Source organism: Mesoplodon densirostris, chromosome 12 (assembly GCF_025265405.1).
Source record: "Mesoplodon densirostris isolate mMesDen1 chromosome 12, mMesDen1 primary haplotype, whole genome shotgun sequence".
NCBI lineage: Eukaryota > Metazoa > Chordata > Mammalia > Artiodactyla > Ziphiidae > Mesoplodon > Mesoplodon densirostris.
The window spans coordinates 31,071,633-31,187,550 of record NC_082672.1 but is presented as its reverse complement, the minus strand read 5'-3'; the positions used below and the strand labels follow the sequence as shown (position 1 = coordinate 31,187,550).

Genomic DNA, 115,918 nt, shown 5'->3' with positions numbered 1-115,918 from the left:
GTCTTAAGTATGTCATAAAAACATTGCAGCTTCCATCTTAGCTTCTCTCATGGATTGCTTGCTCTAGGGGAAACCGGCATCATATTGCAGGTACATTCAAGCACACTGTAGAGAGGGCCCCATGGGGATGAACTGAGGCTTCCCACCAACAATAAGCATCCACTTTCCAACTATGTGAGGTAGCCATCTTGGAAGCAGATCCCAGCTAGACTGCTCCCGAATTCTTGATCTAAAAAAAACTGTGAGAGATAATGAATGTTTACTGTTGTGTTAAGCCCGTAAGTAATTTGTTGTACAACTATAGAAATCTAATATTATACCATATCCAGCATTTAAAGATGCTTTCTAAAGGGAGTGTTCACATTTTTTAGGCCATCATAGTCCCAGAAACAGAGTATTGGCCATGAAATAAACCCAAAGATACACTCTTGTCTCAAGGTTTCTTCACTTGCTCATTCCTTCCCTGGTCATCTGATCTAAAATTTCACCCCTGCATACTCTCTATGCTTTTTCCCCCCTCTCCTTAGCACTTATCACTATTGAACATACTACTAACTTTATTTATTTTTTAAAAATTATCGCAGTGGTTGAGAGTCCGCCTGCCGATGCAGGGGATACGGGTTCGTGCCCCAGTCTGGGAGGATCCCATATGCCGCGGAGCGGCTGGGCCCGTGAGCCATGGCCGCTGAGCCTGCGCATCCGGAGCCTGCGCGTCCGGAGCCTGTGCTCCGCGACGGGGGAGGCCACAACAGTGAGAGGCCCGCATACCGCAAAAAAAAAAAAAAAAAAAAAAAAAAATTATCTATATTCCAAGTAGCCAAAATGATGGAGATTACTGTGAACAATTATATGCCAATAAAATGGAAAACCTAGATGAAATGGATAAATTCCAAGAAACATACAATTTCCTGAGACTAAATCATAAAGTAATAGAAAATATGAACAAACTGATTACCAGTAATGAAATTTAATCAGTAATAAAAAAAACTCCCCCAAAACAAAAGTCCAGGACCAGACAGCTTCACAGGTGAATTATACCAAACATTTTTAAAAGAGTTAACATCTCTTCTCAAACTATTCCAAATACTTGAAGAGGAAGGAATGCTTTTGAACTCATTCTATAAGGCCAGCATCACCCTGATACCAAAACCAGAAAGACACCACAGAAAAATAAAATTACAGGCTAATATCACTGATGAACATAGACACAAAAATCCTCAACAAAAAATTAGCAAGCCAAATTCAACAATACATTAAAAGGATCATACACCATAATTAAGTGGGATTTATCCCATGGATGCAGGGGTGGTTCAATATCTACAATTCAATTAATGTGATATACCACATTAACAAATTGAAGAATAAAAAATCATACGATCATCTCAATAAATGCAGAAAAGGCTTTTGGCAAAATTCAACATCCTTTTAAAACTAGCTACAAAGTGGGTATAGAGGGAACTTACCTCAACATAATAAAGGTGGTATATGACAAGCCCACAGCTAACATCATACTCAACAGTGAAAAGTTAAAAGTATTTTTTTTAATATCAGGAACAAGACAAGGATACCCAAGAACAAGGATGCCCACTCTTGCCACTTTTGTTCTACATAGTACTGGAAATTCTACCCACATCCATCAGACAAGAAAATTAAATAAGTCCAGGTTGGAAAGGATGAAGTACAACTGTCACCGTTGGTAGATGACAAGGTACTATATATAGAATATACTAAAGACAACACCAAAATACTATTAGAACTCATCAATGAATTCAGTAAAGTGACAGGACAAAATTAATATACAGAAATCTTTTGCTTTCTATATTCTAACAATGGACTATCAGAAAGGGAAATTAAGAAAACAATCCCATTTACAACTATATCAAAAAGAATTAAAAGTCTAAGAATAAACTTAACCAAGGAGATAAGACTTGTAAAACGATATGACATTGTTGAAAGAAACTGAAGATGACACAGACAAATGGAAAGACATGCTGTGTCATGGATAGGAAGAATTAATATTGTTAAAATGACCATACTACCCAAGGAAATCTATAGATTCAATGTAATTTCTATCAAAATACCAATGGCACTTTTCACGGAATTACAACAAATAATTCTAAAATTTGTATGGAAACACAAAAGATCTCAAAGAGCTAAAACCATTTTGAGAAAGAAGAATAAAGCTGCAGGTTTTATACTCACTGATTTCAAACTATACTACAAAGCTACCATAATTAAAACAGCATGATACTGGCACAAAAATAGACACATAGATCAGAATAGAGTCCAGAAATAAATCCATGCTTATATGATCCATTAATCTATGACAAAGGAGGCAAGAATATACAATGGGGGAAAAGACAGCCTCTTCAATAAATGGTGTTGGGAAAACTGAGTAGCTACGTACAAAAGAATCAACCTGGACTACTTTTTCACGCCATACACAAAAATAAACTAAAAATGGATTAAAGACTTAAATGTAAGACCTGAAATCATAAACCTCCTAGAAAAAAACATGGGCAATATGCTTTTTACATTGGTCTTAGCAGTATTTTTTTGGATATGTCTCCTCAGGCAAAGGAAACAAAATAAAAAATAAAAAATAAAATGGGACTACATCAAAATAAAAAGATTTTGCACAGTGAAGAAAACTATCAACAGAACAAAAAGGCCACCTACTGAATGGGAGAAGATATGTGCAAATGATATATCCAATAAGTTAATATCCAAAATATACAAAAAACGTATACAACTCAATATCCAAAAACCAAACAGCCCGATTACAAAATGGGCAGAGAATTTGAACAAACGTTTTTCCAAAGAAGACATATAGATGTCCAACAGACACATGAAAAGATGCTTAATATCACTAATCATCAGCAAAATGCAAATCAAAACCACAATGAGATATCATCTCACACTTGTCAGAATGGCTATTACCAAAAGAACAAAAAATAACATGTTGGCAAGGATGTGGAGAAAAGGGAATCTTCGTGCACTTTTGGCAGGAATGTAATTTGATATAGCCACTATGGAAAACAATATGGAGCTTCCTCAAAAAAATTAAAAATAGAACTACCATACAATCCAGCAATTTCACTCCTGGATATTTTTCCAAGGAAAACAAAAACACTAATTCAAAAAGAAGTATGCTCCTCTATGTTCATTGCATCATTGTTTAGAATAGCCAAGATATGGAAGCAACGTAACTGCCTATTGATAGATGAATGGATAAAGAAGAAATAGTATATATATACAGTGGAATATTACTTGGCCATAAAAAAGAATGGAAACTTGCCATTCACAACAACATGGATGGACATAGAGGGTATAATGCTAAGTAAAATAAGTCAGACATAGTGTATAATTTCACTTATATATGGAATCTAAAAAGTAAAACAAGTGAACAAACATAACAAAATAGAAACAGACTCATAGATACAGAGAACAAACAGGTGGTTGCCAGAGATGAGGTGGTTGGGGGAAATGAGTGAAATAGGTGAGAGAGATTAAGAGGTACAAACTTCCAGTTACAAAATAAATGAATCACGGGGATGAAATGTACAACATGGGGAATATAGTCAATAATATTGTAGTAAATTTGTATGGTGACAGTAACTAGACCTATTGGGGTGATAATTTTCTAATGTATATAAACATTGAATCACTATGTCGTACACCTTGAACTAACATAGTGTTGTAGGTCAATTATACTTCAGTTTAAAAAACTGTCTATATAGACAGTAGAACATATATTCTACTAAGAGCTAGGATTTTGTTCTGACTAGCTCACTGCTGTGACCCAAGGACAGCAGGTCATGTCCTGGCAAACACTTAATGTCCAAGAAATATTTGTAGAATTCATAACGGAGTAGATGAAATTTTAACCTGAGTTTCAGTCACATTATCTTGATAAGATCTTCCTCTATTATACTCTATCTCCCCAAAGCTTTTGTAATTCCCAGTAGTACGAAGCCTCAGTTCTCCGTATTTGGAGGTGAAGTGTGCCATGCTCTCCCTCCAGTTCATTTCTATTCCTCCTAACGTCTATAGCACTATTCTAGCTCTTTACCATTAAAATTTTTGGCTAGTGAAATTCCATGAGTTTCCCATTTTTCTAGAAATAGTTTGTTTTGGCCCAAGTTTGATCTCTTGTTTATTTCTTAAATCTTATTTTGATAGAAAAAATCCTCCATATTGGAACTAACACTTTTCAGGTCTCTGAAACCAGAAAAGGGGTATAAATTTCACAACTTCACCCATTTATTTGGGCTCAGCATTTCCTCCATCACCTCACCTAATTTTTAAACTTAGGCATTGTAAACCCTGTACCTTATAAAGTTAAATTTGAAAATACAGACTCCTACACCTAGTAACATTAGAAAACTCCAAAAAGAAAACTAAATACAAGGCTTTAAAATTTTTTATTCCTCCTTGTATATTTAGCCAAAATGGTCTTTTAATGTTAAAGTTCCACAAAAAGATTATGTTTATTTGGTTATTCTTCATTTAAAAGAGTTATGATTTTTATTATAAGTATTAAAGTGGAGAAGAATGCTCATTTCCAAAAAGCAAGAATGTGACCTAATTAGACTTATTCCTTGCTTTCGTCTTACAGATTTTTGTTGTGCCAGAGAACACCAATTAAAGCATGTCCATTTATTGTATTAAAAAGAATACAAGGAACAGTTGGTTTTTCACTTAAACAATATTGCCCTGAGAAATGCTACCAGGAAATATTTACTTGAACAGAGTATGGAAAAGAAGGTTATTTCTATCCCTGGAGCATATGGATGTTTTAAATATGTCATGAGACTGTTATTTGGCTGACTAAAGTCAGATCTCCACATGGCAAATGCACCAAGCCAACTGCACTAGAAAATGTTTGCTGGTTTTAGGTTAATTCAGCTGTCAGTGTGGTGGAGAGATACAACAGAGAATCAAAAATCACTTAGAATCAACAGTATGCCTACCAAAATAGAATAAATTTTTAGTTCTCTGGGTTTTTTTTTCATAATACAGAAAATATAGAAAGAAAATATGAACCCATTGCCCACAGTATATTCTAATGATAAGGATACTATTATTGTTATTGTCACTTTCAGTGGAACAGTTAATATAATTCATAATTACATATAAAATATCCAAAATTGTCCTTTCCTTGAGATAGTCATACATTGTTTTATTAAAACCAACTCACCTCTTCTGAAATGAGTTTAAACTGCTTTCAGTTCACTAGAGAGGTTTTTCAGGTGAACACAGGGGCAAATGGAAACAGATATGTAAACATACACGGAGGGAAGGGGGAGGAAGGGAGAGTAGATCAGCGCACCTTTCATTCCTCCATCTACCTGCAGCCCGCAGACCAAGCTGTCATGTGTGTATCTTTTCAGCACGTGGAAGAGCTTTCACTAAGTTGGTACAAAACCTAAGTGCATGTAATTTTCCTGGAGGAAAGTTCCCCAGTGTACCTGTGCCTGCAGATGCCATTCCAGTAGGTTTTCAGGCTACTGTCCTCCAGGAAATATGAACTAAATTAATTTTAGATGAGCTAATGTAAGACTTATACAGAAACTAGAGCAATCAGCAATGTTTTGGGGGCCAGCAGTGAGCACAGCCACTGAGAAGACAGAGACTTCCAGGTCTCAGTGGAAGTTGAGGAGGGAAAGTCTGTGTTGATCTTCAGAGAATCCCTAAACTTGAAGGAGGAAGATGAACTTGGGTTGGTTTTCTTTACTTATTCATTTTATATATACTATACATATGTATGTATAGTATATAATGAGAGATAGCAAGGTTATTGAAGGAATGGATTATTGCAGCTGAAAAGGGAAAAAGGTCATAAGACAAGGCCAGGGACACAACAGGACCGTAAACCCTTTTACTGAGATATCCGAACACTTAGGTCCCTGGGCTCCTGCCTCCACCAAGCATAAGCCTGAGGGCATCGCAAGATGTTTTCTTCTTAGGGTATCTTTTGACACACAAGAGAAAGGGGTTAATTTCCTAATCGAAGGGGTATAGTCCCTTACTCCTACTCATATTTGTGTCCAACAAATCCTTCTCCTAGCTCTGTCTCCCCTTTTAAACTGGGAGTCCTAGAACATGAGTGCCCATTGAAAACCCTTCTTCACTAATTATACTCACTCAGCTGCTATCTTCAACCTGAAAATGATAAATATGTATCAACTGACTACATACTGGTCACTCAATAAATGTTTTGGGGATGAAGAGTAAAGGGTGAAGGATAAAAATACAAACATGAAACTCAATCCCTAACTGAACAAACTCATTCTGTTTGGAATTTTTAAAATTCCAAATGTTTTTGACTGGTAAAACATCTATATCCATAATGTATGCTGTTGTGTACAGGATTTAATACCATATTCTCTATCAGAAAGCCAACAGATAACTGTGTAAAATTTTTTGTGTTTCTTTTGTTTCTTATTTTTTGTATGTTCTGGATACAAATTCACAATCATTAGTTTCTCTATTCATAACTTGTTTTCCAATTATGAACCTACCAACTCTTTCACCTTTTGTTAGCTTTTAAATTTATTTATTTATTTATTTATTTTTGGCTGCGTTGGGTCTTCGTTGCTGTGTGAGGGCTTTCTCCAGTTACGGCGAGTGGGGTCCACTCTTAATCGCGGTGCGCAGGCCTCTCACTATCGCGGCCTCTCTTGTTGCGGGAGCACAGGCTCCAGACGCGCAGGCTCAGTAGTTGAGGTGCACGGGCCTAGTTGCTCCGCGGCATGTGGGATCTTCCCATACCAGGGCACGAACCCGTGTCCCCTGCATTGGCAGGCAGATTCTTAACCACTGCACCACCAGGGAAGCCCTGTTAGCTTTTAAATCATTTGTAACTGGGCAAATGTCTTGAACTCAAGTATAATATAAAAGAATTATAATCAGTGCCTGCTCTGGACATATGGCTTCATTTAGAGTGTTTACAACTATTAAGCTTTAGGAAAAATATAATTGAAGTAATATGAACATAGAATAAAGTTTATATGAGTGTTTGTAAATCTCTTTAAATTTATGAAAAACAACCTATAGTGATTTTCTCAAATGTAAACAATGTTGATTTTCAAATGTCAAAAGTTGCTCTTACAATCATGTTCTTTCTTCAAATGGAGCCAAATGGTGTAGTAATCAACACTGTGCAATATTATTTTAAACAAAATCTAAGGCTGCAAACAGAAAATATCTATTATTCCTATTCTTCTTTAAAGGTTAAACGTCTCTTAACTCTGTCATTTATTGGTTTAAAGTACGCATTTCAATATTTAGATATATTATTTCTTGGACTAGTTAACTGATTTTTTTTCCTGTCGAATCTCTTCTTTACACATCATCAACTGAGTCAAATTAGATATCAAATAATGTGGCCTACAAAATTAAAAAAAGATATAATTCTGAGGGTTTTTTTACTAGGAATAAATAAGCACATCATTTTATGTTTGGGGTTCTGCTTTAGAGAAAAAGCATGTTATTACATTTGAAACTAAAATATGTATTAATTCTGTGTCAAGCTTATTCCATTTATCCTATATAAGTTTGATTTTTAAACATAAATATATTTAAGAACAATAATACCAACAAATATCCTCAAAATTATAAACCACTTAAAACAAGTTTTCTAATCTACCAATGATAAGATTTAAATGAATCTCTGTAAGCATGGCCAAACGTACCCATAGGCACATACTTCTACAGGAGCCAAAAAGCATAGCTCAAAGGGATTTAAAATGAAGGCGGGCATCATGGCACATAGGCTGTTGAACTGATGTCATCAGGCAGGTCTTAGGACTGAAAGATGAGTCATTCTACTCACTGAAGCTTTCCACTGAAACAATCACCTGTTTTCCTGAAAGATCCTTTACTGAACTTAAGAGAAAACAATCCCTTTCTCTGCTGAACACATTGGGGAAATCATGGTCCACAGAAGAAATTCCTGTTTTGAGGTTTTGGAGCCAAGAAAACCAGAGAAAAGCTGGAGCAGTCAGCAGGTGTAAACAGGAGGCAACACAAAGCAATAAGCAATTGAATTCAGAATAGGATCCAGAGCAAGAGGAATATGCAACCACTATATTAGCATCTTCCTCCGGAACCATTGAAACAACTGAAGAAAATGCTAGATTTCCCAAACGACCTAGTATGGGTACTCAAACTATTTTATTTAGAAAACATTCTGGAAGGGTGTAAACCAAACTGTTGAACACTTTTTATTGGGAAGGGGGATATTGTTTTTTACCTTCTATATTGTTACATCGTTTAAAAATAAGCATGAATTATCTTTATAAACATGAAAATCAGTAAAGATATTTTCATGATCATTATTTTTATGTATTGGTTTAAAATCATAACATAGTGAAAGTTTAGCTGATGGTGTTGTTTTTATTTTTTAACTATTTATTTGGTTGTACTGGGTCTTAGTTGCAGCAGGGGGGCTCCATAGTTGCAGCTCACCAGCGTCTTAGTTGCAGCATGCATGTGAGATCTAGTGCCCTGAACAGGGATCAAACCCAGGCCCCCTGCATTGGGAGTGCAGAATCTTATACACTGCGCCACCAGGGAAGTCCTGATGGTGTTGTTTAGAAGGTATAAACTTTGTCATTCTGACTCCCTCTGCTGGCTGGCCAACAGGACCAATGAAGCAACCTTCATCCCTGCCACATATTCTAGGAGACTCTGGTGGGGAGCAGAACAACAGCATCTCTTCACTAGAGACTGTTAGTTGCAGAGGAAGGACCATATTGCTGGTCATTTCTTGGTCTGGAGGGAATCAGGTGACTCTTGGTAAAGACGGTTCTTCCTGGAGAATTCTTAGTGTGAAGGCACTCAATATGTCACCCAATGTTCTCCTGAGGCCCATCAATGGTATCTCATGCATGGTTGTTTTTAACCTTAAATTTGATAAATGGATTAAGAGCCTCAGTTTACCAAGTGACAAAGCCTCAGGTCTTCCCTTCTTGTGTCTGTCTGGAATTTTCCAGGAAACAGAAGGAGTGTGTTATGTGCAGTCAGAGCTAGCTCATTGGTCACTTAATACCAGCAAATGCTTTGCCTTTAGGAAAGGCATCTGCCCCACAGCCATGCTAGGAGACACACGAGGTGATACTGACTCCAGTGTGATCTTCTCGGGGCCCACTTTCCCCTGCAGATGCCAGAGCTCTTCTTTCCTGCCTCTTGGTCCATGGAGTTTCAGTGGTGCTGGCTGCCTCAGCTAAGGGATGCCCACAGCTGTGTGAATCAGCTAAGGGATGCCCACAGCTGTGTGAATCAGAACCTGGCTTCTGCTAACCTGGGACAGATTTCATGCTCTCATTTCTGCCATCTCCTGTCTGAGCTCTTCACTCCCTGCAATATGCCTCCTGATACCCAGTGTTGACTGCTTTCTCTGCCATTTGGAAAGCACTGTCCTCTCCCTGTGTCCAGCTCTTTCAAAGAGAAGTTCTCACAGTCGAGAAATAGCCCCAGTGGCAATTTATACTGTTCTTCTCTTTTGTCCCTATGGCAGCCTCACGTTGTAAAATAGACCAGTCAAGCACTGTTACTGAGTCTAACTGCCACACAGTTTACTAATGGATATTTTCCCCCAAAGGCTCCTCTTGTGCTTTCCTGCCATCTGTCTCCACTTCTACACTCACCATCCCCCTCACCGTACTCCGTCTGTCGATTGGCATATCTCCACTCGACTAAACCCAAACTCTGAACTAATTTTAAGGTCTTTGGTAGGGGTGTTATGTAAATGAAAGCATGTGGCTAATTGCCTTCTAACATTCCGTGACAGAGAAGCTTTGAGGATCTGTTTGGCGATGTACAAACACACCCTCCAGAGAGATGTCAGCTGTGGTCAGAGGTAGATTTACCATGTTGCTAATGAATCTTAATCTTTAGAGCCTCTCACTGTACCCGTTCTAAGGCTTGCTGTGTTCTCTGGATGACTAGAGAAGGAGTGGCCCTAGCCATGAGCAGGAAGCAGGAAGTAGTGCCCAGCCTGGTGGTCACCCTCTACAACCTGATGGTGGTACTGGGACTGCAGTGGTACTAGCGGCTACCAGGAATACTACTGTATCATCCTGGGACACCAGATATAACCTCAGGCCTCCGGACCCTATCTTTGATCCCAAGGAGATGTCTCCCTGCTTATGGGAAACTATGACCGAGAATTCAGGGATATTTTCTGTCCATCATTTCAGGTACTGCCCACTGGGAAGAGGGAGCAGCAAAGACCTAATAAAAGTGAACCATCTGCTGTGGCAGGGGTTATCAGGGTCCATATCCAGTGATATTGGAGTTTTCTTATAATTTTCTTGACCAGTGCGTGAGAAAGAAACTCAGATGTGGCATTACCGGTAACGAATGAAGAAATTGCAGGAAAGCTTTCTGATCACTCAATTTCCATCAATCATGATAGAGGAAAGAATAAATTATATTTCTAGTCTTTCTAGAAAAAGTATTACAAAAAATTTTCATATGAAGAGATAATCAAAGTGTATGCAGTCTGAAAATGCAGGAAAAAAAGTTATAAAAGTGTTAGGCAGATTACTGTCATCATAATCATCAACATCATTTATTTTGTTGTGCTATTTTCTTTTCAAAATATAGTAATTTTTGTGATTTATTTTCTCATTCTAAATACTCACATTCACAGCTTATTTTTGTATTCATAATTTTGTGTTCTTGTTCTTAAAGAAGGCCTAACCACCGGGCACTAGTTTGTTCAACACAAGCTGTTGTCTGGTTCCCATTCAGGCTGTGACTTAGCAAGGACTGACCCTGCAGGGACAGATGCAGAAGACAGAAGTGTTTTTAATTTTGACGAAGTTTAAATTAATTAAGTCAATTGACCACAAATGTAATAATTTATATCAGGACTCTCAAGTCTCTTCCACTGATCTATATGTCCATTCTTGAGCCAATATCACATTGTCTTGATTACTGTGCCTTTGTAGTAAGCTTTGAAATCAGGTAGAAGTCCACCAATGTTATTTTTCTTTTTCAAAATGTTTTGGCTACTCCATGTCTTCTGCATTTTTATATAAATTTTAGGATCAGCTTGTCAATTTCTACAAAAATTCCAGTTGGTATTTTGACTGAGATTACGTTGAGTTTATGGATACATTTGGAGATAACAGCCATCTTGCAATACTGAGCTTTCAACCAATCAACAAAAACTATATCTCCATTTATTTAGATATCTTTAATTTCTCTCAGCAATATTTTATAGTTTTCAGTGTACAAGTCTTGTATATCGTTTGTTAAATTAATTCCTAAGCATTTTACTCTTTTTGATGCTAATGTGAATGAAATTATTTTCTTAATTTGTAGCATGTTCACTGGTAGTATATAGAAATACAATTGATTTTGTACATTGACCTTGTATCCTCCAACTTTTCAAAGCTCACTTAGTAGTTCTAGTAGCTTTTTTAAGATTCCATTTAACTTGCTACATAAACGGTCACATCATCTGAAAGTAATGAGTTTCACTGCTTCATTTCCCATCCAGATGCCTTAAAAAAAATTTTTTTTTCCTGATTGCAATGGATATAAACACCAGTACAATATTAAATAAAAGTGATGAGTATAGGCATCTTTGTCTTATTCTCAATCTCAGGGGCAAAGCATTTAATCTTTTACCATTTTAGATGGTGTTAGCTTTTTCTGAAGATGTCTTTAGCAGGTTGAAGAAGTTTCTTTCTCTTCCTAGTTTGTTGAGAGTTTTACCATGAATGAGTATTGAATTTTGTCAAATGAATTTTCTGACTCTACTAAGATGATCATGTCGATTTTTTGCTTTATTCAATTAATATGGTATGTAACATTAATTGTTTTTAGATGTAAACCAACCTTGCCTTCCAATGTTATATTTTTAATACCAAGAATGTCTTTCTCAAGGACCTGGGAGCCATCCCATTAAAACATAATCATCTAGGGGCTTCCCTGGTGGCGCAGTGGTTGAGAGTCCGCCTGCCGATGCAGGGGACACGGGTTCGTGCCCTGGTCTGGGAAGATCCCACATGCCGCGGAGCGGCTGGGCCCATGAGCCATGGCCGCTGAGCCTGCACGTCCGGAGCCTGTGCTCAGCAACGGGAGAGGCCACAACAGTGAGAGGCCCGCGTACCGCAAAAAAAAAAAAAAAAAAAAAAAAAAAAGACTGGCTAACCTCACCCTAGTTCTGAGGCACATTACTACCAAGTCTTAGAAAAGCAAATCAGCAAAAGGCCTGACCCATGAATCTCAGTGATCTTTACACACCTAAGTGTCCCCTCCAACCATGTTTAATCTAAACCAAACATTGCATAGTACCAAAATAAGACCTACTTTGTTTTTCTAAAACCCATATTACTTTGTCAGTGTGTAATATATTTGGGATTAAAGGTTTTTCCTTATTAGAACTATTCAGGAAAAAAGTCTAGACTACCCCCAAATCAAAGAATACTGTTTGCTGTGAGTGATCAAATCCCTCTCTGAAATAATACTCTTCCCCTCTGTCTGTATTCTGAAAATTACAGAAATATTAATAATGTAAAATGCAATTGATGCTGAATTATTACCCAACAGACTAAGTGCTTAAGATACCAGCAAAGGAGATGAACCAGAAATTACTAAGAAATTTTAACTGTGATGAATTTATGCATTTCAAAATAAGAAAATCTAGAAAAAGTCATTTTACTTTCAGTATTTAGGTGTTTTATGACCTTCTGAAAAAATAAATTTTCTTTTGAATTACATATGGGGTTGTCATCACAATCGTTTTAGTATTTGGAGCTTCTAAAATTCTCAATCCAGCCCTGGATACAAAAACTCTAAACACAGAGGGTTAAGGCATCAAAGATGAAAGCTAGTACACTCACAACTATTTATATTGCAAAAGCTTTGCTCTTCTGCAAGAACATGCAGTTTCCCAAACACTAACCTCTCTTTACAAGGTTATGCTTATTAGCTAGGATTTGAAGCTCAATAGCAACACTGTTCATCCATGGTTCAATTCAGATTGTAATTTCTTTTTAAACTACCTGACCCTTATAATCATATGGTGAGTAGGTCTGATCATTTATCTTCCTGAGGCCAAGTACTTGGTCTGAACACAGAGTCACTTGTGTTTCTGAAGCCTCTCAGCATCATGATGATTGGGGTAGCAACTGTTGATTGAGAAAAGGTTGAAAGAAACCTTTCATACAATGTTTTCATTGTCTTGTTCTTTTTCTGGAACTAAAATTCCTGACTGGAAAAGCAAAAGTCTTCCTAGATACAAGGATGAAGTTTTAAGAGATGTTTCTAATTTTTGTGGAAGCTCTAAACAATTTCATTGTCCCCAATGTCAGAATTTGCTAAATAAGATTTTGCTTTTCCTAGGGCCCAGTATTTATTAAGCACTCAGCAAATTCTTATTGAATAAATGAACGACTCTACCCAACTTCACATCCTTGTCTTGAAGCTGTATCATCCCTCATAGTATTAAAATGTTGCACTAGTGTCCAGCTTCATATCCAGTGCACCACAACCCACATGCTGTCCAGATTGGATTATAGTTTGGAGGAAAGGAATCCTTGAGCTGATTTTTAGACTGGGTTTCTGCCCTTCCCTGAACCAATCACTAAGGCAAAAGGAATGGGATGGGCTGATTTATCTAAAGTAGTACCCACCACCTCTGGAGTTAGGTTGGAGTCAATTCCACCCAAAGCATGTGGCTGCTACCCAAGAGAGGAGAAAAAATGTTCCAAAGGAAAGTCTGAGACCATTAAGAATTGGCGAGAGTTGCATGGCTTCTGGGTAGGCAACTAACACGTACTGACAATGTAATTTCTATTTTCAGTATGACTCAGTGAAAAACTGATGAATATAACATATGTTAGAAATCATCCTTCTCTCTTAAGATTTAAAGAAAAGCTCCTTTAAATTGGTTTGGAAAAAAAAAGATTAGTTACATTTGACGCCATGCTCTTGTTTTTAGGAAGGGACCCTAAGATAGGCCACCATCTATTGTATAGTGGAGTTTTAGACTTTAACTAGACATTGATTAGGTGACTGGCCTTAAGGGTTTTTTAAACAGTTAACAGTGCTATTTCCAAAGAGTTTTTAAATAAAAAGTTGTTTCTAAGAAAATTTTCCCTAATTAGAGGTTATAAAAACATTCTTTAACATTTTCCTTCTTAGCACGTCATTCCTTCTTGCATCTCAGACCTTCCTTCTAGTCGTTTTTCTCTACTCTAAATTCATCCTTATTCTTTAAATGAAAGTTTATTGGTCACAAATTCTCCTTTAAAAAAAAAAACTAAATATGTCTTTATTTTGCCCTTGTTCTTGAAAGATAATTTCACTGGGCACTCATTCTAGATTGACAGCTATTGTCACTTAGCACCTTGAAGATGCTAGTCTACTGTCTTTTGGCTTCAATTTTTGGCACTGAAAATTCGACTGTCAAAATTTGTCATTCCTTTGCATGTGGATATTTTGTTATTCTGGCTGCTTTTAAGATCTCTTTGTCTTTGTTGTTCTTCAGTTTCCTTTCACTTATCTTGCTTGATATACATTTTATTTCTTGTATATGTGGATTCATGTTTCTGATTAGTTCTGGAAATTTCTCAGCAATCATCTGTCTCTTCCATTTTTTTCTATTCTCCATCTTTGGGACTCTGATTAGACACATATTAGATCTTCTCATTCAATCCTTCAGGTCTCATCACCTGCCATTCATATTTTCTATCTCCTTATCTGTCCTTACTACAGTATGTCTTATTTTCTCAGTTAATTAACCACTCATGAAAGCTTTTCATGATTAGGTCTTCAGCTATGCAAGCTACTAAAAGCTTGTATCTTACTCCTGGGCTAAATCTCTAGTTTCTAGAGATGTAAACTTGGTTTCTTTGATACTGGTCTGACTTTAGCATTTCAGATGTACCATTTAACAGTTGATATGAAACTTCCAGAAGGCACTCACTAGAAACTGAAATCAGTAAATCTTTGTTGAGGGTAAATAACTGCATTTCTAAGTTTCCACCAATGCTAAGAGATTTTGGAGTTAGTAACTACTGTCTAACGGTACTTACAGTAAACACTTAAAAATTTGTACTTTGGGTTTGCCAAAGTGGGAATTAATGCCCTTTCAAGTTTATTTAAAGACTCAGTTCAGTTCTAGCAGACTCCCTCTAAAACAAGTAAGGGTGTTATGCATGTAACGACTGCACAGGAAATCTGGTTTTGCCTTCCACCACTTACATTTTAAGCAGGAATGCCATCACTACACAAAACCTACAAGAATCCCACTCTGAGTAATTAAATGACCAACCTCTTAAAAACCTGCCAGAAGCAACAGGGTCTATAAAAATCTATTTAGTGTGTCATTTAGTTCTACTTCTGCTTTTAAAATTAGAATTATTTGGAGAAAAATAAGGTTTCCTAATATTCATGATTTTCACGTTAACCAAAGGATTGTGAAAACAAAGGATTAAAATTGACAAATTGAAACAGTATTTAAATTATGAGAAAATGGGTTAATGTGAGCCATTGAGGGTGTTCTTTATTCCATTTTGATACCAAAGAAAAAAAATAATAAAAATTGCCAAGGGATAGGGCAGGGTTAAATTAAAAATGTTTTAAGGGACATTTTACTAGGAGCATGCATAATGCATTGGCTTTGAGTGCATTCTGAAGAATCATGGATTCCAAAATTCCCTTAGCTCTTTCCTCTCTTTCCAGTGCTCTTCCCTCTATTGGGAGTAATAATTTTGCAAAAGTCCTATAAATGTCAGTCCTGACTATCAGGACGCCCTAGCTCTGAATCCAGATGCTGCCACCAAAAGATGGAAGGTTCTTTCTTGGAGACAATACATACAGATCAACTTTCAAATTAGTAGCTACTTTTTAGAAAACTATCACTTTTCTAGTAGTCTGTTAATTGAGAAAAGAGGATGAAATTCAGTTACTTGGTAATGAGGCAATAGGATAAACAGGAAGCCAGTCCTTAAGAATGAGCAGTCCCACAGACCTACTAGAGAATGGACTTGAGGATATGGGGAGGGGGGAGGGTAAGCTGTGACAAAGCGAAAGAGCGGCATGCACCTATATACACTACCAAATGTAAGGTAGATAGCTAGTGGGAAGCAGCCGCATAGCAGAGGGAGATCAGCTCGGTGCTTTGTGACCGCCTGGAGGGGTGGGATAGGGAGGGTGGGAGGGAGACGCAAAAGGGAGGGGATATGGGAACATATGTATAACTGATTAAATTTGTAAAAAAAAAAAAAAAAAAAAAGAATGAGCAGTCCCCAGGTGTAGGTGGTCCAAAGAATGATGAATCCGTCCTCATTCATTCTGTTTTTCCCTTACCTCCTTCCTCTCCCACCCACCATTTTCTTCCTAACATCAAGTGTTTTTTACATGCTTAAATACCAAAATGTAAGCTCCTTGAGGGCAGGGACCACATTCTTTTGGTTCACTCTTATACCCTCTGTGCCTAGGCATGTGGCAGCCTGGCACAAAATAAATGCCAAATTAAGTACACAAATATTTATTGGGCAACTAGGGAGGGAGAGAGGGAGGAAACAGCTAGGTGCTGAGGTCCCAGAGTATATATAATACAGAGACTTTGTTCTGGTTGGGAAAATGGACTTGTTTACCATTTAAAATCAGTGTTTCTCTTCCCACCAAAGAACCCGTAATGGAAGAGAATTCTGTGAGGCTTTCTGCTTCACATTGTTTGTGCTCTTTCCATCTATCAGCATTTCACCATTGTGATGGGCTGTCTGCTGTCACCTCAACATCACTGTCCCCTCCTTCTGTAGTGTTCTTTGCACTGCAGGGAAGCCAGAAACTACATTTTACAGAACCTCCTTTGCTTTCTGGTTCTAAGTCAGCGTGGCCCAATGAGAAACATTTCCAGGGGATGGAGGAGGCAGAGAAGGGAGAGGCCACCCTCCCTTGGAGGCCATCCAGGCAGAAGTGTGCACAGGCCCACGGACACGGGCGTCGCAGCAGCTTCAAGATCTCTCACAGGTCACCTGCTTTGGTGCTGTCAACAGCCTAGAGAGCTGGTGACAGTTCCTTGAGACTCACTGCGTCGGTGCTGCAGGCTGAGGTGTCAGGAGCTTCCTGGACGCTTCCAGATTCTCACAGGCTCCTGGGCCAGCTCCTGAGATCCGCCCAGGGAGGTACTGCAGATGCACCTTCCCTCGCCTGCCCTTCTGATGCTTGGTGGAAGCTTCTGACTCCCCACATTGAAATCCTTTATGCTTACATCATCAGGTGGTTGTTTTCCTGACTGAACCCAGATAGGAAGGTTAAAATACTTGAATTTAGCATTAAGAGAAAAACAGGTTTCTTACATGTCTTAACCTAGTGAAAGAGATAATGCTTCACTGAGTCTACTTTGTTAAACCCAGCAGAAATGAAGAAAGATGAACCTGCAGGTTTACATCAGGCAATTTCTTTATTTCCTGTGTGACAGTATTTTGAGGACACAGATTCCTAAAAAAGTGAGGGAAATGGTTTTCTCTTCACTGATTGATGAACTATGTCTGGACAGTCGATAAGCAGAAATGTGATGCGTTCTGTCAAGGAAGTGGTCCAGCGTAACACTTTCAGGCTCCTGTGGGTGCCAATCTTGCTAACCGTATTTTCTTGCTGAGAAATACAAGGTCAAGCTGCTCAAATCTTACGGTGTACCAAAGAGGTCTGGGAGCCAGAGGTCAGTTTTTTGTTTTCCTAAGTGAATTATGAAAATACGCAAACATTTTTTTTTTCCCGGAAAGACGGATGCCTAATGATGTTCTTTCCCACTAATGAGAAATTTTCATCATATTTAAATGAACTAAAAAGGTCATTTAACTCATAACTTACCCAAACAACTCTCATCTCCTTCTGAAACTTAATTTTTTATTGTAGTAACCTGATCATGTGTAAAAAATAGTTTTGCTTTTCAAAAAATAAATGCTGAATAAGTTACCCTTGTGAATTGCTCTCCACTATAAAGGCAGACAATGACCTTTTTCTCCTTTATATAGCTTTTATCTTTTATTGTGACATTCCTTTTTCTACACAAAGAAACAAATGAAAATCACACCAAGTAGAGAAACTACTCTGCATTTCCCTTGCTTAAACCACAGATTAATTTTTGTGGAATAAATTTTCAAAAGTCATTTCTTTTTTCATTATAAATGTGTCTAGATCGGTATTCAAAACATAATTTTTGGGGACTACAGAGGAAGATGGCGGAAGAGTAAGACGCGGAGATCACCTTCCTCCCCACAGATACATCAGAAATTCATCTACACGTGGAACAACTCCTACAGAACACCTACTGAACGCTGACAGAAGACCTCAGACCCCCCAAAAGGCAAGAAACTCCCCACATACCTGGGTAGGGCAAAAGAAAAAAGAAAAAACAGAGACAAAAGGATAGGGACGGGACCTGCACCAGGGGAGGGAGCCGTGAAGGAGGGAAGGTTTCCACACACTACAAGCCCCTTCGCGGGCGGAGACTGCAGGTGGCGGAGGGGGAAAGCTTCGGAGTAGCGGAGGAGAGCACAGCAACAGGGGTGCGGAGGGCAAAGCGGAGAGATTCCGGCACAGAGGATCGGTGCCCTCAGGCACACACCAGCCCGAGAGGCTTGTCTGCTTGGCCGCCGGGGCGGGCGGGGCTGGGAGCTGAGGCTCGGGTATCGGCTTTCAGTCGGAGTGCAGGAAGAGGACTGGGGCTGGTGGCAGAAAGAGAGCCTGAAGGGGTTAGTGCACCACGGCTAGCCCGGAGGGAGTCCGGGGAAAGGGTCTGGAGCTGCCGAAGAGGCAAGAGACTTTTTTCCCTTTAGTTTCCTGGTGCGCGAGGAGAGGGCATTAAGAGGGCTGCTTGGGGAAGCGCCCGAGACAGGCGCGGACCTCGGAGACGGGCGTGGGACGCTGGGGCTGCTGCTGCCGCCGCCGCCGCGGGGCCTGTGTGCGAGCGCGGGTCACTGTCCGCCCCGCCTTCCGGGGGGCCTGTGCACCCCGCCACTGCCGGGGTTCCGGGACCCGGGGACGGCTTTCCCAAAGCGCACGGAGCGCCTCGGGCTGCTGCAATGTCACGCTGGCCTCTGCCGCCGCAGGCCCGCCCCACACTGCGCGCCCCTCCCTCCCCTCTGCCTGAGTGAGCCAGAGCCCCCGAATCAGCGGCTCCTTTAAACCCGTCCTGTCTGAGCGAAGAACTGATGCCCTCCGGCGACCTACGCGCAGAGGCGGGGCCCGGTCCAAGGCTGAGACCCGGGAGCTGTGAGAGCAGAGAAGAGACAGGGAAATCACTCTGTGCAGCCTCGGAGGCAGCAGATTAAAGCTCCACGGCCCATTTCATGTGCCCTGCGTCTGTGGAGTGCATAAATGGACAGCGAATCATCCCAAATTGAGGAAGTGGACTTTGAGGACAAGATTTAAGACTTTCCCCCTTTTCCTCTTTTTACAACGAATTATCCCAAATTAAGGAGGTGGACTTAGAGAGCAAGATTTCAGACTTCTCGCCCTTTTCCTCTTTTTACAACGAATTATCCCAAATTGAAGAGGTGGACTTGGAGAGCAAGATTTTTGATTTTTCCCCCTGCTCTCTTTTTGTGAATGTGTATGTGTAATCTTCTGTGTAAGATTCTCTCTGTATAGCTTTGCTTCCACCATATGTCCCAGGGTTCTATCTGTCCGTTTTTTTTCAATAATTACTTTTTAATTTTAATAATGCTACTATATTTCATACTTTATTCTATTTTACTTTACCTGCTCTTTCTTTTTTTCCTACCTTCCCTTACCTCCCTCCCTCCGCTCCTCCTTTCCCTCTTTTTCTTTCCTCCCTCCCTCCCACCCTTCTTCCCACTTTTTCTTTCCTTCCTCCCTCCCTCCGTCTTTCTTTCTTCCTTCCTTCCTTTCTTCCCTTCTTCCTTTCTTTCCCTCTCTCTTTCTTCTACTAATTCTTTCTTTCTACTTTTTCTCCCTATTATTCTGAGCCGGGTGGATGAAAGGCTCTTGGTGCTGCAGCCAGGAATCAGTGCTGTGCCTCTGAAGTGGGAGAGCCAACTTCAGGACACGGGTCCACAAGAGACCTCCCAGCTCCACATAATATCAAGCAGCGAAAATCTCCCAGAGATCTCCATCTCAACACCAGCACCCAGCTTCAGTCAACGACCAGCAAGCTACAGTGCGGGTCACCCTATGCAAAGCAACTAGCAAGGCAGGAACACAACCCCACCCATTAGCAGAGAGGCTACCTAAAAACATAGTAAGGCCACAGGCACCCCAAAACACACCACCAGACGTGGACCTGTCCACCAGAAAGACAAGATCGAGCATCAACCACCAGAACACAGGCACGAGTCCCCCCCACCAGGAAGCCTACACAACCTACTGAAACAACCTTAGCCACGGGGGACAGACACCAAAAACAATGGGAACTACGAATCTGCAGCCTGCAAAAAGGAGACCCCAAACACAGTAACATAAGTAAAATGAGAAGGCAGAAAAACACACAGCAGGTGAAGGAGCAAGATAAAAACCTACCAGACCTAACAAATGAAGAGGTAATAGGCAGTCTACCTGAAAAAGAATTCAGAATAATGATAGTAAAGCTGATCCAAGATTCTATTTCCAAGATCCAAAATCTTGGAAATAGAATAGACAAAATGCAAGAAACAGTTAACAAGGACCTAGAAGAACTAAAGATGAATCAAGCATCAATTAAAAACACAGTAAATGAAATGAAAAATACTCTAGATGGGATCAATAGCAGAATAACTGAGGCAGAAGACCGGATAAGTGAGGTGGAAGATAAAATAGTGGAAATAACTGCTGCAGAGCAAAATAAAGAAAAAAGAATGAAAAGAACTGAGGACAGTCTCAGAGACCTCTGGGACAACATTAAACGCACCAACATTCGAATTATAGGGGTTCCAGAAGAAGAGAAAAAGAAAGGGACTGAGAAAATATTTGAAGAGATTATAGTTGAAAACTTCCCTAATATGGGAAAGGAAATAGTTAATCAAGTCCAGGAGGCACAGAGAGTCCCATACAGAATAAATCCAAGGAGAAATACGCCAAGACACATATTAATCAAACTGTCAAAAATTAAACACAAAGAAATCATATTAAAAGCAGCAAGGCAAAAACAACAAATAACACACAAGGGAATCCCCATCAGGTTAACAGCTGATCTCTCAGCAGAAACTCTACAAGCCAGAAGGGAGTGGCAGGACATAATTAAAGTGATGAAGGAGAAAAACCTGCAACCAAGATTACTCTACCCAGCAAAGATCTCATTCAGATATGATGGAGAAATTAAAACCTTTACAGATAAGCAAAAGCTGAGAGAGTTCAGCACCACCAAACCAGCTTTACAACAAATGCTAAAGGAACTTCTCTAGGCAAGAAACACAGCAGAAGGAATATACCTACAATAACGAACCCAAAGCAATTAAGGAAATGGGAATAGGAACATACATATCAATAATTACCTTAAATGTAAATGGACTAAATGCTCCCACCAAAAGACACAGAGTGGCTGAATGGATACAAAAACAAGACCCATATATATGCTGTCTACAAGAGACCCACTTCAGACCTAGAGACACATACAGATTGAAAGTAAGGGGATGGAAAAAGATATTCCATGCAAATGGAAATCAAAAGAAAGCTGAAGTAGCAATTCTTATATCAGACAAAATAGACTTTAAAATAAAGACTATTAGAAGAGACAAAGAAGGACACTACATAACGATAAAGGGATCGATCCAAGAAGAAGATATAACAATTGTAAATATTTATGCACCCAACATAGGAGCACCTCAATACATAAGGCAAATACTAACAGCCATAAAAGGGGAAATCGACAGTAACACAATCATAGTAGGAGACTTTAACACCCCACTTTCACCAATGGACAGATCATCCAAAATGAAAATAAATAAGGAAACACAAGCTTTAAATGATACATTAAACAAGATGGACTTAGTTGATATTTATAGGACATTTCATCCAAAAACAACAGAATACACATTTTTCTCAAGTGGTCATGGAACATTCTCCAGGATAGATCATATCTTGGGTCACAAATCAAGCCTTGGTAAATTTAAGAAAATTGAAATTGTATCAAGTATCTTTTCTGACCACAATGCTATGAGACTAGACATCAATTACAGGAAAAGATCTGTAAAAAATACAAACACATGGAGGCTAAACAATACACTACTCAATAACGAAGTGATCACTGAAGAAATCAAAGAGGAAATTAAAAAATACCTAGAAACAAATGACAATGGAGACACGACGACCCAAAACCTATGGGACGCAGCAAAAGCAGTTCTAAGGGGGAAGTTTATAGCAATACAATCCCACCTTAAGAAACAGGAAACATCTCGAGTAAACAACCTGACCCTGCACCTAAAGCAATTAGAGAAAGAAGAACAAAAAACCCCCAAAGTTAGCAGAAGGAAAGAAATCATAAAGATCAGATCAGAAATAAATGAAAAAGAAATGAAGGAAATTATAGCAAAGATCAACCAAACTAAAAACTGGTTCTTTGAGAAGATAAACAAAATTGACAAACCATTAGCCAGACTCATCAAGAAAAGAAGGGAGAAGACTCAAATCAATAGAATTAGAAATGAAAAAGGAGAAGTAACAACTGACACTGCAGAAATACAAAAGATCATGAGAGATTACTACAAGCAACTCTATGCCAATAAAATGGACAATCTGGAAGAAATGGACAAATTCTTAGAAATGCACAACCTGCCAAGACTGAATCAGGAAGAAATAGAAAATATGAACAGACCAATCACAAGCACTGAAATTGAAACTGTGGTTAAAAATCTTCCAACAAACAAAAGCCCAGGACCAGATGGCTTCACAGGCGAATTCTATCAAACATTTAGAGAAGAACTAACACCCATCCTTCTCAAACTCTTCCAAACAATTGCAGAGGAAGGAACACTCCCAAACTCATTCTACGAGGCCACCATCACCTTGATACCAAAACCAGGCAAGGATGTCACAAAGAAAGAAAACTACAGGCCAATATCAGTGATGAACATAGATGCAAAAATCCTCAACAAAATACTAGCAAACAGAATCCAACAGCACGTTAAAAGGATCATACACCATGATCAAGTGGGGTGTATTCCAGGAATGCAAGGATTCTTCAATATATGCAAATCAATCAATGTGATACACCATATTAACAAGTTGAAGGAAAAAAAACATATGATCATCTCAATAGATGCAGAGAAAGCTTTCGACAAAATTCAACACCCATTTATGATAAAAACCCTGCAGAAAGTAGGCACAGAGGGAACTTTCCTCAACATAATAAAGGCCATATATGACAAACCCACAGCCAACATTGTCCTCAATGGTGAAAAACTGAAACCATTTCCACTAAGATCAGGAACAAGACAAGGCTGCCCACTCTCACCACTCTTATTCAACCTAGTTTTGGAAGTTCTAGCCACAGCAATCAGAGAAGAAAAGGAAATAAAAGGAATCCAAATTGGAAAAGAAGAAGTAAAGCTGTCACTGTTTGCAGATGACATGATACTATACATAGAGAATCCTAAAGGTGCTACCAGAAAACTACTAGAGCTAATCAATGAATTTGGTAAAGTAGCAGGATACAAAATTAATGTACAGAAATCTCTGGCATTCCTGTACACTAATGATGAAAAATCTGAAAATGAAATCAAGAAAACACTCCCATTTACCATTGCAACAAAAAGAATAATATATCTAGGAATAAACCTACCTAAGGAGACAAAAAACCTGTATGCAGAAAATTATAAGACACTGATGAAAGAAATTAGAGATGATACAAACAGATGGAGAGATATACCATGCTCCTGGATTGGAAGAATCAGTATTGTCAAAATGACTCTACTACCCAAAGCAATCTACAGATTGAATGCAATCCCTATCAAACTACCACTGGCATTTTTCACGGAACTAGAAGAAAAAATTTCAAAATTTGTTTGGAAAAACAAAAGACCCTGAATAGCCAAAGCAATCTTGAGAACGAAAAACGGAGCTGGAGGAATCAGGCTCCCTGACTTCAGACTATACTACAAAGCTACAGTAATCAAGACAGTGTGGTACTGGCATAAAAACAGATAGATCAATGGAACAGGATAGAAAGCCCAGAGATAAACCCACGCACATATGGTCACCTTATCTTTGATAAAGGAGGCAGGAATGTACAGTGGAGAAAGGACAGCCTCTTCAATAAGTGGTGCTGGGAAAACTGGACAGGGACATGTAAAAGTATGAGATTAGATCATTCCCTAACACCATACACAAAAATAAGCTCAAAATGGATTAAAGACCTAAATGTAAGGCCAGACACTATCAAACTCTTAGAGGAAAACATAGGCAGAACACTCTATGACATAAATCACAGCAAGATCCTTTTGGATCCGCCTCCTAGAAAAATGGAAATAAAAACAAAGATAAACAAATGGGACCTAATGAAACTTAAAAGCTTTTGCACAGCAAAGGAAACCATAAACAAGACCAAAAGAGAACCCCAGAATGGGAGAAAATATTTGCAAATGAAGCAACTGACAAAGGATTAATCTCCAAAATTTATAAACAGCTCATGCAGCTCAATAGCAAAAAAACAAACCACCCAATCCAAAAATGGGCAGAAGACTTAAATAGGCATTTCTCCAAAGAAGATATACAGACTGCCAACAAACACATGAAAGAATGCTCAACATCATTAATCATTAGAGAAATGCAAATCAAAACTACAATGAGATATCATCTCACACCAGTCAGAATGGCCAGCATCAAGAAATCTAGAAACAATAAATGCTGGAGAGGTTGTGGAGAAAAGGGAACACTCTTGCACTGCTGGTGGGAATGTGAATTGGAATGTGAATTGGTACAGCCACTATGGAGAACAGTATGGAGGTTCCTTAAAAAACTAAAAATAGAACTACCATATGACCCAGCAATCCCACTACTAGGCGTATACCCTGAGAAAACCATAATCCAAAAAGAGACATGTACCAAAATGTTCATTGCAGCTCTATTCACAATAGCCCGGAGGTGGAAACAACCTAAATGTCCATCATCGGATGAATGGATAAAGAAGATGTGGCACATATATACAATGGAATATTACTCAGCCATAAAAAGAAACGAAACTGAGCTATTTGTAATGAGGTGGATAGACCTAGAGTCTGTCATACAGAGTGAAGTAAGTCAGAAAGAGAAAGACAAATACTCCATGCTAACACATATATATGGAATTTAAAAAAAATGTCATGAAGAACCTAGGGGTAAAACGGGAATAAAGACACAGACCTACTTGAGAATGGACTTGAGGATATGGGGAGGGGGAAGGGTAAGCTGTGACAAAGCGAAAGAGAGGCATGGACATGTATACACTACCAAACGTGAGGTAGATAGATAGTGGGAAGCAGCCACAGAGCACGGGGCGATCAGCTCGGTGCTTTGTGACCGCCTGGAGGGGTGGGATGGGGAGGGTGGGAGGGAGGGAGATGCATGAGGGAAGGGATGTGGGAACGGATGTATATGTATGACTGATTCACTTTGTTATAAAGCAGAAACTAATAATAAAAAAATAATAATAATAAAAAAACACAAAAAACAAAAAAACATGATTTTTTGTGTGCAAGATTTTACTATTTTTTAACAAAAGCAGTGAAGACCCTGAAGAAGGACCCAGTGGCAACATCTACCAGGTGCAGTGTTCTCAGTGATCGACACAGATACAGCTGCCGGGCACCCAGCATACTCAGTGGGCCTGACTCCAGAAGCTGCCTTCATGGTTTGCTGTCTCAGATCAAGCTCCATCTGTGTCCATATCTGTGTTTTTTTAGGGTTGATCCCATGCCTAGTAAAACAAGCTGCATTATGTTGAAACGGCACCAGTTATTTTTCTACCACTAATCATTGTGCAAAACCAAAACATTTTCATAATATTTAATGACCAGTACAACAGCCAAACCCTTCATGCCACACTGTCATTCAGTTTAAGCAAAGAGGCTGGTTAATCTCAGCCTGCGTCGTTCAAGTATGTCTTCAGAACACACTAAAATGAACAATACGTGTCACTTGATAAGAAAAGTTCTTCAGTTTGAGACTCAGTTCAACTCAAACAGATTCAGATATGTTGACAGTCATGAAAGTAAGCATCACCCTTTCAAAGAGAGTCTAAAACTGACCTAAAGAAAAACTCTAAGAACTTAAAAAATTTGGCTACTGTAGTGTTTTTCATTTTATGTTTTCTAATCAAGACTACTCTTTTGTGGAAAAAATTGAGTTTTGATGACAAGCAAAGCAGCTTCTACCTATTAGTGGCAAAACCTTTTAAGATTGCCAAAATAAAAACTTTCAGTATGCCAGTACTCCAGCAAGATGCAGAATGGTGGCCATGTGGTTACATCTCCTCTGTTGAGATTGCAGTGGCAAAAGTGTGAGGTAAGTATCAAGTCCCACGGAAGCAGAGTTCTCCTGAAATAAAACTATCCAGACACTTTTTAAAATCATCTTTATTTTGGTTGCAAAGATACAATTTACTTAATTACTTAATATTTTATTTGTTCCCGTTTGAAGTCTCATAGCTTGCCATGTAAAACATTGCCTTCACTATCAAACTGCTATATAAGAACGTTATAAAATACAAACTATAAACTAAGATAATCTTCTTTACAGTATTCAGATTAGTGCATTAAAACAACATTGATTAAAAAAGGCAAGTGAGTTAAGTGGCGAACATCCAATTCCCTTTCTAATGACGGATGGTACAAAATGGTATGAAAGGAAACAGAATTTTAATTGTTCGTTGCTCAAAAACGGTAACTGTGGGAAAGTTACTTTCCAAAAGTAATCTTTATTATTCTATAGGACATAAGAGAAGGTAATTAATTTTCCATCATAACAGCTGTGGAAATACACAGCCGAATTCAAGTTGGGATCTTTAGAATTCTAACACAATAGGTATTGATCTGTCATACTCTTCCTCCAAATCACATTAAACATTTATAGTGACCACACAATCCCCTGCAAACAAACGTCAGACTTAAACAGAACCTATATAAAAACAATCTATCCTTAGTATTTTACTAGCCAATCTACAGCAAATGCTTACTATATACACATCAGGAGTAAGAGATACACTAGCAAGTTATTCACTGATTTCATTCAGAATAAACAAGGGTCTTAAGAGAAAAATAACAGTAAAAGTTAAATAGACAATTTGTGTTGCTGTGAACTAGATAAAAACAAAACTCCAAACACAAACATATATGTTAATTTTTAAAGTTATTGACAATACTTCCTCTGCTGGCCCAAATCAAAATTAAATTTAAGATTTGTAATTGAAGTAACACAAACGTGGGTGCATGTTACACCGTGACCGAGAGGTGCACACAGAACACACACATACCTTTGAATTTACTAATTCCAAAAACTAAGTCAACAGGATAAATAAATTATAAATGAAAGGCATATACAATGTGGGCAAAAACCTAACAGTTACTAGGTCGAAAAGCATGAAGCTATGCCAGCAGTGATATTTAAAAAAACTTTCAGTATTAGAAAATATCAGATTTAATCCAAAGAAAACTTCCCCCCAAATAAAAATAACAAAGTATGGGAACCATCCTTTAAGCAACAGCTTTAAAATAATAACAATAAAAAAAACCTACCATGGTTAAAGGAATCTTCCTACATAATTTACATAATGTAGTGCAATAGTATGCTCCTTTATAATCTTAACCTTTCACTCCCCATATGATGAGACCGATAATTACAACTCCGATAACAAGGATAAAAATGATGATGCACAGGGTTTTCCTGGATTTGCGCTGCAGATGCAAAAAAACAAAAACCACGTTTACAGATGTAGTGGAGCACCTCTATAGCAAGTGAAGATCATTTGGTTCATTTCTAGAGTAAAATCAATAGTAATTTATTGCCCTCATTTGGAGCTATATTTTTTTGCTTTTCAATACATATAGCACTATGCTTTCAAAAAATATTCTTCTTGAATTAATGGTATAATTCAGGGGGTAATTATTCAACTTCTGTTGGTACTTTTTCTAGATGTGTGGCTGGGCTTAATTTAAAAAAAGATACAGAGAAATAAAAATTAATAACTTGAGCAACAGAGTTTACCTATGTGTGAAAACAAAAAACAGCTTAAAACCATCAATTTTTAAACTTTTATCAAAAATTGCTCTTCAAAATGAGTTCTCTGACAATATCAGCAAATGCAAATGTTTGGCAATGTTTTTTAAAGTAGACTTATTAATTTCCCAAATCATTCCCATCCTTGAATACGAATGGAAACTGCATTCAAAATCTCTCAACATTCAAATAAACTATAAAACACAAAGAGCTAAAAAAAATTCTAATACTGTCATTTAAAATACAAAGGTTAAGAGTTTTGCTCCATTTTTCATTCCTGGCCCAGCTGTAGCTTTCTATATTTCTCCAGTGGCTTGTATATCTCACAGCTACATGCAGGAATCCTTTTTCTTACAAAGTAGAAAAATTTGTAAATTTACTTTGTGTCAACTAGAAGTAGCATAAAATTTACAAAAAGAGTATGTTCCTGACTCTGAAATTATCCTGAAAACTACTTATACTTTTCAGTATTCCAAATGTCCATCTAATTTTTCAACAGAATATACTCTTCACATACTAAACACAGTTGAAATTTCAATCTCATCATGCCCATGTATTTTCCCCAGATTCCACCTGGTTACCGCAGACCCATATGTAACGTGCCTTCATCAACAATGACGGCTGTTCCCTTAGAGCATCTTTTTTCCTGGGGCACCCTCTCCAGCATGCGGTGGTGAGGTCCTAGGGTGCCATGGTGATGAGAGCATTTTCCACCTTCCTTTATGTTCATGGTTTATCCAAACTAAATAGGGAACTAATAGTTCCCTAAGTGCTTCTAAATAAAGCACTGCACCGTATTTTGCAGAGGCATAAGTTTAATATCAAGGCTGCCAAGTGGGACTATTGGGAAGCTGCTCTCTTTCCAGCCCTTGTGTTGCATGGCTCTTTCCTCATCCCTCCAGGGCCTGTGGGATTAAGGATGGGGGTAGCTCTTGCTCTGGAGGTACAACTTGGGAAGATGTGTTCCTTTTCCCCAGGGTGGCTATAGGCCTTCCCTTCCACAAGGAAGAGTAAAAGTAAAACTTGGGGATATATCTATATCCCCCTTAAGTCCAAAAGGAAAATGAAATTACATGGAATCCCAGTCACTGATGAATCCTGCTAAACACTCTGAGCAGCTATAACTGTTGGTATTTACAGATTACTCTGTGTGTGTGTGTGTGTGTGCGTGTGTGTGTTCAACTATTCATGAATGACACCTACATTCTAGGACATGGTGACATTAGCTATCCTGAGCTGCATATCTGAATCTCATGCACAAAGACAGTCAACATGAGTTACTCTGTCGGTGAGCACAATTGGTTGTATAACTCAGCATCCTCTATATGCACTGATTTGTCCAGTGAAAAAAATGGCATTGAAACTAAAGGGAACTTCTAAGATCAGTGAGAAAAGTGAAAAGCAATTAAAACATACCTAGGATGGTGATAATATCTTAGAAATTTTATAAGAAGGTAATAAGTTTCTGAGAAAATAATTATGAACTACATCAACCAAAAAATGAAGTTTTAAAAGGGAAATCAAGGGGCTTCCCTGGTGGCACAGTGGTTGGGAGTCCGCCTGCTGATGCAGGGGACACGGGTTCGTGCCCGGGTCTGGGAGGATCCCACATGCCGCGGAGCGGCTGGGTCTGTGAGCCATGGCTGCTGAGCCTGCGCGTCCGGAGCCCGTGCTCCGCAGCGGGAGAGGCCACGGCAGTGAGAGGCCCACGTACCGCAAAAAAAAAAAAAAGGGAAATCAACTACTAGGGTGGTATTCAGGGGTTCCCAAAGAGCCTGGGCTTACCTTTGTTAAACGTCAAAGATCTACATATTAAGTGATGTATTAACAGTTCATGGTGCTAATATTTGTAGTCCTTTATATATATTTATATTTGACTCATACCTATGGATTCCCTATACTAACCTGATTCACTTAAGAAATCAGTTCATTCCTGGTGAAGAGTCTGCTGAATGCTGACAGAATACCCACTGGTCAAGGACACTCACTCTAAGCTAATATAATTTCCACAGGACCTGAAGAGATCTTTCTGGGACAAGGATCTTTGCCTCTTTAGTCCATAGTATCATTGACAAAAAAGAAAGGTAGAAGGGAACAGCAAGAAACAGAGGGAAATCACTATCAAAGAGGTCTCTGGGTTGAAATGTCAAAATGACATCGGAGACCGAAAGTTGTCAGAAAAGACTGGAGTTGTGTACTGCTCCCCTCAAGACTCTAAACCTCCCATCCCTGTGGGCACAAAACTGGTTCAAACCTGAGAACAGACAGGCTACACGCAGTTTGAACTGACTGGCATATTTCTAGCCTGTCTTCCATGGCATTTTGAATTTTAACATCTCCAGCCACTTTAAACCTGATTTTACACACACACACACACACACACACACACACACACGTTTAAAAGTCTGTGTTATAAGACAACCTAGCACAGTTAACATTACCTGATAGTCTGCCGCCCTTGACAGCTGTTGGTTTGCTTGCTGGACGTGCACCTCAGCATTTTCCACATTGGCTTCTATGCTATCTTTAAAATAAAACATACACACAAAATGGGTGCTGATGCTCTAGTAACAGAGCTGTACCGATCACCAGATTTTATTCAAGTTAAGATTAAACATGTTCACTATTCAAAGGTTAATATTAATAGTATATGGGTGAGGCTGAATTTTTTTTTTTTAGTGATACTACTTCTCAGGTGATCCAAACAATACTGAAGAATTTGAAGGAAAGAAACTTGATTATCTTCATTATAGTGCACTCCAGTTCTACCTGGTAACCCCCAAAAGTACCGTCACCAGTACCTGCATTCTGTGATGGCCAACTCAGCAGCAAGCAAGCATCTGAACTTTGGTTTAGGGTAAATATAGAGAACTGAAAACCGTCATCTGCTGGGCGGCCCTCATCAACCTCCTTCTGTGCTGAAACCTAGGCTCCCTGAGGGTCCCCAGAGCCTTCTCAAGTGGTGACATTTTCCTCCCCCCCTCCTCTGACCTGGGGGTGGAACAGCTGTCAGTCTGTAGGATGGGTGACCACTGTTTCCTCCTCCTCCCTGCCAACTTTGTTTTAGAGCTAATGCTGTCCAACTCATTCAACCCTCCTTGCTGCAGACATCCACAGATGTCTTTTCTTCTCATTCCTTGAATATTTTAGCCCCTGAGTCACTGATGTTCTTTTCAATGCTTCTATTACCCTACACATCGGTGATTTCAATATCCAATTGCTGACCCTCTAATACCCAGGCCTCTCAGTTCTTTGAACACATGGTTTTTCAAAGACTTTGCCTGTGGCGCTTTCCGAGCCACCCATATCCATGGTCACACCCCAAACCTGTCATTACCAATAACTGCAGCTTCTCTATCATCTCCGTTCCAGGTCTCACTCTCACTACCATCTGCTACCTTTAGAGTTCTCGCCCTCTAAGACCCCAGCTTCAGTGATCCTACTACTTTTTCACTGCCCCTCACATACTTCACGTCCTCACTTTCCTCTTCCCTAGCCTAGACTCCATACACAATCATCTGTCACTGGTTTCTTGCATTTATCCTCAGCCCTCTTCCCTCCTACTGTGGTCACAGTTAGGTGACAAAACCCCAACCTGTCCCATGCAGCTGAACATGGGTGCAAAAAAGAATCACCATGATGACTTATTTCACTTTAAATTCTTGACTGCACAGCACGCCTGCCTCAGGTCCCCAGTTCCTGGAACACTAAGTCATACTTCCTCCTCTCTCCCCTGACTTCTCATGCCTCATCACGCTTTGTCATTCTCCACCAGTGACCTTATTTCTAGATCACTGAGACAACAGGAACAATCAGAAGACGTTTCCACCATCTCCTTTGACCCTACCCACCACCACAGGCAACAGTCTCTGAGCTCGGACTTCTCTCCCGTGGTTAGCGAGGACCTGTCCACGCGCAGCGAGAGCCAACACCCCCATGCGTGTACTTTATCCCACTCCTTGTTGCCTAGCTCGAAGGCCTCAGGCCAGCAATTTCCTCCCTCTCACTACCAACACTTCTTTCCCATCAATCCTATTGCTGCCATCTTAAAAACACACAAACAAGCCCCCAAACCTCTCATTTATGCCACATCCACTGGTAGCTATGACCTCACTTGACTCCTAGAAAGAGTTGTCTCCACTTGCTATCTCCAGACGCTCTCCTCCCAGTGTCTTCTGAGCCCACTTTATCATGCTTTCACCTGCACTATTTCACCAGCACAGCTCTCATCTGAGGTCACCTACGCCCTACACATTGTTAAATTCAGCAATCAATTCTAAAGCCTCAGTTTACCTAACCAAATGGCAGCATTTGAGAGAGCTGACCTGCCCTCGCTCTTGAAATGCTTTCTCCCCTCCATTCTAAAACTATGCATTCACGTGGTTTTCTTCTGTATCGCTAGCTATTCTTTCTTGGTCATTTTTGTTCGTTCCTCCTTGGCTCTCTAGGCTCTAAATCAGGGATCAACAAACTTTTTTCTTTGTCTCAGATAATAAATACTTTAAGCTTTGCAGTTCATTCATATGGTTTCTGTCATAAATACTCAACTATGTCTCTGTTGTACAAAACCTGTTGTAGATAACGCATAAACGAATGGATGTAGTTTGCTGACCGCGCTCTAAATATTTACAAGTCCTCAGACACCCCTCTTCTCTATCTGCACTTATCTCCTAGGTGATCTCACCTAATCTCAAGGTTTTAAATACCATCTATGTACAGATAACGCCCAGACTTATACCCCCAGGCCAGACGTCTCCCCTTTACCCCATCTTCTCTGTACCAATGCCTATCAAACCTTAACCCGGGTGACACCTGGCCCCTGAATCGTAACAGATCCAAAAATCACTGATTTATAACCATCCAAACCAGCTCCAGTGAGAGATTTCCGCATCTCAGAAAACGGCACCGCCATGATTTTTGTGAGCCAAGCCAAAACCTTACAGTCATCCATGAATTTACTCTCTCACATCCATATCCAGATAGTCAGTAGATCTTTTTGGCTCTACATTTTAAAAATATCCAGAATCGCACTGCTTCTCACCACTTCACTGCTTCCGTACTGATCCAAGACAACGTAACTGCTCACGTGGATTCCTGCAATAGGCTTTTAGGTGTTTTGTTTTTGGTCTTGTCCCTTTGCAGTCTGCTCACCTAAGTCAAATGATAACGCTCCTCTGCTCAAATCCTCCTGTGGCTTCCCCTCCAATAATACAAAAACAGTCCTCACAGTGGCTCAGGGGCCTATGTGATCTGGTCTCCTGTGACTTCTGACATTGTCTCCATCCTCCTCTTGCTCACTCCATTGGCCCAAGATGTCAGGCGTGCTTCTGTCTGAAGGCCTTTGCACCTGCTGTTCCCTCTGCCTGGAACACGTTCTCTTGCCTGCTCCCTTATTTCCGTGAAGTCTTCACTAAAATGTCTTCTATCAGTGAGGCCTTACCTGACTCCCCCAGAAAAGCAGCACATTCCCCACCTCCTGCAGTCCTATCCCCGACCTGGCCTTATTTTCCCCGTAACACTTATCACCATCTACTTACTTTTCTTTCTGTTTTAATTGTCTCTCTCCTCCAATTAGATTATAAGATCTTTTATCTGTTGTTTAATTTCAGCTGAATCCTCAAGGCCTAGATTTATGCCTGGATATAGTAGGCATTCAATAAATATTTATTGGATGAATGAATGTTTTTTGAAATTTTACCCTGTGATCTACTGGGGCTACAGAGGAGGGTAAGAATGGACAAATAATAATGATATTAAACTATAGGTCCAAGCATTTCAACTGAACCAAATTCAGAAAATGTATTAAATATATCTTTAGCATACCCACAGATACCTTCATATATCAAAATGACAAAGATGATCAGAATCCTGATCAATGTTGACAACTACACCTTAAATGAATTACAATTACATTTAAAACTTGAAGTCTTAGTCACTGATTTTTTTTAAAGAATTTTTCAAAAAGAATTCTCAATATCTAAGTAATACAACTAAATTAATGTACTAAAAAAGCTATAAGAATTAATGTTCAGGCAAATGGCTACTTATTCCCTCTATTTTAAAAGACAAGATAGTGTGCACAATTATGAACAGATGTTTTCCCCAAAGTCCTTGGTGTGATAAGAATTAAATTGGGATAAGACAGAAACCAGAGGTCCTGGAAATAAGCTAGAATGATGTTAAATGTTACCTTCCATTATCTCAGCAGCAGGAGACCCTGATTAAATTTGGAACTTCTTAAATAAATGAAGCTGGTCATTTCCACCAGTAGGAGCCAAAAACGAGATCTGTTTTAGATAATGCCAAGGGTGATGATTTGTCTATTACAGACAGTGTACTTTTGATTTCAGGAGGACCGAAAGAGAGAGAGGAAGGAGCTACCCTGGCTTGAGAAGTTACCACAGGTAAACTGCATGTAGCTTCCTTCTGCCTCATGAAATCTAATGAGTAGGGCTTACCTATTACATCTCCTTGCTCATGAATCATCATTCCCAAATCTTTAAATATTTCATTAATATCCATAATATCAGCCTAAGAGAAAAAAAAGTGCATATTATTGTAATCAGAAATTCAGTCCCCAATCCACAAAAGGAGAAAATTTTAAAAAACACAAACCACTGCTCATACCTAGATGAGCATGCATCTGGACCTAATAACATATATGTGGGGAATATCAGAAAACTACTTTACTATAGGCAATCCCAAGTAAGTAGACTCTGAATCTCAGTTTTCTAAAATAAGTTTGTGATGTTAAAAATATCAAGTGATTCAGAGTGGAAATGAAGGACTATACAATAGAGAAGGGTTGTGGGTTACTGAATTTATGTCATGCAATCTGATTAGTTTTGTTAGTATTAGTATTTCCTCAAAAAAGTAAAAAATATTCTTATTGTATTTCTAGTAAAGCTGTATATGTCGATTTGACACTTTAAAAGAATAAAACATTAGGTGTAAATTCAAAGCCTCACATTAATAAATCTGAATATGCAATGGAAGAGTGATGGATAAATAAGTTATAAATTTAATTTTCTTCAATATATAACTATTATTTTGCTTGATTAAAAAGTAAAGTTTAAATATTTATTCAGGAAAGGTGGGGCAATTTACATATTCATCCTGTGCCTTAGCTTCCCCATCTGTAGAAGGGCAATGATAATGACACAGTTAATTACTTCAGAGAGCTTCTATGAGAACTAAATAAGACAATTAACATAAAGAATTTATCACATAGTGCTTGGTGCATGAAGCCCTCAATAAATGGTAGCTATTGTTAGCTATTATTAGCCCGCTTTCTAGGGAACAGATAGGTTCCCTAAGAACTAAGGCTACTAAACTTTTTAGACCTCTTTGATATCCTACACACACTAAAGAGAAATAAAACACTTTTAAAGCCCTTGGAAAAAGTCTTATTCATGCAGGTGTGATGTGTATCATGTGCCATGGAAGCTATCTAGACTCTCTGAACAGACATTTATCTCTAGACTGATAATTTTCTCAATGCTCAGGTGGCTTGAGATGTCTTAACAGAATTAAAAAAAAAAAAAGTTGGAGTAGAGGGAAGTATATTTTCTCATCCTTGCACAAATTCTGAAGAAATTATTTTTTTAACAGGATGACTCTAATTTATATGAAATATGCCATCAAATTGATATATTTATTTAGTTTTCTTTCTTGACCTCTCTCCCAGCATCATCTAAGCATCCTGAGGACAAACTCACTAAAAACAGAGCAGCAGTCCAATTCTACGATGTAAAGCTTACTTCGAGTTGCCTAATAGAAGACTCTCTCTCCTGAATAAGGCGGAGGTCATCCTCTGTAATTTCTTCATCCTGCACCTGCACCTGAGGCTGAGTTTGGCTATTAAAAAGAAAAGAATATGTAAAAAAGAAAAACCGGTATGAAAACAATGAGGCTTCCATTTTATTTAAGAAATACTTATTGAATAGAATATTTTTTCTTCAAAGTCATAGAATTGCTCACTGAAATTCTAAAAATATAACAGAAATGTTAACCAAATTTTATTCATGTTTCATTTCAATGATGTTATGTTTAGAGTTATTATTTAATTATTGGAAACTATTATATTTGGCAAGTGAGTACTTCTTGGTTGACTTAAACTTCACATATGGGAATAATCTATATCAAATAATAATTAAGTCAGTAATATTTATTTGGATAATTGAAGAGTATTATTGCTATAATGGAATATTTTTATATATTTTATAATAAATAATAACTTAAAAAAATTTTCAAACTTATTGTTTTCTATTTATAAATAACTTAGGATAGTCATGATATAATATACTGAAAGCTTTAATTCTGCCCAGGGACTGTGATGTAAAAAACGTATTTGAAAAATTATCTTTTGATCTGTATAATGTTTTATACTTCTTACCTTTCCCAGGACACAAGATTCCTTTCTTTTGAGCTCTCCTCAGGAAAACCACCCTGAATAATTTAGTAACAGAATGGACTGAGAAGATGCAAAGGAAAAACACACAACACTCACATTTTACTTTATAATAATCTAAACTGATTTATGTACACACTGGAGTGCAGGTGTAAGAAAAGAGAGAGAAAAGTTCTTGTTCTAGTATTTTAGGTCAATTACTTCAAGTAATAAAAAAAATTATATCCTAAGCTGACAAAGAAGGAATTCATTAAATATTCTCAAGGGCCAAATAACAAATATTATTTGATTAAAACATAATGTAGTCTTGGAACCTCTATATTAAGGAACAATGAAACAACCTGCGATAGTTTCTAGGGAGATTTAAAATTAGATTAAGTCAAGATTCCACTCTAACTTATCCTTTATTTTCTCCAGGTGTACATTCGTTTTAAATATTCATATAATATATTCACTGTTCATTTACATCATCTTCATATAATGCAGAATTAAAGTGCTCTCTACACCAGCACGAATACAAAGTAACAGCCTCAGGCTCAAATTAGGATTTGACTCTAACCTTTTCTGACAAAACGTTTCTATATTTTTACATAATCTTTTGTTCCACAACACTGACAGAATATCCACAATAATACATAATGATCATCCTTCTTAAAAACTGATTAGAAACACCTGAAAATAAGTATTCAAATACCGATTTCCAAGATATTCACAGGTCTTTAAGAAACATGCCGTATAGCTCTTCACGGGGCTCTTGGAGGGTACCACGTTCTTTTTACAGTGCTGCTTTAAATACTTACAGACACTCTGGAACTGGCTCTTACTCGAGCGACAAACTCTTTCTCTCTCTCAGCAGCCTGTCTCTGCGCCTTCTGGAAGTTTGTCAGTGATGTGGTGAATTCCGCCACTAAGCGATCCTTCTGTATTTTCCTTTGACGCTAGAGGAAAGTCGGGGGGAAAGAAACCTACCAGAATCAAGTTGTGAAGCTCTAAAGAATTTGCAAAAGTTGTTTTGCCAGTAGCTGGCTCTTTATTTAATTCTGAAAACTTCACTCACTCTCCTATTACACGGCCTTACTGATTAATTCAATAACATTTTGAACAATTTGACAAGTATGTTCAAATACTGTGCTTATTTTACCTTGAGGCAAAAGGCCCATAATGTTGGATTTCTCACCTCAAGTTCTCATCCTAAAAACTGGGCCATGATTTTATGTTAAAGTATTTTTTTTTAATTAAAATAAAACTTTTGACTCACCTAAGTAATAACTTCCATTAAGTAATAAGCAGGGTAATAAATATGTGTGCCCCTAGGAAACCTCACATCTTGAATGAGCGTGCATGTTATATGAAGTCAGTCCTGGAAGGCCAGGAAACAATTACTCAGGAAGAATTTTCTGAGCACTTACTTAATTATGGGTCAGGGCAAGTGCATGGAAATAATTTTTACTTTATTGAACCAAAGGATACTACCTGGGCAATTAAATATAGCTTTGTGTTTTGTGAACTAATCTCAAATTGATTTTTTCCCCCTAATTTCCTTTCTAGCACAACAGTTCAAAGATCCCACAATACATTTGATTTCTTTCACATTCAATACATCAACAGTGTGTCTTAAAGCTTCATACCTGGTCACTGGGGGTGGTGGGCAGAGATCCAAACTCTTTAATGTACTTATCTGTTTCTTTGGCAAGTTGGTTCGTATATTGCTGCTTCTGTTGCCTAAAATGAGAAAACACGCATTATAGCGAAAGAACTAACACATTTCTTTAAGCTACAACTCTCCCACTTGATTCAACCCTGATGAATAGTTTTAGAAAAATCACTTTTTTATAGACTGGCTCCACATTTTCTCTATGAAAACAAAATTTTCAGGTTCTACTCTTTGATAAATATTGAACAAATACTATGTGGAAGGTTCTTTACTCACACATGGAGTAACCAAGCTCTGAGAAATAAATCAGCAGCCATTTGGAAAGGAAGATGAAAAAAGCCAACACGAGATTGTAAGGCGTCTGATATTTGAGATTTGGTGGCTGTGGGAGTCTTTTATGTGCATCTCACAATTGGGAGGTCAGTTGAATAAGTAAAGAAGATTTGTTGTCTTAAACTCTGCCCAGTTCCCAGGTCTCAGGGTACAGCCAGCCTCTCATATTTCTCTACCTGAACATTTATATCCTATAGATACTTAAAAAAAAAAAAAAGCAGAGACATGAGTAATAATACGAATTTACTATTATTTAAGTTTGCTGTGGAAAAAACAATAGCACTTCTCTGTAAAAAGAACAGAACACAGTAAAAGAGGTAAATTATATAGCTATTTAAATCTATCTTGCTAGGTAGCTTATAAAGTAAAAACTAAGATCTCTAACTAAAATTAACACTAAAAAAAAGCCTGTATTAATGTGATGCTTTACAAGTCACAACATCAGTACTTCTCATATATATTATCTCTCATTTTAAACATGTATTGGTCACACTTAGGATCCTTTAAAATAATGAGATACTATGCAAAAATATGTTTTAGTATAGATATCTGTATTTGACTGATAAGGAAGAATTATACCCTACTTATATATATTTACCAAGTGCCCTATCTTTAATATGCCTTTTAAAAAATCTTTAGAAAAAATAATATAATTAAAATTCTAAAAGAAGACTTTAATGATGTCTACATATTCAGAATCTCCACTATTAACCTTAGCAAAATATTATTAATTATTAAGAATTATGGTTTCTATTCCATTTTACTTTATTTTAATAAATGATGGTTTATTATTTAGATTTGGGGCATGTTTAGCACCTTGATATCTATCCACTGCAGAAAAATGCAATACAAATTAGAGACAACTGCAAATTCCTCAAATTGTACTTCATAAAAATATGAATTACTATTACCTCTTTATTTCTTCTTTGCAATTTTTCCTTCTGTAGCTAATGTTCGGCATATCACTTATTACATATATATTACTTGAAATTTGTAGCTGTTAACAGCGCTAAACTAAGATTTAAGATTCAGGTTCAGAATTATGTTGGGCAAATCATCAAACCCCAAACAGACATGTTTTCCTTATAAGCAAACTGGAAATAGTTCTTTTAATCTATCTAGTTCACTCCAATTTTGTAAAGTTCAGATGAGAAAATGCGTAAAAACACTCTTAAAATCTGTAACACCATGAAGTATTATTGCTGTTTTTCTATCAGCATGTTAATTTATTCAAATATGTACTAAATAACTTCATTACAACTTTTTTTGGTTTGTTTTTAAACAGAGGCTAATGCTTTCTGAAATTCAAAGATGTAAATATAAACTTTTAGGGGCATAGTTCATATTGGATATGCATTGAATCTAAGTGAAATAAAAATCATCATATGGATTGTTAGCTACGGGAAGTGAATCACACAAATAGAGAAGCTCAGAGTACCGTTTTTCAAAGCCATCAAAAACAACCTATTAAAAGGTATAAAAAAGCTAACCAAAGAAGTTCTGCTTTGATAGAGTAAGCCAGATCTTTAAAATAAAGAAAAACATCTGCCCACTCTGGACAGGAAAAAACCTACACAAAACCTTAGTACAAATGAGGCAGCAGAAAAACCTTATTAATTTTCCATTGTTTTCTCCAATAAACGTAACACTACACACTATCAAAGGAACATAACAATAGATGGTTTTTCCCATTTCCTTTTTGTTGTTTAATTAATACTTACAGCTGCTGCCTCAATTCAGGTGAATCTTGAGGTGTTCCAAGTTGATTCAGAGTCCTCTGTATTTCCGCAGCTATTATGATAGAAAATAAATGTGTAATTGTTACTAATGTTAGGGAAATAGAAATTAATACAAACAATAGGACAGTTAGAAAAAGACAGAAAAACAGAGATAAATATAGGAAGTATTAGTTGAGAAAAAAAGAGAAATGGTTTATTCAAACCTAATTAGTGGCAATGGACTAATTTTCAAGATTAATTAAATTAATTAAATTAAAACTCAAGATTAGAGACAATGGATTTATTTTCAAGAGTATTGTGTGGGGACCTTACCATGTGAAACGGCAATTATGAGCCAAAAATATTATCATCTTCCCTATTCCATCAGAACATTTAGTACAATGGCACATGGACTTTCACGTAACTCTACTGGCATAAAAATTGTAAGGAAAATAATTGTTACAATTACATAATTCACTGGGACATAAAGTGAATGAAATATAGTTAATAAATGAAGGGGGAATAACAAAATTAGAAAAATTATTTTTCAACTATGTAATAAGTGATTCAAGCAAAGATCAAAGGATGCTAAAACCATGGGGATACTCACATGACCTCAAATTATCATCACACAGATGTCACTACTTTGAGTTAACTTTATCGAAGATAAATCTGTTGCTTATAAAACAAATGATCAAATTTAGGACCACCAATGGTACAAACTAGCATTATGAGCCTCCTGACATAATGCAACAAGAAAGTCACAATATGACCTATGTATTTTTCTTGCCAAAATATTTAACCCAAATCTAATCATGAGAAAGAAATCAGACCAATCTAAATTATGGGATAATCTACAAAACAACTGGCCTGTACTTTTTAAAATGTCAATGTCAACAAAAGAAAAAAAGTATGAAAGCAGGAAAGCTTTCTAAATTAAAGAACTAAAAAACAAAATACTAAAACACCCATTGTATGATTTTTGACTGGATTCTGAATCAGGAAAGAAAAAAAAAAAGAAGACAAACCCACAAAAACTATAAAAAAGTTGTGGAGACAACTGGAGAAACTTGAATTTGAATCTGGAGAGAGAGAGACTAAACAAAAGTTGAAAAATGTTAGCAACTGGTGAACCCAGGTAAAGGGTATATAAAAAGTTCACTGTACTATACTTTTACTCTTCTGTAGGTTTTAAATATTTTATGCTAAGTTCACCACTCAGAAGCCTATGACCACTGTAATCAAAAAAAGGGGCTCTTTACAAAAGGGGAGGTCCTAGTTTTTACACATTTATAAACACAAATAAAATGTTAAGTAGAAACAAGTTGAAAATCCATCTCAAAGTAAGGAACTTTCACACTTCCAAGAGCTAGAGAAAAATGATTCAACCCACCCATTCTTTTCATTTAAAATAATCGTTTATTTATATAGCTTAAATGCTTTTAAATAGTCACTATGTATTGATATTTATGGGATCAAAGGAATGATTGTATTCTGAAACACAGGATAACTTTTGTTCACTGAGGATGATGTAATAAGTATTGGTTTCAAGTCAAAGATGAAAAATATAAATACTGGAGAGGAATCATATAGCAACTGTTAACCATTCAGCTACTTACAAAGGAATTTCTTTTTGCCGTTCTTTTCGGTAACAGATTTTTCTTTTGTGAGGTGGAGGAATTTTGTTTGCTGTTTTATAACTTATGGCGGCTTCCAATTAGTTACATACTTCCTTCTTAACCTCAACAGATTTTCCTGGGCTACCTTATAGGGGTTTAAAGCTTTTATTTTCAAAAAAAGTATGCTGATAAGACAAACTGATGCAGGCATTTATCACATATCTAGAGGGCTCTTGTCTTTTAAAAAAGGTCACAATAAGTGAAAAAATAAAATAGACTGCTCAATAAATGACACCAGGAAAACTGACTAACCACTTAGGGGTTAAAACAGAACTCTAGCTTACCTCATGAAGTAAAATAAATCTGTAATAAATTATTAATATAAGAAACTATTAAACTGCTACATAAAACTATAAAAGTGTATTTATTACACAATCTTATTTATGATCTTGGCATGAGGTATAAAATATTATCCAAGTATGATACAAAACTAAAAACCATGAAGGAAAATATATCAAACTGGCAAAACATACACAAAATTTTAAAATACTATATGAAAAATATGTATCTACATTACAAATATATATAAGTAACGTGTGTGTGTGTGTGTGTGTTTGTGTGTGTGTGTACACGGGAGAAAATACCTGCAGCATATAATGAGTAAAGGGGTTAATATCCCTAATATAGAAAAGAATCCTATAAACTGGAAATCTAAAAACAGCTCAATGAAAAATGGGTAAAAGGTATCATCTTAAAATTATAACAAGCAAAAAAAATATGAGAAATTAAACTTCATTGATAATCAACACATATCAGATTGGTAAAACTCAAGAAAAATAAGCAGATGATAATATAATTACAATCAAAAGCCTTGAAAAAGGCAAAGACATAGGAAGGAGCAATGTCCATCATGTAGAAAGAATCAGAAATAACTGAGAAAAGGTGAGACAAGCCAGTACAAAAATCGGCCAGGAACAGGAACTTTAAAAATTGATAATATTCACTGAAAACATGAATAGCAAAAGAAAGACTGCAAAGAATATCAATCCTGGAAAGGATAAATAACTTTAATGTATGAACGCTATATAAAACTGTTCCGCCCTTAAAAAATTTAAGTAGACATGCTTCTGATAGGCCCAGTGGGAAGGAGCCTAAATCTACCAAGTGGTTAGTTCCCTAGTTTTTGTAAACAGATACACTCAGCAACCCCGTTTCACCCTTTCTCCCTGAGTAAGGGCTTATATGCAAAGGAAGAGATAACCTGGAGCCCCTGAGGGCGCAATACTCCAACAAAACAGAAAACCAGGAGCAACACTTATTCTCGTGTACTGCTCAGAAATGCCTCTGAAGACCTGACAAGCTGAGCAGGGTAAAGCCTCCCCTATTCCCATTTAACTGGCCTGTCTGGAGGATGCAGAAGGCAGACAGTTATGATGGCTAGCAGAAGCTTATTCAAATGGTGACTCCAACTGCACTGCTCCTCTAAATGTGATCTATTTACTAGAACAGATCATCACAATCTCTGGCACCTTGTATAAACCTGCTGATACGGTAAATATTTTTTGCTCTATTCTAAAAAAATAGAAAACAGGAGAAGGAGTTTGTTTTCAATTGGATGGGATGGCGTAGAGCCTTCACAGTCTTATCTTAGGGTTATATATACTCTTTATCTCTGTACTACAAGTTAGTTGTCAAGGTTGTTGATCCTCTCCTCCAATGGGACACTACACTAGTCCAACACATTGCTTACATGTGCTTTTAGTATCAGAAAGGCAAGAAGCAACATGCACTCTTAGATGCCCTGGAAGGATGGAAGTATGCCAGTAGATAGAAGATAAATTCCATGAAAATACAGGACCCTGTTTCTTTGGTGAAGAATCTTGGTCCATTAATCTGTATGGATCACTGACATACTCCTGCAAAGTACATGACAAATTGCTTTTCTTTGCAGTCTCAAATACAAATAGGGAAACAGTGCTTAGTGAGACTTTTTATGTGGCTCCAACCCATTTTACTGAATGCCCCCAAACGTTGCCAGCTCTGGCTTCAGCTCCACAAAAGAAAAGGCTATCCAGCTAGTTCAAGTGTTGGTACAAGCAGCTCTACAACTTGGCTTTAATGACCTGGTTGATCCAATGGTAACTCAAGCGCCTGTGCAATTTCAGAGTTCTGTATAACACTAGTGACAAGTCCCACTAGGAAGAAAAAAAAATCACAGGAGTCCCTTAGAATCTTGGAGCAAAATCATGCTCTCTTTGGCAAACCAATGTTATCTTTTGAGGAACAGTCCTAGTCTTGCTACTAAGCCCTGGATAAAAAGTAAATAGTGGTATATTAGGTGACCCAGTGACCTGAGCTGCCTGCTATGTATTAGGTGTTATGTTACCTTGTTTATCTCTTTCTAGATTTTGTTCTATGTATGTTAACCAGCCTGCCCCTCACCCCAACTTCTACAGCACTTGTTCACTGGACTAATAAACCAGCAATGGTTTAAGAATAAAAACCACATGTAGGCTCACCAACTGGACTTCCCCTTTCTCAGATTAACATGATTACTGGAAATGCCATGTACCAATCTGCAGCAATAGCAATCAAAAGTAAATATGTGATGTGGCGCCACCTATGGGGGTATGAGCCAGTCACCCAGTGGCAAGATGATGATACTCCTTCCATCGTGGTGAAGGCAGAATTTTATACTCACTGAAACAGCAGTACTATGGATTTTGTTATGCTTCTTCTACCGCCCTCCCCCCATGATCCTACCAGCTTCCTAATCCATATATTAGTCACAATCATGGTATTCTACACACCAGTGCTTTTGATCAAGATGTTCAATTTACAGAGAAGAAAAAATTAACAGAACTTCCAAGGACAATGGGATTCCTTGGTCTCCCAGTACTCCATTATCTGGAAGCTTCTGGACTTCTCGAATTTTTAATGGCCTTTTGAAGACCCAATTACGGTGTCATCTGAGAGACAGCATCTTGGGAAGGTGAACTGCAGCCCCATGGGATCTTTACGCTCTCCAAGAACCACCACTCCATGGTGCTGCTTCATCCACAGCCAGAAAGAACACTCAGATTTAGGAACTAAGGGGCAAAAGCGAAGAGAAATAGTTCACATTTACACCTAATTACTCACTTGCAAATTTTCTTTCATCCCTTGAGGTGATTTACAGACAATATCCAAATAAGGAATATAATCACACCTCCATCTGGTAGAAGCAGAGGAGGAATGGACTGGAAATCACCCACTAGACCTGGCACTGGATGCAGGAAGTAAACAGGCCTTGGTCCTACCCATCTGTAGAGATGGGAGAGGAGTTCAGGTTGTATGAGTGAAAGCGGCACCATGTTAGACAGGGGCTTTTTAATTTTTTCAAGCTTAAGTATGCAAAAAGGGAAATATGTTCATTATCGGAAACAAAAAGTATTAACTATAATGGACATTTATTTTTGGTCATCTGATACCCCAAATTCTTATTACATTGGCTCTTTTTGGTTTATAATACCATGACCACTGGAACGCATCATTACAGAACCAGTCTTAGGGGAAAAAACTGGTTGTTAAACTAGTCTAAGAGTCTCTGAGCTCTGCTTACCTCCATTATGAGTAATGCAGGTGATTAATGGTCAGAGTCCTAGCAACAATCACAAAAAGAAAGGCCAGACTCATAAAACAAGCTACTTGTAATCAAAAGCTAGATTTACTTAGTGCTATTTAGGTTTCATAAATATTGAAGTTCTTTACAAGTCAAATGCTTTAGCTGACAACCTTCTTCTCACTCTGAAACAATAATTTTAATAACACAGTATCTCATAAATTGAACTTTCTCAGAAACACAACCATTATGTTTTGCCTAACAGAGTGCATTAAATTAATGAGTGCTAGATGTTTTTCATGAATACAAATGTAAGACAAGGCCCCTTACACTCAGGCAGCATGTAATCTAGAAAAGGAGAAAAAAAAGTACATTATAAAAATGTTATAATAATGTTTCAAACAAGGACCTATAATATAGGCATTCAATTGAAGGACAATCCAAAAAGCTTTAACAGAGGTGGCATTTGTATTGTTTTTGGAGTAAGACACTAGACACTTTGTTTTGGAGATTCAAACCTCTAATACCATACTTAGACATAACTTGAAATGGTCAGATTACCGACTGGTTCCCCCAACCACAAGGGTAAACTCCTTAAAGGCAAGAACTAGGTATCTCTAGAACCCACCATATTGTTCACACTCAACGAGTATTTTTTAAACTGAACAACAAAAGAGCATTAGAAAGACTGAATCCTATATAAGAAGTCATATGTATTTCTAAAACACAAGGCATATATAAGAAGAAAGCTAAGAAAGGTAGGTATGCTCCTTTATTATTCATTCAACATGGTCTAGTCATCCACTATCCACCGGGCACAGTGAAGGGTTTCTGGACATCAACACTCATTTACTTGTATTTCTTTACTTTGTATAGCTCTAAACCTGAGGATCAAGTAAACGTATCATCTGATCAGGTGATAAAGGGCCTATGGAAACATAAATTTGAAATTACTGAATCAAATTTAGGAGAAATATTATATGTTCAATTCTATTATATACATGAAGTTGAGAACCAAACAGAACAACTAATTTGTCCAAGAAACTATGGCTATTTAAGTAGAAGAGCTGGGATTAGAATATAGATTTCTTTGTTTCTAAAACAGTATTTTTCAGTGTGCTAAAAGGGCTAAAAGTAAAAGGCTTTTTAAAATATTACTTCATAATCCAGGTGTATGATAGTTGCCAAAGCAAACAAAGGAAAAAATAAGTCTGTGCTAACTTGCAGTAACTTAATAGGGGTTGAGATGAGATGCTTAGGTGTTGCAAGTAGTGTTCAAAGTACATTTCAAGGCCTACCAGTGGACCACAAGGATTCTTCCGCCCTACTGAAGCTGATCAGGAAATAAACACCTGTCCTTTCTTCAGGTCTTATGAACTGGCAAGATTCCAGAGACATCAATTTACATATAACCAGTATTACCCTCTTACACCAGGGTCAGCCACTTATGGCCTGTCGGGGCTTCCAGCCTAGTTTTATACAGCCCTCCAGCTAAGAATGGTTGTTACATTTTGAAAGGGTTAACAAAAAACAAAACAACAACAATGAATATGCAAGAGACCATACGTGGGTAGCAAAGCCTAAAATGTTTGCTATTTGGCTCTTTATAGTAAAAATTGGCCAATCCTTGTTCTAAATTAGTAAAAATTCCTAAAACTTTGTATTCACAAACTCAATTCAGTATGGTACTTGAGTGTACTAAGTACTCACTATGTTGTCTGTTTCACACAAAACTGAACAAAGCTGCAAATCTTCCACTGAACATGCATGTATACTAGGTTGGATTTCTGCAATTTTCAGAAAGAATATGTTACCAGTACATCATAGGTGATGGCTTGTATGGGTTATTATTTTCAATTGCTGCTCTTCTCACATTAATTTAGAAACAATTATGGTTACTTTTTCATTGTATTGGATGAACATTTTTGTAGAGTAACTATGTCATTACCAATCTATTATTTTATTACTCTCCAGTTTTTGACTATCTCCTAGTTTAGGATAGTGGTTCACAGGATCTCTTGCCTTACTCAAGTTGACCATGTTCAAAAATGTTTAAGCAAAATTACTTTAAAGAAAGAGGCAGAGAGATAAAAAGGTTTCTAGGTAGATGACAAACAGGATGGTGATCTGGAAAAACTGATAATCATTCTTAGCTTCTTCCAGGTCATATCTACTGGGTTTCATTTCATTACCTCGCCTGGGATACTGTGAATTTATGAAGCAGTCATATTCATTTTTATTGGCATATGTGTAATTTGAAAGAAAGAAAAACCTGTGAAACATAAAAATTAAGGAACAAATTTTGTACATAACCATAAACAGTTACTTGAAGAAAAATTCACCTGATACTGATACACTGAGATAGGATTAAATCAAGATGCACCTCTACAACAATACAATGAACAAATTATTTTTGCATTATCCACAATCTGCAACTATTTGCACCATTACTTCTAGAGAGGTGACTTTAGAGTATATATTACATTTTTCATGACGTAAAGATAATACTATTTCCTACACATCCAGAAAAGGTGCATTATTATTTCCACAAAACCCAACCCATCCCCTTTCTGGCTCTGCATTATTTTCAGTAACAAACACCCATTCTGTTCCATGTGAGTCTGCTGCCATCTAGTGGATGACCTAAGGAAAAAAACGCTTCATAGCAAAGGGTATTTTTTTCTGCTGTACATCTGTAGGCAACAGTTGGCATCAGGGGCTGTGTAATGTCCCCTCCTGTCAGAGTGCCCTGGGGACCAGGGAGGATGCTGTCTGACCACTGAGAGTGGCTGGGTTGCCTGGGCCAGCCCTAACAGGCATGTGTGCCTTCAAAGTAATGTCTCCAAACAACAGAGAACAGAATATAACTACCTGCTCTTTTAGCACAAAATATCTGTTGCTCAACCCAAAATAATTCACAGTTGAAACTGTCAATCGTAGAAAAAAAATAATGGTTATTAAAACCCTTGGACACGTGGTTTTGAGATTCTGACTCGGTCTCACCCACATCGCACTGAGGAAGAAGAAGTAGAGTGTAACACCGACCAGCAAGCAGCCTGGGAGCCAGACAGTCTGATTTGGAAACCTGACCTCACTCCTTGCTGGCTGCTGACCTTGGGCAATTGACCTCATCTTTCCAAGCTATAACTGCCTCACCAGTCAAGCAGAGGAAGAATCACCTCTTCCTCAGTTATGATGAACTTCAACTGAGGACAATGTATGTAAGCACCTTGTACTGGAAAGAGAAAGAGTTCAATATATGAGAGCAAACAGGATGAGATGGCTTAATGTTTTTCTCCTGAAAGTCAGAAATGAACAGTAAGAATACTCTTATTAATATATATTAATGTGAACCATGCTGTAGGAGGGTGTTGAAACTTAATAAACTCTGATATAGTTATGAGAATTGTAGAGATAATGATAAATATCAATTGACACAAGACAGTTACAACCCCTAATTAGGAGCGAAGTCAGCTACCACCTAACAGTGACACGTATACACACAAGTAAGAAACTGAACTAGAAAAAAAAACCAACTAAGTATTAATAAAAACAAATCCTGTTTTAGACAACTCTTTCCTCATCTATCAAACACTCTACCTATTTTAAAGGGTGGTTTGAAATATAGAAGATGATATATATAAAAACATTTTCAAAATGGCATAGATTTCTGTAAGAACACGAGATGCTATTACTGGTAAGTTTACTATAATCAGAGTTAGAATCATTAGGTTAGGCTCATTACACAGTACAAGGTGCATAGGATAATGTATCATGAGAAAATATATCAGCTAGTTGAAAATAAGTTTCAACACAAAAAGGTTCTGAGAAAAAAATCAAGTGAACTAGGTCCAAGAAAAGTATATTATAATTCTAAAAAGCACATGGTAAGTAGAAAAACCCCTTAGAGAATCTGACACAAAGCAACTAAAATAATTATGGGCTTTTTTCCAATAGGCTCTCTATCTCATGCTCTGTCTTGTGACCTGAATAGGGAGCTTATCTTCTCTGTGGGTAAAAGAACTGATGTGAACGGTGGGGAGGAAACTGAAGCATCTTCTAAAGGATGAGTCTTGAGCTGAGAAGCTCAAGGTGAAGCCTGCGCCTCAGGGCCAAGCCTGCTGGTTTACTGTGCCCTCCCTTCCTGGCACTCCAACACTTGCAGGCAAGTCCTGTTTCCATGAAGTAATCTCCCATTTAGAACACATTTAATTTTAAATTTCTCATTGGCTTTCTTTCCAAATATTTAGAGGGAGAAAGGCACACACAGGCTAACAAAGTAGAAATTTAGGACATTTTAAAGCTACTGTAGACTAATAAAAAGTTAAATCTAAAGTCATGATTCTTAAAAATGAACAAAATGCAAAAATAAGCCATTTGAAAACTGTATGTAAACAGTACTTCGGATTTCTAAGATGGCCAGAACACTGCAAGCTCTGTCTTAGCAAAGATGTTCAGTCCTAACATTTATCATGTGGCCCTGCTCAGCTGACCTGCTCAGAGAGAGTCTAGAATCGGGAGTAACAGAGGCCAAGAGGAGGATGTGGCCCCTTGAGTAGGTGATCTGTGTACTCAGCTAACACATGGGGATTTGCCAGCGGGGCAGCCTTACTCCTTGCAGTTCTCCAGCTTTCCTGAGCCCTCCTTGGCCCTCCTCATCTCCTGGATGAACTTGCTTCCTGTCATCCACCGGATGGCCCGACAGTCCTCCTGCTGCTCCAAAAGCAGGCTGAGTATTAGCCATGTGAGGAAGTTCACCTCCAGCTCATATGGCAGTGATTCCTCAACTGTTTATCTCAGTCTGAATTTCTAATCAGTTTTATTTGCAAGACCCTGCTGCTCACATGTTTTTGCTAAAACACTGCCAATGGATTTCTGCTTCCTATAGGAACATGATACAAGTTTTTTCCTGAATCTTCCCTCTTCTTCCCTCCTCAAGCCATACAGAACAGAGAGGCAGGAAAAAAGAAAACCCACGTAAGTTACATTTTCAGAGAAATTAAGACCACAAAAGAATTCTCAAAAAAATGTACATGTGGCCAGAAGCAACAGAAAAGAGCAGATCGTGAGTGGGAAGCCATGGGGATGGGATAGGAAACAGGGGTGTTGCAGAGGAGAATAGGGGAGGCAGAGTGCCAAAATGTCACCAGCAAGTGTGCGCCACCAGGAGATGATGGTGGCTCCCATGGGAGACCGGGGCAGGGCTGACAGGAAGCAGGCACTCTGCTAAGCGAGGTGGAGAGCAGAGGCTTGGACCATGCTCGGGGGCCCAGGCTGCTCATCTCTGAAAGTGTCACCTTTCCCTAAGAGGAAGGGGATGCCTTAGAAAGAAGTGGCTACACACTGGGGAACCAATGGAATGATGAGGGTACGTCTGGACTGGAGGGGGAACTCTCCTACGCCAGGCTAGGTTCTGAGAGGCAGAGGGGGAAAGAAACAGTGCCTCAGGGCAGTGCAGAGAGGAAGGAGCCCGAGAGCACAGCCTGGGCACCCTCTCCTTTCACAGCTGTCTCCTGCCAGGAAAAGCAAGCTCATTCCACTGAACAACAACCAAGAGAACAGACAGAGCAGCCATGCAAAAGATTATACAAAACTGTGGAAAAGAACAGCAAAACTCGCTACAAAGAAAACGCAGCAGGAAAGAATGTTGCCACAGAAGTGGATAAGGTGAAAATTATAACCCAAAATAGCACCACATTTTTTTTTTAAACTCAGTGAGGCAATTGCAATTTTAAAGGAAAATCACAAAACAGCTCATAGACAAGATGGCCAGATAATAGGCAGCAGCGAAGCAGAAACTAGAGGAACTCAGGGAAGAAAAGAGAAAGACAAATTCAGAAATGAAGACTAAATGTCAGGAAAGATTAGACACAGAAAGCATGTGCCCCGTTAACAGCTGTTGCCATTTTGGGTTGCTCAGGCCACAGCCCTTGAATTGCTGATGGCTTTAGCTCCTAGCTCACTGTCACTGTCAAATCCTCTCTCAACTCCTAGTGATTTCAATACCCATGCTGATAACCCTGCCACCACCCTGGCCTCATTTCTTTGCATGCTTTTCTCCAAATGATGTTGTCCTCCACCCTCCCGTGATCACACACTCCAAGATCTTACCAAATGCCTTCTCATTACCAGCAACCGTAAGTCCTCCATAACCTTAGTTTCATACACACCATTGATAAATCACCACCTCCTGTATGTCTAGCTCTCTCCCACTGGCACCCTGACCCCAATGAGCCTCTGACCCCCCCAGGACCTAGCATCTTTTGGTCCTGCCACTTTGCCACTTTCCCTCGCATGACCGCCCCTTCCCCCCATGCCTTCGCTTGCCTCCTGACCCAATTTAAACGCCACAGTCAGTTTAAATGTCATCATTTTCACTCTCTTGCTTGTATCCTCAAGCCCCTCTCTCCACTTACCTTAACCACTTGACAAATCCAAAACTCTAGTTAAGCCCAACACTGTGCTTCCTCTATTATATGACTGTGCCATACGTCATTTAACCAAACCTCTGATAATGGAGATTTTATCCTAAGCTTATAGGTTTAAAAGTTGGGGAACTTAACCATTTATGCTGTCTCTACAAACGAATCCTTCTGAGTTCTATTACACAGAGAGAAAATAAAGTGTAATGCTGGCTAGATGAGAACATTCTCCTATCTATGTATCCACTTTCCATTTATTTACATGCTCAAAAGGCTGGTTCTGCCCAGAGTAGAAGCCCGAGTTCTTACGATAGCCTGTAAGGCACCCCCCCAGCCCCTACTCTCCGCTCTCCGTGCTCTGCACACACCAACCCCTCCTCCACTCCTCCAACACCCAGGCAGGCTCCCACCTCAGGGCCCCTGTACCTGCTATCCCCCCACCTAGAACATTCTTTCCCCAGATACTGAAGGGTGCATTCCCTTACTTCCTTTAAATACAAGTACAACTATCATCTCCTCAGTAAGGCCTATCCTGGCTCCCTGTGTATGTATCCCATTTAGAAATGCAGTCCCCTCTCCAGGATACCAGATCCCCACTGTTATGTTTTTGTCAGGTTGCTTCTCATAACACTTAACACCTCCTTCCAATACACTAATTACTTATTTATTTTCTGTCTGTCTTCTCTCACTAAAGGTTAGCTCCATAAAGGTAGGTATTTTGCTTGTTTTATTCACTGAAATATCTCTGCCATCCAGACTGTGCCTAGCACATCACAGATGCTTAATACTCATGGTACGAATGAATGCACATAAATGCACAATGACCTGGTACAATATAAAACAGGATCTAAATGCATAGTGTTATGTGAATCAGACTGTCCTGGGTTCAAGTGCCAGCCTCTCCATAATAGTTATATGAACTTGAGCAAGTGACTTAACCACTTCAAACCTAAATTTTCTCATCTGACAGAGTTGGCTAGAAGATCAAATAACAATGTACAAAAAACAGATTCAAAATACCAAATATGAGGCACAGAGTAAAGAGTTAGCAAAGAGAGCTAAAAGATACTAACTTACATATCTTCCAGAGTGAGACTTTTTTTTTTTTTCAGAATGAGATTTCTGAGTAAAGCAGGGTGTACAGGCAATACTCTACAACTGAAGTCACTGGATGCATTTGGGCCACCCTGCCCAGCTCTCCTCCCCCACCTCAGCAGAAAGGCAGTGCTCTGAGCACTGCCAAGTAAACAGGCCTTAGCTGGATTTTTAGCTAAAGGCTTCCACATTCCCCAGTAGAAAAATAATAATCCACAGGCTAAGAGGGGATCTTGGTGATGTCTGCAGGCATTCTCTTGGGACGTTAAATGGGATGAAGAACAAACTATTCCAGAGAAGTTGGTGGCCATACTCAATATGAGTAATATGCTACGGCAACAATGGTTTCTTCAAATAATGATCATGATAATGACACTGTAACAAGAAAGATGACTCGAAAAGGAAATGTCCCAAGACTTACAGAACACCATTTTGTATGACCGTTGGGTTCTTCCAAATCAATTAATATGCAAACCAATTAATGACTGCTTTAAGAAAACACCCAGACTGGAGTAAGTATAAAAGGCAATATACTCTTTAATGAAAAATATTGCTTATTAATTGGTGAAAAACAACAAAAAAGTGTCAAAGAGATGAGGACAAGAATTGTCAAAACCATTCCAGGAAACCAAAACTAAACAGCCCAGCCTGAGTTTTGTTGTCCCGCTCTCACACCAGCATTGAGCCAACTAAACTGTACGCACAGGCAGCATCACAGGGCAGCTGAGCAGCAGTTACACAACTGACCACGAACTTTATTTAATAAGAGAAGCCACTCTGTAATACAATTACTGAGCATACTGAATATATTTATAGTGGAAAAATCTAATAATAGTTAAATTAATTTTTAAATAAGAGTCTGGAAACATATATATGAAAAATTTTATGGTATAATCAGCACCACATTTTATTTATACAGAACTCAGAGGAAGGATTCATTTGGGAGGCAGCATAAACGGTAAGCTCCTCAACTATTTTTTTTTTTTCTTTTTTTGCGGTACGCGGGCCTCTCACTGTTGTGGCCTCTCCCGTTGCGGAGCACAGGCTCCGGACGCGCAGGCTCAGCGGCCATGGCTCACGGGCCCAGCTGCTCTGCGGCATGTGGGATCCTCCCGGACCGGGGCACGAACCCGTGTCCCCTGCATCGGCAGGCGGACTCTCAACCACTGTGCCACCAGGGAAGCCCGCTCCGCAACTTTTAAACATATAATTTTAGGATAAAATGTCCATTAACAGAGGTTTGACTTCTGAGCAGTTTCTCAGAGCTATCTGAAATGCTGCCTCCCAGGCTACAGTCCTCATTTTGCCCCAAATAAAACTTAACTCACAACTAAAAAACAAACAAAAAAAAACACCAAAAACAAAAAAAACACAGAGGTTTGAGATGTATGGCAAATTCATGTAAGAACAAATTATGCAAGCAACATAGAAGAGAAAAAGCAAGCAGCAAAAAAAAAAAAGTATAGTATTATCTTATTTTCATTAAAAAAGAAAGGTAATTATGTATAAATATTTCTGGAATCATTTAGATTTACTGCTAAATAGAAGAGTACGCAAGTTGACTTTCATGGTGTTTTCCTCAGGTTGCCATTGAGGAGAAGCACTCTGACAGGTAAGTGATTTTGGTAGATAAGTGCTGAAAAAACAACTGGTGTCACACTGTCAGTCTTGACTTATCTTTATGATTATTATCAGTAGTCGCTTCAAATAGAAGCAAATCTTATAATTAATGCATGTTTAATAAAGGTATTTCTATATTATTATCCATTAACTATTCTTCTTAATGTGCTATTTAGTAAATGAAAACATCTTTCGGAATCTTGAGTTTTTCATAAAAGTCAAAAGAAGTTAAAATAAATACCTCTTCTCCCATTCTGTATCATGTGAACAATAATATCTTCCTAAGCACAGTAGTGCACATTACTTTTCAAATACAATTAGTTACAACAAACTGTAGAATCTCGGGATTCAAAAGCAAACTTCACCATTATCTGGGTTTCCCATAACTTTAAATCCTAGTGCATCATGCCAAGGAATGCAGGGCTGTGTTTAGTTTGTGAGGTCTGCCATAACAAAATACCACAGACTAGTAGCTTAAACAACAGAATTCTATTTTCTCACAGTTCTGGATGGAGGCTGGAAGTCTAAGGTCAAGGTGCCAGTGGGGCTGGCTTCTCCTGAGGCTTCTCCTTGGCTTACAGATGGCCTCCTTCCCACTGTGTCCTCATGTGGCCTTTTCTCTGTGCCTGGGCATCTCTGGTGTCTCTCCTCTTCTTATAAGGACACCAGTCATACTAGATTAGGGTCCCACCCTTATGACCTCACTTAACCTTAATTTCCTCTATAAAGGCCTTATCTGCAAATTCAGTCACAGTGGGGGTTGGGATTTCAACATACGAATTTTGGGGGGATGAAATTCAGTCCATAACAAGGACCCTGACAGTGTTTATGTGAGAGGAAGGTTAAAAAACAGTACTAATGAGTAAAAAGATACCTGTTAAGTATGTCTGACCTAAGCTCAAACACCTGTATGAATGAGTAACTTGTACCAGTCCACAGCATCCTTGAAAAGCCCTGCTGGAAGGACCACTCACATTTGCTGCAACTTCTTTCTACTCATCTCTTAACTGCCCTCCTTAATATCATACAGAAGGAAGGGTGACCCTCTTCCACCTGACACCCCTTCAATTATTTGGAGCAGCAATCCCAGCCCCCCTAGAAGTGTTCCTAGTACTTCCAAATGCTGCGTGTATCAATGTGTCATAGTGTGATTTTTGTACCCTTCTCATTCCCCTCTCTCTTTCCATTATTCACATTCAACAACTGCTTCTTTTTCAGAACTGGGCTCACAGAAAGGTAGAAAGGTAATGTGCCTTTCCTTTAAGATTTTTCTTCTTTTTTTTCCCCCATGTCATCCTTGTGCAGGGGCTATGCTAATCGTCTGTGTATTGTTCCATTTTTAGTATATGTGCTGCTGAAGCGAGCACTAAGATTTCTTTACATAACTTGTTTCTTCCTCATTCAGGTGATTTTACATTGCAGTCAGGATTTCTGAGAGCTTCCCATCTTATCAAACCATGTTCCTTCCCTCCAGTGTCACATCTTGGAATCACAACATTCTCTTTTTTGAAATTTTCTATTCTATCCTTTCTGTTCTATCCTTCATCATCCAATAAATCCTTATTAGCACCTGCATGCAAAACTCTTGAGGGATATAATTCTTCATAAAGGTATGATCCCCAGCCACAGAAGAGATTACAGACCCTGGTAGTTAAGGAAAAAAAAAATGCTGGCACTTACAAAAAATTATAAAGATGAAATACAAAAGAATTCACAAGCCAGCATCTCATTACCAAATGAGTGAGGGGAGATTGCTGCCATAAGGTCAAAGGAAAGAAAAGAAATAAACATTTATAATGGTTACTACATGCGAGGCACACTTATCCCTACTTGTTGAAAATAGATAAATGTAGTTTAGATACATTGGGTAACCTACTTGAGGTCATTCATTCCAATTTTATTGAGGGCTGACTCATGGCCAGGCACTGTTCTTACAATACAAACAGAGCTGTGAACAAGGTATATTAAGCCCTTTCTCTTCAGGAGCCGCCATTCTAGTAGGGAATGCAGAAAATAAGTAGACAAATGTGGTAGTTTAATTTACTGATCAAAGGCATTACAAAAACAAACTGGTTGGGCTTCCCTGGTGGCGCAGTGGTTGAGAGTCCGCCTGCCAGTGCAGGGGACACAAGTTCGTGCCCCAGTCCGGGAAGATCCCACATGCCGCGGAGCGGCTGGGCCCGTGAGCCATGGCCACTGAGACTGCACGTCCAGAGCCTGTGCTCCACAATGGGAGAGGCCACAATAGTGAGAGGCCCGCGTACCGCAAAGCAAACAAACAAACAAACAAACAAAAACCTGGTTAATGAGAAAAAGAATGAGTGGAGGAACAAAAATGATAGGTCAGGGAAAACATCTCTAAGGATGTGACCTCTGGGCTAAGACCTAAAAGCCAAGGAGGAGCCAACTGTGTGAAGATTCGGGAAGATGGCTGAAGCAGAGGAAAAGTAAGCACAAAGGCCCTGAGGTAAGAAGGAGCTCAACTGTTCAAGCAGCAGAGAGGCAGCCAATGTGGCTGAAATCTGAAATCTTGCAGCTGCAAAGGGGAGAGTGGTAGGAGTTGGCAAATGGGGGCAGGATCAGATCTGGAGGGTGCTGTGAGGCATGGTGGGGATTTACATCAGATTGTGAGTGCCACGGGAATCACTGCAGAGTTTCCAGCTGTGAGACGGCATGGTCTGACTGATTGTTCACCTGGGCTATAGTATGGAGAATAGACTGCAGACAGGCAGGAAAGGAAGCAGGGAGAACATTTCAGAGACTGCAGTCATGCCGAGAAGAAAGAGCAGCAGCTGGGACCTGGGTGGTGACAGCAGAGATGGAGAGAAATGGACAAATTTTGCAGGGAGAACCAATAGGATGTACGCTTAGGTTGCAAATGGGGAGCAAAGACACACAGTACTAGGGATTGGGGTTGGAACCAACGGTAAGAAAATTCATGTTCAGGACAGAAGCATGTAGATGGTTCACACATAGGAGCAGTGAGGGACAGAGCTCCCTGGAGCATATTTTAAAGTTTTAGTTCATAAAACAAACAGAAAATGTTCACTCACATTCAGTCATAAACAGCACTCGTGTTCTGTCATGTAGGAAAAATCACCAGAGAGAAGAAAGGATGGTTGTTCTCTGTTCAAATTCCCTTGGATAAGACATTAATTTCCACTCCTAGCTCTGTTCTATGTCAACACCTTAGGCATGAAGAGAATCACAACAATGAAATCAAAGCTATTGAAGCTTTTCTCCTCAAGGGGAAAAAATTCAACCAGGTATTTTCAGACGTGTGACGTCAGAAGTAGATATAACAAAGGGCATTTTAGGGGAGGGAGGAGAGGAGGGCAAGAGAGAGAGAAGAACACATTTTCAACTCCTTTCCCTCTGTAAACTGCCTTCCTGTCCACCAGACCACCCCAGGAAACAAAAGGTAACACCTCCAATTCCTGGGTAAATATACAGTTCCAGTCAATTCATTAACTTCTCAGGACTGGAGTTCTTTTTTTAAAGAAAATTTGCCCTGGCAACCAAAAAGGAGAACTCAATGATACTAGCTTCCCTTTTCTGCAGTCATGTGTTAAGGTGCAAAACTAGTGTCCCTTTCACCAGACTGTAGTTAAAAGAACTGCATTCATTCTCAAAAGTATAACAACAAAAGGGCTCAAGCTTTTGTAGAGATTTTATGTTTCATCTCAAAGTCGTAAGGACTTTACAGGGACAAGAGCCAAGCACTGATCCTGCCTAATAAACAAGAAAAGGACGCACACAGAATGAGAAGCTAATTGCAACACAGAGAAACCAATATTTACTTCAAATCTAAACAAGTCTGTGTTGGACCAACAGCTTTAATCTATAGGAGATAAATGATAAAAAAATAAAACAATTAAGATTCAACACAGACCTTTTTCAGTCACCTTCTCTTAACCTTTATAACATGGGCTTAAGTTCACACATTTTATGTCCCCCTAAAAAGTTCTGACTTCTCAAATCTTCCGGAACACACACATAAGCACATATGACATATCATGCATATTTCTGCCAAAAAGCAGAAAACTTCTGCACTTACATATTCCGCTGAGTATATTTTATAAAGTTACCAATGGATCTATTGGGTTCATTTTCCAAAGGCTAGCTTTTAGCCACTCTCTATCTTCCTTTTTTATTCTTTTTTAAAAATAAATTTTATTTATTTATTTATTTTGGCTGCATTGGGTCTTCGCTGCTGCACACGGGCTTCCTCTAGTTGCTGCGAGCGGAGGCTACTCTTTGTTGCAGTCCGCGGGCTTCTCATTGAGGTGACTTCTCTTGCTGTGGAGCACGGGCTCTAGGCGCGCGGGCTTCAGTAGTTATGGCATGCGAGCTCAGTAGATGTGGCTCGTGGGCTCTAGAGCACAGGCTCAGTAGTTGTGGCACACGGGCTTAGTTGCTCCGCGGCACATGGGATCTTCCCAGATCAGGGCTAGAACCCATGTCCCCTGCATTGGCAGGCAGATTCTTAACCACTGTGCCACCAAAGAAGCCCTCTTTTACATTATTCTTTAAACCAATACTCAAATGCCAGAGTTCTCATTAGCACTGGTAAGATTTACTATAATATGTACGTATGGGAAAGTTTTATCTCAACGACTATGTTTCATGGTCAGCTGTGGTTATTTCTATCTATCAATTTCCTGCAACTCATAACTTAGTTACTTCTGACATGATTCACTCCAGAATCCCTTGTGACCGCAACTCTCCCACCTCCTAATACTGAGATATGTAACTCTTAGTGGAACTCCACTTGTGGCTAACTTGTGAATGACTGTTTCCATTACGGGAGTTTAAAAGCATGCATGATGGCTCCAGATATGACAACTGGTTTCTTAATAACAAAGAGAATAATCCTACATATGTCAGAAGAGCTTTCAGGATTTTTTTACAACTTTAACTTGGTTAAAATTATAGCCTGTTAAAGTTGGAACAGACCATAATCCAGCCCACAGAAAAAATACATAAGAAAATCATGTCTTGGAAGGTAAAACAGCTTACTCAGGCCACACTGCTGTTGGATGTGATTTCGGGAAACGAGCAAGCATGCACATACAGCTTGCCTAATTAGAAACTTTTCCTATTGTCCCATTGATTTTCTTAGCTCAGCTACATTCTGAAAGTCTGATTCCAATCAGGGAATTGCAATATACAACACAGTGGGACACACTGAAATTTAAGACTATAAATGCCAAATGTTGGCAAGGATTTGGAGCAACACAAACTCTGATACCCTGGCTGGTGGGAGTACAATCTGGAACGACTACTTTAGGTAACTGTTTACCTGTATCTACTACAACTGAACATACACATATCCTATGACCCAGCAACCCAATTCCTAGGCACACATATGAAATAAAGGAATGTACAAGAATGTTCAGCATTGTCCATAAAAGCAAAAAACAAAACCAAACAAAGCAAAAATACAGAAACACTCCAAATGTCCACCAACAGTAGAAAGAATAACTAGATGTATACTTGAATACAGCAATGAAAACAAATGACTGACAGCTACCTGTAACAACACAGATGAACTGCACAAACCTAATGGGAGAAAGAACTTCAATATAAAACATATTTCTTGATTCCATTATATAAAGTTAAAAACTAGGGACATTAATCAATGACATTAGAAGTCGGGACACTGGTTACCTCTGGAGAGTATGGAGGGGGCTCTAAGCATGAGAAGGGCTTCAGGGGGCTGGTAATATTCTATTTCCTGATGTGTGGTGTTGTAACATAACTCATTGAGCTATATACTAATAATTGGTATACAACTCAATATATATAATATACTTCTTTTTTTTTAAAGTTAAAAAAACCCCAATGTTTACTTATGTGATGGATTTCAATATATTTATCTGCTTCTTTCAAAAACACGAGTTCTTTCTGTGTGTTCCATGTGTCCCAAATCCATTTTTCTGTATTGTGTGTGTTTGTTCCAGGGTGAAGGGCCCCTGTGAAATACCCTACTCTGGTTCACCTCATATAATAGGCTCAGCATTTTCAATCCACAGAAGCTTGCTTATCCTTGTTCTATATGTCACAGGTAGGAGCCTGTCTCAAAAAAAATACAGGTGGATGTTAAAAGGTAAATTAAGGGGATATGGGGATATATGTATACATATAGCTGATTCACTCTGTTATACAGCAGAAACCAACACAACGTTCTAAAGCAATTATACTCCAGTAAAGATGTTAAAAAAATTTAAAAAAAGGTAAATGAGTGTATATCTCCTTTCTACATACTGCTAATGAAAATGGTACTTTTTAAAAAAAAACCTTGAGAACTAAATCTGAAGTTTGAGAACTAAATCTAAGCATGTCTTTGATGCACTATGATCTTCTAGACCTTGGATAACAATCAGTTTTATTTAGATGGCGACTCCAATCTACTGGGAATGGCTACCTGGAGCACTGGGTTGAGAAAGATTTAATGCTGTGTTAGGGCCAGTGACAGAGAATACTGTCAACGCCAGGGCAAAGGATGGAGCACAGACACCTTGCTGACTCAGAGTCAACAGAACACTTTCTCCCCTAGTATAAAAATAGTTTCTTAGCTATTTTAAATGCTCCACAGAGAAATCTCTAATGAAGTTCTAATTTATAACATCTGTTTACTACTTATACTTAGAAAGTGATATTATTTAATACAATTTTATTTCTGTCTAATATATTCTACTTTTACATATTTATAGTATTTAAATATTTTATGTTTAATATAAATTACATTATTGTAATGTGGTTTAAATACTTCACAAGTAAAGCAAATCAATAAGACTATAGGTTACTTTTTTAACAAAAAGTAGTTTAACAGTAAAAAAAAAAACTACTTAAGTTTAAAAACATTTTGTTTCATCTTTCCTACTCTTTGCAAAACAGAACTGCCAGAATACTATTTTAAAAACTCACAAAATTCCAGTCTTACTAAATGTTACTCTTGGGTTCCTCCAAGAATCAAAAGTCTTTTGATTGCTGTTTTTGGTATAAATTAAACCATACAACTCAATATATTTTTGGTATAAATTAAACCATACAAGTCAATATTTTGCAAGTTTTTGTTGATCTTAATCAAAGCTAAAATGAAAATAAACTTTTCCCACTGCAGTGCTCAGGAAGACTTTAGCTTTAGTTGAACAGATGCACATATTCTAAGTACAAGGGGATTACCTTACTTACAGCACCCTCTCTTTAGATTTCTTTTGTAAAATTAGATAATTTGTACTGACACAAATTCAAAAGATGCAAATGCAGTGTGAAGAGAAGCACCTAATGTGGTGTAAAGTACCATCTTATTCAATCACATCCAGTATTATTAGCATTACCAGATGTAGAAAAAAGTGAACTGAAATTTCACACTTCTCCCTTTCACTTCCACGTGATTTCTGCATAGGCCGTATCAGTAATGTACACTGGATGGTAGGTTAGATTTTTAGCAATAACTTGCTCTATCGAAATCTAAACTTCCCATTATTTAAACATTGAATCTTAGAATTAAAAATATACACCGTGATGACTGGTTTCACTAAATTCATGAACCCAAACCTCAAAGGAGTACTCCAACTGCCACACGATGCTTCTCTGCTTCTCTGGTACATCCATTCTCTCAACTGTCAAAACTACAAGTAATGCACCTTCTCTTCTTTCCATAAACTTCTAACAACTTTCCCTCCCATTCTCTATCTGATGCCTTTGCCTCCTATTTTATTTAGAAACACTCAGACAGAAACTTTCCATCTTTACCCATCACACTCTGCACCAAATCTGTACCGTAAATAAAAGGCAAACCACTCATTAGTGGTCTATTCCCCATCGCCTCTCGCCTTCAAAGACAATTCTTTTGCAAGTATCCTCTCACTAGAATCTCTCTTTTGTAGTGGAAAAAATACACCTTTTCTTTGACCCTCTTTCTATTTCCATGGTAGAATCTACTAGTTGCCTCCTAAATACTGATTTCTCCTTTCTCTCTCAAGTGGAGCAGTCCCCATTTTTAGTGAGCACATTGCAATCCAGCTAAAAGACGCTTTCAGCTTTCTTAGCAGTGGGTGTAGTCATGTGACTGCCTAAATTCTGGTCAATAATATATGCAGAGGTGAGTAGGATGCTAGGAAGTCTCTTTATATATATATATTTTTTGCGGTACGCGGGCCTCTCACTGTTGTGGCCTCTCCTGTTGCGGAGCACAGGCTCCAGATGCACAGGCTCAGCGGCCATGGCTCACAGGCCCAGCCGCTCCGTGGCATGTGGGATCTTCCCAGACCGGCACGAACCCGTGTCCCCTGCATCAGCAGGCGGACTCTCAACCACTGTGCCACCAGGGAAGCCCCGGGAAGTCTCTTTAAATGGAAGAGGTCAGTCCTTCTGCCTCCTCTCCATCTACACCTGGAACGTGGATAGGAAACCACCTTTCTTTTTTTGAATTATCAAAATTTGTGAACCATCTTTTTTTTTTAATTAAAAAAATATATATTTTTACCTTTTGACCGCCCCCCTTCACCCACTTCTCCCACCCCCTACCCCTGACAACCACCAATCTGTTCTCCATACCTATGAACTTAGTTTTTCTGGTTTGGGTTTTTTTTTAGATTCCATGTATACGAAAGATTATATGGTATTTGCCTTTCTCTGACTTATTTCACGTAACACAATGCCCTTGAGGTCTAATCATGTTATCGCAAATGGCAAGATTTCATTCTTTTTCTTTTAATGGCTGAATAATATTCCACTGTGTATATCTATCTATCTATCTATCCATCCATCCATCCACCCACCCACCCACCACATCTTCTTTACCCATTCATCTATCCATGGACTCTTAGGTTGCTTCCATATCTTGGCTATTGTAAATAATGCTGTAATGAACATGGGAGTGCAGATACATTTTCAATCTAGTACTTTTGTTTGCTTTGGATAAAAACTCAGAGAGAGTACTGCTGGATTGTATGGTAATTCTACTTTTAATTTTCTGAGGAATCTCCAACACTGTTTCCCATAGTGGCTGAACCAATTTACATTCCCAACGACAGTGCACAAGGGTTCCCTTTTCTCCACATCCTCACCAAACCTGTTATTTCTTGTCTTTTTGCTTTCCTTTGCTGTGCAGAAACTTTTTAGTTTGATGTAGTCCTACTTGTTTATTTTTGCTTTTGTTGCCTTACTTTTGTTATCAGATTCAGAAAATCATTGCCAAGACCTATGTCAAGGAGCTTACCACCTATGTTTTCTTCTAGGAGTTGGATGGTTTCAGGTCTTATGTTCAAGTCTAATCCATTTTGAGTTAATTTTGTGTATAGTGTAAGACAGTGGTCCCATTTCATTCTTTTCCATGTGGCTGTCCAGTTTTCCCAACATGATTTATTGAAGAGAATGTCCTTTTTCTATTGTATATTCTTGGCTTTGCTGTAAATTAACTGATGATATATACATGGGTTTATTTCTGGGCTCTCTATTCTGTTTCATTGATCTATGTGTCTGTCTTTAATGCTTTAATTGCTTTAATGTTTTAATTGCTATAGCTTTGTAATAGAGTTTAAAAACAGAGAGGGTGATGACTCCAGCTTTGTTCTTTTTCGTCAGGATTGCTTTGGCTATTCAGGGTCTTTTGCAGTTCCATACAAATTTTAAGACTGTTTATTCTGTGAAAAATACCATTGTAATTTTGATAGGGATTGCACTGAATTTGTAAATTGCTATGGGTAGTATGGACATAATATTAATTCTTCTGATCCATGAGCATGGAATATCTTTTCATTTATTTGTGTCTTCTTCAATTACTTTCCTTAATGTCTGATAGTTTTCAGTATACAACCTTGGTTAAATTTATTCCTTTCTGATACAATTATAAATGGGATTTTCTTAATTTCTCTTTCTGATAGTTTGTTTTTAGTGTACAGAAACACAACGGATTTTGAGTACTGATTTTGTAACCTGCAACATTACTAAATTTGTTTACCAGTTCTACCAGTTTTTTGATGGAGTCTTCAGGGTTTTCCATATAACACCATATCCTCTACAAATAGTGATAGTTTTACTTCTTCCTTTCCAGTTTGGATGCCTTTTATTTATTTTTCTTGCCTAAATGCTCTTTCTAGGACTTCCAATATTTCTGAATGAAAGTGGCAATAATGGGCGTCCTTATCTTGTGCCTGATCTTAGAGGAAAAGCTTTTAGCTTTTCTCCACTGAATATGATATTAGTAGCAGGCCCATCACATATGGCTGTTATTATGTTGAAGTATGTTCCCTCTATACCCATTTTGTTGAGAATTTTTATCATAAATGAATGTTAAATTTTGTCAAATGTTTTTTTCTGTATCTATTGAAATGATCATATGATTTTTATCCTTCATTTTGTTAATGTGGTGTATGTATATCACATGGCCTGATTTGTGGTCATTGAACCAGCTTTGCATCCCTGGAATATATCCAGGGATTTATTCTTTCAAAGACACCAGTTTGCCAGATCCCATTCTCTGCTTTCATCTCATTCAGTCTGTTGGCAGCATTAGATACATGATGCCTCACTCATTCTTGAAACACTCTTTGAATTTCTGGAAACCCAGCAGAGCCTGATTTTCTTCTTACCTCACTGGTCACTCCTTCCCTGACTATGGTGTTTTCTCCCTGCTTTCCTGACTTCTACATTTTTTTAAATGCTCCAACACTCTTCTCTGAACTCTACTCACTCCTTTGTGATTATTTTAGACCTATGGTTTTAAACACCATTTATATTCTGATGACACTCTGATCTCCAAATTCATATACCTAAACTAGATGTTTGACATCTCCACTTAGATGTTTAAAAGACACCTCAAAATGTACTTGGCCAAAACAAAACTCTCCCCACATCTCCTGAACTATAGTTCTTCCCATCTTAGTACATACTCACCACCATCCACTTGGTTGCTCAAAGCAAAAACCATGAAGTCATCCTGGTCTCCCCTCTCCCTCTCACCCCACCCCCATGCCTCAGCAAGTCCTGCTGTCTGTGCCTCCACAGTACATCCATCACTTCTCTCCATCTCCCTTGCTACCACCCTGGTGCAAGCCAACATCTCTCTCATCAGAGCCCTGCCATGGCCTGTGTTCCCCTTCTATTTCTTCAAAGTCTATTTTCTAAGCAGCAGCCAAAGTAATCTTTTCAAAGTGCAGATCTGATTGTGTCTCTTCCCTGCATCTTAGAACGAAATTTAAGCTCCACATGGCCTCCAAGGTTTTAGGTGACCTAATTGGCCTCCTCTCTGATTTCATCTCCTGCCACTCTTGCCTCAAGTGCTGTGCTTCAGCCACACTGGATTTTTCCTTTTTTCCTATTTTCTGAACACCCTAAGCTCTGGACTGCTTTTTAAAAATACCAGCTGTGGCCTCTATCTAAATGCTCTTTCCCAGTATTTTCTCACTACCAGCCTCTTCTCTTCCACATTCAGAGAACCACCTAAGCTAAGGCAGCTGCTCCCTCATCACTTGCTCTCATCACATCACTCTCATTTTTTTTTCTTCATAGGGAATTATGTTGTTCATTAAATTTTTAAACCATTAGTTTTCCTCACACTGGAAACTACGGGAGAACAGGACCTTGTGGATCTTGCTTACTGCTCGATTCCCAGGGTCTGAAACAGTGACTAGCAAACAGTCGGTGCTCTATAAATTATTTGCTGAATGAATAAAGACAACATAAAAATGAAGTCATTTGTTTAACCATTATTCCAGTGTCTTAATTACAGACCTGAGAAATATCTCACCACCATATGCTGTTCACTTAGTAACAGGGACTGCACTGCTCCTGAGGTAGACAACTCTATCCCTCAACAACTAGGATTATTCAAAACCCCTTATTCCTTTCTCAAGCTGTTGCTTCCGTTCATCTGTGGAGGCCTCTATGATCAAGTAGAGTACATTTCTCGTGTTTTAGACAGGACAGTTCTTCAAATATCCAAGGGGGTGATTGTACCTTCTCAGAGTTAACAGTCCCAGTCTCCTTAACGGCTCTTCACAAGGCTGTTAAAAACAAGAGTTTCGGGTCTTATCATCACCCTCCCATGTACTCCAAGACTGCCCCAAACCACGATGTAGTCACACACTTGGCTATCGAGTATGCCATGAATATGCAACTGTGGTCCAATCTACCTCATATCATCTGGCTGGTCTCATGAACTGATCCCTTTCTGAGAGAGTGTGACCTGACTGAAGTTAACGCTTCCTTCCTTCCAGTTCAAGCTCACACACCATCTCCAATCCGTGTATCTTTCACACCATTAAGTGCACAAGGCTTCTGTAATCTCCATGCACTACAGTCATTCCTCATCTTCTTCCCAGAATTCCTGACACCGTTTAGCTTCCCCAACACAGGATACCTGCCCTATCCTACAGAAAAAGACCTCCTGGCCTCCTTTCTTGGATAAAGGTCCTGATTTTCCACACATGCAAATTAAAATTATAATTTTCACACAAGTAGCCTGAGGCAGACTAGCACTATTTCTAATCAGCAGCAAGGGAGCCACAAAAAGGAGAGGCCCTTTTGGCTACCATGGGAATGATCTGAAGCAGCAAGAGCAAGGTGGAGCCAGCCAACGCTGGTGCCCCAGGACAAACTGGAACAATCCTTGACGTACCAATCCTATAGACCCTACTGGGGACAAAGTGATACCTCTACGCTACCCCCCTCCTTGCTCCTCCAAGGACAGCCAAAGAAAACAGGAGCTGCCCCAAATCAGGATAAGGGTTATCCTACACTGCTGTGCAGGTCAGCACTTTCTCAGAACTATCTATAATCTAGTTTTACTCCCTCTGCCTCCAAAACACACTGATATCTCATTTCAGTCATTCAGGCAGAGTAATAATTGTTGGGAAGTTAATGATTAAAGAAACACAGTTGGTCATCTGAAAACATTTCAGATGTTCCACAGTGTGTTTAGCATTCTGGTAAAGAGAGTAGCCTTAATGAAGTAGGCTGAAGAATAAAACTATACATATTAACACACTCTGAAAGAGTTCAGGCATGCCTAGAGGGCCAAAATACTGATCTCAAAATGACCAGAATAATCTAGGTATATGATTAGCTGTGATTCAGAAAGAAAAACTAAAACACTCTATAGGTTCAAATCTGCTACAGGGATTTTTTTTTAATTTCTTACATATATTCTGAGGAGTACTGATAGTGCTTGACAGTGCTTCCCAGTGCCAAACCTATGAGATTTCATCAAATCTCATTTATCTCATCTAGAACCTGATAGTTGTAATGCAAACCTAAGTATCTATCCTTTTAAATCTTTCTTTCATTAATGAACGTTTATCAGGTGCCTGACACTCTACACAAAAATGCAGTTACGTGTTACCTCTTCTACTCCTTATCTTTACTCTAAAGAGGTCTAGCCTTTTAAAATCTGCTCTTGGAGGAACACTAATTGTCCTTTTTTGAATCTCCACCAAGTTTCAATGAAGAATTGAAAACAAACAATGAAAATTTAAAAACTCAACTCACAACATTGTGTGATCTTCTGGATGTTGGAAGAGATAAGCTGGGCCAGCTGGGCGGGGTCACCACCAATTCCTGGAGTGTAAGACATAGTTGATTTGCTTGTTCGCTAATTTCATCAGCTGTTGGTGGGCTGTGCAGTTTTCTAAGCAGTCACCTAAATAACATAAAAGAAAAGTCACATAATTGCATTTTTAAGGTTACTGGCTTACACTTCCAAATTGTCGATCTGGGAGGTTACAAGTACAAATTTGACGATCCTACTAGGGTTGAAATTTAGCTCACACAAACACACTGTATGAGGATGTGTTCCTCTTTCTTATTTATGTACTCTCTTAGGGGTGCTCTTCCATCTACATACACAAATACACCTACACACAAATGAGTCTCACATCCATGTCTCCGAGTCACACTCTTAACTCTCTTTAGTGTCTATATGCCTTTGAAGCTATAGGAACTTGCCAACTGCCTTTTTAGCTGCCAGTGGAACTGGCAACAGGAAACCTCTACTTTGGGGAAGACACTTAGCATTTGGGCCTGCTGCCAGGATCCAAATGAGATACTGCACATCCAGGGACCAAGAACTTTCCCACTCTATACAGAAGAAAGGTAAAGATCCACTCTTGCATCTACAGGACTAGCATCAACAGATCAGATCCCTTGCATCAGGACCACACAACCACACGATTAGCTGAGGCCTGCTCTCTCCCCCAAAGAGGGACTATAATCAGTCCTGTTGTTTGCCACTTAGTATTGTAGCATTTCCCTCAACCCTCAAAACTCAAACAAGTCTGGTCTAAGCCTTCTCCTGTTTTCTTTTATGGTTTCCTTTTCCACCCTTTAGAGAATCAACCAATCAGCTACAAACTACCAGTTTTCCTCATCCCTTTACCCAAGCGCCTAAACTTGAGAAAGTTCCTGCTGGTGAGATAACTAAGCTTCATTCATCCAAAGAGCTGCCACTGTTGGGCTGCTTGGCATTTCCTTAGAGAAGGGGTGCAATGGTGATTCCCTCAGCTCAGTGCTGAGCGAAGAATGAAAAGAAATTGTGAATGATGGAAGAGAAAGAAAAATTCAACAAGATTAACTATAGCTAACTTATTATTTCCTAAGCATTGTGTTTAGGACTTTCACATGTATTTTCTTAGTTGATTCTTCCACCAAGCTTATGAGGTAGGTACAACAATAATTATGATTTTTCAAATGAAGAAACTGAGGCATAATGAGAATAAGCAACATGTTTAATGTAAGAAAAGAGCTAAAATTTGAAATTAAATCTTAGAGTCTATGTTTTGAAAACACAAAATAATATTGTTGCTTCCCTGTATAACAAAATTAAGGACAGGTGAGCCCACTCAATTTAGAAAAAACAAATTTATCACCTTTCTGCACACCCTGTATGAAGTTTTGCTAAACCCACAAGGAAAATGAGGAATTAGGCTTGGGATAACTACATGCATGGATCAAGGTAACACTGCCAAATAGCTTACATCTCCTCCTCTCTTATTCTGCTAAGTGATATATAGAAGACAACGGTGGTTGGCTCTCCTGATGATGAGATATGAGAAATAAAGGATCCAAATAACTGACTGTACTTTAAAATATATGTATATAAACAGATAGATAGACAGCTAACTATAAACTGACTTAACAGTGTATGAGCTTTGCACACAGGCTACATCAACCAAGTTATTCTGATGTCTGCTTTCCACATCAGTCTCCAGCACCTAGCCCAGAGCTAAGATGCACTAAAGTACTTTTGCTGTATACTTTTGAAAGCCCATTCAGAATTCCTAGTTTTATTGCTCAGAATAACAGTAACTCATTATCTATACCTGCACTATCAAGTGTTCAGATATCACATGTGTGGCCATTGGCTGGGATAGCTCACGTATGGAACACTTCCGTCACAGCAGAAAGTTCTATTGAACAGTGCTCACCAAAAATCTAAATAATTAGCTTGCTATGAGGATATATAAACACTATAAAGAGAAAAACGGGAAGAGAGGATCAGGTGCAATACTCATACTGAGAATCTTCTCAAGCTGTTTCTAAAGAGCACAGATAAAAGAACAAAGGGAATTTTAAAAAGAAATCGTGAGTGTCAAACATTACTCCTATTTACTACTGGACACAGTATAGAATCCTTAAGATTCCCATTAACATAAATCTCATGCTCTATAAATCCTGTGTGGATAAAGCAACAGAAATAGTCAGTTTCACTTTCTTAATGGTGAGCATCAGCATAAAGCACAGGACTTCCCTCCACCCTGTGCTCCAAAATGATAAGTTCCCAGAAGGGCAGGTTTTTTGTTTTGATTTTTTTTTTTTTGGTCTATTTTGTGGACTGCTCTACTCTCAGTATCTGGATATACAACAGGTGCTTAATAAATATTTGTAGAATGAATAAATGTACCTATTTCCTAAGAACACACACCCAGTCTGAGGGTAAATATTACCATTTCTAAGACAGTGAACTCCAGGGCCTTCTTTCAGATCCAGGTGTCCCAGGCTTATCGCTGCCTTGGACTATTGCTTGGTGCCATTTCCTCTCCCTGAAGGGCTCTTCCCATGATCTCCATGTGACTTGCTCCTCTTCCCCAGCAAAGTCTCATCATGTGCTAGAAAAGCATTCCATTTTCACTTTGATTTGAAGTGAGAAGTCGCCACTCTGTCACTTTGCTGATCTAACCTACGGCATCATAGTACTAATCACCACTTAAAATGATCTAGTTAGTATATCATTTATTATCTATCCCTACCTCTGGAACATAAACATGAGAGCGACAAGGCTATCTTCTTTTTTTTTTTTAATTTTATCTTTTTTTTATACAGCAGGTTCTTATTAGTTATCTATTTTATACATATTAGTGTATATATGTCAATCCCAATCTCCCAATTCATCCCACCACCACCCTCACCACCCCTGCTTTCCCCCTTGGTGTCCATACATTTGTTCTCTACATCTGTGTCTCTATTTCTGCCTTACAAACCAGTTCATCTGTACCATTTTTCTAGATTCCACATGTATGTGTTAATATACGATATGTTTATCTCTTTCTGACTTCACTCTGTATGACAGTCTCTAGGTCCATCCATGTCTCTACAAATAACCCAATTTCATTCCTTTTTATGACTGAGTAATATTCCACTGTATATATGCACCACATCTTCTTTATCCATTCGTCTGTCGATGGGCATTTAGGTTGCTTCCATGACCTGGCTATTGTAAATAGTGCTGCAGTGAACACTGGGGTGCATGTGTCTTTTGAATTATGGTTTTCTCTGGATATATGCCCAGTAGTGGGATTGCTGGGTCATATGATAATTCTATTTTTAGTTTTTTAAGGAACCTCCATACTGTTCTCCATAGTGACTGTATCAATTTACATTCCCACCAACAGTGCAAGAGGGTTCCCTTTTCTCTACACCCTCTCCAGCATTTGTTGTTTGTAGATTTTCTGATGATGCCCATTCTAACTGGTGTGAGGTGATACCTCACTGTAGTTTTTTTTTTTTTTTTTTTTTCGGTATGCGGGCCTCTCACTGTTGTGGCCTCCCCCGTTGCGGAGCACAGGCTCCGGACGCGCAGGCTCCGGACGCGCAGGCTCAGCGGCCATGGCTCACGGGCCCAGCCGCTCCGCGGCATATGGGATCCTCCCAGACCGGGGCACGAACCCGTATCCCCTGCATCGGCAGGCGGACTCTCAACCACTTGCGCCACCAGGGAGGCCCCTTCACTGTAGTTTTGATTTGCATTTCTCTAATAATTAGTGATGTTGAGCAGCTTTCCATGTGCCTCTTGGCCATCTGTATGACTTCTTTGGAGAAAGGTCTATTTAGGTCTTCTGCCCATTTTTTGATTGGGTTGTTTTTTTTAATATTGAGCTTCAAAAGCTGTTTATATACTTTGGAGATTAATCTAAGGCTATCTTCTTGTAGAATCCACAGTGCCAGGGACATAGAAGATGTTCCACGAATGTGAGGGTGATCACTCTCCTAACAGACATGAGCATTCTCTACATAAACTACATTAACTGCATTCATTAACTCAGCTCCTCCATCCATTAAACTATTATACTACTTGGGTTTAGTCCACAATACCGAGAATTATTTTTCACTCTTTCACACACACTAAACTTTCAAATTAAATAGAATTATGGCAAATCTTATTCAGACTTACTGCAGGTGTTTTATACAATTTCTCACCCAGCAGCACCTGGCTAAAGTTTGAGATCATAACCAAAATTAAGATTGGCTTTGAGATCGGGAGCAGCAGAAGTAAAATATCTTGAGAAAAATGTAGATGTTAATGAGTTCACATGGTATCATATTAACTCTGAAACTAGAGCATAATTCTTAACGAGTCACAAGTCTGAGACAACCTTCTCAAAGTGGCCTGCAAAGCAGAGGCCTGTCCACATCACAAGACACAGCTGAACACTGCTATCAGTCTCTGACCTGGGGGGATGATCAGGCCAACCCCAGAAGAAACGTCCACCTCCAATATTACTAAACAACACAGCATTTCATAATCATTTCCTTTTCTTCCAGATCCCGAGCAAGCTTTAAATTATATATAATTATGATCAGAATAGTTGATCTGAATTAAACAAAAATTAATGTATGTCTATAAGAACCAAGCAAATGTAAGAAACTTGAGAGTAAAAACATATATAGCATTTGACGGGAAAGGCATTTTTGTTTTCTTTTTGTCTGAATTTAAAGAAAGTAACAACCTAAAAAACAAGAGGGGTGGGCTGAGGTGGGTGGAGAGGCATCTTGGAATATTTTATGTAGCTATAAAGGGCTTAATGCAAACCAACTAAGGACAGGTACTTTAAAGATCAAAGAAAGGTAGTGTGTCAAAGTCTCCAGGCCAAATAGAAAACCAACTACGATGAGCCTCTGAATAAACGTATACGGTTCCTCTACTATAGAAATATATATCTTCAGTTCTTCTATATTCGGGAGGAGAACTTTAAAGCGCGTTTTCTAAATCCGGGCATTAAAAAGAGGAAGAGGTCAATTCGTGTCCAGCCTGAGGCAGAAGCTGTTCTCCTGAGCTGGGCCGGAGTGCCTCGGGCTCCAGCCCCGCCCCGGAGCGCTCAGCCCGCTGGTGCGCCTGAGCGAGCGCGGCCGGGGCGGCCGGGGGACGCGGCGAGGCTGCGGCGCAGCCGGCGCAGGGCGGGCCGGGCTGACTGGGCCGGCGGCACCAGCCGGACCGCACCGCGCACCCGCGCCGGCCTGGGGGGCGTGGGGAGGAGCGCGCTCCCGGCGCTGGGGCAGCACCGGCCCTCCGACTCCTGAAAGCCTGCCGCGAAGCGCAGGGCGGCGGCCACCTGACAACGCGCGCAAACAAGGTGGCGCGGCAGCCACGGGGGCACGCGCTCTCGGGGCGCCCAGCCAGGGACACCCCCTCCAGAGGCTCCTCTTACCCCGACCTCCTCGGCTTCCTTCTCCTTCTTTGGCCCCGGCCACCCAAGGGCCCCAAAGCCGCCAGCTACGAGCCTCAGCTGATGGGTGGAGGCGCTGGAACGCCCACTGCGCATGCTCTCAATCCCTCCCTGGGAAGGAGGCGGGGATAACCCCCCTCTTATTGGCCAGCGGGGTTGAGTGACAGCGGCCCTTCCCCGCCTCCTCTGGTTCTAAGCTAAGGAATAGGGGTTCCAGCAAAACTGCAAGGGAGGTATTTTTTGAGGCCTGACGTGTAGATGGTGAACGCCTTATCCTGCGTGTAAAAAACAAGAGGAGGGAATGGAGAGCAGCTGTTTTCTTCATCAGGTGATGCCGGCCTCCCTAGACTCATGTCTTCAGCCCGCCCCATTAACTCACGCCTGTCTTGTTTCCTAACCCTTAACCTCAGTAGAACATATTCGCAAGTCCATTAAAAAATGTGAACGCAGATACGCAGTTCTAGCAGGAACAATGCGTGGAGTCATTTCCGTGTGCTCACTTCGTAACCAAGTTTTCGTAGCACATTCAAGTCATTCTAAGCATCCTTGAAGGGCAGGAAGTAGTTTCAACAGGATTTGAAAAGAGCAAAGAATGTTCTCATGATAAATATTCAAACATAAAGTAATTGTTAGATAAAAAGCATCAGTTGCTTCAGGTGAGAGAAATACCAAATTAATTAATTAGGCCTTTGTCTGTATTAAGGCAATAATATTTTCTGAAAGGATCATCAGGACATCAAAAGTCCAGGTGGACTAAGGTGGAAAAAAAACCTAAAACCAGAATTTTTTGAATTGGTACCACATGAGCAAATTCTAGTTTGTTTGGAATTATACATACATATGTGCATAAGTGAGTGCGGTCAACCAACGATAAGAAACATAAGAGGATCTCCGTTTATTTTTCATTTTTCTACTTTTAAGAGAGAAATGGGAACAAGAAAAATTTTCTGTTTCTCATTTTTTCCAGAAGAAAACTGTGGTATAAGTGTGTTGGTATAAGTGTGGTAATAAGCAGCAACTTATACTCTGCCTCTGTGAAGAGGGGGCAAGAGAGAGATGGGCAGGCTGGCCAAACAGAAGGCACACACCCCATCGAAAGGGGCAGCATGATTCAGCTAGAGCCGATTGTAGACTTTTAGTAATATTGGCCAGTGGGATCAAGTTATCTGTTTTGTCAAGATACAGTGTAAATTCTAATTTTTATGTGAAAAATCTTTTTTTCAGTATTCATAAGTTTTTATAAAACATTCTGTGATCAAATAAAATATGTATATCAGCCTTTGTAATAGACGATAGTTTCATCCATAGAGTATTAAAGCTGGAGAAAGCCTAACAGAAAAGCTACCTCTAATTCCTCATTTCACAGATGAAAAAATCTGAAACCCAAAGAAATGTCATCAAAATCACACAAATAATTATGAGAAGCACAGATCCAGATGACCTAATTCAGAATCTTGATTTCTTCCTACCATATAATTCACTCAGCATGTGTTCGTTGGGAATCTGCCATGTGCCAGGTACTGCGACAGGCACTGCAGATATCAAGATGAGTAGGATACAGTATTTTCCCTCAGGTTGCTCAAAGAGTGAGATCCTTCCCAGAACACTGCAAGAGATGCTGTGATAAAGATTTGTACACAGCACAGAGGGAGCCCAGAGATGAGGACGACTTACTGTGGGGTCAGGGACCGTTCCAAAAGGGAAGTGTTAATAGAATCCTGAAAAATGTGTGAGACTTCACTGGGAAGACAAGATGGGAAAGGACATTCCAGCCAAAAGGAAGAACACATAAAACTTCATAAAATCACAGGCAAGTTCAAACTCTCAGGGATCTCTTCTAATTTTCATTAGACTAAAGCAGAGTGGGTGGAATGGAGGGGCATGAGACTAGAAAGTCAAGTGGAGTTTATATAATGAAAAGCCTGTATATCATGTTAAATGAATATCTAATAGGAGTTAAACTATGAAAGCAAAAGTGTGATGTCCTCATAATTCCATGCTCTGAAGAAACCTTTGGAGAATGGGCAAAAATAAAGGGAAATAAAAGTGAGAGAGAGTTTTGACCACTTAGGAGGCTGTTGCAATGGTAGCATCCCCCAATTAAGAATTTCTCCAATATCAGAGATATTGAAGGACTGTAGTAAGGCAAATACATTGGAGAAGAGGAGGTGAGGACTGCTTTGAGAAATATTTAAGAAGACTTGGAAATCAATTAGATATAGAGAATGAAAGAGATGACTCCTCTTTTTAAGACACAAAACTGAGCATGATGTAGCTGAGATCTAAGATTGCTGATAAAGCAATTGCAGTTTGAGGATGGAGGTGGTGAAATGAGGGAGCAAAGTGACAGTAAGTTTAGCTTGGGACGTGTTGTTGTGTTGAAGATTCTGGGGAAGAGAGACTCAGAGATGTCCAGTGTCCTACAGGTACTTGAGAATGTGAGCTGGAGTTCCGGATAGAGTTCTGGTTGGAGCTACGGGAAGAGATGAGATCACTAACCCTAAGGATGGGATGTTGTGGACTTTCTATGTTTAAGGGAGGGCAGAGGAAGAAAAACCATGAAGAGGAGTAATCAGAGAGATAGGAAGTAAACCAGGAAAACGTGTAGTAGAGAATGAAGGAAAACATTTCAAAAAAGAGGGAATGGTCTATGATAGCACATGTCACAGAAAGTTCAAGTAAATTAAGAACTGAAAGTTGTGCATTGGAGTTAGAAATTAGGAAGTGGTTGGTAAATTTAGGAAGAGCCATGTCAGTCATTCAAGGAACTATCATGCAAAGAATTTACATTTACGTAGTTTTTGCTGCACTTTCCAAACATCCTATCATGTTTGATAGAACCCTGGACTGTGAGAGGGGACATCACGAAGCACTGTTGAAGAACTGGAGGCTTGGTGGTCTCTTCAGGTCACCCTGCTAGTTACTGACTGAATGAGGACCAAAGCTCAGTTGTGTGAATCCTCCTCCTGGGCTTCTTCCGATTTCTCATGTTTCAAAATATGAGTGGATTTCTTCCAGGTCTTTTGAAAACTAGGAATAAGATTTCACTCCTTTGTATCCTTTGTATTCAAGTGAAAAAAAATAGGTATAGTTTAGGTAGCCCTGCAAAATTTAGAGATACAGAGGATAAATGAATTCCAGAAGAGTTCCTGATATTTATGGTATCCCACCTGAGCATCAGCCTGCTTCTTAGTGAAACTTAGCCAGGTGCCTTGAACACAGCAGGGATCAAAAATTCTGCCAATGTAACAGGTGATCATTTCACTTCTCCCCAAACAAATCCTTTATACTTGCAAGAATTCCCTATGTCTGAAGACTTGTGATTTGGATTTTTCAGAGCTAGTAATTTTGGGGATTTGGGTCTTCTTGGAAAGAATTTGAAAGGCAATCAGAAGTAAGTCTTTGACCGGGAATTGTTATCTGCATACTTGTATCCTTATTAATATAAATACAACCTAAATAACCTCTGCCATGTAGGCTAGGGAACTCTTCACTGCTGTATCTCCAGTGTTTGGAATAGCAATTCTAGCAAATAGGAGACAATTGCTTGTTCACATTATAGCCCCTGAACTAAAATATTTTTTAAAAGGCCCACCATGTGATCTTGTGGGACAGCCAGAGAAGTAAAAGACACAAAAAGGAAAATACAAAAAGACAAAGAATTTAATGATAAATGAGAGGTACAAGTGTACCTGTGAAAGTTTGTTTTTGATTATAATGTAGGGGAAAACCAAAGCTGTTTTAAGAAATCTGTGCTAGATTAAAAGGCACTTTAGGAACTTCCCTGGTGGTCCAGTGGTTAAGACTCCATGCTTCCACTGCAGGCGGCCACAGGTTTGATCCCTGGTCAGGGAACTAAGATCCCACGTGCTAAGATTCCACATATTGAGCAGCATGACACCACCCCCCCAAAAAAAGTCAGCTTAAATTAATGTCTAATAAACTAGAGTTTGTTCCATTGTGCTTTGTTTTTAAGCTCCTCTCATCTCCCTCTGCAGTCTGCTTGTTTTCTAAGACCACTCTGCCCCTAGTTATATGCCAAGCACAGAGCAGATTTTGCTCTCACATTTAAACATAGAGCTAATAGGAATCCCACAGAAATCTTACCTGGACCATCATAGCATGACGATTGGTATGTTCATCTCTAATTTTACCTCCTACATATTATCATGTGTGCCCTCTTCTCTCTGTGTCCCAGTCCACTACGATACCTTCCTCATTGGCATCTGTACCTCCAGTTCTACTCAACGTCATTATCCTCAAAGCCACCACTGGGTATTTGAAGCGCAAATCTGAAAACATCACTCCAGGCTTCATGCCATCACCGTGATTGCCACATGCCCCCAAATGTACTTCTTAAAAATAAAAGTGCTGGGGCTGGTCAGGGGTGAAAGGTTGTGTAGATTAGGGGGAGGAATCATAGAAGGGCATCTATGGAGAAATGTCTGGAAATCTTATTATGATGCCTTCCTGAAGATTTGAGGTGCATGTTTATAAATTAAATGCTCTGAGAAGTGGTTCGGTAAAGAAACAAGTATAACTTTCTTTAAACCAGTATTTTCTGAATGTATTTGACCATAGAACTTTTTTTATACTTAATGGCTGTAGAGATCTACATGGTATCTATTATGGAAAACATTGCTCTCAAAATCAAATCCAAGCCCCTTATCATGGCATATAAATAAGGTGATCATACATCCAGTTTGCCCAGGACAGCCCCAGTTTAGGCTGGTTTTTCCAGCCTTCTGTCTCTGAGCACTCCCTTTCCTTCTCAAAAGTGTCCCAATTCAGATGATATATTATATGGTCACCTTATATAAAAGGACCTATGTGATCTGAATTCTGCCTTTCCCTGCACCAAAATTTATGCTTTGGAATATGCTAGCTTAAAGAACTTCTCCATCTCTTTCTGCTCCCACTTCCTTCCCACCAGCTCTCCAAACCCACACCAGGGGTTCCCTTATTTCTGCGCTTTGCTCTATCAGTTGCCTTTAACTAGAATGTGCTTTCTTCCTCCTCGTTTTTAAAGTAAATTCCATTTTAGAATAATTGTAGACTTACGGAAGAGTTGCAAAAATAGTACAGAGTTCCCATATACACCTCACGCAGATTCTCCCAGTGTTAACGTCTTACATAACCATGATGCATTTGTCAAAGCTAAAAAATTAACATTGGCATAGTACTTTCAATTAAACTAATGATTTGGATTTCCCTAGTTTTCCACTGATGTCCATTTTCTATTCCAAGATCCAATCCCACATTGTATTTACATAGCATGTTTCCTTTGTCTCCTCCAATCTGTGACAGTTTTCTGTCTTTCCTTTTTTGTCATGAACTTGACACTTTAAGAGTACTGGTTAGGCATTTTGTTAGAAAGTCCCTCAATTCAGGTTTGTCTGATGTTTTCACGATTAGACTGAGTTACAGATTTTTGAAAAGAATACCAGGGAGGTGAAGTGTTCTCAACATATCATTTCAGAGGATACATGATATCAGAATGATATGTCTTTTGGTGATATTAATCTTCACACCTTGGTTAAGGTGATGTCTTTGAGTTACTATTTTTCCATTTCTATGCTATACCCATTAGAAGAGAATCACAAAGTCCAGTCCACAATCAAGAGGAGGAAAATTGAGTTCTACCTCCAGAAGGGAGGAATATTAAAAATTTATGAACATATGTTGAAACTACCACAAGAACTAATAAATATTTGGACAGAGATCCTTTGAGGCTAAACCATCAGAGGCCACAGTTATTATTATGTAAAGAAAAAATTTTCAAGTGGATAGTTATGGAAAGTACCTCTCACATCAGATGCTTGATAATAAGAAAAATTCTCAGGCTCCACCCTACCTAGTTTCTTAGGTAGAAACTAAGAAACTGCTGTGATTGCTTTTCTCAACTTCATGTACATAACTAATTTTTTTTTGTAATTTTGCCTTCTTTTTCTAAAGAAAGATCCTGACCGTGAATGTTTCATCTAGCTCTTTACACATTTTTTTGTTTGTTTATTTGGTTTTTTTTTTTTTTGCGGTACACGGGCCTCTCACTGTTGTGGCCTCTCCCATTGTGGAGCACAGGCTCCAGACACGCAGGCTCAGCGACCACGGCTCACAGGTCCAGCTGCTCCGCGGCATGTGGGATCTTCCTGGACCGGGGCATGAACCCGTGTCCCCTGCATCGGCAGGTGGACTCTCAACCACTGCGCAACCAGGGAAGCCCCTCGGAGTCTCTTTGACTGGAGAACTTTCTACAATAAATACCATCAACCTGGCTCTCCCAGGGTCCTTCCGTCACTCCCTCCTTGTCCCCCTGAATACTCCTCCTCTCTCTTTCCAGAGTTCTTATCTCAGAGTGCTGTAATTGTTTACTTGGCCTCTCCCAAACTAGACTATGAACAGGCTAGGGGTTGTGGCTTTTATCTGCACTCTTAGCACCTGGCATGGACGCCTGGCTCTAGAAGGATCTTAGCAAGTATGACTGGAATGGATGGGCTTGATTTTTCTGACCGAGTTTAGAGCACTTTCCTTTCTAACAGTGCTACTTCTCCTGCAGCAGTGTTTCTCAAAAAGTGTTCTGTGGAATGGCAGAATCATTTGGGGTGCTTGATTTGAAAAGCACATTTCACCTCAGTCCTAGAAATTGGAACTTCTGGGTGCAGGGCCTGGAAATCTTAAGCTACTCATGGGATTCTAATGAAGACAAGTTCAAAAACCTTTCTTTGACTTGTTTGTATGGAGGGGTAGCTTGGAAGGGAGAAAGTGGATAGTCCCTAACTGGCGTGCTTTCAAAGGGTTCGGCCTGGGCCTCATTTTGGGGAGGTGGTAGGGTGGTGACTCATTTTTGAACAGACAATTCCCTTCTGGGCTTTGACTTAATTATCTTTTGTTTGGTCAGCCCAATATTGCTCAGAGTGACCGCTAAGGGGCAGCAAGGTACAGGGGGAAAATGAGAGGGTCATTAAAACAATGGAGACCTTTGAAATAGGTCAGTAAGAAAGACCTGCCTAGAAATAATGAGTTAAGATGCCCCAATCCCCTTCATACTTTTACTTACTATTTTAGGAATTTAATTTTCAAGCGTCATAATTTATATTGTGTTAAGTAAATGATTACTCGATTTTGGATAAAATTCCCTCAAAACCAGGAAAATAGTGTTTAGAAACACAGTTTTTCTTAAAACCAAAGAGACTATCCCAAATGAAGATATGTTCTAACACTGATAAGAAGTGGAAATTTTTTAAATAGTTGTAAAAAAAGTATTATATCATTTGAACTATGTGATGGAGCATATTGTATCCTAAGATTTTGATCAAGAAAGAATACTGGAAATTTCAGAACCATTATTATACCTAACTTGTTCCATGCATTATAAAACAAATCTAGCACCTTGGACAATTTTATTCATAGTCTGGAATTGTAAAGTCATTAATAACTCACATGTGATCTGAGAAAAGCAATTTTATCGTGTTATAGTGGCACTTACTAGATGCCTGACACACAGTGTATCTGTAATGAAGAATCATTCCCTCAACATTGTTAGTTCCCTGGGTGACTGATTATGATATATGATGATGGCCCCAAATAACTCCCTCTAGTCTTTTGAGTTCTACACAGATTTATCCATTAGTCTACTGGAAGTTCCCAACTTAATTGCCCTTAAACATCTCAGCTTCATCATGTCCCAACTGGAAATCCTCTCCCCTCTCCACACCCTACCCACACTTTCTCCTCCACCTGGTGTCTCAGCCTGAAAGCAAGGAATCAACCTGGAATCCTCATTGTTCCTCATTCACAACATTGAATCCATTTGTAGGTTGTTCTATGCAGAAATTTAACTCACTAGAAAGATTTAGGGTAGATCCCCAAACCTACAGAAAGGCAGAAGAACCATAATTTGGACATGCTTGAAGGACATGGGTTGGCAGGGAACTTGTGGGAAAACACAGTCTTTCTGGCCTGGAGATCCAAGGTAACTGTGGTGATTGGGAAGAGTATAGGACTCTCAGAAAGAAAAGAGCCAGATTGGAGGATCCCTAAATTCTGTCCACCTACAGCTCTGGTTGACGCCTGAATGACACATGTGCCAAGCAGATTAAAACAGGTTAGATAAAGACAACGGGTCTGAAATAAGAGGAGATACCCCCCAGGAAACAGAGTCTACTAAAACCAAAGAGGTAATACTCACCAGAGAAAATAACTCAGAGGGTTAAAACCAAAAATAAATGGAGACCAGCCTTGAAAATTCCCCGAGCAGACAAAACCAGTTTAATCATACAAACAAAGCTTAATTTAGCTTAATTTGCAGCACTAACTTGACCTGGGTCTTTCTTCCTTATGCCTCTAAGAAATCACAAGCAAGCAAAACTTGAACTATTTCCAAAATTCATATGAAGTAACCACTAACCAATTCCCCATCATTTAAGAAAATTCTAATACTATAACCAATCACTGTGAAGAATTAAGTCACTGCCTTCTGGATAGATAAGCTTTGAAACCATATACTCCTGAGCCTTATTCCAAGTTTTGGTTTGAGTGCTCCTGGCTCACAAACTGTCTTTTGATGTGGGCACAATAAACTTTTATTAATCACTACTTTCGTGATTTGTTGTTGCTTTTATTGATACTCCTGCTATTTCTGAACGTTTGAGAAGAAGCTCCAAAAGTTAATATTCACAATGTCTGGAATACAACCCAAAATTATCCAACATACAAAAAACTAGGAAAATGGGACACATTCTTAAGAAAGAAGAAAATCAGTTGAGACCAACCCTGAGATGACAAACATGAACTAGGAGATAAGGAGGTCAAGGCAGTTGTTATAACTACCCTCAATGAAGTAAAACAAAATGTGCTACCCATGAATGAAACATGGGAAATCTCAGCAGAGAACTGAAAGCAATAAAACACCAAATGAAAATTCTAGAAATGACAAAAATATAGTATTTGAAATAAAAGATTGCTAGAGGGGTTTAGCCAAAGGGAAGTTACAGGGAAAATAGTAGTGAAGTTGGAGATAGTTCATGAGATATTATCCAATATTAAGAAGAGAGAGGGAAAAAAAGATTGGAAAAAAGAATGTGGCCTCAGAGAATTGTTAGATAATATCCAGTGGTTTAACATAGTGTAACTGCAGCCCTAGAAAGACAAGAGTAAGATTGCTGTCAGGAGCAGAAACAAGTATGTGAAAAAATAACAGCCAAATATTTCTCCCCATGCCACTTTAGGATTTCCGAATTTCTAAAAATTGAGGTTCTGAATAATTAAGTACTACTCTTTGAGTATGAGTTTTTCTAAACCTGAGGTCTGTGTTTTCCCCCCTCAGCCCCACCGAGGACTGTGTCCTTAATTACCCCACTATTCTGCCTTAATCATAGGTGCTCACTAAATTAAAAAATAAACTTTGAAAAGCAAAACAAAATAATCAATACTATTTTCAGGGCAAGAAGTCCAGTTTTGCTAGACAAAATAACCTAAATAAAGCTTGTATGGTGAAAAAGCTCTCAAAATTAAAGTGCCGTGATAGGTCTTTTTTGTTTTGTCCCTTTAGCATAGGCCTAATCTGCCCAATACAGTTGCAACTAGCCACATGTGGCTACTTTAACTTAAATTTGTTAAAATTAAATTGAATTAAAAATCAGTGAGAAACCCCATTTCAAGTGTTCAATAACCACATGTGAACAGTGGCTGTCATATTGGACAGTGCAGATTATAGAATGTTTCTTTCATCACAGAAAGTTTTATTGGATAGCTAGCTCTGGGCTAGACTATATGTGATTCAACTCAATAAACTAACAAGAGCATTGAATCAACAAGGACATGAAACCTTGTTTCCTCTGATCTAAAGCTTCAAAACTTGTCCAAGAATATTTTAGGGAATCATTAAGACTCTTAAGCAAATGTTAAAAATCTAAGGTAACAATATGGACCTGATACTTGGCATATATTTTCTTTGGCATCCCTCCTCTTAGGGACTCACTGTGTTCCTGTGTTGTCCTCTGACTGCTTTATGTTTCAGGGCCACCCAACAAACACTTCTTTTCTGAACCTTCTGTTGTACAATGAACACGTCCAGTTTATCAGTCTCTATGCTAGGCAAGAATGGATTGTCTATGGATATAATGTGATACTAGATATGAAAAATATTCTACTACATTGCCCCTCACAGTAAAATACACTTTCCAGAGAGCTCTTAAAGATGATGCTTTGCTAAGAATTTCCAGCATCATGGAAAGACAAAAAGAGTTTAAAGGAGCTATTTATCACATCTTGCCAAGGAGGACTGGTGGTATTACTGTGTCTGTGCTCTTCCTAATTAATCATTTATATCTGTAGAAAATAGTTCTGTTGCATTGGTTAAACTCTATTTCAAAATGCTTTATCTAGACTCTTATCAAAATTCCCCTCCCCTCCCACCAGATTTAGCATCCATTGACGATTCACTCTGAATCAATATTATTGTGATGGTTCCAAAATTATGATGCTCCAACTCCAGTACCCCCTCCATATGTATCAGTTGCACTTGGTATTCTACTATAATAAAGAGCCCTTCTTTATCTACCTACTGATCTATCTATCTATCTACAATCATCTCTCTCTCTTTCTTTTTCTCTTTAATTAATATGGTGTCACAGTTTCTCATTTTTTTCTAATAGTTTATAATTTGTTTTTACTCTCCCTAATTATTTTAGCACTCAAATTGTCCCATATTTGGCCAGTGGGAACCCACTCATGCTGTAACAGCATCCTTATGAAAGTGCTCCAACATTAAAAAAAAAGTGTCTGATATAAAAATATATTCCAGTTTCATCCTGTACTTTCCCCGTCCCATGGCTTGGATGAATCATTTCTTTGAGAAACTCTAGTTCCTTTTACGGGTGTAAAATATTAAGCACCAAGATGTGGGTCTTAGGAGTGCTCATCTCTCCTCAAGTGTCTGCTTCTAGGGAAGGGTAAGATTTGAGACACTCTGTAAGACTGAAGCCTGCTATTTTAGGGCCCAAGTGGAAAGACCTGAGGAAGGGGTCTCTCTCCTTTTGCACAACAGCAGCATTACCAGTGAAGTGGGGAGCCTAAAGCTTGGGGAGATAAGCAGCCTTTACATAGACACTCAGACTCTAAGGCAGGATACCATCTATGGTGGCAGTGTGAAATTTCTTTAGCCAGCTCTAGAATAAGACAAGAGATGTGGTGGACTTTATCTGGAGAGCTGGGGCAGAAGAAGAAAATATGGGGTGTCAAATGGTCTTTTTATTGGGTAAACTGACTGGTGAGCACATGGATGCACCCACCTTGGGAATCTCAGGAGTAACTGGGAGATGCTCTCTAAGGAGGAGACTTAGATTTATGCCATTAAGCCAGTAAGGGCTTAAATAAGTATAAACTTGAGGAATAAAAATAAAAATAAGGGGCTTCCCTGGTGACGCAGTGGTTGAGAATCTGCCTGCTGACGCAGGGGACACGGGTTCGAGCCCTAGTCTGGGAAGATCCCACATGCTGCGGAGCAACTAGGCCCGTGCGCCACAGCTACTGAGCCTGCGCACGTCTGGAGCCCGTGATCCACAACAAGAGAGGCCACGACAATGAGAGGCCCATGCACCGCGATGAAGAGTGGCCCCCCTTCGCCGCAACTAGAGAAAGCCCTTGCACAGAAACGAAGACCCAACACAGCCAAAAAAAAAAAAAAAAAAAAAAAGTAAAAATGAGTTGATTTAAAATTCATGGACTAGTAAATCCTGAAAGTACCACAGGCGTATATATACACATACCACACATACACAAACATTTAAAATTCACAGATTAACAAAGCCTATTTACTAGAGAGTATAGATATATAGATAAAAGATACACAGGTGTGTTCACATAGCCTTTTTTTGAGAACCTGCACTTTCAATAGAGGACAGAGCTCTGGTACTGGATAATGGCAATACAAGTAGTCTAGTCTCTAGTTCAATTAAGATATAGATGCAAGGTTGTACATTTTCATGGTTAAATGAAGTAAAAAAATAATTAGTCACTATTGTTTGGTGAGCTCTGTAAAGTGTTTGAAGACTGTATTCCTCACTATAAAAACAAACAAACACCGGGAGAAACCAAGTTGGTCATTACTTGAATTTTGGAGGACTTAGTATGAATCCATTCCCACCAGAGACATGGCTAATCTAGAACCTCCCTCCCCACCCTGCCCCAAGATCATCCCGGGTGTTGCCCACTCCTCTGTGGTAGGTTTAAAAATATACTGTTTTTTAAGGATGGGAAGGTAAGGGGCTAGGTGAGTTATTGCTTATTTTAATCAATCTTACTGATTTTAGACATCTAAAACTGGCTAGTAGCAGGGAAAATACTTACACACTGGTTATATATTAGTATCAATCTGGTAAGAATCGTTCTCCAAATCATCTTAAGCTATCCAGACCATGAAGGAATACAAAAAGAAAACCCCATAAACTCTGAAAATATAAGCAATAGAAGAAATCTATTCCCCAAATAAGTTTAACAAGCTATTATGAGTAAATGTTTCCTCAGTCTTTACAGTCTATACTATAGGGATTTTTGAGGCTATAAATTGAAGAAGATGTAATTTATTTCTTCCTTCTTCAAAGAATGAAGTACAGTTTATCATTACTGCTGAAATGACTACTTAGGGGTGATAGCTTAGTAAATAAAACAGCCTTTGGTAGTTTAATTAGTTCTCAACTCAGGTGGTTCCAGGCAAGATTTCAAAAGGTAAAGTAAAACAAAAAAAGGATTTTCTAGTGATTAGCTAATTACATTTTATAAAACATATCATTGGACTAAGTATGTTGACTATAATTTTAATGACTTTCTGCAACAAGTTTTCACTCTAAATATATTAAAAACTTGGGAATACTTTTTGGAAAGACCAAGAGGTTATAGTTAATATGCCCCTCAAAATGGGAGAAAAGTTACTAGCTTTCATTTTAACTAGAAATTGTTTTCCTCTTACAGAAGCTTTTGAAATTGCCATCTTCTTCTTGTTTTAAATTGCTGAAATAGGGAATTTGAGAACCTTGAAATCATTCAAACAAGAAGGCAATGGTGAAAAATTTCTCCCAAGCTGAAGCTGTGGAACTCTGCTACAAGAACGTGAATGGGTCCTGTCTTAAGATTCCTTACTCAGCAGGTCCTCAGGCAATTCTGTGTGCAGTCCTCAGATTAGGGGCCCGGCTGGCTGTGTTTGGAAACTTATTGGTCATTATTGCTATTCTTCACTTCAAACAGCTGCACACATCTACAAAGTTTCTGATCGCATCCCTGGCCTGTGTGGACTTCTTGGTGGGAGTGACTGTGATGCCCTTTTAGCACAGTGAGGTCTCTGGAGAGCTGCTGGTACTTTGGGGAGAGTTACTGTAAATTTCATACATGTTTTGATAATTCCTTCTGTTTTGCTTCTTTATTTCACTTATGCTGTATCTCTATTGACCGATATTTTGCTGTTACTTGATCCTCTGACCTACCCAACCAAGTTTACTGACTTGGTTTCAGGAATGTGCATTGTTCTCTCTTGGTTCTTTTCTGTCACATATAGTTTTTCTGTCTTTCACACAGGGGTCCATGAGGAAGGGGTTGAGGACCTAGTAGTTGCTCTCACCTGTGTAGGAGGCTGTCCGGCTTCAATGAATCAAAATTGGGTTCTAATTTGTTTTCTTTTATTCTTTATACCCACTGTTGCCATGGTGTTTGTTTATATACAGTAAGGTATTTTTGGTGGCTAAATATCAGGCCAGGAAGATAGAAAGTACAGCCAGCCAAGTTCAGTCCTCCTCAGAGAGTTATAAGGAAAGAGTGGCAAAGAGAGAGAGAAAAGCTGCTAAAACCTTGGGTATTGCTATGGCAGCTTTTCTGGTCTCTTGGCTTCCATACATTATTGATGCTATAATTGACGCTCATATGAATTTTATAACTCCTCCTTATGTTTATGAGATTTTAGTGTGATGTGTTTATTATAATTCAGCTATGAACCCCTTGATATATGCTTTCCTTTATCCATGGTTTTGGAAGGCAATAAAACTTATTGCAAGTGGCAAAGTCTTAAGAAGTGATTCATCAACAATTAATTTATTCTCTGAGGAAACAGATGTATATCGGTAAGATTACTGCAGGGACTTTAATGTGGGGGCTTCCCTGGTGGCGCAGTGGTTGAGAGTCCGCCTGCCGATGCAGGGGACACGGGTTCATGCCCCGGTCCGGGAAGATCCCACATGCCGCGGAGCGGCTGGGCCCGTGAGCCATGGCCGCTGAGCCTGTGCGTCTGGAGCCTGTGCTCCGCAACGGGAGAGGCCGCTACAGTGAGAGACCCGCGTACCGCAAAAAAAAACAAAAACAAACAAAAAAAAAAAAACTAATGTGGATTAAGGTCAAGTGCAAAATTAAACACTTGGATCTAGAGAGGCAAGTGTAATCATTTGCCAACTAGGAGGATATTAACACTCAGCGGTTAGTTGTTCTAAAACATTTGTTTTCTTCATACATTTTGACATTTTTTTAGCATTTAGAAATAAATGAATCGGATTTGCTGATTATTTTCCATTTCGTATTCTTTTATGCTTTTCTGATTCTCTACCTTTGCGTCTGAAATTTCTCATTGTTTCTTCAAATAATTTGAATTTTGTAGATCCTTCTATCCTTGTTACCAATGTTTATTTGTCCAAAATGTATATAGGGGAAAACAAACCCTTGCCTAACTTGAAGGTGGATTTTGGGGGGACAAAAATCTTCTTCCAAAGTATACTTGGTTTGAGAAGTAAATACAAGGTTATAAATTCCTGAAGCTTTTGTTAATCTACAAGGACTTTAGAAAAAGCTGCAATGGAAATTTCCCAGTGAATCAAACATTGAAAAACACTGAAGCTCTTGTGTTTTCCAAACCCTGGTGATGCCTCCTCTCCATTTTACAGACACTGTGTTCAAAGAACATGTACAGTGATTATATGATTACACTGCATTTTACTTTTGGAGGACATAATTTATTATGGTCAAATGAGCATATGGACAAAGAGATGGTTTCTGTACTGCTTTTCTTTAGCAATCTGAAGTAAAATAAGAATTTTATAAAAAGGCTAATTCAAATTAACATTTTTTTCACTTTTGAGTTCGTTCTTTGTACTAGACACTGTATTTGGCATTGGAAATGTAAAACTGAATGACCCAAATATAACCAAGAATTATTTCAAATTAGCAAGTACCCAAACTGGTATTGTAGACTCTAGGAAGAGCTTCAGTTTTCTCATCTGATAATTTCTTAGTCACATGAATTTTAATTCATTTTAATTAAACATATACATTGAGTGTTTAAGATAGAGTAAAAATTTGAAAAAAACTAATAATAGGGTGATTTGCCTTTTCAAGTCTTCGAATCACAGCCTTAAATCTTTGTTTATGTAGCTAGCTGATTTTCACAGACTATTCTGTAGCAAACTTTTTTTTTTTTTTTTTTTTTTGGCCACGCTGCATGGCTTGTGGGATCTTAGTTCTCTGACCAGGGATCAAACCCAGCCCATGGCAGTGAAAGCGCCAAGTCCTAACCACTGGACTGCCAGGGAATTCCCTGTAACAAACTTGTTTCATGAAATGAGAAGAAGAGATCACTAAGTAAATAGAGTTACATAAACATTATGTGTTATATGTTTTATTAATGAACCAGTTTGGAAATACTTTACACAAGATTAAGCTGTTTCACATTTGTGCATTAATACCTTTCAAATAGAGCTGACAGTATTTAGGAGAAGAAAAGGTAAAGGTAAAAGAGGATGAAAGGTATTTGCAGCAGAATACCTGTGTGGTTCAGACCATGATGTCATGGAACAGGTCTACTGGTCACCTTTCAAAAGAGCACAGTTAAGGTGTCCCACACTCACTCCCCAAGAAGCGTCCCTTTGACGGTGAGTCAGGATTGTTGTCTTCATAGAAATGTGTGTTCCTTCCATAATTGCAAGTGTAAACTGACACTGACACACATAAATAATAAGGAAAACCATTTGGGGGACTTAAAATATATATACACTCTTCTGTTCACTTGCACTATGTAGAGTGTAATCTTTAGATGAACTGATTGCAGAAATAAATACTGTCCAGTGATGTTTTTGAGCTCTTATTCACATCCATAAGTGAAGAATACACTGCAAATGTACTCTTTATTTTTCTACTTTCCTAGACATTCTTCATAAATGAAGTCTTTTGATTAATAACACACACTTGTTATTTTTCCCCCAGACTATCTAGATGATTACTACAGCACCACTCCTTTCTTCTACATCTCATTTATTTATACAAATATATTAACTTCTTGGCTAGCTGAATACCAAATTGCTGCAGAGCCATGAATATATTTGGAACAAGACACACTGAAGATGGAAGTAGGCAATTACTACAAAGATATAATTAATCCACTCATGCCCAGGTTGTAGACTTCATAAATACTATGTCTCTCACATATATATACTATATTAAAAATATATGTTTATTTTTATTAATAAAATACACATTTATTTTAAAATATTACTGAATGCATAATTGCTCTTGTCCATCATGTATTTTTCTCAACTGGTTGCTACTAAAAGTACAGCTGCTACTTTAAAAACGTATTGTGTATTTTTAAAAAATACTGAAATGGAGTGTTCAGACATAGAAAATTACAGAACAGTTGCTGTCATTTGCCTCAGTGTTGGTTGGGATTAGAGCAAATTTATTAATTAGTGGCAAGGCTGTGAATAATTCTTCAATAACAAACTACAAAGACAGAATAGACCATCATTAACACCTAGGTCCTCTTGGAGAACTACCAGTGTCACTGGGCATTGCTGTTACAGCATTTCTTCATTTGTTACTGATGTCATAATTGATGCTTACCTGAATTTCACAGATTTCCCATGTGTTTACAACCTTTGAAGGTGCTATGTTTATTTTTCTTCAGCTATAATGCTCTTGACTTATGTTTTCACTCTTCTTTTTTGACACATGACAACCTACTTAAATATCAGTCTTGAAGAATGATTCTTCAGTATTACATTTGCACTTGAAAAAAGCAGGAACAGGTGACTTCTTAAATTTGGAATTATTACATGTGATTATCCATTGCAAGGAAGAAACTCACAGGTGTAAATGACCAGGTATTTAAATTTCTTCAATTATTCAGATAATGTGATTTCTGGAGTGATGAAAAATCATAGAAGATTTGCTTAGAGTTACCTATCTGTGAGATTTAGACATAGTTACAGAAATAATTATGTAAACACAGAAAGAATACATTTCTAAGTTTAAAAAATTCTTTTAATTACTCTTCATAACAAAATGGGAAATGGATGTAACATGAGGTAACTTTTAAAAGTAGTACTCAAGTATGCAGTTTTATTTTATATTTTTAATTTCCAGAATTGAAAACCATTTTTCTGAAGGCAGCAACACAGCAGGCATCAAACTGCAGAACCATGACTAGCAACCTTTCCCAACTGATATTGTACAGCTCTGCTATGAGAATGTGAATAGACCTTGTATTAAAACCCGCTACTTGTCTGGATCTCGGGTGATTCTGTACGCAGTGTTTGGCTTTGGGTCTTTATTGGCTGGATTCGGAAACTTCTTGGTGATGACTTCAGTTCTTTATTTCAAGCAGGTGCATCCTCCAGCCAATTTCTTGATCAACTCTTTGGCCTGCGCTGACTTTCTGGCGGGCGTGACTGTGATGCGCTTCAGCACGGTCAGGTCCGTGGAGAGCTGCTGGTACTTTGGAGCCAGATTTTGTGCCCTTTACAGCTGCTGTGATGTGGCATTTTGTTACTCTTCCCTCTTCCACTTGAGCTTCATCTCCACTGAAAGGCACATTGCTGTTACTGACCCTCTGGTCTATCCCACCAAGTTCACAGTGTCTGTGTCAGGGATATACATCAGCATCTCCTGGATCCTGCCCTTTACTTACAGTGGTGTCGACTTCTACACAGGTGCCTATGATGATGGGCTAGAAGAATTATCTAGTGCCCTCAACTGTATAGGAGGTTGTCAGACAGTTGTAAATCAAAACTGGATGTTGATAGATTTTCTATTCTTCTTTATAACCACCCTTGTTGCAATGATTCTCTATGACAATATTTTTCTTGTGGCTAGACAACAGGCTAAAATGATTGAAAATACTGGTGGCAAGACAGAATCATCATCAGACAGTTATAAATCCAGAGTAGCCAAGAAAGCAGCTAAAGCCCTGGGTATCACGGTCATAACATTTATGATTTAATGGTTACATATAGTACTGGATCATTAATTGATGCCTTTATGGGTTTCCCAACCCCTGCCTATATTTATGAGATTTGGTGTAGGTGGGCTTATTATAATTCAGCCATGAACCCCTTGCTTTATGCTTTATTTTACCCATGGTTTAAGAAAGCCATCAAAGTTTTTGTGAGTGGTCGGGTTTTCAAGAACAGTTCTGCAAGCATGAATTTGTTCTCTGAAAAAATATAAGCCATTGGATTGCGGAAGTTGAAGATATCTTTACATTTTCCAAATGAAATGAGTTTTTTAAAAAGCAAGTAAGATTGTTAATGAAGAGTAAACAAATTGCTTTTCAGATTTAATCAAGTAAGTCAATGATTTTCAGTCTTGTTACTTCTCTAAAAATATTTGAGTAATAAATGTTAAATACTTGTTAAACCGTTGCAGAGCTTAGCATACCCCACTCCCTACAGACACTCCCCGTCCTTTTCTTTTTTATTCCACTGACTCTTCCCTTTGTAACCTGAAAACCTCTTTGCTGTCTTTGATTTCCATTCCTCTCTTCCTTACAATTTGTTCTACTCACTTCCAAGTTGTCAAAAATTTCTGTGATTCGCTTTCATCGGGCTGTTGCTTTCTTTTTTTTTGTAATGAAACTTATCAAACTGACCAATATTAAAGGAGAGTTCATCGACCATAAAAATTAATTTCTAAATAAGGCTAAATTTCATATTGATGATTTGAAAATTTTGAAATTGACCTGGTGATATTTTTGTAATTTCCCAATAATTATGACATGAAATACAGTGCTTGAGAATGACCCACTAAATTGGGGAGGAGAAATGGTACCTCAATTTCAGGAGCATCACCTTTATACTTTACCTTCTTGGTGATGTGAACATCCTTGAGCATTTGATAGAAATATATTTACTAACTAATGGTTGACACAATGGTAATATTTTCTAGTTTCCTCAAATCTGTGCACTTTCCTGCTCTGTCAGTTACTTCTCTCTTTCAGGCCTCCCGTACCTGTCTTACATTTTCTACCAAACTTAACCTTTTTTTTTTCACTTTCAAAAGTTTCTTTGTTCCATGTTCCCTGGTAATGTCATGTATTCCTTGTCTTTCTTTGGACTCGATTTACTTTCATTTTCTGCGTGTTGTTTCTTGGCTTCTGGTATTTCTGGAAATCCTAAAGGTCTCTAGCCCTACACATCAGCCATTTCAGGCTCAATGCGAGTCTCATACTTTACATTTTGAGGAATATTTTGTAAATGTGGGAAAAGTCATGAGCAAATGGTACAATTCCTCCAATAGTAATTATCCTTTTATGTAATAGTCTTCTCAGTCCATGAGGTTTTTTGTTTTACCTTCCAGTCTTGATAGTGGGCAATTTTCTGTTATGTTTTTCCTATAAACTATTGTGAGTTTATACATTGTCTGTGATAAAAATGACACTGTTACTTAAGTTATTAGGAAAAAGTGGATAATGTAGAAATATTGATGTTGTATAAAACTTTCTGAAAAATTCTTAAGCATCTTGCTTCATGCAGTTCATAAAATCAAAACTGATTTCTTCTAGATGTTAAAAAGCTAAAAGATAACATAGCTTTCATAGTTTTTATTGGTGGAATCATAACAGAAAATCCATATAGATTCATGCACTAAATTTAAATTTTTAAACTTTAAAAGAAAACAAACCCATGTGAAGGAAGAAAAGGCAAACTTGGAAACTATTGGCAACATATATGATGAAGAAAGGATTAGTAGATTTAAAAATGTAAAAGCATTTTACAAAACAGTAAGATAGAGACAAACATTCTGCTAAACAAATAAATATTCAGTTTTACAGAAGTATGGCTAATAAATACATGAAAATGTCAAATGTTCAAATAATCAAAAATACTAATAAAAGTGTAATAGAGCTTCATATCTCAAATTGGCAAACTTTAGAGGGATCAATAATATCTGATATTAATTAGAGTGTGGGAAATTGAGCACTCTCGTGAGAGTTGAGCATGCTCATATACATCTAGGGAAAATATAATTTAGTATCTTCTTTCTGAGGGGGATTAAGATATTTATGTAAAATTTTAAATCATGCATGTCATTTGACACTCTAATTCTATTTATGGCAATTAATCCTAAGAAAAGAGTCAGGCAAAGAAACAAAGATGACAGGGACATGCATTTAATATCTCTTAATTATTAACTGGAAAAAACCTAGACCAATATGGGATAAATTAAGGAAATATGATCCACCTGTGCAATAAAATGTTACAAAGCCGAGAAAAAAAGCTAAGAAGTTCTGTATCAATTGACATGAAAAGACAACCACAATGTATTTTTTGACTAAAATCAAAACAAAACCAGAAAACTCTGACCCAGCTTATAAAACAGCATATGTAATATGGCCCCCATATATGCATATACTTCTATGTGCTTTTACAAAGTCTAACTTTATGTAGAATGGACAGTATGTGTATACAGCAGGAGGGGGGGCATTTAATTTGTAATTCAGCTCTATAATTTTAATGTTTGTGGAGAAATAAGTATAATTAAAATTGATATTAACAATATACTTCTCTCTTCTCATCTGTACATTGAGGTTAGGTTTATGTGTTTATTTCTTTTATTTCAGCAGACTATCTTTTCAGTATGTGTCTCTGGTATATTTTTTTCTTACTGAATGAAACTAAATAATACCTGCATGGGAAGAGTTCAGAGACTACATCTTAAAGAGATTTAAATATCTTAGGAATTACATCTTAGTGTTGTTAAAGTGCTTAAAAATATTTTTTTGTTGCAGTACTTTAAGATCCTCCAACTCTTCCTCTCTAATATTAATCAGGAGCTGTATTCAGGGGCTATGGACGCTACCAAGCGTCATTCCTCTAACTTCTATTTGTGCTTTATTTCTGCTCTTTATGTCATTACTTGAAAAGTGATAAACTGCAATGGTAGACGTGTTGGGTAAACGATGTAGGGAGATGCCATCTTCTAATATAGGAAGGCAGTGTCCCTAGAGAAACTTTGCACGGGGGTTTGAATCAGAAAGTGCTGAGGACAGGACTTCCCTGGTGGCACATTTGTTAAGAATCCGCCTGCCATTGCAGGGGACACTGGTTAGATCCCTGGTCTGGGGAGATCCCACATGCCACAGAGCAACTAAGCCCGTAGTTCAGTCACAACTACTGAAGCCCGCGTGCCTAGAGCCCATGCTCCACAACAAGAGAAGCCACCACAGTGAGAAGCCCACACATGGCAATGAAGAGTAGCCTCCGCTCGCTGCAACTATAGAAAGCCTGTGCACAGCAACGAAGACCCAACGCAGCCAAAAATAAATAAATAAATAAATAAAAATTTAAGTATGATTATTAAAAAAAAAATCAAAAAACCTCTCAGTGGTGGCCACGGAGAGGATCAGGAAGTTGGTTGGGGAGTGGAGCTGCTTGAAATGGGCAATGGAAGGTTGCCCAGCATGGTCATCACTGTGGCACCGATCATGAAAATGTACATGGCACAGGCACTCAGCCCAGACTTCACATTTCTAGGGCATGAATTGTTCATCAAAGCAAAGCAAAATTGTATTTCTGGGGGGTTCCAAAGGTCCGTTGAATTCATTGACTTTGTCTTGTGGGTATTATGAGTCTTTTGCAGAAATACTGTGTTCCTCTCTTTCCTGTGAAAGAAAGAGGAAAAAGCAGTAAAAATCGTTGGCTGTGCAAATTTTCAGAGCGGCCCAGCTAGCGCATTTTCCATCTAAGGATGAACTCGCTACTGACCAGGAGCACTGCTTCCCAACTTTAATGTGCATATGAATCACCTAGACGTCTTCTCAAAGCACAGATCCTAATTCTGGTGTGGGGGCTGAGAATTTGCATTTCTCAGCGGCTCTTGGGAGATGCCAATGCTTTTAGTCTAAGGAGCATCCCTTGACTAAAGAGGGACTAAAGACAACTGAATGAATATTGTTACCCATCCTCTAAATAACCCAATTAAAACCATCTAAGTAGTCCGGGTAAATGCATGTTCTTATTGTATCAATGTGTAGCCCTTACTCAGGATTCCGAATCTGTAGGCAGATCAAGAATTTTCCCTGTCCCACTTGTGTGAATCAATTAGTTGGATATATCCCCTCCTGGGGAACTATTATTTAATGTTGGGCCTAAAACAATAATTGTGATCTAAAGATTGTGCTTTTTTTTTTCAATTTTTCATGTAGATATTTGGAAATGTTTGGATCTTGCCACTTAATACATACTCTTCAATTAAGGAAACATTTTTCTCTCCAATGTGAACAATATAGATTTTAGAATTTAGAGCAATATACATAAACTAAAAATATGCTAAAGCCTACAAGATTATACAGCAATCGCCTCACAAAAGGGGAAAATGTCTCAGATGATAGACTGTGTAATTCTCATGGGTTATCTCCTTTCATTTGGCAGCCGCATTCATTCATGAACTCAAATTCAGGTTGAGGTCATTTTGTTCACAGATTTTAAGTCTCACGTTGGCAACAAATTTGACGCATAGGGTGCTCATTGTTTAAGCAGTCGCCATATATAATGTATGCTATTGTCCTTAAAATGTGAAAATAATGGGGCTGACTCACCCAGAGTATGACATAGATTTGGTTTGTTTTTCCAGCGTTGGGACTGGATGTGTAACTCTGATGACCAATGGTAAGCATTAGTGAGATCTAAGGACAGGTCGGAGAATAGACTTTGGCCAGAGAAGAGATTAAATCTCACTGGTTCATTGGGAAAATAAACCCACAAGCCTGTCCTTGCCAGATTTACTTGGAAAAGATATTAATGAGAATGCATGTACCTTTGAAAATTATATTTACAGTATTTGCTACCATAGCTCAGCAATTTTTTCCAATGTGTATTATTTGAAATCTTAACATTATGGCACATTTTATTTGCTCTGGGTATAGTGATTTAATTTCTTAGATTAGTATTTTTCTTAAGATATATTTTGATTGGACCAATCAAATATTATACAATTGAGTTGAACTTGAGAAACCAAAACATAGAGAGTAAAATGTAAGAGGGACAAAGACCTATTCAACTGCTTTATAAACTGCAGAGTATCCATTTGGGAACACACAACACAAATTATTTGATTACTTATCACTTTGGTTCCTAAGCTCTCAAATACTGAATATAATGAAATCTTAAACACCTAATCACCTTCTTTAATTAATTAACTTTATTCTGCTTTTTATCTTCTTTACTTTCATGAATTAAATTTTTTAATTCTTTTAAAAATTATCTTGAAAGATAACTAAAACTTACCACAAAATAACTTGTGCATTTGTCACTGTATATCTATAGACATAGCATTCCTAATACAATATAGTATACTGTTCAATAATTCATGGTATAATTTTTGGAGTTTTAAGCTTCATTTTTGAAAATTTAATCCGTGAAAGGATATAATTTAACCTCTTAGGTTTGTAAAGTGAACTTTATTTATTTTATTTTATTTTTTTGGAAGACATGTGATGAAACAGCTGCTAGAAATTAATAGTATTATATCATGTTTGCGATGAATGGTTATGTATATTAAAGAACTGTTTAAAATTTAAGTATTAGATAAAGACAAAAGGATAGAATAAGACACACATTTATTTAAAAAGTTATTACATGGAAGATTTTTTAAGGTAATGTGGAAGATAATGAGCCTTTATCTTAAGCTTTTAGCCAAAAATTACAAAGTAAGTAAGCAAATGCAAATATGACTGCTGGTCTACTGCTTTGTTAAAAAAAGAAATTGTCATGACATTAAATGCACTTGGGATTTTGTTTGTTATGTAAAAACTTAGCAAAATAGAGATTCCTTTCCCTTGAAGATTCACCTCCAGAAAAGACACAGTTATTTTTTAATAATATAAAGTTAAACCCTCTATGACATCTCTCTTTTATCATGGGACATTGTTGTTATGCCTTTTTTAAATTTTTATCAATAACATTTCAACAACGGATCAAATTAATGTCAACACTGCAAACAATGACCTAATGAAAGCATAGAAAATTGTTTATTTATTAGGAGGCAAAAAGAAATATTTGCTAGCAATTCTGGAGAGGAGCAAAAATTGCATTATTTTTTAGTTCAAATTTCATTCTTTCAGAGAAGAAAATTACAGACAGGTAACAGACACAGAGACTCTGAAATAATGACTTTGGAAGTATAAAAATTTCTCAGAATTTCAAGGAAAAAACGAAAAAGAAATTACATAATAATTTTTCCTCAAGTATTAAATACCTAAAATTCTATGAATGCATATGTATTTTACTCAAATAAGAAGGAAAATATCCAACAAGCTCAATAATATATTGCAAATAAAGTGGAAAAAATTAGGAGAGAACTCATTATACTTGCTTTATCACAAAAGATTTTTCTCCTCTTACTGGTTACATAGCTCTAACACTCCACCTCTGAGACCATTTCTTTGAAAACAGTGATTTTATCTCGCTTTGCTATATCTCACTCAAACAATAATTTCCTAGGTAAGAGAGATAAGTTGTGAATTAGATGTAAGAAAGATTTGATGCGGGTCTTTCTATCATTGCCTCTTTAGAATTTTAGTGATTTTTAGAAATGATCCAGATTTGTTTTTACAGATCAGTATTTTAAGTTTGGTTCCTTTCAACATGAAATATACACATACATACATACATACATACGTACATCTGATTTTTTCCCTCTCTTAATATAGTCTCCTTTAGTTTATCAGAATTTGTTTGGCTAATTTGGTAATTTGGAGCTAAAATCACTGGAAGGTTATTATTTGTTGTGCTAGGTTTTCTTACCATGCAAATGAGCATTATGCTTCACCACTCTCTTCCCTGCTGATTTTCCCCCCAGGAAAGGCACTTAGGCCTGAGATCTTATTGGTAGGCTCATGGCAGGCTGTGTTGTCATCAGTATTTACACACAGAGTACACCTCCTGGGGCTGCTTTACCTATGTCCTGCTTTTGACAAGTGTCTTCTTTAACAACTTCAGTGTGCTGTCAGCAGCAACTGGTATCTGACCAGCCTCACTATCTTATCACTATCTTATCTGGCCTGTCTTCAGAAAGAATTCAGATGGGTCAGCCTAGCAAGAATCCTCCTTAACCCTGATATTTACTCTTAGTCATTTTCTATCCACTACCCACAACCCAGTTCATTGGGTATAAATCCTCACTTGACCTTGTTGGAGCTGAGGGCAATCTCTCTCCCTTACTACAAAAACCCTATTGCAGAAGTTTCCCTTGAATAAAGACTGTCTTACAGGCTTTAACATGCATCATGAATAATTTTTTTTCTCTCTAACACACACACACACACACACACACACACACACCATGAAGTTTTCAGAGTAAAGAATAGTTCAGAAGTAGAGCAACAAGTAAGACTTTTAAAAGCAGGAATAGGGCTTCCCTGGTGGCGCAGTGGTTGAGAGTCCGCCTGCCGATGCAGGGGACACGGGTTCATGCCCCGGTCCGGGAAGATCCTACATGCTGCGGAGCGGCTGGGCCCGTGAGCCATGGCCGCTGAGCCTGCGCGTCCGGAGCCTGTGCTCCGTAACGGGAGAGGCCACAACAGTGAGAGGCCCGCGTACTGCAAAAATAAAATAAAATAAAATAAAATAAAAGCAGGATTGGAGGGAAAGCCAAACATAGCAGAAGAATCACTGGACATGAAGCATCTGTCACCACTGAAGGGGGGCAATTCAAGTTTAATGTCTTTATCTGTGAAGGGAGAGGCATGATAGGGTTATGTTCATGGGCTTGTGAGACTCTTAGGAAGAAGGATCCCAGCAGTGTTTCTCACAACCTAATGTCTCTTCCTGGACACAGCCTAAAATGTTCACTTCAAGACTACCAGTCCGATGGGGTTAGTAAATATTCTTTGGTAAACATAAAAATACTCATGGGCTACCTATCATACGTTCATATTATGAACATTTGCTTTTCTACCAACAAGTACAGGGAGTAAAAACTGTAATGAGGGGAGTAGTCCTTATTGAATATTATGCTTCAAGACACAAGTTGACCCTATATATTTAAATTATATTATTAAATTATAGCTGGATCTAGGATTACTGTAATTTAATAGAATAATACTTGCAGTGATCTGAGGATGTGAGGTACATGCTTCAGGTCAAAATAATAACAGTGTCATTTTCAATACTTTATTCACTTTTGTAATGGCTTTTTTATGAATGTGTTTCAGGTAACACATTTGCAATTTCTGAATGGGAGCTAAATATTTTTCCTGACAGTATGTATTTAAGAGCTTTCAGAAACCATGGATTTAAAAAAGCCAGGAATGGGCTTCCCTGGTGGCACAGTGGTTGAGGGTCCGCCTGCCGATGCAGGGGACATGGGTTCGTGCCCTGGTCTGGGAGGATCCCATATGCCGTGGAGCGGCTGGGCCCGTGAGCCATGACCGCTGAGCCTGTGCGTCCGGAGCCTGTGCTCCACAACGGGAGAGGCCACAACAGTGAGAGACCCACATACCACAAAAAAAAAAAAAAGCCAGGAATGAGGGGATTGCAAGTAGAGTTGAAGTACCCAAGCCACACTAAAAATCAAGTACTATTATGGGAGTACAATAGTCTAGATATGGGTCGATCAAAACAGCAAAAAAACAAGGCAACCAGCTAGCTAGAAACACACCCATTACTATGCCCAGGGTCTTAGCTGCTTTCTGATCCTTTTTCTTAGATAAGTTTTTTTTTTTTTTTGATTTTTTGTGTTTTTTTTTTGTGGTACACGGGCCTCTCACTGTTGTGGCCTCTCCCATTGCAGAGCACATGCTCCGGACGCGCAGGCTCAGCGGCCGTGGCTCACGGGTCCAGCCTCTCCGCGGCATGTGGGATCTTTCCAGACCAAGGCACGAACCCGTGTCTCCTGCATCAGCAGGCGGACTCTCAACCACTGTGCCACCAGGGAAGCCCCAGAAAACTCTTAGTTAATACTAGTTTTGTTTGTCCCTTAATGATTAATTTCAAATTTTAGAGTTATGAGTAAATTACATACATAGAATAAATTAAGATTCTGTGTCAACAGAGGGTATAATACCGGACGAAACCAACTTTTTTCTTAGCAGCAAGAATTCTTTTGCTTGTGTTTGCTTTTGGCCTTTGTCATCTATTGTCACTGAATTGTGAGCATACATTATAAACAGTCTTTATGACTTTAATTTCTTCAATGATTGGAGCTGACCTGATGCCTCCCTGGTATGTTGCAGGCTTACCGTAAAACCTTACTGCCAAAAACACCTTTCTTGCTATAGGTGTTACTAACAGCGTAGGTAACAGGAATTAATTTCTATTGTTTGAAAAAAAGGAATCAAAATGAACTAAGTGGTCAACAATGGGAAAACGGTTAAAAAAAAAAGTTTTGTGCATCCATACAATGTAATATTATACAGTCACTAAAAAGTGAAGTTTTTAAGAATTTTGAATGATATGGTTCTTTCAGGAAGTGAGCTCTGAGTGATATTTTAATTTCATTTTGTTTCTAGGTGATATATTATTTTTATTTTTTACTTTATTTTCTAAATTTCCTACAAGTATGAAAATCAGAAAAAAAACATTTTTAAAATATAAAAATCGAATTTAAGAATTAGAATATATAAATAAGAATTAATGATAAATAGCAAATTATGTGTAAACAATTACTTAATAGTAACATTTAATGTATACTTTTAGTTGATTTTACAAAAAGGCACATATATTCAAGCAAATGAATGATGAATCTCTTCTAATTTGCATCCCCAAATGTAGCCTCTTAGTTTCCACCACTGAACAACTGAGTAAGGTACCACTGTCAATTTCATGGCAGTTCATGTAAGGGTGGGAGAAGTTCTTTAAAATATAAGTCCCTAAATTCTGGGCTTGTAAAGCTTCAATATGTATAATAAGAATGGAAAATAGGAAGTAAGGTATAAGCATCATATCTAACTACACAATCTTTGACCCTAATACTTGATAAAAGCCCCTGTAGCTGGTGCATGTGGGTGATATTATGTTGTGTTCATAAATATGATCACCAACTGTTTGGCAAAACAGTAAGGTCTAATAATTCTATGGATTTAATTCTAAAAATAATTTACATCTAGATGAATCTTTTTGGAAAATTTTACCAAATAGAATCATCTTCAGTGCTCTTCTGAACCAGGGATAGAAAAATGCATAAACCATTGGATTTAAAGTGGAATTCAAGTAGCCAAACCAAATCAATGCATCGTTCAGGATGGGTGGAATAGTATAGTCCAGGAAAGGATCCATGACTGTGCAGACAAAGAAAGGACACCAGCATGTTAAGAAAACCCCCATCACAATCCCTAAAGTCTTCGTAGCTTTCCTTTCTTTGCTTCGTGAAATTCCATTTTTCTCTTCCAACCCAATTCGAAACTTCTGATTTGCATCATTAATTGATCTTGCCTGCCCTTTCGCTATGAAATATATTCTACAATAGATGCATATCATAATAGAGCCAGGTATATAGAAAGAAGTCATAAAGGCCAGAACCCCAGATGTTTTGCTGAAGAAGACAGAGCAACACCCTATGCAGTGAATGTGTTTGTAATACGTCTCTTCAGCTCCTTTGAAGTTTAGCTCCAGAAAGATCATTCCAAATGCAAAAAGAGCAGGAATACTCCAACTAATGAAGATCATTACAAAAATAACCAAGATGTTGATCTTAGTTTTGTATCTCAGTGGGTCACACACAGCATAGTAACGGTCAATGGAAATGAAAGACAAATGAAAAATTGATGCTGAGCTCAGCATAATATCAGTGCTGGTGTGAATTTTGCAGAAGATTTCTCCAAAATACCAGCAGTGCTCAATGGATCTCACCATACTATAAGGCATGACCAGACACCCCAGCAGAAAGTCCACAGTAGCCATGGAATGAATGAGCCAATTAGTTGGGGTATGAAGTTCCTTGAAGTGTGATATAGAAATAATAACTATTAGATTGCCAACCACTGTGGTCAGAATTATGAGCACCATTAAACTGTACAGGGAAGCACGGACGTCATTTGACCAGCTGCTTTTCACACAGGAGATATTAATTATATTGTGGCAAAAGGACATCATTTCTGAGGGCTATGCACTAGTTATTATCTTTTCCTTTGTGTGTTGAGGAGTCTTTCTTCGAAATCCATGATCAGGTTAGAGTTCCTTCTTTTATTTCCATATATGTATCCCAGAAACCTGGGAGGAAAAAAGAAAGGAAATCATCAGCAATTTGATTCTTCTCACTTTTAATGCATTTACCTATTACTTCTTGCTGAAAAATGATTATTTTGGAAAGAGCTTTTATTTCCAAGTTTAGCTCAGTAATTCAGTTCTACAATTATTTTTAACATCTACTTGATGCTGCTCACTGTGCTGGAAATGCAAAGTTGAATTATTCGTTTGAAATGTATGATTCTGTAATTCTGTAATACTCAGCTAAATTCTCGAATTTACAATACATTTTTCAATACATGTACAATACATATTATGTGTAATATATAATACATTGTATAATTATGTATTATAAATATAAAAAGAGGGGGAGAGAGAGAGTTTGGAGGAAGAATGTAAATTCTGGCTATCAATGAACAACCTGTCACCATATTGTGAAAATGCTGGAAAATAACAACAAGTCTTAGAATTCCAGGAGTTTACCCTCCTCTTTGGTTCTTATTCCCTCTGGGCTGACAGTTTAGGTCAAGACCACATAGAAATCAAAACATATCCAAAACTAGAATTGGAGGAATAAGATATTTAGGAACTAAAATTCATATTTTAGTAAATTTGAATTATCTCTCCCCCTAATCCCTTTCTGCCTTCTCTTCTCAGGAGGAAACATATTCATATCAAGTACATCTGTAAGATTTATCTCAATAAACACCCAGGCCCACTTTATGACAGAACAAATTGCAGACTAAATCTATTTATATTATCTGAACTCTGTAATATTTGAATTATAATTAAAATTTTGCTAAAAGAATGATGGAGTTTTTACTATGAAATTTGTGTTCACTCAACTAAACTATCATTTAGAGTTATAAATCTTCTACTCGGACTTTTTTTCTCGCTATTTCCCCCCTTTTCTTCTTTCTCTTACTTTTGCTGTTGACATTAAAGGAACCAAGCAACACACCTGTAATCAGTGTTTAGAACTGTTTGCTAATAATTACTACCAGTCAAGAAAACATTCCTACCTGATATCACATTGAGTAGCTTTACTCAGCGGGAACAGGGTCCAAAAATAAGTAAGGGAAGATGGGGGAAAAACTGGTTGTTCAGTTTTAGAAGACTACCTTCATAGATGATGAAAAAGTCATCTGACAGCATTGTATGCCATGTTCTTCATTCCCAGATAAAAACCAAATGGCTTCCTCCTCATAATGGTGACAACCTGGTTTTAGAGAAATAGAGCCTGAAGCATGGTATCTGGGAAATTATTGATAATACCACTGACATTTCAGAAGAGTATGTTGTCTGACCAACTTTAAGAACATTACACATAATTTTTGTGCAAGTATTTTTTGTTATAATTTATTTTTAAATAGATTGACTGTTTAAATAAATGCCCTATGATGATACTGAGTTGAGTGCTTACCTAAAAACATGACATAATAGTGTTTTTGTTCCTTTTCTTCCAGCTCTAGAAATTTAGCTAGCTAGAAATGATTACTCTCTCTATGTAAAATTACCAAGTTGGTGCTTCCCTGGTGGTGCAGTGGTTGAGAGTCCCCCTGCCGATGCAGGGGACACGGGTACGTGCCCTGGTCCTGGAAGATCCCACATGCTGCGGAGCGGCTGGGCCCGTGAGCCATGGCCACTGAGCCTGCGTGTCCGGAGCCTGTGCTCCACAACGGGAGAGGCCACAACAGTGAGAGGCCCACGTACCGCAAAAAAAAAAAAAGTTGAACATACAATAGTAATAAAGAAAGTTAATAAATTTCTCTTTAATTATCTAGCTAAGCAAACGGTTCTGTGCAAATGATCTTATCACCTAATGTTTGAAAATGACATACAATTTAAAAATATATTGGTAAGCATTATAGTTTAAAGGACAGGAACTGTCTAGCAGGACAGGAACTCACTGGTTGAGTGGCCCCAACTTCCCAATAATGGGCCATCAGCGCTAATTTCACCATGCCCTTTGTCTCTAGCTCCTTCAACCACCCATCTCTAATGGTTCAGACTCTCAATCCCAAACTTTTCTATACAATTCCTAATGTGAACCCATCTCCCAATCTACCTACCCATTATCCGCCCTCCCCAAAGCCCTTCCAAGTGTGCCCTCCGGAACTCATGGTCATCACCCTACTTCCTCAAGCTCTTTATTAAATGCTTCCCTCTCTTTGTTCTAACTAAAACCATCTTTCCCCTGAGGATATCTCATCCCCTACAGACTTGTCAAAGGCAGCTGTTTTCTCACCTGTATCCCTAGCTACCCTTCATATTACAGGACTTGGAGGAAAACTAAGCATCCTCTTGTACTCATTGACATTGTGGATAATTTTCCGTCTTTCCTTCCTAACCTCCACCCCTTGCAAATTCTGAAGTTCTGTGTACAAACTATACCTCTTCTTGCTGCAGACCTCAGACTTCCAAGACACGTCTCTCTGTCTTGAAGATGTTAACTCCTAGTCCACCTTCACTTTCTCCAAGGCTACTCCTGCCAAAATTCTTGATAATTTTCTTGTCCACATAAATGATCCAATACTGGACTTTTAGCTCTTTATCCCTCTGTCTTCCAACAAGCATGTCCTCCACTCCATATCATCTCACACTTTCATAGCCATCCCCAGAATCTGCCATTATCAATAATGAAGCCATTCCATATGATTAATTTCAAGTTCCACCCTTTGTCTTCCCAGCCCATGCCACTAGTGCTCTACTTCAACCTGCTTGAAGCCTATAATTCATTTATTTTATCACCTTTTCACTGTTCCTCATTTACTTACACTCACCTCTTTACCTAGTGTAGATTCCAAAATTTTTTAGCATTATTTTAAACTCTCTCCCATTAATACACTTTTCTGGCTAAACTTGACCCCTTGTTAAATCGAGTTTGCCTCTTACTGTACTCCTACACATGTGCAACTGAACATGATGGAGAAAAACACACAATCGGCCTCAGATTAAATTCATGACAGGTATGAACAATTCAAACTGCTCAAGAATCCTACCCAGTTCCCTATTACATTCATTCTCCCACTCTTCGAGATGACTATTTCATACCACCTCCCTCCTTCAATCTCAAATACTTTCCTCATCCTCATTCTCAGTTAATGACCTTGTATCTTGTTTCACTGAGAAAATAGATGCAATCAGAAAAGAATGTCCATATTCCCACCTCTACCCCTACACCAGCTTACATCTGTTCATATACTCAACCTTCCCTCTTATTACTACAAATGAACTAACCATCTCCCATCAGAGCCGCCCCTTCATATGTGTCCTATAGGCACCCTTTCATGCCTGTTCAAGAATATACCCTCCAATTCTCTATCCCCTGAATCTTTAGGAGTTCTCTTCTAAATAATTACCTCTAGTATTCAAAAAATGTAGTAATATTCCATCTTAAAAAGAATTATTTTAAACCCACATCTTTCAATTATCACCTTATTTCTCCCCTTTATGAAAAAAGAAAACATCTTTAAAAGAGTCATGTAGACTCCTTGTCTTCAGTTATTCTCTTCCTAACATTTTGAATCCACTCTAGTGAGACTTTTGTCATTAACACTTCACCAAAACAATCTTAACCATATTGTTCTATATTACTAAACCCGATGGTAAACTCTCACTCTTCATCTTTATGACCCCTCAGTTACTTCTTGAAACAATTTCTTCCTTGGCTCCAACTCACCTCCCTCTTGGAGCTCTGTTAACTCACTAGCTCTTCTTTATAGTCTCATTACTGGTTCTTCCTCAACTCACCGGCCCTAAGGCTAGTCCTTGGTTCTCTTCTCTATTTACAGCTTCTCCCTAGGTTATTTCTTATAGTCTCATGACTTTAGAAAAAAGTCTCAAATGAATATCTCCAGCCTTGGCTTCCCCCCTGAACTCTGAACTAAAATTTCCTGCTGCCTGGAGAATATCACCACTTATCATGTCTAAAGCCAAGTCTCTAATCTCCCCCTTAATATGTGTTCAACTCCTCTTCCTCTCTAACGTCTAGAAATGGCAACTCCATTCTTGAAAATCTTCAGTCCCAAACACTGAAGTAATTCTTTACTTCTCTCTCTCACAGTCAACAATATAGCCAATCCTTCAGTAAATACCTTGACTCTTCATTGAAAGTATGTCCAGAATCAGACCATTTCTCATCACTTGTACCATAGCCATAAACTTATCACTAACCACTGTCAAATTAGTAGCCTCCCAACTGGTTTCCTGGCTTCTCCTCCTTTTTTCCCCTTCCTTTTTGATTTACTTTTAGTGTCTTGACTTAACATATAGCTTCTAAGCCAAGAAGGGGTGAATTGTTTCCCTCCTCACTACTCTTTCATAAAACGTAAAGAACATGAATGAATTCTGTGGAAGGTGTGGAGAGTATGTTCACTAGAAGATGTTGACAGAGGAGAAGATTATTCTGTTTACAACCAGGTGTGAGAATTCATTATAAAGCAAAAGGAAAGGAGGCCCACAGCGTCCTTTGAAAAAGGCAATCATGGAGTCAGGAGAAGAAAGTCATAGCCTTTTAAAAACCAAGCTGCAATCACTGGGGTCCAGGGGAATAGAGCCTGGGAGAGGCAGAAGCTGTACAGGCTTAGATGAGGAATTCTGCATCATGCCCAACCCTTACAGGAGAATGTCACCTGAGTTCCAAAGCGGTTTTACGGAGAAGTCAAGATCTCCTGCCCCTTACCATGAGGAAACAGGAAGCCCTTCAAGGAACTGACAGCAGAATGGCCTGGAGTTGCAATAGTGTAGAACCTTCCACCAGGTATAGGTACTTGTATGTCCTTACCCGAATGCAGAAGCTAAATAGACATACAAAAGTAGTCCCCAAGCAGAAAATGTGGAGCAGTTAATTTCCTGGGGAGTTCAAGGCAGAGGCCACTTGATACCTTAAAGGAAACTAAGAATAAACAACTGTTTATCTGGGAGAAGATGAATCCAGGTAGAGGGGTCAGCAAGTGCAAAGGCCCTGAGGGGGGAGCATGCCTAATATGTTTGCAAAATAGCAGATGTCAATGTGGTTGGAGCAGAACAATGAAAGCAGAGAAAAATCGATGGAGAGGCCAGAGAAGCGGCACAGGGCTACACTGAATAAGGCCCATAGTAAGAATTTCAGCTTTGCCTTTGAGTGAGAAAGGAAAACTTTAGAGGGTTTTGAATCCAGTAACATGCTCTGACAGATCCTAACAGATTCACTCTGGTTGCTGTGTCGAGAACAGGGGCAGAGGGCAAGGACAAAGTGAGATGATTAGGAAGCCTCTAAAATAACCTGGTGAAAGAAGATGGTGGGTTAGACCAGGGCAGTGGTCAAGTTTGGATATGTTCTGAAAGTACAGCAGGCAGGATTTACAGATAGACTGAATATGTGTTGGGAGAAAGTTATCAAGGGAAATAGCAAGGCTTCTGGTCTGGGCAGCTTGAAGGGTGGAGGTCCCATTTACTGAGATGGGAAGATAGCGGTTAGAGGAGGGTAAGAAGCAGGAAGATGTCAAGAGTTCAGTTTTGAACTTGGAGGCTGGGGCTGTGTGCTGAATAGCATGGCCTTTAGTACCCAGCTGCCTTTGTTAAAGTCTGGGGTGGGCCATTCACTAGTTCTGTAGCCTTGGACATTCTACCCAACCTCTTGGGGCCGCAGTTTGATAATGTGGAAAAAAAATCTATTTCCTGGACTTCTGTGAGGCTGAAATAAGTTAATATTTGTAAAGTGCTTATAATAGTATCTTATACATAGTGTTTATCAAATAAATAAACATCCAAGGAGAACGTTAAGGGTGTGTTGAGGGAAGGTATAAGAACCATCGCAAGGCTTTTTGAAGACTACATGTATATTTAAATCAATATAAAAAAGATATACTCTAGACTGTCACTATGGGCAGAGGGAAGAGGGGGGTGAACGGTGAACAAAAAATAAGATGAAATGGAACAAACAGAAATAGTGTGTCATAAGGGAATAGACGGCTTTATTCACTGCTATGGCCCCAGGGCCTGGAAAATGTGTACTGAGCACGAAAATGAATAAAGGATTGAATGAATGAACAAATAAACTGAGGGGTTCATTAGCTCAATTCTGTGCTCCCTGGAGCCAATAAAAATTAAGACACATACGCATAGCATGGATTTGATTCCATAGATAAAGGAAAAATCTTATAGGCATTCAGATAGAAATTCCTTGATTGCGGTGATGGTATCACAGGTGTTTTGATAAGTCCAAACTCATCAAATTGTACACATAAATTATGTGCAGTTCTTTGAATATCAATTATAACTCAATAATGCTGTTTTTAAAAAATAAAAAAAGGAGGATCAGCCTAACATAGGGATTCTCATCTGTAATTTTGGAAGCCAGAGGGCAGTGGAATGAGCTTAGAAACTATTAAGGAAATAGTATGGCAACTCAACAATCCTATATTTGGCCAAAATAGTAATCATATGAAGGCAGAAAAAGGACAGAAAATATATGTCTATGGCCACCTTCTGAAAGTCTCTAGAACATATTCTAACAATATAAAAATTAAATCAAAACAAAAATTTCTACATAGCAAAAGATTAAGAGTAAAAGCAACAATAGTGAGTAATATTATCTAAATTGGGATTTAGTTTATATCAAAAAGAATTATGATAATATGACACAGTACAATGCTGTTAAAAAAGGATTTTTGAAATGGAAAAAACAAATTTCAAGAAAACACATAATATTAACCTGGAATTTAAATTTTCAACTGTGTATAAAATAGATAACTAGTAAGAACCTGCTGTACAAAAAAAATTAAATTAAATTAAAAAAACATTTTCAACTATGTCAATAACCCCTAGTTGTTAACAGCATTGGTGAATAGCTGGCAAGTTAATCTTCTTGACTGGATTATAAGATGCATAACTAATAATTTAATTTTGGAAAATTTCCCCAGCTGTATTTTTTGAGGTTTAAAATGCCAAATTGTTTGATCCAGCAAATGTTTGATGCAATGATTTTCACGACAGCAACAAAAGTAAAAAGTAAAATTGTCTGAACTTATATCAGACACATAAACCTCAGTAGATATATGTTCAACAAGATGTCAAATTGGAAGAGGTGGTTCTTTTTATAATAAGACATAGAAAGATGTCAATGAGATCCTGTCAAGTAAAGAAAAAAAATTGCAGTGTTTTAAAATACCATGTACAGGGACACACACACCTACACACACACAGAGGCACACACATTAAAGCAGGAAGTCATTCAGAAATGTGCCAGGATTTTCCCCACCAAATAATATTTGGGTAAGTCAGATTTTAGTTCTGTAGTTTAGTATATAGGAACAATACAATGCAATTTAATTTTAAAACCTGAAAAATCTCCATGAAGACTCGTTTATTATATTAAAACCAGCCAACAAACACAACATGGAATTTTCTTCTTCATTTACAAGGAAAGGAGATTTTTAAAAATCATGTTTCAACTTTTCAAATTTTCTAGCTTCACACAGGTGAATTTTTAATAAAAGTGAAATATTTTTAAAAGCACATGTAAAGCAATCTATTTAAAAATATGTAACTATTTTTATCCTCTCCTACTAATATGACGGAAGCCTTGTGAATCTTCCCAATAAATAATCCTAAACTTTAATGTATGAATAAGTATGAAACCATTGATAGGTCTTATTCTCTCAAGCACTCTCCCTGTAAAAAGATTACCTGGGCCTCCAGGCTAGTCTGTGTGATTTGGCGAGGCCGTTCATCGCCTTCAGACCTACCTTTTCAGGAAAGGGTTACAGAGCGAGTGGATGAGCAGAAACACAACCTTTGGGAGGAAGCCGTCTGCACGTGTCTCCCGTACACCTGCTGCAGGTGGAGCCACTGCGGCTCTATGATAGACCGCAGTTAACGCAGACAGAATGACGCAGATATTAAAATGTGAAAAAGATAAGCTGATAATAAATCTTTCTGAAACAAGATAACAGTATACTATTGAGAAAGATAAGTGGAAGGTGCTTTTACTCTAAACCAGCATCAGGAAGCTAGCAGTGAGCAAACTAGAGAAGGTAAATATTACCATTACTTTAAAAATAGTCTCAAGCGTGAGCCACCAAGAACCACAGTCATGGGTGTTAACAGCCTATAAATGAAACCACATGTCCATTAAAACTGCCTTAATTGTTGATTGATTTGAAAAAAGTACTCCTGTATTAGACATCTGTACAATGCAGATAATAGCACTAAAAATAAATAAATAAATAAATCAAACCTCACTTCCAAAATAGATGACTTGTGCCTGACAAAGGAATATTTTTAAAAATCAGACTGTATTTAAACCCAATAACATCTTATAGTTAGAAAATAATTTAAGGCAGTGGCTTTCAAAATTTTTTAACCACGATAGGGAAAAAATGCATTGTAGATAATGAGTCAATACGCATATAAGTACACATTTGTAACAGAAGCAAATGTTTTCATTTAAAATATCCTTACCTCATTCAATTCACTCTAATACTCTCTATTTTATTCAATTTCATTTTTTTCAAATGAGTAGGGTTCCCACCTCAATAATGTTACTAATCACAATTAGAAAAACATGACTTTAGAGATTATATGATCACACATATTTAGCCCACCAATTTTTAAATTCCTATATATAAAACTTCCAAAATGACCCTCTTTTTAGACAAGTGCCTTCAGTATAGCAAACTAAATAGCTGAACAAGTGTAGTTTCTCATCTATTTCTATCTCTCTGTTATTCTGCCAAAGGAAATCATAATAGGATCATTATGACAGATTGATTATCGGTTCCAATTTTTACTCTCTGAGCATCTACACCTTTGTCTTTGCTTCACTGGGAGTGGAAGGTACTCCCCTGTCCTTTGAGCTCGAGCTTTGCCATTTGGCTTGTTTGGGCCAAAAGAATGTAGACAGAAATAAAAGTGTGCCAGTTCCAGTCTAGTTGTCAGGAGGGCTCAAGTGTTTGTGAATGTCCTCTGTGCCATCCCCATGAGGAGAACATGCCCTGGAGAAGCCCACTTGTCCAGGGAGGCTGAGAGGCGTGCAGAGCAGACTAAGGCATGGAGATATGCAGTATATGGCAGAGCCACCCTAGCTGACCCTACAGATTCATGAACTTAAGTGGCTATTATTTTAAGCCACTGAGTTTTGGGCTGGTTTGTTACACAGCATTTTTATGGGAATAACTAACTGAGTTAATTGTATTTCTGAAAGAAGCCACTGAAACCTATTACCCATTCTCTTGCCTTGGAGAAATGCTGACACCAGAGAAGTACTGACACCACACAATGGGCTACCTGTGATCTAAACAGCCATTGACAAAAGCTGCAACAGCACAAACAAAGAAAGCATAAAATAAAAATTACCCCATACTAAGTGAAATTGACCTTTTATTAAGTAAATGTAACTCCATCTTCAGAAATTCCTAGGTATTAAAGGTCAGTTCAAGAAATAACTCCAAGTTCACTTCTTATTAACAGTACATAGAAAATATCATTCATCTTCCCAAAAATTAGTTCAATGTGTGCCTGACTCATGTGTATACCTGTCATTTTGTGAATGACTGAGAAAGCATAATGCCTCACATATTGGAGTTTATTAAGCTCCAGGAAATCAAATATCTTATCTGCTTTGTTCACTACTGTCTCTCCATCACCTAAAATAGTGCCTGCAAACCATAAACACTCAATACACATTTTCTCATTGAACAATATTGATTTACTGATTAAACTTATTATTTTTTAAAATCAAAGTATTACATTGATATGGAACTCTTATAGCTCCACTTGTGTAAATTACTAAACTTCATCAGCAGTCAATCCTCTTTTCATTTTAGGTCTAGTTATCTTTTTCACCTGAAAATTTCTTTAACCAGCAATGACTGGGTGCTAGGCTTGTGAGATGAAAGATAATTATGATTCTTTCTGCCAGGAATAGATAGCAATGGTGAGACAGACATGCAAACTGTTGGTCACATTACAATAGAGAAAATGCTAAACGGAAATATAAAGGCCGGGTATGGGAGCACATAAGAGAGATCTTGAAAGCACATGTGGTACCCAGGAAAGGCTTCACATAGAAGCTGGATCTAGAAAGAAGGTCTCAGAAAATTTCGCAAAAAGACTAAATTTAAAATGGCAAATATGCACAAAATCTTTTTATTTAGTCTTAATAAACTAATTTCATAGTGGAAAATTAAAGTCCTTTAATCAGGAACAATCATGTTTTACATTTTTATTATCCTATTCCAGCATCCTTTTTATCAACAGAATTGTGTTGAGTGTGTACTTCAAGCATTCAAAGTAAAGTTTCTCCATTTTGTCAAACACACACACTTAAAAAATATTTAAGCTAGCAAATGACTTTTTTGCCATTCTGTAATGCATTTATTTTTATTTTTTATTGAAATATATCTGATATATAACATTGTGTAAATTTAAGGTGTAGAACATGTTGATTTGATACTCATATACAGTAATATGATTGCCATTATAGAAATAATTGTCTTAATTCCCACAGTCCAAACAGAAAGCTAATTTTTCCTTTATCCCTTTTGTTGCCTTGGCAAGGAACAAAACTGAGCATCTCAATTTGTATTTGGAATAGCTTAATATCATTTTTATGACTGGCATATTTCTATGGGTATGTTGAGATTTTCAAAATATGTCTCTAAAATTATTTCTATTATATGTGAATAGTACTAATTGAGCACTTATAATGAATGGAGTTATGCTAAATGCTTAAGTAATATTTTTACTTAATCCTCACAATAACCAAATGAAGTAGGTGTCATTATTCCCACTTTACAGGTTATGATGAATTTGAGAGTGATCCAGTGACTTTTCCAATATCATATTACCAAGAATGGCAAAACCAGAAATCAAACCAAAGCCATGCTCTTAAATAGGATTGTACACTGTCTCCAGAGACAAGTTTTATGATATCAGTAGTAGTTCATTACTGAAGATATCACAATCTCACATAACCACTTAAAGAAGAGAACAAAAATGTAATGAAATGAACTGAGTAAAGGGAAAAAGGAGTAAGTAGAGAGAATTATTCTCAGTAACATGACTGCTTTCTCTCTATCCACATATTCTTAGAAATGAAAAAAAAGATCTTTAAGAGAGATGAGAGTGTCTCCATTGAGATAGGCTTGAGCAGTGGGTCCTGATGATGGTGGAGGGGAAGATCTGCCCCCAGGGGACATTAGGCAATATCTGGAGACATTATTTATTACAACTGGGGGAGAGGGGCGGGAAGAGTGCCATGAACATCTTGTGGGTAGAGGCCAGGGATGCTGCTAAACATCCTACTGTCCCCACAACAGTTATCTAACCAAAAATGGTAATGGTGCCAAGGTTAAGAAATCCCGGGTTAAAATGATACCCTCAGTTTTTATGAGTTTTAAGACTGTCTTAACTAATATTTGCGGGAAAAATAACTTCAAACTGCCTTCTTCCAGAAAAAGTGGTACTTCAAGGAAAAGAGAGACTGCTTGAAATAATGGGCATGGGATAGGACTAGAAATAAAAGATAATAGAAGTCCTGAGATTGGTTCAAGATGGCAGAGTAGGACGTGCTCTCACACCCTCTGGCAAGAATACCGGAATCTCAACGAACTGATGAACAATCATCGAGAGGAAGACACTGGAACTCACCAAAAAAGATATCCCACATCCAAAGACAAAGGAGAAGCCACAGTGAGACTATAGGAGGGGCATAATCACAATAAAATCAAATCCCATAACTGCTGGGTGGGTGACTCAGAAACTGAGAACACTTATACCACAGAAGTCCACCCACTGGAGTGAAGGTTCTGAGTCCCACATCAGGTTTCCCAACGTGGGGGTCTGGGAATGGGAGGAGGAATTCTTAGAGAATCAGACTTTGAAGTCTAGCGGGATTTCATTGCAGGACTTTGGCAAGACTGGGAGAAACAGAGACTCCACTCTTGGAGGACACACACAAAGTTGTGTGAGCATCAGGACCCAGGGGAACGAGCAGTGACACCATAGGAGACTGAACCAGACCTACCTGCTAGTTTTGGCGGGTCTCCTGCAGAGGCAGGAGGTGGCTGTGTCTCACCGAGAGGACAAGGACACTGGCAGCAGAAGTTCTGGGAAGTACTACTTGGCGTGAGACTCCCAGAGTCCGCCATTAGCCCCAAAAAAGAGCCCAGGTAGTCTCCAGTGTTGGGTCGCCTCAGGCCAAACAACCAACAGGGAGGGAACCCAGCCCCACCCATCAGCAGACAATCGGATTAAAGTTTTACTGAGCTCTGCCCACCAGAGCAACACCTAGATCTACACACCACCAGTCCCTCCCATCAGGAAACTTGCACAAGACTCTTAGATAGCCTCATCCACCAGAGGGCAGACAGCAGAAGGAAGAAGAACTACAATCCTGCAGCCTGTGGAACAAAAACCACATACACAGAAAGGTAGACAAGATGAAAAGGCAGAGGGCTATGTACCAGATGAAGAAAAAAGATAAAACCCCAGAAAAACAACTACATGCAGTGGAGATAGGCAACCTTCCAGAAAAAGAATTCAGAATAATGATAGTGAAGATGATCCAGGACCTCAGAAAAAGAATGGAGGCAAAGATTGAGAAGATATAAGAATTGTTTAACAAAGACCTAGATGAATTAAAGAACAAACAAAGATGAACAATAAAATAACTGAAATGAAAACTACACTAGAAGGAATCAATAGCAGAATAACTGAGGCAGAAGAACGGATAAGTGACCTGGAAGACAGAATGGTGGAATTCACTGCTGAGGAACAGAATAAAGAAAAAAGAATGAAAAGAAATAAAGACAGCCTAAGAGACCTCTGGGACAACATTAAATGCAACAACATTCACATTATAGGGGTCCCAGAAGGAGAAGAGAGAGAGAAAGGACCCGAGGAAATATTTGAAGAGATTATAGTCAG

The 115,918-nt window shown here is 38.4% G+C and overlaps 4 protein-coding genes and 1 non-coding gene across 6 annotated transcripts; 2 read left to right on the top strand and 3 right to left on the bottom strand.

The window, feature by feature from the left end:
* Positions 1–26,501: 26,501 nt before the first annotated feature.
* Positions 26,502–73,657, bottom strand: STX7 (syntaxin 7). 2 transcript variants are annotated; one of them, XM_060115152.1, is made up of 10 exons: positions 73,560–73,657; positions 68,128–68,278; positions 40,277–40,346; positions 38,197–38,290; positions 37,369–37,506; positions 36,554–36,606; positions 35,919–36,015; positions 34,617–34,689; positions 30,600–30,682; positions 26,502–27,836 (listed from the first exon to the last, which is right to left on the bottom strand). In XM_060115152.1, exons 2-10 carry the CDS (start codon positions 68,210–68,212, stop codon positions 27,744–27,746), a joined length of 786 nt encoding a protein of 261 aa, XP_059971135.1. In that variant the 5' UTR covers positions 68,213–68,278; positions 73,560–73,657; the 3' UTR covers positions 26,502–27,743. The 2 variants fall into 2 exon arrangements, with proteins under 2 accessions (XP_059971135.1, XP_059971137.1); XM_060115154.1 differs by lacking the exons at positions 68,128–68,278; positions 73,560–73,657 and adding an exon at positions 57,684–57,708.
* Positions 55,891–55,997, bottom strand: LOC132500460 (U6 spliceosomal RNA). Its single transcript, XR_009534049.1, has one exon. It is a non-coding gene; the product is annotated as a U6 spliceosomal RNA (small nuclear RNA).
* Positions 73,658–86,633: 12,976 nt separating the features above from the next.
* On the top strand, positions 86,634–87,689 carry TAAR9 (trace amine associated receptor 9). The gene is given in 4 exon segments (XM_060114528.1): positions 86,634–86,891; positions 86,893–87,039; positions 87,041–87,280; positions 87,282–87,689. Coding segments are annotated over 4 exon segments (1,053 nt in total).
* Positions 87,690–91,024: 3,335 nt separating this feature from the next.
* Positions 91,025–92,051, top strand: LOC132500332 (trace amine-associated receptor 6-like). The gene is given in 3 exon segments (XM_060115306.1): positions 91,025–91,045; positions 91,048–91,828; positions 91,831–92,051. Coding segments are annotated over 3 exon segments (1,023 nt in total).
* Positions 92,052–101,893: 9,842 nt separating this feature from the next.
* Positions 101,894–102,913, bottom strand: LOC132500376 (trace amine-associated receptor 1). Its single transcript, XM_060115386.1, has one exon. It carries the CDS (start codon positions 102,911–102,913, stop codon positions 101,894–101,896), a length of 1,020 nt encoding a protein of 339 aa, XP_059971369.1.
* Between the last annotated feature and the right edge of the window lie 13,005 nt (positions 102,914–115,918).

Coding starts and splice junctions, on each gene's coding strand:
- STX7 (XM_060115152.1), bottom strand. CDS start 68,212: ATGTCTTACACTCCAGGAATTGGTGGTGACCCCGCCCAGCTGGCCCAG. Junction 34,690..35,918: donor CTTCTATTAGGCAACTCGAA/GTAAGCTTTACA, acceptor TTTTTCTCTTAG/GCTGATATTATGGATATTAA. Junction 27,837..30,599: donor CAAGGGCGGCAGACTATCAG/GTAATGTTAACT, acceptor TTGCATCTGCAG/CGCAAATCCAGGAAAACCCT.
- LOC132500376 (XM_060115386.1), bottom strand. CDS start 102,913: ATGATGTCCTTTTGCCACAATATAATTAATATCTCCTGTGTGAAAAGC.